General features: G+C 42.5%; 1 protein-coding gene across 1 annotated transcript; it reads left to right on the top strand.

Annotated features, from left to right (window-relative positions):
- Positions 1-5,780: 5,780 nt before the first annotated feature.
- On the top strand, positions 5,781-68,565 carry LOC124712235 (uncharacterized PE-PGRS family protein PE_PGRS20-like; the record flags this gene model as incomplete). Its single annotated transcript, XM_047242529.1, has 7 exons — positions 5,781-5,807; positions 12,070-12,231; positions 15,922-16,232; positions 55,446-55,662; positions 58,616-58,712; positions 62,389-62,575; positions 68,556-68,565. Coding segments are annotated over exons 1-7 (1,011 nt in total), but the record flags the coding sequence as incomplete, so codon positions are not given.
- Positions 68,566-112,147: the final 43,582 nt, after the last annotated feature.

Below are 112,147 nucleotides of genomic sequence, written 5' to 3'. Positions count from 1 at the left end.
TCTCTTCTTATCGCGCAGCCAGTGACTGCGTTGTCGTGCGTGTTTCAGCTTTCCTACCAATGCGCTGTGTGTATTTCGAGGCGTCACTCAATGGAGACGATCGTTCTAGAATGTTTACACTGAAGCCTCTGAAGTACATTCGTGTACACATATAAATAAAATACACTCGCATGAAAAACGTACTTCTTCCTACTTTTTTAAGGCTACATTTTTCTCAGTACTGTTGTAGCGCCATGAGTAGATTATTTTCATTACTTATCTTCGCACTATGTCGTGTATGTTGCCATCTGTACACTTGTGCATTGTTTAAGTTTGTCCTTGGCTATAAACCTATTTTTTTTCTTAGAGTTTCCCCTGGCTACTGCATCTTTCAGATTTGAGTGTCACCCTCTGAACTTCAGGACCTAAAATCGGCGGCATGACACCTCCTGTGGTTCCGTTGTTACTTTTTGTAATTTCTTCACATACAGTTCATTAACCTAAATGTATCGTCTAAATAATGGAAACATTTTAACCACCGTAGGCTGTCAGTTTTATTTCTTTTATGCACCGTGCATATAAATTACATTACTGGTCTTTTCCGGCCTTAGGTCATTATCAAATGTCAGCAATATGATATCAAAAGTATATTAATTAAGTAAGACACATTAGTCAACAACGTTACACGTGCGCATTATAAATGTTGTTTAAATTACTTACAAGATATTGGTGATAAAAATGTTGGTTTCGTGTTACGTGGGGTCTGGCACGTTCCCACACATGCGCATCTCGAATGTTATAGATACGGTCTTGCAAATACTAATCAGCTTACAAGAACAACTTTCACAACACGTCATGTAAGAAAAAACCTTACTAACAGACAGCTTCCTAGCCCTTGCACATTCGTTTAGCAGCATACCGTATACTTTTGTGCACTCATACATGCACGTAACTGTTACTAATCACGGAAAACGTGCATCAACAAAATAGAGCCTCTCGTACATCACTTTGACCACGTCACTGCAGATCTCTCCGCCCATAACTTTGTCCATGCAAAATGACAGGTCTTAGTATTCTCTTTGGTGGATGCACGTTTCCTGCGATTTGTAACAGTTATGTGTATGTATGAGGGCGGAGAAGTACGCAGTATGCTGCTAAAGGAATGTGCAGGGGCAATGAAGCTACCTGTTAGTAGCGTTCGACCTTTGTATGTGTGGGAAGGTGTTTGTCCCCACATAACACAAAACAAACGTTTTTAAATGTGACACTCACATCACCAAGATCATTTAGATAATTTAAACAATTATTATAATACGCAGACGTAACATTATCTGCTAATATATCTTACCTATTTGCTGTACTTTTGGTATTATATTGTAGACATCTGATAATGCTCAAGGCTGTAATGTAATTTATATGCATGGTGCAGTAAAGGAATAAAACAGACATCATCCGGTGCTTAAAATACTCCCATCATTCAGACGATGTTTTTTAAGGTCTATATACAACAATAACTTATTGAAATATATGTAAAATACAGTGTATAACAGTTGCATACGTCAAAAGACATTTTGCATCACCCCAGTTCCCAGAACTAATGAAGATAGACGACGACTGTGGATATTGTATCACAGACGTAGTCCCATTGACTCTTCAGAGATATCACTATTAAACGGAGGGTGTCTGACAGCCGATCAGTTCCAGTCATTCCACCAGATCTCAGATAGCCTTGCAGTTCCCTGCTCATGGAACTCCAACGTTGTTTTGGCGCTGACAGGATTCGCGAGTGCGCCATTCGCCATTCAATTCTGCAGTGAATTGAGTGGTCGCAGTCCTGTTCAAAGGCCGTCCGTCACGATCATTCAACACATACTTTCGTCCGAGTTGTGACTCTGCGGATGATAGTTTTTCGCTTCCCCTGCGTGCGGCATAAATCTTCGACACGATGCCTGGTGATATACCAAACACTTTGGCTGTATAGGTTACGGAAGCACTCACCAAACGAACACCTACAATTTTTTTCTACGTTCTAATTCATTTAGTTTCGATACAGTGCATTCACAACTTCGCAAAACACTGTTCTGGTCACGGCTGACACTTGGTACGTGTTGAGGACGCTGTGCAGGTGCCGTCTGCGGCACATCAGCGCATCCTGTAGGCCTCACCAGGATCTGTAAGTTCAAGCATGCATTTGTCGCGGTGTTTCCATATTTTTCTCCAACCCTGGTAATTCTCTTTTGTCTATTTTTAAAGTCCTCACGTTAATGATATTACTTACTTTTATAAGGAACATCACAGTTTGGATACAGATATGCTCCGGAGTTACTCTTGCTTATTGACGGTATTGGCGTGCATGAAATGCATCGAACAGAAGACGCATTCAAAACAGAAGTAAGTAGAAATCAAATGTTAAATTCCGAAAAGGGTAGACTAGCAGTTTACTAGAGAAATGTTCCCGTACTTGGCTGAATATTGAATAGTTGTTTAAATAACAAGTTGTTAATTTAACACGTTTTCAAGACTCACTAAAAGGTATAAAATCATTTCTCCCAGCCCCATGCGGATTCCTGACACCATAAAGATAGTCCTGAGAATCTGTTCTCGAGAATTTTTAGTAACTATGACAAAGTTGCAAAATTTCAAACGAAAAACGTGGGTCGCATGTGATAGATAAATGATTCATCCATTGTTCACCTAAATCACTAACAGTTTTGTTGCAGTGCAACTGATAAGAGCTGTTCTGTGATTTTTTCTTACAACAGCTACTCTCTTCTCTTCTTATGAATATACGTCTCATGTGCCCCCCTTTCTTCATTTTAAATTTTACGAGTATTGTCGAAACTATTAGAAATTGACAAGACCAAATTTTCAGGACTATCGGTATGTGTTTAGGAATATGTATGAGGCCAGGAGAAATGATTTTATACAGTTTAGTTCTTGTTAAAAACATTTTATATTAAAAAGGATTTTATTTAAATTGTGCTGTCATAAGCTGTCACCAGCACTCCGGTCATCAAAGATGTAGCAAGAAGATCGATACTAGGCGCTGGATCAAACTCGCCTATCAGGAGAGGGCCACAGACAGACTCGTGAGCAACGCGCCGCCGACGCCCTCTTTGCCCCGATCGCAGCCGCTGTCTGGAGGGCTCAGTCGCGGTCTCTGTCTCAGTCACTAGCTCAGTCACTGGCGCATTAACTTGCATCCTAGTTCGACATCCTTCATTCATCGCATAGCAGAACCTCCACTAGCAGTGAGGCTAACGTGGACTATTATTGAAGAGCTTGATCCACAACACATGGACTCTTAAAGTTGTTTCCTGTTTGTGTAAATAAAGAACCCTCTTAATACATGTGTGCAATTGTGTCGTACAAAGAGGGAACCAGACACCAAACCACATCCTCTCCCTTGAGTCCTGTGGTACAGGACACAACAGTGTCAACGAGGACACTAAATAAATAAATATTTTCTGCTTTCTAGTCTTGCATGTGCAAAATTTTTCAACCGATTTCAAACATGTTGATGAGATTACAACAGAGACACGCCATAAATATCAAGTTTCCTTCAGTTTCTCTTCACCTGTGTGCTCCTATGTAGATCTCACGAAAACTCCGTGAAAATAAAAATCAGTGAGAATCGAGCTTACACGGAGGCTCCAGCAATCGTCGATACCTCGAAATATTCGTGGATGGAATACAAAAATGAGGAAATAGCAGCAATACACACTCTCACACACCAGTTAAGAAAGCGAGTTAATATAGAGCTGTCATCTAGCTCAGCGCCATGCTAAAAGCTTCATTCGTCTAGCTCATCAGAAATTACTTTAAAATTAAATGCAGAATTTGACCAAATGGATAGACAGACAAATAAACGATATTCCCTCCACCACACCAGACAAAACAGCGACGTAATATTGTGTTGTCAACTAGGTCTGAGCTATGTTGAAAGTTTTAAGCCTCTAGCTCACTGGGAAGTTAGTTTAAAATTAATTGCAAGATCTGTATCGAACAGACAAACGGACAACGAACTGACCTAATAGAAATGTGTTGAAAATGATGGAGCTACCATCACAGACGTCATGCGGGTATACTCTGTGCACCAGTGCAGTGAACGAATGGAGATGTGTGAGGACACAAATGGATCCCACGTTGAGGGCGACCACCACTAACACAATGGATTTTGAAAGTGCAAGTTTAGCAGCACTCTTCTCCTAATAAGTCAGACCTCTGAGCAAGAAGTAAAGGAAACTGAGGTATAATTTGGAAACGGAGCTAAATTTGAGGGTTAATATGAGGGCGTGCTGAGAATTAATGCCTCCAAATTTTTTATTCTGTTCCAGATATCGGTTGAGATATTATTACATGTCATGCATATTACTTGGTCGGCCTTCCAGCTTCCCTGGTGCAAGTTGCAGCTCTCTGACCTTAGAGGGCTCTGAATCGTAGCGTGCAACATGGCAGTGTATAACATAACTATGTGAGTCCACAGTGTGCTGTAATCGACTTTCTAACTGCAGAAGAGTTTGTCCACACATGGAGCGCCCGCCCCTTTAGAATGACAATGCCGGACCATACACGTCTGCTGCGGCGTTTGCAACAATCCGACGCCTTGGGTTCACTTAATCGATCATACTCCATATACTCCCGACCCGACCCCATTCGATTTTCATCTGTTTCCAAAACTTAAAGAGCACCTTCGAGAACTTGATTTTCATAGCGACGAAGCGGTGCAAGCAGAGGTGAGGTTGTGGCTCTGTCTTCTACAGTTGATGGTATCAACAAACTGGTCTCTCATTGGTAGAAATGTGTTGATCGTCAGAGTCAAAATGTTGTGGAATAAATAAGTAGTCATGAAGAGTAAAAATGTAGACTGTCAATTAAGTCTGTATTATTTTTAAAAAGTTTAAGATCTTTCGCATAAAATATCTGGAGGTATATGGAGGGTATGAAATCCTGCTTCCACTGGATTGCATCTTCAGCAAATGCCATTACAGGGATCTGCACATCTGGTGTGACACGTCAGGCAACAGGCCCGTCCTTTCATCCCACCAGGTTGGTATTGTCCTGTTTTCTATGCATTCCACAATTTATCATATACAGGGATCAGGGCATCTGCAAAGTTGATATCAGATAAAGTTGTGTGGGCAGCATACCCTCGTGAATAAAAACTTTAAAATTAGCCAAAGATATTGCAGTTCTGTCACAGACAAGTAAGGACTTGGAAGCTGACTGGAATGGGCATTGTCTTGTAGACAGATTATAAGATGGACATCAACAAAAGTAAAACATATGTATTGGAAAGTAGTCGAAATAGGCCACATGTTGTTGAGGAATTAGATTAAGCAACTGATTCAGGTTAGCAGAATTAGTAGACAAATTTTGCTACTTGGTGTGCAAAATAATGGACGATGGTCGAAGTGAGGAGGATATAAAACACACACATGCAACAGCAAGAAAAGCGTTCCTTGAAAAGATAAATATGTTAATATATTTGCTGTGAATTAAGGCATGTTGAACTCCCTCCCGCTGCAAGGAGTATGTCCAGCGTTCACTTGCCGGCTTCTCCTCAAACACGTCGTTCGAATACCAGAGCTGTCGCGCTCAGTCTGCGAGGAGCCCCAACAGATGAAAGCTGCTGAGAGTCAATGGGGAAACTCACGGGACTTATCTGTACGTAGGGAGAGGCAAATCTGCAAGGCCTGTAGTCGGAGCAGTCTGAGGAGTCTGGGCCTGAGGTAGCAGCGACTTATCGTCAACACAAGGAATTGGATTCTGTTCCAGGCGAACAGATGGTACCTGGCGCCATGGGTCCTGGGAAGTCTGTCCTGTGGGTGAGTCTGATTGCACACAGTTAAGGTCAGGTGTGACCTGACACATCTGTACACGCTGTATCCAATACGACAGAGGCCAAGCATTGACTGTTGTGATCATTCAAGACACTTAACAGCAGTAACCATTCTTCTAGATGAATTAAAGGAGGAGCTTGTTACATCTTCATTTGGTGTGCTCATCTCAATTTTGGAAGCTATTGCCGTCTTTATTTTGTTTGGAAGTGTAAACCTACAAACTTTGCGAAATATACGATTTATGAACGCTGAATTTGGGGGTGTGGAAGCAAAGTCACTGAGGGCGAGTCAATTAAATGCTGTGGTAGGCGCTCGTTGTTCAAATCTACCGAGAATCTATTATTTATTTATTTATTTTGTGAAACCAATTACATATATCATTGAAGAACTGCATCAGTGTATCTGAAGTTGCATCAGTAGTTTATTAGTAAGGATTATTGAATCTAACCTTTAGACGCATTTTTGAGATTTTCAATCTCACCAGGGTGAAAGACTTATTTGCTGTGAGACATCAAGAAGGTCGTTAGTCATATCATAATGCTAAAGTTAACTTCTCATTTCTTTTCTGTGTAAATGATGCGTACAAGTGACAATATCTGCAAATGGTTCTTTGTATCAGTTATATGCAAAGTTTTGTTAGTGTTACTATTCTGGCACTCACTTTCAACACATTTTAAAATTCACACAATAACTTGATTGCAGTGGCAAAATAATGATGGATACTGGACTGAAGTATTCTATTTATGTTTATTCTCGGGTAAAATGGGACAAAGATACTAAACTAATTGGAAAAATAATCTATTGCATGCTATAACCTTGTGTGTCAGGGCAGACCACTTCGCTTAAATACATTGTATTAGTCATACTCTACTTTTTTAGGATTGTGATGAGCGATGTTGACAAAACTTTTCATTTTATTGATATAAAGGACCATTTGCAAATATTATCAGCTCAGTACTCTCACTTGAAACTGATACTTGAGAAGAAAGCTGTTCTGTCACAAAAATGCTGTACCCATCAGGTACAGAGAGACGAAAGTTAACTTTAGCATTGTGATGTGACTATTGACCTCCCTGGCGTCTCACAGCAAGTAAGTCACACTGGCACCTGTCTTTCTCCCTGGTGAGACTGAAAATCTCAAAAATGTGTTTGAAGACAAGATTCAATAGTTCTTAATAATAAACAACTAGGACAACTTCAAACACATCAATGCAGTTATTCAGTGATATGTATAAATGGTCGACAATATGGAAGCACTGGCATTAAAATTCCAGCCTTTAATTTTAACAACTGACATGCTTCGGGTTTAACGACCACTTTGTACAATGCTACTATCACCCAGCAGTTTTTACGTCAAAAAAAAAGAAGAAAAATAGATTAAAGGAACATAGTTCGGTAGGTTCGATCACACAACGTCTACCGACAACAGCATTTCATCAAATGAGCCATCGTGACTTTGGTTGCACACTGCCAGATTTAGCGTTCACAAATCGTATTGTGAGCTCATGTTTCGGAAAGTTGGTAGATTCACACTTGCAGAGAAAATCAAGACGTCAAAAGCTTCCAAAATTGCAATCAATGTACAACCGAAGATAGAATGAGCTGCTCCATTATTTTGTCTGCAAGAATGGCCACCGCAGTTTAGTACATTAAACAATCACAAAAGTCGATACATGGCTTCTGTTGTTTTCGATACTGTATGTACACGTCATAATGATGTCATATCTGACTTTACTGTGGGCAATCAGACTCTCCCTCGCGCTGAAGAACACAAGCGGACCTTATCTATGGTGTGTGCTCTAGAATGGCGATGCACATAGTTGTGATTCGTGGAAACACCAATGTGCGATGCTTGGGTCTGACTGTGCTTCAGTAGGTCGGTGTGGCCGAGAGTTTCTAGGCGCTTCAGTCTGGAACCGAGCGACCGCCCCGGTCGCAGATTCGAATCCTGCCTCGGCCATAGATTGGTGTGATGTCCTGAGGTTAGTTAGATTTAAGTAGTTCTAAGTCCTGGGGGACTGATGACCTCAGATGTTAAGTCCCATAGTGCTCAGAGCCATTTGAACTGTGCTTCATGTTAACCTGTGCTAGTTGCTCCATTGCCAAAACAGCAGCGCTACTGCAAGAGCTACTATTGTTATCTGGAATATGTTTTGGTAGCAGAAGATTCTATGCATATTAGACCCTGACGGCGTACCTTATTTTATTGTCAGTTGTCCATTACTGATATACCTTATTCACATATAAGTTGTTGGCCTTGTTTTGAATTACAAGGATTATTTCTTTCGCCCATTTGCCAAGTTGGTTCTGTGTGGTTTAACTGTCTGTTTTCTATTATCTCATTGAAGATTTTGTGAGTCGGGTCCAGCTGGTTAATTTTTGAGCTACAGCCTACTTATTTTATTTTTCTTGTCATTCCTTCCAACTTTTACATCTATAAGTGATACGAGTGTTACTGGAAAGCAACAGTTACTTTAAGGGGCAGGAATTTTACTGTGCTGGCGTTTTGTGTTAGATATTAAGTTAATTTTTATCTGGTGTATTGAGTGCTGGTGATTTTCCTTTGTTTTAATTTTGTTCATACGTTCTAATTTTCTGGATTACGTTATTAATGAATGTGTTCAAAATTTGTTAAGTAATAATGCCCACACAATCCTCGTCAATTTACTACACACACCGTTTTCTGCACCACTGCTGGTAGGAAAGCGCGGTTGTTGTTGCGGGTGCATGTTGTAAGCAAGTAAAAGAAGTGTGATATTACCGTGTTCTTGCGCTCTTTCGCCGTTGATGTTCCAGGATGGTGATTAGAGACGTGCCAGGAATGCGTTGGCTGCGACAGGACCAGTTAGCCTTTGAGGTTCCCATTCATGGATGAGCCACTGCAGATATGATGCCCGAGTTGATCCAGCAGCTTCAGTTGTTAGTGGGGGAAGCAGTGCGGTTAGCATCAGGGGAGCAGCAGGACTTACGCAGCGCAAGTGCTACAATATAGTGCGCATTTACTGAAACTTGGAAGGTGAGCTGCCCTCCTGATCACAGGTGAAGAGATCTGAGGCCAGGGTAGAATACTTTTAAATCGTTTATATGTCTTAATGTTCCTAACTAAGGATAGGTTGAACAGTGAGGTGCTGGAGGGGCTTCGGTCAAAGACTACACAAGTAGATTTGACATTAAATGACATGCTGTCAGCAAGATACTAGGGCTAATTTAAACATGGAGCTGGAAAATGAGGTCGTCAAGATCAGGAGTTAGTAGTTCCTGATATAGAGGTGGTACAGTGGAGCAAAGTCTTCTCCAAGTTACCACATCATCTTTCAGAGATGTTAAAGGAGTGAATGTTTCCAGTGCATTTTATCCCAGTGGCAGCACAGTTTTCGTGTTTTTTAGTATCGCTTGCTGAGCAAAAGGAAGAGTTTGGATTGGGTGACATTAAAATCTTATAGATGTTGTATTCACAGACTATAGGAAGTTTGCTTCAGAAGTCACAACAGGGCAGTAAATTCACAAGAAGGTGCTTTCGCCAATAGTTCTGCAAAGAATTGATCCTGGATCGGGCAAACACTCACTGAGAATGGGAATAATTGTAAGGAAGCCCTTTGGGGAATATTTGAATTGGGTAAAAACTGTGCCAGGGCGTTGTGTCTACCGTGCACCCAGCTAGAGGTAGTACTAAACATTGTGGTGTGGATCAGTCCTCTGGACCCTTCACAATGGTTGTCTAACCACCCACAATATCCCAAGACTCAGAAGAGTTGGAGTGAAAGATCTAGAGCTTTAGGTAACTATGTTAATCAAGATCGAGAGGAATGAAGCAAAATAGCTGATGTGCACAGAGAAAACGGATGGCACAGGTCTCAAGAGGTGAGGGAGTTCAGTTATTTTGTCTGTGGTGCTCAAGGACACTTTAGGCGTGATTGCCCACAGAGGAAATGGGATAGCAATGATCCAGGTGACAGTGTGAAAAAGGTGTGACTTGGGTGGATAGCTCGCTCGCTGCCCTAGGTGAAGGCAAGGCTATGACCAGTCAACAGCGAAACCTGACCCGTTTGTATGTTGCAAAATTAATAGTGAGCCACTGTGCACCCTCGTACATACTGGTATTTCAGTGATGGTTTTACTTGATTCACGGTTCAAGTCATATCAGAATGTATGTATATAGCTACAGCTGAATCAGGAAATCTAATTCACAGAGAATTTCAGTTCATTGCATACCTTAGGCTGGGTAAATTACGGAAAACTTGGAGAAATTACGAAAGTTGATGGGAAATACGTAAAGTTGAGGTAAATACGACAGCAATGTGGATGAATGAGGGTACTTACATGCTCGCCTGAGTGTATGAACATCATTCGATTCCTCCACCGGTCCAATTGATAACTGATAGTGCCTACTATCCGAGCTCTATAGGTTGACGTTCTGCAGAATGCTCCAGAAGGGGTTATGATTTGTAAACTATAAAAATGAAAGACACGGTGTCTAAAGGTTCGGAGGTCATGATGACCACCACCTAGGACACCAAAACATTGATCATGTAACTGCATGCAATATGCACGACCAATATGGGGAATCAATGATCTTGGTCTCTTCAAAAACAGTACACCAAGAGATGTGCTAACTCGTCACTGTGGATCATGAATTTAAATGAAGAGGGCGTCACTGTTGGCAGCAGTAGGAATCTTCTGCTGTCAGCTTCAGACATCGGTTCTCTAAATTTTATCAACAGTGTTCCTTGAAAAGAACATTGTCTTCCGTCAAGGGATTCTCATTTGAGCTACATAGCGAGTGTAATCGGATTGAATGAAAAATTACTCACCATAAAGACGACTTTCACGTTCAGTATAATTAATTAATCAATCAATTTGATATCTATAATATGCCATCATATGGGTGGGTGCATACATGAGGTGGTCAGCATGGTTGCAGTTCCCAGCGTGTCTTCCTTGTGGTTGGTGATAAGACGCAGTTGGAAGGTTTTTTTCACTTGATATTGGTTGTGGTGGTGGAGGAGGATGTTTGTGTAACCACATACCTGTGCATACAAGTCCTCAGATATATGATGAGTGTTATTCCCACAGATTTCAATATTAAATACAGTCAATCAATTTGATGAAATATTTCCTGCCAAAAATGCAATCAATCAATCAAAAGTGCACCAGTATTTCTGGGGAGGCAATGGGTTGTGGGATTGATGCAGTAATGATTTTGAGCTAACTGCACCAGTATCCACCAGTAAGATGTGAAGTGATGTGATAAATGTGAAGGTACCACAACTGAGCTGTTTCCCACCTATTTTTTTTTTTTCTTTTGTATGAAAAGTGGCACCGGATTCCCAGATGGTGCAGCAGAGGGGTGTGAAAGGAGAAAGGTTGTGGGTTATTACGTTAATTGACACTGATTTCAGTTTCATGTCAGGTGATCCTTCATCTCCAGCACAGATTGGGTCTTTCTCCCACCTATCTCCAGATGGTGGAAGGGGGAGTGGTGAAGGAGAGGAGAGGGAAGGGGGTGGTGTGATGTTCCCTGGTGACGCCACTGTGTACTAGCTCAGTCAATCGTTGCATATCAAGGTGAGCACACACACCAAAATTTTCCAACAAGGAAACACCTCAAATCTGCAGCAGTGTAATTACGCAAACCAGACATGTATTTGCTGGACATGCACTTTTCTCTCCAAACAGAGATATCCAACCCATGAAAATTGAATTTTATAAACAAATGTTATATCCTTTGCTATGTAACTGACATTCGTCCCAATTCCATATCATGAGATCCTTCCTCTCAAGCACAGACTGAGTCTTTTTCCCACCAATTCCAAGATAGGTGAGGCGGAGCTGGGCAAGCCACGCAAACAAAATAGCCCAGAACTCTGTGTGCCCTACTACATGTGGTCATCAAATTACTCAGATGCAGTTGTCACTGTGTCTCACAATGAAGTGCTAAATACAGTCCACTTTTACCAACTATGTACTTTTATTTTCAACCACCTTTCCTTTGCAACGACTGTATTCATTCATCTGGACAATGAAAAGAGAGAGGCGCAATTAGTTTGCGTTTTGTGGTTGCCTGTGTTTTGGTCCTCCAGGTGCGAATAAAACTATTCGAAAGTGTTCCAGCACAAATATTATTTGCTTTGATTTGTACATACTACGAATTGCTAGTATCTCGTTATCGTTGCTTTGTGTATGAAACCCTGAGATTAGCGTGAGTTAAGAGTTTCTCAGACACATCAACATTGAGGTATGTCCGCAGTGGAGCCCTCCATGCTACAAATATCGCGAGAATGGTGTTGTGGAGAGGTCAGCATACGTCGTAACTCAGCCTCGCAGTTCCGACAACACGGTGACAGGAGCAGCGCCGTTCGTCGCCAACTCTGCCAGCAGCTGCAGCCCCGTCAGCGCACCACAGCCACAGGTACTGTTTTTTTGTTCTGTAAGCAGTCTGGCTCTATTTCCTTAATCTGTTATCTTGTGCACTAACAATTTTATTAACCATGGATCCTGTCGGTAAACGAAGCTTAAGAAAAGAGCAATGATCAAGTCAGGAGTAACTAGGCTCTCCACATTTGTTAATTGCTTTCAACAAGGGTCAAATCTCAACGACCTTACAGTTAGGTGTCACTGCCGAATGCAAGAAAAGATGAATTCAACGACATCAAAATTCAGTTAGAGATTGACAATTTGAAAGGATCTCATGATGCAGATACGCAGTAATTTGAAGACTCTGCTTGGATACTGAATGAAAGATAATTACATTACTCCAGTCACATGTTGTGTTACCTTTTCATTATGCAAGCTTATGCACTGCACGTGAAATAAAGCTCCACAGCAATTTCATTGCCAAAATTCAATGGTGGTGTTGCAACACTCATGTATTTTTAGGACTAGTTATCAGCAATGGGGCTTAACTGATGTCCAGCCGTATTACACTACGATGTTTTCAGTTGGTGAGAGATCTGGAGAATGTGCCGGCCAGGGCAGCAGTCGAACATTTTCTGAATCTAGAAAGGCCCGTACAGGACCTGCAACATGCGGTCGTGCATTATCCTGCTGAAATGTAGGGTTTCGCAGAGATCGAATTAAGGGTAGAGCCACGGGTCGTAACATATATGAAATGTAACGTCCACTGTTCAAAGTGCCGTCAAAGCGAACAAGAGGTGTCCGAGGCGTGTAACTAATGTCACCCCATACCATCACGCCGGGTGATACGCCAGTATGGCGATGACGAATACACGCTTCCAATGTGTGTTCACCGCGATGTCGCCAAACACGGATGCGACTATCATGATGCTGTAAACAGAACATTCATTCGAAGAAATGACGTATTGCCACTCGTGCACCCAGGTTCGTCGTAGAGTACACCATTGCAGGCGCTCCTGTCTGTGATGCAGCGTCGAGGATAACCGCAGCCATGGTCTCCGAGCTGATAGTCCATGTTGCTGCAAACGTCGTCGAACTGTTCGTGCAAATGGTTGTTGTCTTGCAAACGTCCCCATCTGTTGACTCAGGGATCGAGACGTGGCTGCACGTTCCGTTACAGTCATGCGGATAAGATGCCTGTCATTTCGACTGCTAGTGATACGAGGCCGTTGGGATCCAGCACAGCGTTCCGTATTACCCTCCTGAACCCACCGATTCCATATTCTGCTAACAGTCATTGGGTCTCGACCAACACGAGCAGCAATGCCGTGATACGATAAACCGCAATCGCGATAGGCTACAATCCGACCTTTATCAATGTCGGAAACGTGACGGTACGCATTTCTCCTCCTTACACGAGGCATCACAACAACGTTTCACCAGGCAACGCCGGTTAACTGCTGTTTGTGTATGAGAAATCGGTTGGAAACGTTCCTCATGTCAGCACGTTGTAGGTTTCGCCACCGGCGCCATACTTGTCTGAATACTCTGAAATGCTAATCGTTTGCATATCACAGCATCCTCTTCCTGTCGGTTAAATTTCGCGTCTGTAGCAAGTCATCTTCGTGGTAGCGCAATTTTAATGGTCAGTAGCGTATTATAGGTTGTCATGTGTGCCTCGTGAACCTCGTAAACTAACGGAAAAGTTAACGGTTACAGAAAGTAACTATAAGACTGCGTGGTCTCTGATTGTTGAAGGGTACAACAATCTCAAGTTGATTTGCCTGCAAAAGAATTTCTGAATCTGCCCAGTGCGAAAACTGAATCTGCTAACGACTTACGGCTGTTGTTGTGGTCTTCATTCCTGATACTGATTTGATACAGCTCTCCATGCTACTCTATCCTGTGCAAGCTGCTTCATCTCCCATTACGTACTGCAGCCTACATCCTTCTGAATCTGCTTAGTGTATTCTTCTCTTGGTCTCCCTCTACGATTTTTACCCTCCATGCTGCCCTCCAATAGTAAACTGGTGATCCTTTGATGTCTCAGAACATGTCCTACCAACTGATCCCTTCTTCTAGTCAGGTTGTGCCACAAACTCCTCTTCTCCCCAATTCTATTCAATACTTCCTCGTTAGTTGTGTGATCTACCCATCTTATTTTCAGCATTCTTCTGTAGCACCACATTTCGAAAGTTTCTATAGTAGAGTCTCGATTGTTCGAGTTTCCAATAATCCAAGCCTCTTTTTAAAAAAAAAAAAAGTTACAACGATCTACTTTCTTTTTTTACTGACATGATAAATAATGAAAACATCATTGCAAAAGATAGACAGGGAGAGTACAGCTCAGTGATAAAGCAGACAACAATGCAATCAACAGCGACGATTAGCTCGCTGCCCTGTTGCACGAACATCTTTTGTCAGTATGGCACGAATTACCCCAACTGTTGCCGGCTGCTACCGATCAAAACTGGGGAGTTCATACGCTGCTGTAGTTCCCAGTACCTGTACTGTACAGTGTTGTGTGTCGTTTTGTTTGTTGAATGTGTGTTCCGTTGTACGCCCTACAAAAATGAGTGCTGCAACAAAAAAGAGGAAATTTGTGCCTTTGCATCTAAAATTAGAAGCACTAAGACGACTTGACAAAGGAGAGACAATAAAAAAACTTGCTCTCTAATATGGTGTCGGTGAAGTTACTGTTGGTGAGGGGCGAAGAAACCGACTTAAATTGGAACAGTTTTCTTCTCAGAAATGCTCACACGAATCTCTCAGTCGAAGAAGTATAAAGAAGTCAGACTTCGAAAAAACAAGTGAGGCATTGTTCATGTGGTTTACCCAACAGAGAGAGAAGGGTGCTCCGATTACTGACCCAAACTTGCAAGAAAAAGCTTTGCTTCTCAGAAACCAGCTGCAGGAAGGAGATGACGATTTCGCCGCTTGTGTGGGCTGGCTCGACTAGTAGAAGAAGAGGTATGGAGTGCGTCAACTAGACGTATGTGGAGAAAAACTATCTGGTGCCGCTCAGGCCGTTTCAAAATTTATCGTCGAGTTTAAAAAAATCATAACTGACGAAAATTTGTCTAATGAACAAATATATAACTGTGACGAAATTGGGCTAAATTTTAAAATGTTACGAGCGAGAACACTTGCTTCTTGTGAAGAAAAAAGTGCTCCTTGGCACAAAAAAAGCAAAGAGCGGCTCACAGTTATGGCAGCTTCAAATGCAACTAGAAACCACAAACTAAAACTAGTTGTGATTGGGAAGTCTGCCAAGCCAAGAGCATTCAAGAATGTATCCATCTCAGCTCTTCCGGTTGTCTATACACATCAGAATTATGCCTGGATGAATCAGGAAATCTTCAAGAACTGGTTTTTTAACTCATTTGTACCTGACTGCAAGAATTTTTTAAAAGAAAGGGGACTGCCATGCATAGCAATTTTGCTCATGGATAATGCGTCCTCACATCCAAGTGCAGGAGAACTGCAGTGCGACGGTATCCGCGCCTTATTTTTCCCACCAAACGTCACCTGTCTCATTCAGCCCATGGATCAGGGCGTTCTGGAAGGTCTAAAAAAAAAAGTATCGACGGCGATGCTACAGTCAATCCTACATTCCGAAGACAACGAAAGCATTGTAGGAGCTTTGAAGAAAGTCACTTTGAAGGACGTCGTGTACTGGATTAGCGAATCTTGGAGCGAAATAAAGTCAGATACAATTTCTAAGTCATGGAGGAAAATTCTACAGGAAAGTATGCCAGACACAGAAGCTGAAGATTTAGGAGATGAGGACGATCAACCATTGTGTAATTTAATCAGAAGATTGCCAGGGTGTGAAGAGGCAGAAGAGGTGGAAGTAGGCGTGTGGTTAAATTTGGACGAACAGTTTGAAGTGACAGACTCTTCTATAATTGACATGGTTAACATTCCATCGCAGTGTGAGAGTGATGAGGATGACGAGGCAGAGGCTGCACCGCTGATGAGTCAACCGAAGGCTACGCTGCTCTCGAGGCCGCCATATGCTACGTGGAACAACAGCCTGAGGCGACACCAACTGACGTACTGCTCCTCAGACGGTGGCGTGACATTGCCGCGAGGAAACGTTGCAGCTTCGCCAAAAAAAAGACACTTCACTATTACTTGTCTAAATAAATAATCATTGTTATTCTGCCAATGCAAATGCAAGTGTAAATACTTTTATTTTAATAAAGTTCATAGTTTGACCTGCATTACTTACAATATCATAATATTTCTTTTTCCCATTTAAATTTCGATAGTCCGAATTTTCGATAGTTCGAGGTGGTTCCGGTCCCGTTCACCTCGAACTTTCGAGACTTCACTGTATTCTCTTCTTGCCCGAAATATTTATCGTCCATGTTTCACTTCCATACATGGCTACACTCCATACAAATACTCTCAGAAACGACTTCCTGACACTTAAATCTGTACTCGGTGTTAAGAAATTTCTCTTCTTCAGAAACACTTTCCTTGCCATTGCTAGTCTACATTTTATATCCTCTCTAGTTCGATCATCATCAGTTATTTTGCTCCCCAAATAGCAAAACTCCTTTACTACTTTAAGTGTCTCATTCCCTAATGTAATTCCCTCAGCTTCACCCCAGTTAACTCGACTACATTCCATTATCCTCGCTTTGCTTTTGTTGCTGTTCATCTTACAGCCTCCTTTCAAGACACTGCCCATTCCGTTCATCTGCTCTTCCAAGTCCTTTGCTGTCTCTGACAGAATTACAATGTCATCGGCGAACCTTAAAGTTTTTATTTCTTCTCCGTGGATTTTAATACCTACTCCGACTTTTTCTTTTGTTTCCTTTATTGCTTGCTCAATATACCAATTACAGAGAGACCTAAACCCAATTGAGGTCGTGCAGGTAAGCATTCCATTGCATGAAGTATTACCGTTCCACGTTTTGCTGGATCACATTAATGTGAATCTGAGGAAGCAATGTAAATCTGAAGCAGGTAACACCAAAACTTCATCAGCAGAAAGATGTGGTGACATTGCTAGAAACCAGCTGTCAGACGTTAGGATGCACACAGAAAGCATGCAGGCTACCTGCGCAATGAGGAACAGCGTGAGGCGGCTTGAGCCGGAGCGGAAAATACACCCTTGCTTTCTAATGAGGAAGCACACATTGGCAGCGGGCAGTACGCCTATAGGCGGTGAACCGCGCCTGCCGCCCAGCCGGAATAAAAAAAGACATTCTTTGTCTGCTTTCGGCGCGCCGGCTGGCGATGCGCTGCTCTGGTACAATCGGATCGCCTGCCTTGCAACTTTACAGAAACCAGTCGGTAACAGAATTCAAGTTACTTATAGCTTCATATATCATCTTCATGCCCAAAATTTCAATAATGGTCATACTGTGATATTCTCGTTGGAGTAAGACGCTGCACGAAAATCGAAAAAAATTGCAATGAAAAATATGGGTCCCCATGTTTTTTGTTTGGTATATGTTAGGCCATACCTTGGTGCAAATGAAATTTAGTTAATATATTGAATTTTTCTTTCGTCTTGGGATGAGGTCTCTATGTGTCTCCAGTCTGGAGAAAATGGAACTTACGTAGTACATACATTTCCGAACACATGTAACTGTGATATTCTCGTTGGAGTAAGACGCTGCACGAAAATCGAAAAAAATTGCAATGAAAAATATGGGTCCCCATGTTTTTTGTTTGGTATATGTTAGGCCATATCTTGGTGCAAATGAAATTTAGTTAATATATTGAATTTTTCTTTCGTCTTGGGATGAGGTCTCTATGTGTCTCCAGTCTCGAGAAAATGGAACTTACGTAGTACATACATGTCCGAACACATGCGCTCTCGAATGAAATATTCATAAGATACTCATATCTTCTAAACCATTTGAGATATCAATACAACATTTTGGAAAGTGATACCACGCAAACAGGAGAGTAATTTGTTATAACGTTAACATATGTAACTTTCTTATCTACGGCGATATAGCAGAAGCTACGGTTTTTATTTTATTTTTTCAATTCGGTACTGTAATTTTTTTAAGTCTTCGATAGCTATTGAAAAGAGATCTTGCTAGTATGAATATAAACGCAAAATTTCTTATATTATATTACAGAAAAGTGACACAATGAGTTTTTCTGTAGGGTATTAGCCACCCTGGTCGCCTATTGTTTGTTTAATAACACATTCTGTTCTAAGTCTCTGTCGCAATAGCTACAGGAAGGTAACTTTGTGCAACTTACACTGTGCTTTGGCAAAAAGCTAAATTAAACCTGTCAGCGGGATAACTGTAACCCTTAGTCATATGTGATGAAGCTTCTTGATATGAGAAATGGTTAACAAATCAGACAAAAAGAAATCGCTAATTCTGTAGCAGTTTTGGCGGAATCCTGTGATTCCGCCGTATGTTTAATAGTGAACAACTGGGATGGAAACTTACCAAAGGATTTTCTCCCTGTTGTTCATCTGAGAAATATGAAAATAATTCGCAGCGGATAGTGTAGCATGTTTCTGTTCCCATCCCCATTAAGAGTGTAGTGTTGAACTTCTCTACCATAATTATCTTTTAATGTGTTGGAGAGATTGTGTACAGTTATAATCTATTTTATCCTTAATCAGTAGTCTCAAGCCGTTCATAAAGTAATGGCTATCGTGTTTTTGTAACATTTTTATCCACAGATACAAGGGCAATTAGTTATTTCTAACACGGCAAACTGTATTTCAGTTGTAGAGTGGGACTGACCAAATAAAACCCTTTCATAACTCTGAATCCGTGAATTCATTGACGACTTGCAGAACCTTACAAAGTATTCGTCAAAGAGAATATACTAATGAATTACAAAATATTTATCGTAAGAAGATTCACTTCTAAGCTCCGTACATGAATAGGGACGGATAGATTACAGATATTTGTTGTACTTTTTCATATATCAAACGTAACTGAAATGTAGAAAGAAAATCCTCTGGTAAGTTTCAGTCCCAGCCGCTCATTATTAATGATACACTGTGTTATAGGACTTCCCAGCAATTGCAACAGAATTGGCGATTTATTTTCATCTGAATTATTATATCAGAAAGAGACAAGGTTAACAAGTCAGTGCATAATGAATCGTCCTTTATTGCAATTTCAGAATAATGTTGTAGCCCAGTGTATTTTTAGTAACAAACAGGTGGCACGGAAACATAGCAAATAATTTTGTTTCTGCACCTTAAACCTCATAAAACTGTGGTTCATTAAATGATGAAATGAGAACAAATCAGGTCAATAGCGTTCCAAGAAGTATATCGTCGATATGAAAATAAACATGCAATTTTTTCACTCATGTTGCAAAAACCCGTAGAAAATGTTGTTCCATAACCCTTAAAAATTGCATTGTTTCATTACTTGCCAGCGAAAGGTAAAGGCCCTGACTTCGAGTCTCGGTCCAGCACACGGTTTAATCTGCCAGGAAGTTTCATATCAGCGTACACTCCGCTGCAGAGTGAAAAATCTCATTCTAGAATCCTTTGGTAAGTTTCCATTCCAGTTGTTCACTATTAAACATACGGCGTTTTACAGGATTACTCCAAACCTGAAACAGAATTGGCAATTTATTTTTGTCTGAATTGTTAACCACTTCTCATATGAAGGAGCTTCATCAGTTACATTTCTCTTGTTGACAGGTTTAATTTTGCTTTTTTGCCAAAACACAGAATAAATTGCACAAACTCACCTTGCAATAACTATTGCGACAGAATCTTAAAACGGAATGTCTTATTAAACAAGTACCTTATGGAAAACGTCAACGTATCGGTTTGCTGAAACACAAGATAAGAAATATTCATACTAGCAAAATCCTTTCTCAGTAGCTCCGAAGACTGTTACAAGAATTACAGTACTGAACTGAAAAAAATAGAATAAAAACCGTAGCTTCTGCTATATCGCCGTAGTTCCACGCGTTACTCATATAACAAAATACTATCCCGTTTGCGTGGTATCACTTTCCATAATGTCGTATTGATATCTCGAACAGTTTAGGAGATATGAGTATGTTATGAATATTTCATTCCCGAGCGCGTGTGGCCGGAAATGTATGTGCTACATAAGTTCCATTTTCTCGAGACTGGAGACAGATAGAGAACACCACCCTAGTCCAAAGAAAAATTCAATATCTTAGCTAAATTTCATTTGCTGGAGCAAATGGTGTAATATGCACCAGACACAAAACATAATTTTCATTACAAACTGTTCCGAATTAAATGAAAATATCACAATAGTATGACAACGAGATGATAGACACTTCAAAATCAAGTCTTTTGGATTAACCGATTCTGTAAAATCGTGTGAGAGAGGCTACAGAACTAACGGTGCAAGCTTTTCGTTCTGACCGTAATGGCACAGCTGCAGCTTGAATAGCAGGCAACCGTGTGCGCCCTTAAGCCCGTCCCACACGGAGTAAGATTCGTTGTTATCTCACTTGCCAGCTCATGCGATGGCTCTCTGCTGGCCGGCTGTGCATGTTTCCCGTGATACTCGTAGGTCCGCTGTTATTTTTCTTGTGACGCCTAGTCGTGTTCACTACATACTACCTGCACTGGCCAATCAGGAGTCCTGTTTGGCGACTGACGTCACAGCCTACAACTCTGAGACAACGTGTTAACCCTACAGACTATAACAGAACGTCTCCTTCCGGTCGACCTTCTATATTTCTCAAACGATCGTAAAGAAACCATTAGCTTCAAAAATTTTATCTCACGCATCTTATAGCTTCACTCATCAGCTTCTTGATAAACCGCATATCATTTCGTTAATAGTCATAAGCAGATGACATTGCGACAGAATCATAAAACAACAACCGTTGGGAAGACATGCTAACATTTTTTGAAAATGCTCATTATCGGCTTAAAATTAAAGTGAAACTTCCTCACATATGTTGTTCCAAACCCACATTAATTTTCATGCATGCTGCTTAAAATTCATCATTTCAATGAAAAAATCTGTAGACGGTTGAATATTGCAGTATATCTGGAAGTTTCGCATCTTATTCAAATGCTGAAATCTCTCCTCTTTGGCTACTATCATTTTCCGAAATATTGTTTCGATAACTAAAAGCGTTTACGAGTTATGAGGAGTTTTGTGAATATTTCATTCTGGCTTTTTCACTGGCACGCGAGTTCGGGACGAAGCACCTTATATACGATCCATTCTCTCTCGAGGTTGGTAATAGGTAGCAATATCCTTCAAAGTTTAAATGAAAAATCAATATTGCAGCTACATTTCATACGCAGCAACTTACGACGTAACATGCACCAAACGCAAATTCAAAACCTAAATTTTTCGCTGCAAACTTTCCAAAATTATTGTAGTAGTTTACTTGCTGCTAAAAATCACAAAAAGTATGACCATAAACGAAGTGATAGGCAGTTCATCATGAAGCTGTTGAATGAAGCTATAAGAGATGAGAGAATCAATTTTTTTTGCCTAATAGTTTATTTACAATGGTTTGAGAAAGACTGCAGTTCGGCTGGCGCACGGGTCCTACCTTTCAAGGAGCCGAGCCATATGGCTAGCTTCGGCGCTGAATCATACACAACGTGAGAGGTGCGGTGAGCATGCGAGGTAGCCGTCACCCCCCACCTGGGTACCGGTAGAGAGACTGTATTCCCATCGCACCCCACTCAGACTTAATTATAAGTTGGCACAGTGGATAGGCCTTGAAAAACTGAAGACAGATCAATCGAGAAAACAGGAAGAAGTCGTGTGGAACTTTGAAAAAAATAAGCAAAATATACAAACTGAGTAGTCCATGTGCAAGATTGGAGGACATTGTAAGCTTAGGAGCGCCCGTGGTTAGCGTTAGCAGCTGCAGAACCAGCAGTCCTTGGTTCAAGTCTTCCCACGAGTGAAAAGTTTACTTTCTGTCCGTTCGTTCATCGACGTCTCTGTTCACTGTAATAAGTTTAGTATCTGTGTTTTACGACTTCACCGCAGAACCGTGCGATTAGTAGATGAAAGGACGTGCCTCTCCAATGGGAACCGAAAACATTTGACCGCAAGGTCATAGGTCAACCGATTTCTTAACAGGAAAACACGTCTGATATATTCTATACAACACTGGTGACGGCATGTGCGTCACATGACAGGAATATGTTGTCGACCGACCTTACTTGTACACTTGGCGAATGGTAAAAAGATTCTTCTACCTTGCCCGATTTAGGTTTTCTTGTTTATGTGATAATCACTCCCAAAAAAGTGATGAAAACATAAGAGTTTGTCACATAAACTGCAACAAATGAATGCAACAGTTTCACAGTCACACGGTTTTCCCTGTTCTCTGTCAAAACATATGTTTTTAATGTTTTCAAATTTTTCCGTGTGTAGACCGTCAAATCCTGCATATGTCCAAGCAAATCTGAACATGTCCTGGAATTTTGGAGAGCGAAGTTGATTATGTGTGAGTGCCTGAACTTTGATAATTGACGCACGATCACCCAAAGAAATACCATCAAATTGAAGTCGCAGTATTTCCCCTTCGTGTTCTTCGTACGGATCGTCAACAATCTTATCATCTGGTACATACAGCCCCGCAGCAATCAGCAATGTATCGTCATCACCACACGTACTGTTTATCAACGAATGATCGACAATCGTTCGATCCCTTAAGGAACTTTCCGATTCCTTACAGTTCGGAAAATATTCATTGACCCTGTTATTGAAGTCGCGAACTATATTTGCTACATTCATATTGCCCACGGAACACATCTCACGTATTTAATGCACTCTCGTCCAAAGTAGCGAACAGTCAACTGCCAGCCAGGGAGCCTCGTTAGCAGGAATACTCTCTCTTCCGTGCGCTGTAGTCGACTGACGTCGTGTGTTTCGATGTTTGTTTAGGTGTAGCGTCCCCATACTACGGCGCAGTTACCTCGCATCGGACGAACGGACGGACAGATAATAATTGTCTGAAAATAAAATATTAAACTTGCCGCTCGAGGGAAGACTTGAACCAAGGACTTCTCGTTCCGCAGCTCCTCACGCTAACCACGGGACCACGGCGCTCCTGAGCTTACACTCTCCTTGTGTTGCCTATCTTGCGCATGGACTACTCAGCTTGTATAGTTTCCTTATTTTTTTCACAGTTCCACACGACTTCTTCCTGTTTTCTCGATTGATCTGTGTTCAGTTTTTCAAGGCCTATCCACTGTGCCAACTTATAACTAAATCTGAGGAGGGTGCGATAGGGAGGTTCGCTGCGATAGGGAGGTTCCCTTGTAAGAACCTGACTCCGTGTGAGTTGGGCTTCCGGTGCGTATAGCTGCGCTGGACGGTGCTGTGAGTCAGCACAGTCTACCGGTTTCTTTCTGTTTCTACATTTAGAGATTATTCATTCTGACAAAATACTACACCAGTCTCATCAGCCGGCTGCGAAGCGCACTAATTATAAGGAGAGAACGGAAGCCGGTTGTCCGTATGCTGACTCGGCGCGTTGTACAGCGCAGCTATACGCGCCCACTGGCGCACACAGAGAACGTTGGTCTGCCTGTGAGCCAAGGTGCAGCAGTACCATTACGGGTAGAACAACAACCTTGAACCGTTAGCTCTGTTGTCTTTCTCGCACGATTTTAGAGAAACTAATCATTAAAAAAGTGTAATTTTCACGTTTATTATAGGTTTGTCAGCTTCATGACGAAGTGCCAAAAATTTCGATAATGATCATTCTTAACGTGATATTCGCATCTAAGTACGATACTGGACTAAATCCGAAAAGTTTGCAATGAAAAATAGAGTTCGCTATGTTTTTGCTTTTCGTGCGACAGCTGGCAACGAAATTTAGCGAAGCTATTGAAGTTTTCTTTAGACCTGGCAGGAGATCTCTGTCTTCAGAAAATGGAATTGATGTAGAACGTTCACTTCCAACGGCATGCTCGCGAGAATGAAATAATCATAACGTACATCGTATCTCCTAAACCGTTCGAGATATCGAAAGGAACTTTTAGCAAATGATAGCACCCAACGAGGAGAGTTTTTTGCCATCTGGTTAATATATGGAACTTCCTTATCTACGACGATATAGCCGAAACTACGGTTTAATTTAATTTTATTTTTTTTAAGCCCAGTACTGTAACTTTTAAAAAGTCGTTGATGGCTAGTTAAAAGAGAATTTGATAGTATGAAAATAAACGCGAAATTTTTTTCTCTTATGTTAAGCAAACTGGCTCAATGAGGTTTTCTGTAAGGTACTGACCTCCCTGGTTGCCTATTGCTTGTTTAGAAAGACACACTGTTTCAACATTCGGTTGCAATAACTATTGCATGGTGAGTTTCTGCAATTTATGCTGTGTTTTAGCAAAAAGAAGCAAAATTCAAACTGACAATAAGATTGCATTACTCAATATTCGTCCCTGCTAACACTTCTCTGAAGTAAAAAAGTTTAACAAATCACATAAAAATAAATCGCCAATTCTGCTGTAATTTCAGGGGAATCCTGTAGCCTAGTGTATCTTTAATAATGAACAGCTAGGACTGAAACTTACCAAGGGATTTCCTTTCTACGCATCATTTATGTTCGATGTATGAAAAGTGCAGCAAACAGCAATTTACAACTTACCCTTCCTATCCCTGTACAGAGCGAGGGAGTGAATCTTCTTAGCACGAATATATTTTAATTCATCACTGATAGTAACTTTGACGAATAGTTGGCAAGGTGCTGTACATCGTCAGTGTTTTCACAGCTTTGGAGTTACCAAAGAGTTTTATTGGGTCACTCCTTCTCCGATTCTCTGCAGCAAAAATGCAGCGTTGTTCTACTAGAAATAACAGATTCGGTACATGTGTATCTGTGGATAACAAGGTTACAAAAACGTGATAGTCATTACTTTATGAATCTCTTTAGACTAATCATAATTTTACAACAGATTGTTTTATATATATATATATATATATATATATATATATATATATATATATATATATATAACCTATTTTTAACACATCAAAAGACAGTTAAGGTGAAGATGATCAACATTTCACTCTGAATGGGGACAGGAACACAGAAAGGTACACTATTTGCTGTGAATTATTATCATGTTTCTCAGGTCAAGAACAATACTGGATTGGAAAAATAAAATAAAAACCATAGCATCTGCTATATCTCAGTAGATAAGGACGTATATTAACCATGTAACAAAATACCCTTCTCTTTGCGTGATGTTGTTGTGGTCTTCAGTCGAAATACTTGTTTGATGCAGCTCTCCATGCTACTTTATCCCGTGCAAACCTCTTCATCTCTAAGTAACTACTGCAACCTAAATCCTTCTGAGAATGAGATTTTCACTCTGCAGCGGAGTGTGCGCTGATATGAAACTTCCTGGCAGATTAAAACTGTGTGCCCGACCCAGACTCTGAATCTGTTTAGTTTATTCATCCTTGGTTTCCCTCTACGATTTTTACCCTCCACGCTTCCCTCCAGAACTAAATGGGTGATCCCTTGATGCCTCAGAACATGTCCTACCAACCGGTGCCTTCTTCTTGTCAAGCTGTGCCACAAACTTCTCTTCTCCCCAATCCTATTCAATACTTCCTCATTAGTTATGTGATCTACCCATCTAATCTTCAGCATTCTTCTGTAGCACCACATTTCAAAAGCTTCTATTCTCTTCTTGTCTAAACTGTTTATCGTCCATGTTTCACTTAAATACATGGTTACACTCCATACAAATACTTTCAGCAACGACTACATTTTATACCCTCTCTACTTCGACCATCATCAGTTATTTTGCTCCCCAAATAGGAAACTCGTCAACTACTGTAAGTGACTCATTTCCTAATCTAATTCCCTCAGCATGACCCGATTTAATTCGACTACATTCCGTTATCCTTGTTTTGCTTTTGTTGATGTTCATCTTATATCCTCCTTTCAAGACAATGACCATTCCGTTCATCTGTTCTTCCAAGTCATTTGCTGTCTCTGACAGAATTACTATGTCATCGGCAAACCTCAAGGTTTTTATTTTTTCTCTCTGCATTTTAACTCCTACTCCAAACTTTTCTTTGGTTTCCTTTACTGCTTGTTTAATGTACAGATTGAATAACATCGGGGATAGGCTTCAACCCTGTCTCACTCCCTTCTCAACCACTGCTTGCCTTTCATGCCCCTCGACTCTTACAACTGCCTTCTAGTTTCTGTTCAAATTGTAAATATCCTTTCGCTCCCTGTATTTTACCCCTACCACCTTCAGAATTTGAAAGAGAGTATCCAGTCAACATTGTCAAAAGCTTTCTCTAACTCTACAAATGCTATAAACGTAGGTTTGCCTTTCCTTAATCTAACTTCTGTGACAAGTCGTAGGGTCAGTATTGCCTCGCGTGTTTCTACATTTCTACAGAATCAAACCTAGTCTTCCCCGAGGTCGGCTTCTACAGCTTTTCCATTCGTCTGTAAAGAATTCGTGTTAGTATTTTTCAGCCGTGACTTGTTAAACTGATGGTTCGGTGACTCTCACACCTGTCACCACTTACTTTCTTTGGAATAGGAATTACTACATTCTTTTCGTGGTATCGTTGCCAAAATCTCGTATCGATACCTCGAGCGGTTTAGGAAATATGAGGAAGCTTAGAATATTTCACTATCGCGCGCATGCGGTCAGAAGTGAACGTGCTACATAACTTCCATTTCGTCGACACTGAAGACAAATGGAGACTTCCTCCCGAGTCTAAAGAAAAATTCAATATCCTACCTAAATTTCATTTGTAGCAACATCTGATGTGATGTGCACCAAACGAAAAATCATAGCGACCTTGTGGCCTTTTCACCTCAACACAGAAAAACACAGTTGTCATAGTTTATCTCCAGAGGGTGGAAAGGCGGGCACGAAATCCATTCCATCACATCCAAACCAGGACCTGCTACATATACATAAGAGCGGCAGAGTGGGCCGTAGTCTGACTTACGCCAAAGTTGTCTCATCCCAGGCAGTCTTGGTTGACTTCATAGTAATAGTCTGTGTTCGATAAAGTATTATTACAAATTATATGCTTTTTTAATTTACCCTGGGCTGAATTAACCAAATAATATTACCTCTTTCACCTTAGAGAACTGATGTGTGTGACATAAATAGAATTCAGAGGAAGTGACTTTTGTTTTACCTAACAAAAAATTAGTATTTTCCAATATCAGGATCTCTGGATTAAGTTACTTAACTAAAATAGTGTTTTTGTTTATACCAGATACAGGCTTAGGAACAACTTTCCAGAAGAGAACAAAAATTAAGTTTTCCCGTATCTGTATACTTTGATCAAGTTATTTCAGTCAACTAGTATTTTTCATGAAACAATGTTCTTGCACTCAGCAAAAAGGAAAAACAAGAGAAATTGATCTAGTGACCACATACTAGTGAGTATTACGTCGTATTATCACTCAGTGGTGACTGCCACATGTTTGTGTAAGCAAATAGACGACAACAAGATTTGCTTTGCATTTACTGTGGTTACTAAAGATAAAGTAAAGTTTACTCTCATTCTTTGACATTGTCGGTGGGGAGATACGCAATCTGTGTGGATAAAACTCCTACGTCAAGATCGCAAATTTTCGTGATTGATTACCAGTTTCAGCTCATTAATGAGCCATCCCCAGATCAATCTAAATTGTTGTTCAGTGAGTGACACCCATTACACACAGTCGTATTCTTAGAGCTAAGCTGACCTCAAATGAAAAATCGTAGTTGGTTATGTAAACTGACAATATTAATCACTAATCAAATATTGTTACAGTGCCCATATTACCAACCATGTGTACAAACGACAGCTCTCTCATACACACTTTCTTGTTACAGTTATGAATATCAGAAATGATATTTTATTTATATCCACTCATGGGCGATGCAGTTTTCATTTCTGCCGATCGTTTGTACACATGTGTGACAATACGGGCACTTTAACAATATTTGATTAGTGCTTAACTTTGCCGGTTTACATAACCGACTACGACTTTACATTTTAGTGCGTCTGAACTCTAAGAATACCACTATGTGTTACGATAGTCACACACTGAACAACATTTTAGATTGATTTGAGGATGGCTCGTCAATTAGCCGAAACCAGTAATCAATCAAGAAAATTTGCTATCTTCACGTATGATTATTATCCACAAATGTTTCAAGTTTTACTGTTTGATTTCACTATACGTATTGACAGTAAGAAATTTTCTTCTCTTCGAGGGATGGCTCGGATATAAGGTTGTCGCACACAGCAACGGTGGATGACCATTATTAATATTATTATTATTTTATAATAGTATTATTAATGTAATAATCAATAGATCTTCATTGAGGCTGACTGGCCGGCCGCGGTGGCCGTGCGGTTCTAGGCGCTCCAATCCGGAGCTGCGCTGCTGCTACGGTCGCAGGTTCGAATCCTGCCTCGGGCATGGGTGTGTGTGATGTCCTTAGGTTAGTTAGGTTTAAGTAGTTCTCAGTTCTAGGGGACTGATGACCACAGCAGTTGAGTCCCATAGTGCTCAGAGCCAGTTGAACCATTTGAGGCAGACTGTGTCGCAATAGTAACAGTCAAACACAAGGCAAGGAATGAATTTAGTGTTCATATGACGCGTTGCGAAATTTATCCATCATCAGATATCCAGAAGCGATTCTTTATCTGGTATTCGACTTTTATCATTGCGACCCACTAAGCTTGAATGCAGAATTACTGATTTTTCTAATTTCAAATTTGATGTCGGATGACAATGACAAAAAAATTGTTCATATGATATAATTACAAATTAACCTTCCACTGCTTAAATTTTGATTTATTATAAGCATTGTCGGCAGAAGACATCAGGCATAAGAAGTCATCCTCATTCTGCCAATGGCCTTGTCAAAAAGGGCAGAGGAGCGGACAGAGGTTCAGGGCACTTTCTTGTCCTAGAGGTGGGAAACTGCCCCTTAAGACGGAAAAATCAGAAATGATCAACGCCATGAGAATGCAGAAAGCAATGGAAACCACTATGTTAAAGACGCATTACGTGTATTCACATGACATGTGTCCCATAACTGGAAAAGTGTGATGAAGATCTCTCCATTGCGGAATAGTCCGCCAATCAGAGGGGACTGCCAAAGGGGAGGTGACCATGAGAAAAAAATTGAATAACTTATGAGTAGGGGCGCGGAATGTAAGAAGCTTGAACGTGGTAGGGAAGCTAGAAAATCTGCAAAGGGAAATGCAAAGACTCAATCTAGATATAGTAGGGGGTCAGTGAAGTGAATTGGAAAGAAGACAAGGACTTCTGGTTAGATGAGTATAGGTTAATATCAACAGCGGCAGAAAATGGTATAACGGGAGTAGGATTCGTTATGAATAGGAAAGTAGGACAGAGAGTGTGTTACTGTGAACAGTTCAATGATAGAGTTCTTATCAGAATCGACAGAAAACCCACACCGACAACGATAGTTCAGGTACACAAGCCGACGTCGCAATCTGAGGATGAAAAGATAGAGAAAGTATACAAGGATATTGAAAGGGTAATACAGTACGTAAAGGGAGATGAAAATCTAATAGGTGTGGGAGACTGGAATGCAGTTGTAGGGGAAGGAGTAGAAGAGAATGTTAAAGGAGAATATGGGTTGGGACAAGGAATGAGAGAGGAGAAAGACTAATCGAGTTCTGTAACAAGTTTCAGCTGGAAATAGCGAATATTCTGTTCAAGACTCACAATGATGATGATGAAATCCCACACTCTTTGACAGAGTGTAGGGGACGATGCAGGAGACCCGCACTAGGCAAGATCATAGTGGAGGTGGTTTGCCATTGCCTTTCTCCGACCGTAAAGGGGATGAATGATGCTGATGAAGACGACACAGCAACACCCAGTCATCTCGGGGCAGGTGAAAATCTCTGACCCCGCCGGGAATCGAACCCGGGACCCCGTGTTCGGGAAGCGAGAACGCTACTGCTGGACCGCGACTTTCGGGTCAAGACTCACAAGAGGAGGAGGTATACTTGGAAAAGGCCGAGTGATACGGGAAGATTTCAGTCAGATTACATCATTGTCAGATAGAATCCGAAATCAGATACTGGATTGTAAGGCGTACCCAGGAGCAGACATTGACTCAGGTCGCAATATAGTAGTGATAAAGAGTAATCTGAAGTTTTAGACATTAGTCAGGGAAACTCAATACGCAAAAAAGTGGGATACGGAAGTATTAAGGAATAAAGCGATACGGTTAAAGTTCTCTAAGGCTATAGATACAGCAATAAGGAATAGCTCAGCAGGCAGTACAGTTAAAGAGGAATGGACTTCTCTAAAAAGGGCGATCACAGAAGCTGGGAAGGAAAACATAGGTACAAAGAAGGTAACAACAAAGAAACCATTGGTAACAGAAGAAATACTTCAATTGATCAATGAAAGGAGAAACCCCAAGGGGGAACCTGTTCCCCTACTGGGCGCATCCCCAGGTGGCGGATAGGGGAAAGCTCTACAGATATGTAGGGTAGGTGGGAAATAAAATACCACCCGTGGACCAACACAGGACCAGAAATCCAAAGGCGACTGTCTCACATTGGGCGGTCTTTGGTCAGCGTCTGTTCCCCAGGTTAGGGGCGGCTGGGAAAAACCTCCAGGGCTAACAACCGTGGTTGTAAATTTGTGGCTCGAAGAGTCACCCCTTATATAATACTATCAATCATGGAAGAGTGTAATGTGAAACAAATTACCCTAGGTGGACAATCCACCGCACCAAGGTGCGCAAGCAGACTATCGGATTCTGGGGAGTCTGCAGCATTGCACAGAGATGAATCGGGACATGATAAGACATCAAGCAAACTGAAATGTAAAAAAACAAGTTACATAGCTACTTTCAATGTAAACTCTCTTTTAAAAACAGGAAAATTAAAACATCTTACAGATACCCTCAAACATCATAGAATACTCATAACATCACTACAAGAGACTCGATACATAGATGAAAACAATTTTGATTCCGGAGGTTTCAGAATATACAAAGGAAAGGTAGGCAAAAGAATAATGAAAAACACACCCCACCTCGGAACGGGCTTTATAATAGATAAAAGTATTTTAGACTCCATTATCAGCTTTCAATTACAATCGGAAAGACTCTCCACACTCACTTTTAAATCTGCTAATAGAGTATACACAATTGTGAATGCACATGCCCCCATAAATGAAGACAATAGGAAAAATAAGGAAAAGGTGGAACGCTTTTGGGAACAACTAGATGACGCGGTGCAAAAGATCCCAGACAAACACAACATCATACTTACGGGGGACTTCAATGCTCAAGTAGGAAAAGAGAAGAAATACAAAAATATTGTTGGAAACTACCCAGCGCACAATAGAACTAACCAAAATGGAGTCAGATTAGTAGAACTCTGCCAAGCGCATGGCTTGATCCTGAAATCCACAGCCTTTAAGAGACTACCCAGAAAACAGAAGACATGGACCTCACCAAACCCACACTTGGGTGAATTTCAACTTGATCATGTGGCGATAAAATGGAAACACCATACAGAAATACAAAATGTCAAAGTACTCAGAGGAGCAAACTTGGATTCTGATCACTATCTTTCTAAAATAAAACTCAAAATTATCCCCAAAAGGAAAGATAGAAACAGTAAACCCAAAAGCAGAAGATACGATCCAGAAAAGATAATGAATTCGAAGGAGTTTCCCCTCGCAACTCAAGATATAAGGAACCAAAATTGGGATCAAATGAAGGAAAGCCTACTAACCAAAGCTGAACAAATAGCACCTATAACCAAAATCAAAAAACACGCATGGTGGACAGAGGAATGTGACAAACTTATTGAGCAAAGAAAGAAAGCATGGCAACAGATGCAATCTCAGAAAAATGAATATAATAGGCAAAATTTCCTGAGTGTAAGAAAACTAGTGAGTAAAAACCTCAAAAGAATTAAAAAAGCACAAGAAGATCAACTCCTTTTGCAGATCAACGAAGACTTCAACAAAAACAAGACTAGGAGCTTTTACAGAACTTTTAAACAAAAAATAACCAAGTACAGCCCACCGACACTCCAATTACAAGATAAAAATGGTAATATTGCACACAACAACAGGGATAATTGCAAAATTTTGAGGGAATATTTCAGAAACCTTCTCAACTGTAAAGAACCAATTGAAAAAATGGATTTCAGCAACTCAACTTCAACAAGTCCTAACTCAGAACCACCCACCGTCGAGGAACTACAATCAATCATTTTGAATCTCAAAAACTATAAGGCTTCGGGAGAGAACCAAATTACAGCTGAACTGTGGAAAAATGTCAATAGAAATGCCATAGAATCTCTCCAAAACATATTTGAAGAAATATGGAAAACAGAAAGAATTCCGGATGAATGGAAGATGGCCCTCATTCACCCAATTCATAAGAGGGGATCCAGAACAGACCCCAACAATTACAGAGGGATTTCGCTCCTTGACGTAACATACAAAATACTGTCTAAAGTCCTTTTGAACAGAGCAGAACCCCAGCTAGATTGTCAACTTGGAGAATACCAGGCAGGCTTCAGAAAGGGAAGATCCTGCCCAGAACAAATTCTAAACCTCAAAAATCTTATGGCCTACCAAAAATCGAGAGCAAAAGCGTATGTCATCACATTCATTGACTTTCAAAAGGCGTACGACTCCATAGACAGGGAATCTCTAATCTCCATATTAAAAGAATTGAACCTAGACAATAAAACTACAAACCTAATTAGAGAAACCATCACCAACACATACTCCAAAATTAAATTTATGGGAGAACTCTCAGACCTATTTGAGATAAAAACTGGAGTACGACAAGGTGATGGACTCTCTCCATTGTTATTTAACTGTGCCCTAGAAAAAATAGTAAGAGAATGGAACAAGAAAATCAATAGTGGAATCCGACTAGGAACAAAAAACAAAGGCATCAAGGTTAATTGCCTAGCATTTGCAGATGATATGGCCCTACTAGCTGAAACATGGGAAGAAGCCAAAGAACAGATCCTCGAATTACAGAAACAAGCAGAGAAAATAGGCCTTAAAATTTCTTTTGAAAAAACCAAAATAATCACAAATATAAAAAAGCCAATGAAATATCTTAAAGTAAGAGACCAAAAGATCGAAATTGTTAAAGAATTCAAATATCTTGGTGAATGGATTAGCTGGAACGCCCTTGAGAAAAAAGCAATAGAATTAAGAAGAAACAAAGTTGAACTAGCCTTTCAGCTTACTAAAAATACTTATAATAAAAAGTCCCTCTCATGGAATTCAAAAATAAAACATTACAACACTGTCATTAAACCAGAAGCACTATATGCAGCTGAGACATTATCTATCACTAACCATGGCCCAATTGAAAGGCTAGAGATCAAAGAAAGAAAAATATTGAGAAAAATTTTAGGCCCCAAATTTCATAACGACAAACTAATTCATACCAAAAATGAAACACTCTACAAAACCACAGAAAAACTTTCGGATACAATGAGGAAAAGAAGAATTGAGTTTTATGGGCACATTCTCAGAATGAACCCAAATAGACTTACAAAAAGAATGTTTGACTACTTCAGGAATAAAAAATCCAAACCAAATTGGTTTATCCAAACAGAGAAAGACTTAAGAGAACTATACATCACAGAAAAAATGCTCACAGACAAGACCGCAAAAATGATAAGCAAAGACAGAAAAGAGAGATTCCAGCTCCAAAATAGAAAGAAAAGAACATTGTCATCTCTGATGAGGAAAGAAAAGCAAGATCAGAAAGAATGAAACAGTACTGGGCGAAAAGAAAGGCACAGAACACACAGAAGTGATTGATTCAACATACCCCAAAGTTGGGTGAAACGAAGAAGAAGAAGAAGAAGAAGAAAGGAGAAAGGCAAAAATGTTCCAGGAAACTCAGGAACAGAGAAATACAAGTCGCTGAGGAATTAAATAAATAGGAAGTGCCGGGAAGCTAAGACAAAGTGAAGAAATCGAAAAATAAATGATTGTCGGTAGAACTGATTCAGCATAGGGAACGTCTAAACAACCTTCGGTGGCATTCAAAGCAAGGGTGATAACATTAAGAGTGCAAAGGGAATTCCACTGTTAAATGCAGAGTAGAAAGTGGATAGGTGGAAAGAATACATTGAAAGGCTCTATGAGGGTAACATTTTTCTGATGTTATAGAAAAAAAACAGGACTCGATTTAGAAGAGACAGGGGAACCACTATTAGAACTGAAAAGAGCTTTGCCGGCCGGGGTGGTCGAGCGGTTCTAGGCGCTACAGTCTGGAACCGCGCGACCCCTACGGTCGCAGGTTCGAATCCTGCCTTGGGCATGGATGTTTGTGATGTCCTTAGGTTAGTTAGGGGACTGATGACCTCAGAAGTTAAGTCCCATAGTGCTCAGAGCCATTTGAACCATTTGAAAAGAGCTTTGGAGGACTTAAGGTAAAATAAGGCAGAAGGGATAGATAACATTCCATCAGAATTTTTAAAATCATTGGGGCAAGTGGCAACAATACGCCTATTCACGTTGGTTTGCAGACAGTATGAGTCGAACGACATACCATCTGACTTTCGGAAAGCATAATCCACACAATTTCGAAGACGACAAGGGCTGAGAATTGCGAGAATTATCGCACAATCAGCTCAACAGCTCATGCATCCAAGCTCCTTACAAGAATAATATACAGAAGAATGGAAAAGAAAATTGAGGTTGCGCTAGATAACGATCTGTTTGGCAGGGTGTACGTGCATCAATCATAATCCCACTCCACACCATCAAACCACGACCTCCATACAGGTCCCTTTCAAGGACATTAAGGGGTTGGTATCTGGTTCCTGGTTCACGCCAGATGTAATCCCGGCGAGAATCACTGATCAGACCACACCTGGACTCGCCCGTGAACATAACCTGGGACCACAGTTCCAATGACGATGTACTGTGTTCTTGACACCAGGCTTTACGGGCTCTCCTGTGACCTGGGGTCAGTGGAATGCACCTTGCAGGTCTCCGGGCAAATAAACCATGTCCGTTCAGTCGTCTGTAGACTGTGCGTCTAGAGACAACTGTTCCAGTGTCTGCGGTAAGGTCCCGAGCAAGTCTACCTGCAGTAGTCCGTGACCGTCTGCGGGCACTGATGGTGAGATATCGGTCTTTTTGTGGTGTTGTACACTGTGGACGTCCCGTACTGTAGCGCCTGGACACCTTTCCTGCCTGCTGGAATCGTTCCCATAATCTTGAGCTCACACTTTGTGGCACACAGAGTGCCTGTGCTACGACCTGCTGTGTTTGACCAGCTTCCAGTCGCCCTAGTATTTTACCACTCATAACGTCATCATTATGTGTTCTTTGAACCATTTTCTACACACAGTCACCATTAGTACGTCTGGAAACGTCTGCACACTTACTCGCTGCACCGTACTCTGACATGCACCAACAGATCTATGTGTATGTGAACTGCTGCCAGCGCCATCGTGCGATGACCACAGGTCAAATGCACCGCATGGTCATACCCCGAGGTGATTTAAACCCGCAAATCGCCCACCAGAGTGTTGTTTTACCAAGTATCAGCATTATCCTTAATTTATGAGCATGAGTGTAGATGAAGTTAAGAAATTCTGCTACCTAGGCAGTAAAATAACGAACGGAGCAAGGAGGACATCAAAAGCAGACTAGCAATGGCAAAAAGGGCATTACTGGTCGAGAGAAGTGTACTAATATCATATATCGGCCTTAATTTGAGTTAGAAATTTCTGAGAATGTACGTCTGGAGTGCAGCGTTGTATGGTAGTGAAACATTGACTGTGGGAAAACCGGAACGGAAGAGAATCGAAGCATTTGAGATGTTGTGTTGAAAATCAGGTGGAATGATATGGCAAGGAGTGAGGAGGTTCTGAGCAGAATTAGAGAGGAAAGGAATATGTGGAAAACACTGATAAGAAAGGAACAGGATGATAGGACATCTGTTAATACACGTGGGAGCGACTTCCAAGGTACTAGAGAGAGCTGTAGAGGGCAAAAACTGTAGAGGCGGCCAGATATTGGAGTACCTCCAGCAAATAATTGAGGACGTAGGTTGCAAGTGCTACTCTGAGATGAAAACTAGGCTGCAGATCAATATCCTGTTGGCTTTCCAAGTTGCCCTCCCTACCTAGGCTCACCAAATTTAAGGAATCCCGCTCCACTATACTCATTCTAACTAAATTAATTGCTCTTGCGCACATCAACTTATATATTGTCTGGTAGGCCCTCAAATTTTAATACGCGCAACACACCTAATGCATGTAAACAAAAATTGAAATTAGTAAGACACCACTAATTCCGTTACCTCATACATGAAATCAATCAGCAACCTCTACAACCTCTGAAGCAATTTCACCTCGAAAACAGTGCAACACCGATGATAACGCTGTTCATAAGATCAAGATAGACCAATAAAAACCAATATTACACTAAGACAACGGTACAAACGGAGTGCATGGATTAATTTCTTGTGGAGGCAACTTAATTAGTTTCCCAAATTTCTACTGTTTATCGATGTTATAACTAACATTCGTTAAAATTTCAACTCAACGAGTAGTGGCCTGTGACGCAAAATTCTCGATCAGTCAGCGAATCTGCACAGGATTCTGAATTTTATACTGTGAGTTCTAGCCGTGGATCGGAATGACCAAAGTAACCGAAATCCTGTGCAGGCATCGCCATTTCCTTATGAGTAATCGACTGAGCTTTTGACATATCCCTCTGTATGTCAGAATGACTTGCATAGGCTATACTGGGCGATTGCCAAATCCTGTCCATGGGCTCATATGTTTTAATAAAGCTGTAGCGCAAAGGATAACTGAGGACAGGCCTGGCCCTAGAAAACATGAGACATGTGAAGATAATAAACAGGGGCATCACCTATGAAACGGAACGCTAGTCCATATCAACCCCTACTAAATATAAACTTCACTGTGAACATATACATTAATAGGAAACAATGAGAAGGTCATTTGATCTTTTAAAAAAATGCAGGGAACACTAAATCTGACAACTATTAACATGGGAGAGATCTTATCCAACAGTCAAATAACCTGTCATACCCTGGATAGTTTAGGTGAGTGGGACAAAACTGGGATCTTACAAATGAGTTACGGAAAAAACAAATCTGTGATGAATGTTCAGTCATTGCCTGACTGCACCAGAAGAATGAAAAATTACAACATGCAGATAACACCACTGATCAAGTCATGAATGAGCCTTCACTTGCGAAAACAATAACTTTCACGGAACCTGTTCGATCCCAATAACGTGCCCAGTAAGTCTAATACCCTAATAACTTAAGCTGCAATTTCTCGCCATATCCTGCTTTCAGCAGTGTGAAGAGTTCCGAGTGCAGTAGTCTGCTGCCGTCTGCAACACGTCAGCTGCCAATCTACATCTGTGGGCGAAATATAATTTCAGTGCTCCCTCAAGATTTCCAAACGATGTCTTCTCCTCTGAATCAAATGCAAAGTGTTCTCTCCCCAAACATACTTCTCTCTTTCAGTCTACGCAAACTCCATGCACAAATGAAAAAGGCTATGCGAAATGCTGGGCAATGATACTGTTAACATCACTTCAGTCAACAAGTTAGCCTCCAAGTCTGAATTTCTGGGAAACTGGTATCTTGACCTCCCTCCTCTCCAATTTTTAACATTAACCAATGGGGAGCCCTGTACAGCTTTTTAGACAAGAAGGTGTTCACGCTGCGTACAGTGGCGCCAGAAAGCCGGCCCCCTCGCTTTACAAACGCAGGAAAGGTTATGAAACTTACAGGCAGATTAAAACTGTGTGCGGGATCGAGACTCGAACTCGGGACCTTTGCGAAGGTCCCGAGTATCAGCGCACTCCTCTGCAGAGTCAAAATTTCATACTGGACAGGAAAGATTTCTTAACTCAATGCAGCTGCCTCCAGTTCTCGTGGAATGTAAAGATCTGTCTGTGTGGTAGAGTTCTGGCTCCACAGCGTTCCATAAAGGCAAGCCCTCGGCAAAAAGTTCTTTCGAAATATGTGTTGACTGGATAGCAAACCAAGATCCTACACTAGTGCAGGTGCTCGTTACAGTATGTTGTAAGAGTTCTTTAAATGGAGGCGTAGACCCCATATTGTGCAGGACACACCGTGCGAAGAACTGCCATAGTGCGACTCCCGGGTGCTTCATCTACATCTACATTTACACACATACTCCGCAATCCACCATACGGTGCGTGGCCGAATGTACTTCGTAGCACAACTAGTATCTTCTCTCCCTGTTCAACTCCCCAACAGAACGAGGGAAAAATGACTGCCTATATGGCTCTGTACGAGCCCTTATCTCTCTTATCTTATCTTTGTGGTCTTTCCGCTAAATATAAGTTGGCGGCAGTAAAATTATACTGCAGTCAGCCTCAAATGCCGGTTCTCTACATTTCCTCAGTAGCGATTCACGAGAAGAACGTCTCCTTTCCTCCAGAGACTCCCACCCGAGTTCCTGAAGCTTTTCCGTAACACTCGCGTGATGATCAAACCTACCAGTAACAAATCTAGCAGCCCGCTTCTGAATTGCTTCTATGTCCTCCCTCAATCCGAGCTGATAGGGATACCAAACGCTCGAGCAATACTCAAGAATAGGTCGTATTAGTGTTTTATAAGCGGTCTCCTTTACAGATGAACCACATCTTCCCAAAATTCTACCAATCAACCGAAGACCACTATCCGCCTTCCCCACAACTGCCATTACATGCTTGTCCCACTTCATATCGCTCTGCAATGTTACGCCCAAATATTTAATCGACGTGAATGTGTCAAGCGCTACACTACTAATTGAGTATTCAAACATTACAGGATTCTTTTTCCTATTCATCTGCATTAATTTACATTTATTCAGTTAGCTGTCATTCTTTACACCAATCACAAATCCTGTCCAAGTCATCTTGTATCTTCCTACAGTCACTCAACGACGACATCTTCCCGTACACCATAGCATCATCAGCAAACAGCCGCACATTGATGTAGATAGAAAACAACAGCGGACCTATCACACTTCCCTGGGGCACTCCAGATGATACCCTCACCTCCGATGAACACTCACCATCGAGGACATCGTACTTAAGTAGTCTTCGAGCCACTCACATACTTTGGAACCAATCCCATATGCTCGTACCTTAGTTAGGAGCCTGCAGTGGGGCACCGAGTCAAACGCTTTCCGGAATTCAAGGAATATGGCATCCGTCTGATACCCTTCATCCATGGTTCGCAAGATATCATGTGAAAAAAGGGCGAGTTGCGTTTCGCAGGAGCGATGCTTTCTAAAGTCGCGCTGATGCATGGACAGCAACTTCTCTGTCTCAAGGAAATTCATTATATTCGAACTTAGAATATGTTCGAGAATCCAGCAACAAACCAATGTTAAGGATATTGGTCTGTAATTTTGGGGATCCGTCCTTCTACCCTTCTTATATACAGGCGTCACCTGCGCTTTTTTCCAGTTTCTCGGGACTTTACGTTGGGCAAGAGATTCGCGATAAATGCGAGCTAAGTAAGGAGCCAATGTAGTAGAGTACTCTCTGTAAAACCGAATTGGAATCCCATCAGGACCTGGCGATTTATTTATTTTCAACCCATTCAGCTGCTTAGGTTAAGGCATTGCACCTGCCGTCTACACACTTGTCAGTCTCATCCTTCCACCCCCCCCCCCCCGCTCTTTGAATGAAGAATAAAACTCACAGGGGGGGGGGGGGGGGGCCTGACTGGACAGCGAGTCACTGGCCTAACCCTCACCACCTAGCCTGGCTCATCATCGACCCTCATAAGCTCCAGAAAATATCACAGGCAAACTGCTTCCAGAAAAGAGAAGGAATTAATATAAAAGTAGACAATTTAATCTGGGCAATCACTGAAGCTATTCACTACAAACGTTCAACATTTATTAATTAACAGCGGCAGAACTCAGACTGTGACGAAACATAGGAAGTGCCAGTTCAGCAATGGACTGATGGGTATCAGTTTAATGTCTTGCTCATTACATCTCATTACTTAAACACATATTCAGGATCTCCTTATGTTCACCGTTGTTCTATGAACGTTCCGCTTACTTCGGAATATTTAATCAGTAGTAGTCAGGTGGCGTTATTGTTCATTCATGGGTCAAAATTAGTTAAAAAAGGGAATATTTTCAGAGTAATATACTGATGTCGTACCAATTGTGCACTATGATCAAGGTTAAAAAGGAAGTAAGGAACTTGCCCAGCTGTCAACAGCTTTGTCAATTCGAAAGTTAAGCAGTTTTTTCTTCGGAGAATACCAGTTCACTAATATTCGACGTCCTTTTTAGTAACACATCTCAAACGTTTCGAGTTTATTCTTTTTCCACAGTCTCATAGTCCACGATTTAGTTGCATCCCGTCGCAAAGGTCCATTCTGAGGAATTTATTCCTCAAATTAAGGGCAACGTTTGATGCTAGTAGCCTTCTTTAATCCAGGAATGCCATCTTTACCTTTGTTAGCCTGTTTTTACGTCCTCCTAGCTTCGTTTCGCATGTGTTAATTTGCTTCAAAGGTAGCAGATGTCCTTCACTTCCTCTGTGTCGTAGTCCCCAATTTTAATGTTAAGTTTATCGCTAATCTCGTATCTTCTACTCCTCATTACGTTCGTCTTTCTTCGATTTACTCTCAAACATACTGTGAGCTCATCAGTCTGGTCATTCCATTTTAAAGGTTTTGCAATTTTTCACTTTCGCTGGGGTAGCAGAGTCAGCAGCGAATCGTATCATTGATATTCTTTCATATTAAGCGAAACTATCTCTTACATCCGTCATAGGGGTGAAAGACTACATTCATTTCTTACATTCTTCTTGTCCGAGCACTTCGTTCATCTATTTTAATTTCTCTTTTGGCTTTTCTACGTATTATTATAACCTGTATTTCCATAGATCGTACATCTAATTTCCTGAGAATTTAGAACGTCTTACGACCTTTTACATTTTCGAACGCTTTTTCTAGGTCGTCAAATCCTGTGGACTTGTATTTACTTCTCTTTTGCTTCCATCATCAAGCTCAACATCACAACTGCCTCTCTAAAGACATGCATCTCATTAATTGGCGATGCTTCAGTTCAAAAAAATGAATATTGTACAACGATGTTTCAGTCCAGATAAGAATTCTTTCCCGAACATGCCACTAACCGATATTAATTGTTGTAAAAATGTATCCCAGCAACCCTTCTGATTTCATTGTTTAAGTCTGTGATTAATGATTCCATGAATGTCCAGATTCTAAATTATTGTCGACGTAATGTGTAGCTAGATTAGACGCTCTAATAAGTCAAGGCAGATGAGTATATAACTCGTACTATAGTTCCACTAACTCGAAAAGTCTGTTGACCAAACCATACACTGGCTATTACGTTGGGAACTTGTTCTCTGTATTGCTATTAAGTGGCAAAAAAGGTTCCACATTTTTTATTTCACAACAGTTTTGTTTTAGTGGTGTCCACAACGTAATACATAGCAAGCTTTTATTATCTCACTGTCGTGCTATGACATTAAATCAGTACAGTGCTAATGGGGTCATTTTCAGTTGCTTGCTTTACAGGGTTATTACAAATGATTGAAGGGATTTCACAGCTCTACAATAACTTTATTATTTGAGATATTTTCACAATGCTTTGCACACAGATACAAAAACTCAAAAAGTTTTTTTAGGCATTCACAAATGTTCGATATATGCCCCTTTAGTGATTCGGCAGACATCAAGCCGATAATCAAGTTCCTCCCACACTCGGCGCAGCATGTCCCCATCAATGAGTTCGAAACCATCGTTGATGCGAGCTCGCAGTTCTGGCACGTTTCTTGGTAGAGGAGGTTTAAACACTGAATCTTTCACATAACCCCACAGAAAGAAATCGCATGGGGTTAAGTCGCGAGAGCGTGGAGGCCATGACATGAATTACTGATCATGATCTCCACCACGACCGCTCCATCGGTTTTCCAATCTCCTGTTTAAGAAATGCCGAACATCATGATGAAAGTGCGGTGGAGCACCATCCTGTTGAAAGATGAAGTCGGTGCTGTCGGTCTCCAGTTGTGGCATGAGCCAATTTTCCAGCATGTCCAGATACACGTGTTCAACCTTTTCTTCGCTCACTGCAGGCCGACCCGTTGATTTCCGCTTACAGAGGCATCCAGAAGCTTTAAACTGCGCATACAATCGCCGAATGGAGTTAGCAGTTGGTGGATCTTTGTTGAACTTCGTCCTGAAGTGTAGTTGCACTGTTATGACTGACTGATGTGAGTGCATTTCAAGCACGACATATGCTTTCTCGGCTCCTGTCGCCATTTTGTCTCACTGCGCTCTCGAGAGATCTGGCGGCAGAAAACTGAAGTGCGGCTTCAGCTGAACAAAACTTTATGAGTTTTTCTACGTATCTGTAGTGTGTCGTGACCATACGTCAATGAATGGAGCTACAGTGAATTTATGAAATCGCTTCAATCATTTGTAATAGCCCCGTACTTATGAATAGTGTGAAATATCTGTCAGGGCATTAGATTTTCCTTTCTTTGCGGTGAGTTTTTATATGTGAATTGAATTTTTTTTCAAGGCCTCTCTTTTCAGTTTGCTTTTGGTAATCACTTAAATCGGCAACGGCCTTGCAGCAGTGGATACACCGGTTCCCGTGAGATCACCGAAGTTAAGCGCTGTCGGTCGTGGTCGGCACTTGGATGAGTGACCATCCAGCCGCCATGCGCTGTTGCCATTTTTCGGGGTGCACTCAGCCTAGTGATGCCAATTGAAGAGCTACTCCACCGAATAGTAGCGGCTCTGGTCAAAGAAAACCATCATAACGACCGGGAGAGCGGTGTGCTGACCACGTGCCCCTCCCATCCGCATCCTCAATGAGGATGATACGGCGGTCGGATGGTCCTGATGGGCCACTTGGGGCCTGAAGACGGAGTGCTAATCACTTAAATCACCCTTGCATCAGTTACGTGCTCTAAATTTGCACTGTTCTTCTGCCACATTTGCACACGTACACATTGTGTCTCTTTACGTTTAGTTTTGATTACAGTCTTTGTAATGTCTTCAGAAATGTAATGTCACGATAGTTCGATCAAATAGTTGTATTTTATCTCTCAAAGGATAAGCATGACAGGTCTCTAGCGCATGTTCCGTTGTTCAGTCTAAGTTAAGGACTAAAATTAACGGAAGTTTACTTACTGTTCACGGAATTTAAGCACTTCTTTCTCCATCTGTACTGAAATAGTACGAGGATAATCTGAAAATTGTTCATTGATATGTATACCAAGAAAAACGTTCAAGTAGCACTAGAAATGGTGATATTCCTTTCTTCTTCTTCGTCGTCGTCGTCGTCTTCTTCTTCTTCTTCCAAGTACACACTTAGAATGCCTCTTCTACAGGGCGTTTCACAATTCATGTTAAACATTTCTAGAGGTCGTAAGGGGACTTAGTAGATCAAGTTTTATGTAGGAACCCATGTCCGGAAACTTCATCCAAAGATGCTACAGGGCGTCAAAGTTATAGGATAGCGTTAGACCGCGCGGCTAGCCGGGCGGACTTATTTCCTTTACTTACTTTCTCAAATTTAAAGTAAAACTAATAAGACAAAAACAGTAACTTCATTTCTAGTCGAAAAATATTGTCAGTTTTATTGAAAAAGTGGCTGGCGCTAAATGTCTTGTTTCTTTCAATCTGATACTAAAGATAAATTTGCAGTTTTTCAAGCGAAAAATAGACAAGGATCTTAAGTCCAGTTAAAACAACTTTTGTCAATGTTTATCTGTTTAGAACTGGCGCCCAATTTCTACACACAGTATTATTTATTTGCGGAAGGAAAATACTCAAGATGAATTTGTTCTGGATTCTGAAACAGTTGTAAATACTGGTACTATGGTTTAGTGGAAAATACTGACTTATCGAAACGATAAAACAAGAGTGAAATGAAGAGATAATTGTTCCGTGTAAAACGATCCCCCTAAATTCCACTAAAAAGCTCCGGGAAATGATTGCCTTTACAATAATCAGACAGGTTTTACACACGGTTAACTTTTATTAAATATTTAGTTTCAGTAAAAACAGTTCTCAAAAGTGCTCAGGTGTAATTTTTAATAATGTTCTTGAGCGCATAGTTTACGCCACGATAGCGGCTAAAGGTTTTAGCAAGGTCACGAAACTTCGCAGTAGAGACTAACTACTCGTAAAGCGGATAATAAAAGTTCAAGATATTTAGCGACAATACAGAACGGAGTCGTTTCAAGGTGATGTGTCGTTATCATGAAATGTCTTTTCTTTCTAAACACAGCGTGAATCGTTTCCACCGACTCCTTACTTTTGATGGTCCCATATTTTTCTTTTCGGCGTAAACATTCACACCTGCCTACGACCACTGGTTCATGAGGAAATTATTACAGGATGTTTCTTTTATCTATGAGGGCCTTAATGCATACTTCTGTCATTTTTAAGCGTCACTGCTGTTATCATATGCAACAGTCATTTCTATCCTGTTTGTAGAAACGTCTCTCGTGCAGATTTCACAACTGAATACAAATATCATCTGCACATAGCCAAGACAATAACTTTTTTACGATGCATGCGTCCACACAGTCGCCACTAGCAACGCAATTTCCTCCATAAAGGACCTTTTTATTTTCCAGAAATGTCCATACTACTCGTGACTATTGTATTACAGAACACAACAAACGTTAACGGCCCTCTGCAGCCTCTAGAAGGCTATTCTGCTGAGTGAACGTATACTAGTGTACAAAGACGGAAGTAACTTTCGCATGACGTGTCACTGACAAGTAACACAGCTCCATGAAAGTTGAATCATACGTAGAACTATAGTATGGAGCAGAAGATAACTGAAGGATATACACAATGTGATAAACAAAAATTACACTTTTATTCCAAGACAATAATTACACTGAAGTCACCGCGGAACCTGATGGTTCCCTGGACGGTACAAATGCCCGACGTGTTCTTAACACGGTGTGTTCACCACGGACGACCATGTATGTTCTGCATCGTGCTCCCATACGGGCCACAGCGTTGGTTAGTTAGTTAGTTAGTCAGATGTACCACAGATCATTTGAATCATTCTTTTATCGAACTGATGTGAAATGAGTCAGTTCATAGGATATTTATGTATGATTAGTGTTAACATTAATAAACACATGATTATTTTTAGTCTTACTCATGAACTATACTTTTTTTATAACGGCAGTTTTTCAATAGAAATTCATTAATGGAATAGAGGGAGTTGTCCAGGAGAAGTCATTTTAAATTAGATTTAAAATTATGCTTCACTACCTGTCAGGCATTTCAGGTTATTGGGCAAATGATCAAAAATTTTATAACTACATATTGTACTCCTCTTTGAACCACTGACAACTTTAACAATGGACACTAAAGGTCATTTTCCCTCTAGTTTTGCAGGTATTTAGGTCACTGTTCTTCTCAAATTGTGAAAGGTTACTTATGACAAATTTCATTAGCGAAAATATGTATCGTGACGGCGCTGTTAAAATGCCAAGCTTGTTTAAGAGGTATCTACATGACGTTCGTGGATGAACACCACAAACAATTCTTACTGCTATCTTTTTTGCAATCAATACTTATTTGTAAGTGATGAGTTACCCCAGAAAATAATTCTGTGCGACATTATAGAGTGGAAACATGCAAAATATCTCAGGAAGTTAATACATTTGTTTCCAAGATGAGCAATTATATGAAGAGCAACAGTAGCTGAACTTAATTGTTCGAGAAGCTCAATAAAATGGTTCTTCCAAGTCAAGTATTCATTAATATACCGGGTGTTACAAAAAGGTACGGCCAAACTTTCAGGAAACATTCCTCACACACAAAGAAAGAAAATATGTTATGTGGACATACGGCCGGAAACACTTACTTTCCACGTTAGAGCTCATTTTATTACTTCTCTTCAAAACACATTAATCATGGAATGGAAACACACAGCAACAGAACGTACCAGCGTGACTTCAAACACTTTGTTACAGGAAATGTTCAAATTGTCCTCCGTTAGCGACGATACATGCATCCACCCTCCGCCGCATGTAATCCCTGATTCGCTGATGCAGCCCTGGAGAATGGCGTATTGTATCACAGCCGTCCACAATACGAGCACCAAGAGTCTCTACATTTGGTACCGGGGTTGCGTAGACAAGAGCTTTCAAATACCCCCATAAATGAAAGTCAAGAGGGTTGAGGTCAGGAGAGCGTGGAGGCCATGGAATTGGTCCGCCTCTACCAGTCCATCGGTCACCGAATCTGTTGTTGAGAAGCGTACGAACACTTCGACTGAAATGTGCAGGAGCTCCATCGTACATGAACCACATGTTGTGTCGTACTTGTAAAGGCACACGTTCTAGCAGCACAGGTAGAGTATCCAGTATGAAATCATGATAACGTGCTCCATTGAGCGTAGGTGGGAGGACATGGGACCCAGTCAAGGCATCACCAACAATGCCTGTCCAAACGTTCACAGAAAATCTGTGTCGATGACGTGATTGCACAATTGCGTGCGGATTCTCGTCAGCCCACACATGTTGATTGTGTAAATTTACAATTTGATCACGTTGGAATGAAGCCTCATCCGTAAAGAGAACATTTGCACTGAAATGAGGACTGACACATTGTTGGATGAACCCGTCGCAGAAGTGTACCCGTGGAGGCCAGTCAGCTGCTGATAGTGCCTGCACACGTTGTACATGGTACGGAAACAACTGGTTCTCCCGTAGCACTCTCCATACAGTGACGCGGTTCAAATGGTTCAAATGGCTCTGAGCACTATGGGACTTAACAGCTGAGGTCATCAGTCCCCTAGAACTTAGAACTACTTAAACCTAACTAACCTAAGGACATCACATACATCCATGCCCGAGGCAGGTTTCGAACCTGCGACCGTAGCGGTCGCGCGGTTCCAGACTGAAGCGCCTATAAACGCTCGGCCACCCCGGCCGGCTGTGACGTGGTCAACGTTACCTTGTACAGCAGCAACTTCTCTGACGCTGACATCAGGGTTATCGTCAACTGCACGAAGAATGGCCTCGTCCATTGCAGGTGTCCTCGTCGTTCTAGGTCTTCCCCAGTCGCGAATCATAGGCTGGAATGTTCCGTGCTCCCAAAGACCCAGATCAATTGTTTCGAACGTCTTCCTGTCGGGACATCATCGTTCTGGAAATCAGTCTCGATACAAACGTACCGCGCCACGGCTATTGCCCCGTGCTAATCCATATATCAAATGGGCATCTGCCAACTCCGCATTTGTAAACATTGCACTGACTACAAAACCACGTTCGTGATGAACACTAACCTGTTGATGCTACGTACTGATGTGCTTGACGCTAGTACTGTAGAGCAATGAGTCGCGTGTCAACACAAGCACCGAAGTCAACATTACCTTCCTTCAATGGGGCCAACTGGCGGTGAATCGAGGAAGTACAGTACATACTGACGAAACTAAAATGAGCTCTAACATGGAAACTAAGCGTTTCCGGACACATGCCACATAACATCTTTTCTTTATTTGTGTGTGAGGAATGTTTCCTGAAAGTTTGGCAGTACCTTTTTGTTACACCCCGTATACATCCAAAAATTTGGAGTGTGCTACCCAACTTACTGAATCCCGCTCTTGTGGTACATTAGTTATTGATAAGACTGTATTTCATGTACAGACTGAAAGTAGCGTATTTTTTCAAAATTAAGGGAGAGTCCATTTTCAGAGAACTACTTAATAATTCTTTGAAAATTTTCATTTACAAACTCTGTTGTTGTTTTATCTCTAATGAGATTTGCTTTAACATTAGTATCGTTCGCGAAAAGTATAAATTTTGCTTGTTAAATGATAAGAGGAAGGTCATTCACATATATAAGGAACAGAGTAGGATCCCAGATTGAGCCCTGTGGGACTCCCTTTCCGATTTTACCCCATTCACTAAAATTTTCTACCTTTCAGACACTGTCTGAATTTTTTAACACAATCTTTTGCATTCTGTTTGTCAAATATTGTTCAAATCAGCTGTGTGTAAAATTGTCTAAAACTTGAGTTTTTCTGAGAGAGTATCGTGATCTACACACTCGAAAGCCCTGAAGTAATCACAAAAAGTATCAATTGGCGATATTTTATTATTTAAGGCTTGCACTGTTTGATGAGTGAACGTATAAATAGAATTCTTTCTGGAATCCAATCTTTAATATGCTAAGTAAATTGTTCCCAAATGCGACTACGTTGGAGCACATTACTGTTTCTAATATTTTGAAAAGAGATGTCAATAAGGAAACTGGACGATAATTGCTTAAGTCTGCCTTGTCATGAAGTGGTTTAATAATTGCTTACTTTTACCTGCCCGGAAAAATTTCCTGTGCCAGCGATTCATTTCTTATAACGCTAAGGATATTATTATTTTTAAAAGGTAAAACGAACGTCACCAGCGTTCATTGACATCTATAACATTCAGCTTATATACCGCTAACATTAAAGAAATTACCAAAATATTAATAAATGCCTTGTCTAAACCTTATGAAGTTAGATTGGTGGCAATATAATGCTAAGTAACACCGGCGTATTTTCAGCGTCTGATGAATTTCCTTCTCCGTAATCAGGTTCTTCATCACTGTCATCAAAAAATGGACCACTGTTGTTATTAACATTCACGCCAACCCTCTGTAAATTCGTCTTACATGAAATGGTTGCGAGAACTGGACTGTTACCTCTGACTGACGTGTGGGAATAATCCCACCTCTTGTACAATCGATATAGGGGCCAGCATGCAGTCACTTGTATCCGTAGACTTCTTTTTAACAAAACAGTCCCTTCGATCAACACTTGGAGAATCGATCCAAGGGATCGCTTTGTTAAAAAGATGTCTTCGGATACCAGTGACTGTGTGCTGGCCCAAATTTCGGTTGCCGTCCGATGTGGCCGAGCGGTTCTAGGCGCTTCAGTCTGGAACCGCGCGGCCGCTACAGTCGCTGGTTCAAATCCTGCCTCGGGCATGGATGTATGTGATGTCCTTAGGTCAGTTAGGTTTAAGTAGTTCTAACTTCTAGGGGACTGATGACCTCAGATGTTAAGTCCCATAGTGCTCAGAGCCATTTGAACCAAATTTCGATTGCACGTGAGATGGGATGCCTACTACACGTCAGGGGACCTGAAGATGGCGTATTGTAATGCGGAAACTGGCTGCACAAATAAAGTAAAACCGGAAATTTAGATTGCTGAAGGTGTTTTCATTTGTCATTTTTTCAGGTGACACTTCCATCTCTGTTGGCACCGCACAGTTTTCATCGAAATACAAGAAAAAACTACGACGGATAAAGTGACCACACTAATTCCCACTTTGATTCGCCGACCCCTTGAATTTTGTATGAAAAGAGGAATATTTTCAGGGCATTTTCTCTGAAATGATACGTTAGGTACTAAGTTCAAAAAAAGAAATTTAAAAAAATGGTTCAAACGGCTCTGAGCACTATGGGACTTAACTGCTGAGGTCATCAGTCTCCTAGAACTTAGAAATACTTAAACCTGTCTAACCTAAGTACATCACACACATCCATGCCCGAGGCAGGATTCGAACCTGCGACCGTAGTGGTCGCGCGGTTCCAGACTGTAGCGCCTAAAACCGTTCGGCCACTCCGGCCGGCAAAAAACAAAAAAATAGGTGGCCTGCAACCTGTACTTGTAAACAAATACACACTCACAAGGAAACAAAATGCAACCGGATTTTTGTAATTTTTTATATTAATGGTACATGAAGTTCAGAACTCAAATATCAGCCACCAAAAGCTGTTAAAAATACAAAATAAATAGAAAACCTCGATAAAATCGAGTTTGAAGTTTCCCGAGCACCTTCAATACTGTAGTGTGTGGTCAGTTCTTCACTAGACACTGTGGCTCTGTGGTAGAATGCTCCGCGGCCAGTTGTGGGGCATGAATTCAATTCCCGACATATGCACATTTTTAAACAAACGGCTATGTTCTACGAACGTTTCCATGTTCTACGAGTGTTTCTATGAAACGTAAAACACACTAAGATGGGAAAATAATCAGCAGTGCTGAAGACGTAATCGCTGGATCAGTGATTCGTCTTGTTTCGGTCAATATTTTTTTGGTTTTTCCCATTCACTTCGAATACCTACGTAATTTAAACTTAAAATTAAACAAATATATGCTAATTAACACATATCAAATGGTCATGTTCTTGAAAAGTGCACGTCTTCTTATTTCTAATCACATGTCGCACACAAAAACACAGTTTTCATTGCGAATATAAATGTTTAATCACTTATCTTTTATAAAAAGTTTTAATAACGATTGCTTAAGTTAAAGACATTATAAATTCAATTATTTTTCATCTCTATGTATTTTACTCTTCACGGAAATGCTCTAGAACAAACACCTTTCTTTAAAAGCTTGCATCAGTCGGGAATGTAATGTAGGTGCCACACATGGCAGGAAGGCCGTTCCACAAAGGTACACTGCCTAGTGAAGAGCTGACCATACTTCACAGTACTGAAAATGCTCAGGCAACTTCACAGTCGATTTTCTCGGGAATTTTTGGGAGGTGCATCGAACTGCCTCTGACTTTGATATCTGAGCTCTAAACTCCCCGTAACATTAAAAAAAAGAATCCGGTGCGTGTGATCTCCTTGTCAGTTACGTAACTTTTTTTTTTTGTCAAGTGATGATTAAAACTTAATGTCTGCTCTTCATACCAGAGTGTGGCGCCTGCAGCAGCGGCGGTAGGGCTAGCGGGCGACGGTCGCGCGCCAGTGTGAGGGTTTCGTAGTAGCGACGTAGAAAGTCCGCGCCCGGAGACGGCGGCGGGTGTGTCGAATCCCCGAGCCGCGCCAGAGACGGGGCCGTCGCCGGTATAAAAGGCCCGCCGCCTCCGATGGGCGCCGTCACAGACCACACAGCTCCACAGCAGCGCCAGGATGGCAGCCTTTAAGGTGAGGACCGCCTCGGCCTTCTCTAACACTTCCGCTGCTGCTTCAAAGGCTAAGTACTTCGTAGCTCTGCGCCACCCAGTCAAGGGTCTTGCTCAGATCTGTCCGTGACGCGAAGTCATGATTCCGGATTGTTTCCGTCTTACAGAAGTTACGTGTGTGCGGTGGCCTTCAGGTCTTTGGAAGTGCAGCAGATGCCCATTCTGTAAGGGCACAGATACTTTCAGCCACACGAAAGTTCGATTAACTCGTCCGAGTTGCGCGACAGGACATGTCACTGCACGTTACATTCGTGAGCGAAAACCGAAGACACAGATTCACCAAAACTAATTACAGAAACTGAGATGGTGATAAATGGGAAGATTTCGGAGCCTTTAGTGAGACGGTAATACTTTTGTTCACCGGAATACGAGTAAGCAACCACGAGGCACGGTATTCATTCATTTCTTCATGTTCGGATCTCTCACAGGTCTGTTAGCACTAGTACATTGAAAACGACGTTTTAAGGTTCATTCCAGCACAAATTTCATACGTTCGTCCGAAGAGTAAATTTCAGCAGTATCAAAAAACGGTACGAACATAAAAAGTACCATCATACACTGTTGCCCATTAACAGCATCTCTATAAATTTTCTACGGCGATAGTAGTAGTCCTATGTTAGTTATGACCGGTATGTGACTGATGGTTGCATTGATAAGTTATCGACTTAGAGCAACACATTGGATGTTAGATTGGGACTTTTTCTCCTCTCAACCGTCAACAGAGAAAGAGGAGAATAAAAGGTAAAGTCATAATTCTGGGCGTTTGTAGACACATCGCTCTTGATCACATCATTTCTGCAGTTTATGATATTTCCCTGTATATTGTAGTGGTTTGTGGACAGCCATTTTGCAGTGGAGCCCTTTCTGTACAATGGTTCCGACAGAGAAAAAGTATAAATTATACATCTTAGTGTTGTGATGATGATGTCCCATACTCCGAGGAGCGTAGGGGAGGATGCGGGAGAACCGCACCGCTGTACTAGGCAAGGTCCAAGGGAGGTGGTTGGCCATTGCCTTCCTCCGACCGTAATGGCGATGAATGATGATGATGATGACGACACAACAACACTCAGTCATCACGAGGCAGGAAAAATCCCTGATCCCGCCGAGAATCGAACCCGGGACCCCGTGCGTGGAAAGCGAGAACACTACCGCAAAACCACGAGCTGTGGACTTAGTGTTGTAATATGTCATTAATAAATCGGCATTGTAAGTAATCGGCTTTTTAAAGCCTCGCGGCTGGAGGATTTTCAAGTGGATTCATTGCTACATACAACTAAGAGCAAATATTTAGCTTTAAAGCTACAAAACATAAAGAGTTTCATTTTCTCTGAATCGAAAGCCACCCGGCTGTTCAAACACGGCTTAACCATACACCGTATGTTGAATGAAGGAGGCCCGATTGGTAGTTTGTAGTACGGCGTTGACTAGACAGATACTCGAGAACAATAATTTCTTAGCAGTTATTACGGAGAACACCGGCTGAAGTAACTAAAACAGAGGCACTGTTGCCTTTACAGGCAGCAACAACGCCGATGATGGCGACCTAAGTACAGAGACGCTCACTGTTTCAAAATACCCGTCATTAATGGGAGCGAGCCATAAACTGTGACGGCGCTTAGTAGGCCACAGATGCAGAGTCATGTACTTGGTATATTCAAGACAGCTTCCTTTTTATATGGAAGATCAGGATAATCGACATGACAAGATAAATCATTTCCTGATACATTACAACTATTTATCGGACCGGAGCTCGAACTCGAAACATCACTTTTTGTGGATAATACGTTTTTCACCGTCGTTCGTACTTCAATGTTTGCAGTTGAGTTAAGCCCCAATTCCCCCAACATAAACTCTAGCATCTCGTATTCATCCACTTCACATAAACTTAGTCTGACGTAGGTAACATCACAAATTGCAAATTATCTCATAAGTTACAAGCAAGCTAATCCTTTCCTTAATGAATGCTTTCATTATATGTGCAGTACAGATTAAATTTATCTTATAGATACTTGTAGTTATATGTAATTATCAGTAACTGTCTAATCTACTTTTTATTCAGCGAAATGCTTTATTCATATCATATGCGTTCTCCAAATTATCTCCCCTAAAAATGGCAACAGCGCATGGGGTCCCGGATGGTCACGCACCCAAGTGCCGGCCACGCCCGACAGTGCTTAACTTCGGTGATCTGATGGGAACCGGTGTAGCTATTCCGGCAAGGCCATTGCGTCATTTTTGTAGCTTCTGTACAAACAATATCTGTGTAAATCGCACAGCATGTGTAAATCGCACAGCATGTTTATCTGTCTTTGCGACATTCAATTGTCACATGAAGACAGCCTGAAAAACCGAAGACTGGTTCGCGACTAAATAAATATAACTTTTCAGAACAGTAGAATTTTTTTTTCCTTTTTAATATTACTATCACGTTCTGCCAAGTGTGGACGGAAAATTCGGTTAATGGTATATCAGAGATGCTTCACTAACTTAAACAGAAATCGTTGGAAGAAAGGCGATGCTGTTCTCGAGAAACTCTGTGGGTAAATTTAAAGAAAGGATTTCAGACGTTTATGGTACAATAATTCAACTGTTCTCATGATACATCCCCCATACGTTCAAAGAATAAGTGAGATGAGGACGAACGCGGAGATGCGCAGTCTCACCATTCCCCAAACCACCCCGCTCCTCCATACACAGATGGAATACAGAGTAGTTAACTTTGATATAAAGTACCCTCCTCCAAGCACTGCATGCCGACTTGCTCAGTATGTATGTATGAGTAGGAGTTGTAATCTAATCTGAACACTTTAATAACGAGTGTATAATTGCAACCGTAGGAAATGTTGCGCACACTGACTCTGCACGCGTTGTGACGTAGTGTGTGGAGGCATTAACACGTGTCAGCAAAACTATTCTATATTCACCTACATTCGGCGTGGATGTCAACACCTCTCGTTAAGCAGTTGTCTAGCTTATCGCGTCTGGAACCTCCTTGTAGAGCACCAATGCTACAGTGTGAAATGCTCAAAATAAGACAAATAAAAAAAGATTTACAAATACACAACGGTTTTATCCTGGAGCATAGATTACTAACGATTGCTCAAAAACTTGCAACAGTTACAATTATGAGAGAAATATTGATCTACAGAATGTTTCATAAATAAAAGCGATATGGTGGAAGTACACGATAAAACAAGAAAAACTTTACGTTTAACACGGGTTCGCAATCGAACCGTTTGCGAGTTAAATGCGAATGGGTGATTACATAACGCTATTAACTTCAGTATCAAATATTGTCCTAGTTAGTACTAACGTATTTGAAATGTAAACTTTTCGATTAAATCCACGCCTCATGATAGGACATGTGTTAAGATATCAGGGAATAACCTCTTTGTTACTGCAGAGCTGCAGAGGGAAAGAACGGCGTAGCAGAAGACAGAGCTAGGAATACATCCAACAAAGAACTGAGGACTTAGGTTGTAAGTGATACTGAGACGAAGAGGTTAGCGAAGGAGAGGAATTCGTGCTGAGCCACATCAAACCATGACTCAAAAAAAAAAAACTTTGGTACCATTGTTCCCCATTCTTTTTAAATACATATGCGCAATCATTGCCGGCCGGAGTGGTCGAGCGGTTCTAGGCGCTACAGTCTGGAACCGCGCACCGCTACGGTCGCAGGTTCGAATCCTGCCTCGGGTATGGATGTGTGTAATGTCCTTAGGTTAGTTAGGTTTAAGTAGTTCTAAGTTCTAGGGGACTGATGACCTCAGCAGTTAAGTCCCATAGTGCTCAGAGCCATTTGAACCATTTTTTTGCGCAATCATTGAGGCAGTTGGGCAGTTAGTAGCTGCTTGGAATTTACTAGTGATCCTCTCATTTCATCCTTACTGCCTCATCCTGCTGTCACTGCTTCATTACTGGCAACACAATACCATCCGCCTCCTTCTATACTGGCTCTCGTGACACCTAATGGTCAGTTACCCATTACAAGCAGGTACCATTGCATCGGGGATACCATGAACCAGGTAGAGTATCTTACAAACAGCTCTTTTGCAGACCCATTTTTAGTGTAACGATCTTCCTTCTATTATCTACGCTTTCGTTCGGGTCAGATTGCGCTGTTAATAATGGTAAACCCTCTACATCCTTTTGCAATGCTGGTGTAGCTACAGAAGCCCCCCTGTCTGTGTGTGTACAGAAGATGTTGGCAGCAGCAGTTATGGCCGCAGTGTGCTTGCACGCAAGCGCAGGCGGGCACGGCGGGGGCGGTGGTGGTGGAGGCGGCCACGGCGGTGGTGGAGGCGGCGGAGGATACTTAGGCCCCGGCGGTCACGCGCACTCGTTCGCCTACTTCCACGGGCCCGTGGAGGGCGGTCACCACGAGATCGTCGTGGACGGAGGCGACGGCGGCGGCGGTGGCGGCGGTCACGGGGGCGGCCACGGTGGTCACGGACACGGCGGTCACCACCACACCCACACCGGCGGGAAGTACGTCGACTACGTGGTGAGTTACACGCCGCTGTTGCGCGAAACCGTAAGGACACTGAAGCAGTGTGCAACGTGGTTACTTCCAGGCGCGGCGCATGGTTTCCGTACTGGTGAACGCAGCCACATTTTGCGATCATAACCACTTAACTACTACATAACACCAAACGCTAACACAATGATAAGCTCTACGGATAGAAAGTTCAGCAGTCGATGTCACACTTTATCAGAACACACCTCGCTAACAACGACGCATTTTACAGAGATCTTTACTGCGGCGTATATTAGTTTCGTTGTATGCTCAATGTTTTTCGTGTTTTCAAATTCCGAACTAGAGTTGTTTTCTTATGTTTCTCGTGTGTGCTCAATACGCGGCGTTTATGAGTTCGCACGACGGGTCCTGTGCTGTGATTGGCTGACAAAAGTAAGCCGAGTAGTCGCCATCTTGGTTAAAGAATTACCGAAACTATCGTGATTCAGTTATTGGTTTTCGTACTTATACTTGCGTCTGACGAAAATATCTAGTTTAAGTGATACATTTCATTAAATACATCCCCAAAATGCCTAATTTTTAGAACGGTTTGTTGTACTGAAGCGTCGTGAAATGTGACGTCGGCGGCTAAAGGTGCTACGCCTGGATTTGTATCGTGTTCCTAATTTAACTGATATCCAGATCGTGTCTGTGTGCATCAAGTTCTTTCAGTTTCACTCCAAACTCAGGGTCCAAATTTTTGCCAAATAAGTTGCGCACTGAATTCGTATTGTGCTGTTTTTAGATTCACGGTGTGCTGCAGCTGTTTTCAAAGAAACGAAAACTCCCAAGTACTCGGGCACAATACGCTCAGAAAAAGAAACTTTCTAATAACGTACTTTACTCCGTAAATGCCGCCAGCAAGTAAGGGAATGCTTAGCAGCTAATAAAGATAACAGGACATTTCGCGTACTACTCTCCTCCAGTAGTACGTAAAAGTATCACTATATGGTGTCACTTGTGTTAACTATTGTAATGCAGTCTAGAGAGACATTTACAAACCTACCTTGCCTTTCCTACACTGGATAAAACGGGCAACACCAGAGACAAAAAGCTATCTTCAACACTATCGAACCACTAAAATCAAACGTCGATTAATGGAGCATGAAAGTAGAACAGAGATATACAGAGGCAGGGATTAGATGGCGGAGGGTCAGCCGCTCTGTTGGTTCCCTTTCGTTGTAAGCGACAGAACGTGAAAATTATGCGAAAGTTGATAGGTTGCTCTTAGGCCGAGCGGACAGAACCTTCGGGAGATCTCTAAGAGCAGTACTCCGTGGAAACCACGCCCCTAAATCTCTACCAGATACAACTAACTGGCATTTCAAGGTGCAGCTTTAGGACAAGCTACTACCTCTTTGAAAAACGTCACTTAGTGTCAACAAGAAGTATTTAACTCTGTGTCGAACTTATGCGACGCCAGCGTCATGGTACTGCGACACATCGCTCCATGCAAACTGTAAGGATTCCGATACTTCATACAACCGACTGAGGCGAATAGTACTGAACAATTACCATTAAATTTCGTATTGCAGTTATTAATCTGCGGAAAAGAACAGGCAACAATCTGACTCCCACTGAAGCCAGTTGCCTAACTGCAGGCGCCTAGGGCTCCTTCGCACATTTTCTCTGTAAAAGCACATTTTTAAAATTCTCAGTAAATGTGCCGAATGCAGCCGAGAATATTGCCTAACTGGGGGTCTCAGAAGGAACTCTTCCCGTTGTATTAACACATGTGTTAACGTCCAACCCTTCCCTGACCACGCAGAGCAGGACGTGAAACAGGAGGGTCGAAAAAGCATAACCATCTTTAGTGCTATGGGTGGTTGCAATGGTCCCTGGCGGTTCCGAAAAGCAAAATTTACGGTCGTGCTGCAGTCCAAAGGAGTTTGATCACGTTCAATGCTGACGATGTCCATAGCCAGGGGCTGAAACGTACGATCATGTCAGCAGTGGCACAGGTTCTCAAAAACATCTTCCTGTGTTTCATCGCAGTGCGAACTGTCGTTTTCAGTCGCGACATTTGTGAAACTCGACGTCACTGGGAAAGGGATGGTTTCATTGACACCCTTTATGCCACCTCCCTGAGGTCATTTCGTGTCTCATCTGAGACTTCTGGCTGTGTCTGTAAGGTTATCCTTGGCCACCCATAAGAGAACCGCATGATTTCAATGCTGGGTGGTGCAGTTCTGACCTCCATCTCAGAGGCGTAGAAAGAAGGGGTGAAATATAGGTAAGAGGTGAGGTGACGATCTTCCCACAGTGTGACGTCTCCACTTTGCCGAAGGCCGGAATTGTGGTGTAATTTGCTGTCAGTGTGAAATCATTAACCCACATTACATCACACATGAACTTCTGAGCTCTGGCCTCTTTTTCTAATGTTTCGACACTTTGCTGTTTGAAGCGTCTGCGGCCCGAGGATGAAGTCGCAGAGCTCCATGCTTTTGCACCGTTACAGAGGAAGGTTCTAGGCACCTTTGAGCCTAAATTTCAAACTTATGCATTCCAATAGGAGAGAATTATGGTGTTTCGGGAAAATGACCCTTTAATTGCGTAGCGCACTGTATTTCACTGACCATTTACTTTGTCACACATACTATTGTTAAATTTTAATGCTTTTTAAATGCAGTGATATACAATGTTTCTAATTAATTATTTTAACTGTATATCGAATATAAACAGAAAATAAGTAGGCTAGGTCGTTACGTTATAAATGAGCCATACAGAGTTGAAGGTGCTACATCTCTTGACAGTTAAGAGACTATACCGCTGCGTGTAAGCCCATCGCTGTAACTGAATGTTCACTAATCCGATGCTATCTGTAGCTCCATTTCGTATTTACCGTATCGTACCATTACAAGCATCAAAAGCAATGGTGTCATATAGTTTCGAGATGGTTGTGACAGACGCTGTAACTGAAGCGTTTCTCTCTTTATCGCAGGCTCATCCTCGGTATGAGTACGCATACGGTGTAGCTGACGGCCACTCAGGGGACCACCACAGCCAGAAGGAATCCCGAGATGGAGACAAAGTCGTTGGTGAGTATTGACAACCATTATTTGACAGTAATTTCCTCCTGCATTACAACTGCTTCGTATAATAAACATATATCGATGTCTGTAACTCACCAAGAGAAACCAGTACAGTAAATAATATACGCAGGTGGACCAGAAATAGCCGTGCGAACATTAGAACTGGCCACACTCTGAGATTACGTACGTCATGTGCAACCCTGTTAGAACCAGCATCAGTTTTGAAATAGCCTCTTTCACTGCAGTAACAGTCTTCGTGCTTGCAGAAAGGTAGCATGTGCTTCCCAGTACAGTGGTTTTTATAGAGGAAATGCACTACGGTAGGTAGATTATAAATTATTTAGAGAATTTAGATAACAATGTCGATCCGAAATCGCTGCTGCATAAAAGTTTAGCCAAAAAAAAAATGAAACGATCGTATAGCATTGATGGTCGGGAGTCTCTGCCTAGGGAATTTCGATTGCCGAGTTGCAAGTCTTTTCAGTTGACGCCACATTGGGCTACTTATGTGTCAATGATGATGAAGAAAACAACACAAAACCCAGTCCTCGAGCAGAGAAAACCTCCGATCCGGCCGGCAATCGAACCCGTGTCCACCGCATGGCACTTAGACGCGATCACCATTCAGCTAAAGAGGCGAATTGGTTTGACCAAAACGCAGCATGAAATGTCGATCTGCCACAGGTGTCGCATCGCTGAGATCTAGGCCGTGGCTAGTAGATATCAGCACTTGAATTTAGAAGCTACCTTCTTCAGCCACCTTAACTTAAAGTTGTATGGTCCTTTTTGTGAGGGTCAACGGTTAAATGAAATATGAATTTGTCTATAACTTATGGCTAATTTCACCACTTTTAACGGTTTATTAATGTGAAAAATATAAAGATAGTGAGTGTTTCAGAGTTAAGTTTGAATTTTAGGTCCCACAGTAACTGCTAAGTAAGAACAAATCTTAGAGGACGAAAGGGCATTCGACCCTAAATAGTCCCAGGCCAGGTGTAACACTGCAGTGTTCAAACCAACCTAGGGGCTGGGAAGAACTTCACCTTTGGCGTTCTTTTAACATACTGGTATAATGTAGAAGAATTCCTTTACAAAATTATGGAGTCGAATGAGAATATTTCGTCCTCGCTGAAGCTATAACAAATTAACAAAGAAATTGATATGAAAATAAACGAGTTTTGCTCCTATATGATGCCAACAGAACATACGAGAATTTCGGCTCTCCCACCTGCCCCATTCATGTGGGTAATCCAGGTGCCTGACTGACGTATTTCCACTAAGGCCGGCAGTCATTGCTGTTTACCGGGGATAATTCTAAAGTAACTGCGGAATGGACAGAGGATCAGCTGCATATTTTCACAAGAATGAAAATAACCCACTGCAGTTCAAAAGGAATAATGATGTATATAATTACAATACCAGGAGAAAAAATGACATTTACTGCCCAGATTAAGTCTACCTTAGGTCACCAAAATTTTTGAACAGTAACCCAATGATATAATGCGACCGACAACAAAGTTAAATTTGAAAACAAACTGCAAAATTTCTTCCTGAAAACTCCTACTATGTAGAAAAATTCTTATTTATGTAATACATAAAAGGTAGTGGATAGGAATAATTAATTCCCATCTGTATTTAAGGGAAGGAAAGCTCTTGCCACTGTTCAGCATCTAGCCTTATTTACATTTGAATGTAAAATAATTAGTTTCACATCATTACCATCAATTGTAGAAATCGTCCATGGAACTAATGTAAGTAATTTAGAGAAAACACGGCAAACCTAAATCTAGGTGGCTGGCAGAGGATAGAATTGCAAAAAGCAATCAAAATCTTTCCGTTCGAACGCCGTACAGTCCAGAACCGATATTTCAGTCAGGCAAAAACGCCTTGAGCATTGAGGCAATCATCCCGCCAACGCATCAGGTTGAAGACATCTGCTTGGTAGTGCTGCATGAAGAACTCCGTAACTGCCTGCTGCACATTCTCGTCCAGCAAGTATGTCTTCCCTTTTTCAAGGGCTTTTTTAAGGGACCGAAGACGTGATAATCGCATGAAGAGAGATCGGGGCTATAAGGCGTGTGCTCGACTGTCTCCCAGTTGAGTTGGTGTAACGTCTGCGTTACGACATTTGCGACATGGGGACGCGCGTTATCACGAAGCACCATGGAACTTGGCGCACAATTCCACATTTGTGGTTTCCGACAGACATGCTGCCCTACACACATTCTTTGTCATTTGATGGATGTCTACCGGTGTTTGTGTATGTATGTGAATTCCTAAGGGACCAAACTGCTGAGGTCATCGGCACCTAGGCTTATACACTACTTGAACTAACTTATGCTAAGAACAACACACACACACTATGAAACGTCCCCTTTTGAACAATTATACAAAACTGTGCTTAAACTGACACACAATATTTTTAGCGCAACGCAATCTGACTTTCAATAATCCCTACAAAAGAATGGCCCTGACTAACATTAACCTATACCTTTCACAAATCACTTACCTCACAAAAAATCTTCGTTACTCGAACTACTGCAATACAGCGAGCGCCACTACTGCCAGCTAAATAAAAGATTCAAACTACGGTAGGCACTAACTACTGATAGGCATAGTTAGCAAATGAAAGATTTTAATAGAGAACAAACAATGTATTTACCTTAATAGTGTTGAAAACTCATAATATACATAGGAGTTCATGACATCCAGTCTTACAAATTTCAAAACTCCGCCATCTCTCTCCCCACATCCACCACTGCTGGCGGCTCACCTCCAACTCCGCAACGCTACGCGCTGTTCACATCCAGCTGCCGCTGCCCAACACTGCAATGGCAGACAACAATGTAAACTAGCCACAGACTGCACACAGTACAGCCAGTGATTTTCATACAGAGCGCTACGTAACGTTGCCAATAAGAAAACATAAACAGCCTACTTACAACACCTATGCCCAACGGGAGGGCCTGCGCAATCCGTGACATGGCGCCTCACATCGCGCGGCTACTCCGCGGGGCTCGGCAGCCAAGAAAAGAACACCACGTTGGTGCGTTTGGACGCATTTACCGCAACGTACGTCAGAGAGACACGAATACCACGCTAATCCCTTGCCTACGCCTCGGTGCTTGTATATCCGCGTCGGCACCGCGCTACGTTGCATAAACGCTGCAACAGCGCCGTGAAACTGAAACCTTTTGATCGCCCCTTACACAAGAACTACAACTGAAAACAAAGTCAACTACTCTGATAGAAAGGTGACAACTTCCCTTCATAATTTATTACTCGGCCTCCACAGACATGCAAAATGCATATATTTACCTCCTTACTTCAAGTGAAAGGTGAAGGGAACCGATTATCCCTTAAATAATTTATACTTGATTTGAGATACTTTTTTCTTCTTCAATACTAAGAAATACAAATTCTAGAATCCAAACATATGGACGGCTGTTTTGGTCGAAACTCGGACGTTCCTAATGTCTTAGGATCTGAATTTTTATATGTTCTCATGTATAAATTCTCATCTTATGTGACGATGTTAAAGTAAATTAAAATCCATTCGCTTGCATCTCTTTTCCTGCATACATTTTATTTCCATCGTCACCCCCACTGTAAAACACAGAAGCAAAGAGTATGTACTGATATGTATTAAAATTTAACAACAGACTGCGTTTTGCCGTTATAGGAGAGTACACGATTAAGGAACCCGGCGGCAACGTGCGCACAGTGAAGTACCACTCCGACAAGAAGGGCGGTTTCTTCGCCGAGGTCCATAACAGCGGCGGAAACGACCACTCCGGAGGTACCTACGGAGGCTACAGCCACGGAGGACACGGAGGCGGCGGCGGCGGCGGCCACGGAGGCGGACATGGGCACTAGTAATACGACTCGGCGGAACCACTACAATACAAGCTCAGCTTAAGCTTTTTGTATTTTCCTGTTGAATTTTTGTTTGTATATAATTTTTACAATTGAATTAAAAAGATAATTTATTACGATTCGAATATCGTCAGTTGTTCTGTCTTATTCCTGGAGGCGAATAGTCTCACCAACACCCCTTTCAATCTGCTCTATAGATCCCTGTTTTTATATCACCTTCACCCGTATCTTGAGTCCAGACTGTTATTCTAAATGAAGCATATTTTACGGTGAACAGAAGCGTTAACCAACATGAAATTTCTTCATATTCTTAACTTAAAAGTTGGTACCATTGACTGAAGAGAAATGGAATAATAAAGGACTCTGGTTTCATACTATAAAAGCGTCAGTTAGTGTTACCAGCTTAAGATTGAGACACGACTGACTGAGACAAGAAAGCAGGAATTTGATATAAGTAAATAATAAAACATATAAAAGTGGGGAGCGTGGGGGTATGGCTGCCCTGTAACTGGCTAAAACTTCTTAAGGAGCGCTGACCTGTCAGAACTTTCCATCTGCCTAGCATTCTCTCGTTCTGAGACTTGGTGTCATCCATTTGTAATAGACCCTTTTTGGATTGCAGATGATATGAACAGGCAAAGTGCTGCATCTTTATCTGCATCTACATACATCCTCTGCAAGCCATCGTACGGTGCGTGGCGGAGGGTATCTTGTAGCACTACTAGTCGTTTCCTGCACCACTCGCAGATAGAGCGAGCGAAAAACGACTATCAATACGCCTTCTTGTGAGCCCAAATTTCGCGTATCTTATCTTCGTGGTCCATACGCGAAAAGTATGTTGGTGGCAGTAGGATCTTTCTGCCGTCAGCTTGAAATGCCGGTTCTCTAAATTTTCTCTATACTGTTCCTAGAAAAGAAGATCGCCTTCCTTCCAGGAATTCCCATTTGAGTTCCCGAAGCATCTGCGTAACACTTGCGTGTTGTTAGAACACACTGGTAACAAACCTAAGCTACACTGTTCTGTCTTGGAAAGTCTTAGCTATGTTCAGTTCATTTCTGATGGTAAAGTTTAAATCACATTTATATTTGTGCTGCAGTTGTCAAATGTTTGTGCTTGCTGGTACCAGCAACGTATTAACACGCTGGCGTTCGTAATACTGCGCTGACGCTTTGTTAAAAGTGTTAGTAAAGTTTAGTTAATAAACCCTGATGTATATAGTTACATACTCTTTACAATGTTCACACTCCTGGTGACCTGGTCATTCATACAAGAAGAATAAAGTAAAAGTCGTACTTTCAGTCAGTTTTCTCTCGCTGCGTATCGGTCGTTCCCGTACTGTGGCTGACACAGATACACAGTAGGATACGCACTCAAACAGAAGACTTTTCTCACAAGTGCCACGAAAGTAGCATATATTCTACGTTTATACAAAATATATAAAAACATAAACGAAAGTCTTTCTAGTATTTGCTTTCTCAATAACAATATCCTCGTCTGATGATACAAAGTAAGCTTTCAAGGCTGGTACTAACTCATGTAAGACTTCCGGGCTAATAGGCCGTGGTCTATATATAAAACTTTCCCCTAACGTTTCCTCTCCGCATGCTGACCGTTGTCTATATAAAGATTCAAACCACCACCCCAGACAAAAAAGAGGTGTGATTAAAACCTTGATATACAGGGCGTACAAAGTCTAAGAACGACTTATTTAAAAGATGAGATTGAACATCTACGGTCGAAATTCAAGAAGAATGGTTATTCCAATAAAGAGGTAGATGGAGTACTCCGCCCTTGGAAGAGAATCAGGGTAGCGAGCAACAACGGCCACCCAACGCGAAAGTTTTCCTTCCATTCGTCACTAAGATTGCAGATTGCATTGGGAAAGCGTTGAGCAAATATGGTGAGGAATCTTCCATCAGATCCACCACGAAGATAAAAGAATGTTTAAGGTCGTCAAAAGATGTGCGACATCCTTCGGCTACATCGGGCGCATATATAATTCCTCGATGTTGTGGACTGGTTTACATTGGTACCACGAAAACAAAGGTAACACTTGCCTGGTTGAACAAAAGAGGAATTGTGGCCTGGGACACATTGATAAATTGACCGTAGCGGAACATGTTCACCAAGAGAGTAATCATATATTAAAATTCAATGAGGCGAGCGTCATATCGAAAAACATCTCATTATCATGCGTGCACGTATATAGAGGCTTTTGAGATTTAAAAACACGTAATAATTTTAACAGAAAAGAGGAAGTGTTAAATTAAATAAAATTTGTATGTAAAAGTTGCAGCGTGAGAGTGACGATCGATTACTTTCAATCGAATATGTTCACATTACCAGAGATAATCTCGTAGCCGGCGTCACGTGATGGACTGTGGTGCCCTCTACACTGCCCATATATTCGGCGCTCCCTCGATTTCTGATCACAGTTCACCGTTTTATCTCTAAATATGTCTCCCGCAGTCGAAGAGGAAAAGTTCGGAGAAAGTTTTTAAATCGACCACGGTCTATTACCCCAGAAGTTCTAAGTGAATTTCCTCATCTTATCTTCACGAACCCTTATACCAACTTTGACTGTAAGACCTTGCTTACACAACCATGATACTTCTGAATCATAACATAAACAAAAATTCACTCAGAGACTGATAGTGTGGAAAATGAGGATATCATCTCCACCTTACTAAGAGAAACTTCCATAGTTTGCGACTAAAAGTCTAAATTTAATATTGTACACTATAATGACCAGTAACGTAACCTTACCTTACCGGCAGAATAAAATTTGGAAAAAACATTTAGATGGTATAAAAACGTATGCAATGATTTTAAGAAGGGTCAGCCTCGGGAAAAGTACGTCACAAACAAAATGGCATGGTAGAATTTTCAATATTAGATCAAATAAAAAGTGAATTATCATGAATAACTCCGTCAGTTTCTTCTTTACGATATAAATGTCATCTCATTTCCCTTCTGCTTTTGGAGTATCAGGCCCTAATTTCTATCGTACAGTCTGCTCCGAAAGTCCTTTCACCCCAATTCTTTTATTTATTTATTTGTTTCGAAAATGTCACAGCAAATATGTGACAAACGTTGATACTTTAAGTTCCAGCTTGTTTAATGACCCAGAACATCAGTATGGGCACCATTATCATTGCGGCAAAAAATTATGCTGCGCCAGGTCCTGTGTGAATTTCACGGAAGCATGGGCAGTTTGATTTCCTTGAGTGCCTCCCTAACAGCTTGCTTCAATTCGTCATTTGTCTGGTATCGTTGTTTCGTGACATGCTGCTTAATATTCGCCACAGGAAATTGTCTCATGATGTCAGATCCGGACTCCCAGCAGGGCACTCGATCGGCGCTGGCAGATGCAATGATCTTGTCCAAATTCACCTCTAGGGTAACATTTGATACAAGAATTCTCTAACGCGGAAAGCGTATCGGCCAGGAGCTCCATCTTGTTGAAGCCAACTGTCACCAAGGATTTTCAGTCTCTGGAGCTCTGGAATATAACATTCACGCAACATTTGCAAATTACACTCCTGGAAATTGAAATAAGAACACCGTGAATCCATTGTCCCAGGAAGCGGAAACTTTATTGACACATTCCTGGGGTCAGATACATCACATGATCACACTGACAGAACCACAGGCACATAGACACAGGCAACAGAGCATGCACAATGTCGGCACTAGTACAGTGTATATCCACCTTTCGCAGCAATGCAGGCTGCTATTCTCCCATGGAGACGATCGTAGAGATGCTGGATGTAGTCCTGTGGAACGGCTTGCCATGCCATTTCCACCTGGCGCCTCAGTTGGACCAGCGTTCGTGCTGGACGTGCAGACCGCGTGAGACGACGCTTCATCCAGTCCCAAACATGCTCAATGGGGGACAGATCCGGAGATCTTGCTGGCCAGGGTAGTTGACTTACACCTTCTAGAGCACGTTGGGTGGCACGGGATACATGCGGACGTGCATTGTCCTGTTGGAACAGCAAGTTCCCTTGCCGGTCTAGGAATGGTAGAACGATGGGTTCGATGACGGTTTGGATGTACCGTGCACTATTCAGTGTCCCCTCGACGATCACCAGTGGTGTACGGCCAGTGTAGGAGATCGCTCCCCACACCATGATGCCGGGTGTTGGCCCTGTGTGCCTCGGTCGTATGCAGTCCTGATTGTGGCGCTCACCTGCACGGCGCCAAACACGCATACGACCATCATTGGCACCAAGGCAGAAGCGACTCTCATCGCTGAAGACGACACGTCTCCATTCGTCCCTCCATTCACGCCTGTCGCGACACCACTGGAGGCGGGCTGCACGATGTTGGGGCGTGAGCGGAAGACGGCCTAACCGTGTGCGGGACCGTAGCCCAGCTTCATGGAGACGGTTGCGAATGGTCCTCGCCGATACCCCAGGAGCAACAGTGTCCCTAATTTGCTGGGAAGTGGCGGTGCGGTCCCCTACGGCACTGCGTAGGATCCTACGGTCTTGGCGTGCATCCGTGCGTCGCTGCGGTCCCGTCCCAGGTCGACGGGCACGTGCACCTTCCGCCGACCACTGGCGACAACATCGATGTACTGTGGCGACCTCACGCCCCACGTGTTGAGCAATTCGGCGGTACGTCCACCCGGCCTCCCGCATGCCCACTATACGCCCTCGCTCAAAGTCCGTCAACTGCACATACGGTTCACGTCCACGCTGTCGCGGCATGCTACCAGTGTTAAAGACTGCGATGGAGCTCCGTATGCCACGGCAAACTGGCTGACACTGACGGCGGCGGTGCACAAATGCTGCGCAGCTAGCGCCATTCGACGGCCAACACCGCGGTTCCTGGTGTGTCCGCTGTGCCGTGCGTGTGATCATTGCTTGTACAGCCCTCTCGCAGTGTCCGGAGCAAGTATGGTGGGTCTGACACACCGGTGTCAATGTGTTCTTTTTTCCATTTCCAGGAGTGTAGAACGTTGGTTCACCGCACCGTCAAAGAAATGCGGCTCTATGAGGTACCTACTGGATATTGTAACGCTGATCATAACAAGTGGGGAATTATTCTCTAACTCTTCATAACAATACGGATTTCCTTGCTCCAGAAAAAAAAATTCCCCTATTCCGACAAGATCGGTAAATTACACATTCGCTTGAGAAGAAAACTTTGACCCGTCTTGGTAGCGTTACAGACACATCGTGTAATCTTGAGCAAGCTTCATGTCTTCGCCTCATGTCCTCATCACCCAACTCATTTTCGAAAGTTGGCCTAAAAACATTTAATTCCAGATCTTTCATGTGTGTCAGCTTAGTAGTTTTTGGAATTCCAAGTTCATCAGATCTTTTCCACAATTATTTTATGGGAGGTCTCACTACAGAATCCACATATTTGCTATCGTGTTGACGGTCGAACTGTGCTCTTTCCATCCAAAATGAATCCAGTTCCGGAGAGTTTCTGTTGCCATTGCCGTATCATTCGCTTTGGTGGAGCTTCTATATGGAATCGTGTCGCAAAATCCCGTTGCACATCTCTTATAGTTTTCCCGATGTGTGCATGTTCATGAGCCCATGCGCTTGACAGATCATGTGTGCACTGTGAGTGCACAGTCCTGACACGTATATCTGAAACATAAAAAGAAAGCTCACACAGCAGAGTCTAAAAATGAGTTGCATAGGCACTTTAAATAAAATTAAGCTTATTATTCAGTAACACGTACAATGTTCCGAGAGTCCTGGAAACATACCTTCTTTCACGTCCTGTATAAAAAGCAGAGGAAGAGGAATTCGTCTTTTCACAATATTTTGTTTCAAAAAAATCAAACTGTCACTGAGACTGTCCTTTCAACTTCTTGCTAGCAATATGTATGCACTAATTTTAATATGGACTCCTTGGCTTTTAATATATCATGTTGCTGTTGTGGCCTTCAGTCCAGAGACTGGTTTGATGCAGCTCCCCTTGCTACTCTATCCTGTGCAAGTTTCTTCATCTCCCAGTACCTACTGCAACCTACATCCTTCTGAATCTGTTTAGTGTATTCATCTCTTGGTCTCCCTCTATGATTTTTACCCTCTTTGCTGCCCTCCAATACTAAATTGCTGATCCCCTGATGCCTCAGAACATGTCCTACCAACCGATCCCTTCTTCTAGTCAAGTTGTGCCACAAATTTCTCTTGTCCCCAATTCTATTCAGTACCTCCTCATTACGCATCTAATCTCCAGCATTCTTCAGTAGCACCACACTTCGAAAGCTTCTATGCTCTTCTTGTCTAAACTATTTATCGTCCATGTTTCACTTCCATACATAGCTGCACTCCATACAAATATTTTCAGAAATGGCTTCCTGACACTTAAATCTATACTCGATATTAACAAATTTCTCTTCTTCAGAACTCTTTCCTTGCCATTGCCAGTCTACATTTCATATCCTCTTTACTTCGACCATCATCAGTTATTTTGCTCCCCAAATAGCAAAACTCCTTTACTACTTTAAGTGTCTCATTTCCTAATCTAATGCCCTCAGCATGACCCGATTTAATTCGACTACATTCCATTATCCTCGTTTTGCTTTTGTTGATGTTCATCTTATATCCTCCTTTCAAGACACTGTCCATTCCGTTCAACTGCTCTTCCAGATTCTTTGCTGTCTCTGACAGAATTACGATGTCATCAGCAAACCTCAAAGCTTTTATTTCTTCTCCATGGATTTTAATTCCTACACGAATTTTTCTTTTGTTTCCTTTACTGCTTCCTCAATATACAGATTGAATAACATCGGTGATAAGCTACAACCCTGTCTCACACCCTTCCCAACCACTGCTTCCCTTTCACGCCCCTCGACTCTTATAAGTACCATCTAGTTTCTGTACAAGTTGTAAACAGCCTTTCGCTCCCTGTATTTTTTTCCCTGCCACCTTCAGAATTATAAAGAGAGTATTCCAGTCAACATCGTCAAAAGCTTTCTCTAAGTCTACAAATACTAGAAACGAAGGTTTCACTTTCCTTAATCTATCTTCTAAGGTAAGTCTTAGTGTCAGTAATGCTTCACGTGTTCCAACTTTTCTACGGAATCCAAACTGATGTTCCCCAAGGTCGGCTTCTGCCAGTTTTTCCATTCGTCTGTAAAGAATTCGTGTTAGTATTTTGCAGCCGTGACTTATTAAACTGATAGTTCGGTAATTTTCACAACTGTCAACACCTGCTGTCTTTGGGATTGGAATTATTATATTATTTTTGAAGTCTGAGGGTATTTCGCCTGTCTGATACATCTTGCTCACCAGATGGTAGAGCTTTATCAGGACTGGCTCTCCTAAGGTTATCAGGTGTTCTAATCGAATTTTGTCTACTCACGGGGCCTTGTTTCGACTTAGGTCTTTCAGTGCTCTGTCAAACTCTTCACGCACTATCGTATCTCCCATTTCATCTTCATCTATGTCCTCTTCCATTTCCATAATATTGTCCTTGTATAGACCCTCTAAATGCTCCTTCCATCTTTCTGCTTTCCCTTCTTTGATTAGAAGTAGAGTTTCCATCTGATGTCTTGATATCCATACAAGTGCTTCTCTTTTCTCCAAAGGCCTCTTTAATTTTCCTGTAGGCAGTATCTATCTCACCCCTAGTGATATATGACTCTACATCCTTACATTTGTTCTCTAGCAATCCCTGCTTAGCCATTTCGCACTTCCTGTCGATCTTATTTTTGATGCGTTTGTATTCCTTTTTGTCTGCTTCATTTACTGCGTTTTTATATTTTCTCCTTTTATCAATTAAAGTCAATATTTCTTCTGTTACCCAAGTTTCTACTAGCTCTTGTCTTTTTACCTACGTGATCCTCTGCTGCCTTCACTATTTTATCTCTCAAAACTACCCATTCTTCTTCTACTGTATTTCTTTCCCTCGTTCTTGGCAATCGTCCCCTAATGCTCTCTCTGAAACTCTCTCCAGCCTCTGGTTCTTTCAGTTTATCCAGGTCCCATCTCATTAAATTCCCACCTTTTTGCAGTTTCTTCAGTTTTAATCTACAGTGCATAACCAATAGATTGTGGTCAGAGTTCACATCTTCCCATAGAAATGTCTTACAATTTAAAACATGGTTCCTAAATCTCTGTCTTACCATTATATAATATAGCTGAAATCTTCCAGTGTCTCCAGGCCTCTTCCATGTATACAACCTTCTTTCATGATTCCTGAACCAAGTGTTAGCTGTGATTGAGTTATGCTCTCTGCAAAATTCTACCAGGCGGCTTCCTCTTTCATTCCTTACGCACATTCCATATTCTACTACTTTTCCGTCTCTTCCTTTCCCTACTATCGAATTCCAGTCACTCATGACTATTAAATTTTCGTCTCCCTTCACTATCTGAATAATATCCTTTGTCTCATCATACATTTCATCAATCTCTTCGTCATCTGCGGAGCTGGTTGGCATATAAACTTGTACTACTGTGGCAGGTGTGGTCTTCGTGCCTATCTTTGCTACAATAATGCGTTCACTATGCTTTTTGTAGTAGCTTACACACGCTCCTGCTTTTTATTTGGTATTATACCTACTCCTGCAATACCCCTATTTGATTTTGTATTTATAACCCTGTATTCACCTGACCAGAAATCTTGTTCCTCCTGCCACCGAACTCCACTAATTCCACTACATCTAAGATTAACGTATCCATTTCCGTTTTTAAATTTTCTATCATACCTGCCCGATTAAGGGATCTGACATTCCACTCTCCGATCCGTAGATCGTCAGTTTTCTTTCTCCTGATAACGTCGTCCTCCTGAGCAGTCCCCGCCCGGAGATCCGAATGGGGGAATATTTTACCACCGGAATATTTTACCCAAGAGGACACCATCATCTTTTAATCACACAGTAAAGCTGCATGCCCACAGGATAAATTACGGCTGTAGTTTCCCCTTGCTTTCAGCCGTTCGCAGTACCAGCACAGCAAGGCCATTTTGGTTAATGATACAAGGCCGGATTAGACTATCATCCAGACTGTTCCCCCTGCAACTACTGAAAAGGCTGCTGCCCTCTTCAGGAACCACACGTTTGGGCTGGCCTCTCAAGAGATAGCCCTCCATTATGAATGCACCTACAGTACTGCTATCTGTATCGCTGAGGCGCGCAAGCCTCCCCACCAACAGTAAGGTCCATGGTTTATGGAGGGAGGGAATATATTATATGTTTTACGAAATATTTTTCTTACATAATCATTAGTTCGTCTTAATTATTTACCATCAAAGTGAAAAACTAACACTCTTATTATAAAATACGCTTCAGGCTCTCTTAAGGTGAAACTAGTTAAGAATTGATTCATGTATTTATATGTAGATTTGACGCCCAGCTATGAAGTCGAGTATGATACTCATAATCCTAAATATAAGAGTACATACGCACCGATGAGGACCTAAGAGTATCACACAAAATTTCTGGGAGCAACAGAAGAAGTTTAACAAGATCACGACATTTTTAAACGGGGACAAATCAATGTTTTGTTATTATCTTCTCCACTGCTTGATGTGTGTAACCCACTCAACTACAAGGATTAGGTGAAGAGGCTCAGCAAGCTACGATAGTGATAAAAAGTTAAGAATAATAGTATATTTCCTCAAGAGAGTATAAGAAGAGTTACAGAACCATGTCTAATGCACGGCTTTCTGGATTGGGAAGGAACACCTGGTCTCCGGCACAAATCCGCCCGGCGGACCTGTGTCGAGGTCCGGTGAGCCGACCAGTCCGTGGATGGTTTTCAGGAGGTTTTCCCTCTGCCTCGGCGAATGCCGGCTGGTTCCCCTTATTCCGCCTCAGCTACACTATGTCGGCGATTGCTGCGCAAACAAGTTCTCCACGTACGCGTACACCATCATTACTCTTCCACGCAAACATAGGGGTTACACTCGTCTGGTGTGAGACGTTCCCTGGAGGGGGGAGGGGGGGGGGTGATCCACTGGAGGCCGAACCGCACAATAACCCTGAAAGAGCGGTTCGTTGAGGGGCGGGGAGGGGTGAAGTGGACTGCAGTAGTCGTCGTGGGGTTGTGGACCACTGCGGCTCCGGCGGGGATGGATCCTCTCCGTCGTTTCTAGGCCCTCGGTTAACATACAATACAATACAATACACAACCAGGTGAAATGTAATCTAAAGACATTTGGCATACCAGGTGCCCAAAACAAATATTGAGAATCGTTATTAAACCGAGATATCTTGAAAACACAATAAAAAATCTGAAAAACCATTTCCACTTCCATAAATATCAGTTAAAGAGGGAAACGGTCGCCACTAATAAACACATGTACAGCAGCAAAGAGGTATTCGCCCTTAATGAGGTGTTTCAGCAGCTGAGTTGGCAGTAGATCTAACTTAGCAGAAAAAGCACTTGGTTCCGGCTGATAGCTTGTAGTTCCCCTCCAAAATGCGTGTCAGATACACATTGCCGGTTTAAGAACTGACGATCTCTGCAACCCACGCAAAGGAGATAGTCATCTGTTTGGACTGGTTCCCTAAGAGCAACTCGATGGCGACAACCATTACCGTCGATTAAGAGGACAAATCTGGAAAAAATATGGCTGCGGCACCTCCACTTTGCGGCGCTGATCATCAAGGAAAGTGTGAATGATGCTTCATCAGACCAAAGCCTCACAATCAGTACGAAATTGTGTCAGAGGTAGCTATCTCCCAGTCCCATATGTGGCTAAATTTGAGGAAACGAGCTTAACTAAGTTTTGTTTTTGTCAAAAATGTTAAATTGTAACTCACTTTTTAGTTAAAAATGTCTTCCACCTGTTCCAGGTAACCATAAAATACAAAAAATTTAAAAACAATGTTTTTCACGAAACTTATTTTTAAGAGGGTTAGTCAGGGATTCACATCTGTGATTTCAAGCCACAGTTGTCAAAACATATGAAAGGTTTTGAAAACTCAAGTAATATATACAGTATAAATTTATTAAGCTATTATACGAATTGGTATTTTTCAAGACTCTTCTTTGTATTTTCCTTTGTTTACCACATTCATTTTGGTGTTCTGTCACAGCGGATTTATGATATTGTCCTAGCCATACACGACGCTCGTCTTATTTTAGCTGTGTCCTGATACGTCGCCACGCCTGTAACATAAACTACTCTGCACTCATAGCTGATCTCGCAAGCTCCGTGCGCGAATTGTACATCGATGTTGCTTCGGTAGCTCGTTTTAATGCTCATTCAGCGAGGAGTTTCCTCCACACAGTCGGTGACTTCTTGCGCATACTGCAGAATAACAATGCGCGGTGGTTCCATTGTAGGGTGGTTATAATTTCGCACCTTGCAAGGACTCATCTACATTCTTTGCCGTGATTTACAATCGGAACTAGGTATCATCTGATAGGTTTTACATCATATATATGAATATTTAAAGAAGACTGACATTGTCACATACACCTTGTAAATAGTTGTTAACGCCTATTGCATGAAAGATAATGGATTGTCTTTATTATCATAGCAACGCAATGAATGATTGCTTCTACTAGCAGAGGTTGGAACGCCAATGGGTACGAAACGGCAGGCCCTGGGTGGAAAAGCCCACACAGGTGTGTTGGTCCAGCTTAACACAAGTTGAGTGGCAGGGAATAGCTGGTGTCAGATGCTGGCTGCATAACACAGCAAGTAGCCCAAGAAGGGCGATCGGGGCACCTGAGCGCTGAAGCACAATAGAGCGGCGGCCGGTCGCTGTTGTAGCGAAAATGAATGCCAACAGGTATTTCCTCACAAACTTTTCGCCCTGGACGACGGAAGACCAAAATATGGTTTGTCGGCGTTCGGAAGAATCTGCAGAGAGGGAGAATATTCCATGGTTTCAAGAATATGATTCGCCTTCTGAAATTACGAGGTAGGGGAGCCGAGCTTTGCTGGTTAGCCAGCGGTGGAGAGAAAAAGGTCTTCCGCTTTGGGTGCCCGTGTTTGATGGTCGCTCAATATTAGCTGTTGTTGGTACAGACGGACTTGCTGTCTTTGCTCTCAGGAGATTTTTACAGTTAGTGAACGGTTAGGCACTGTACTATTGCGAATTTATACGATTCTCGACTTAGCTTCCAGGTAGGGAGTCGTCGTTAAGTACGCAGTGTTCAATGATTGAGAGCACTTCTTCTGTCTATACTCATGTTGAGACGTTATCTGAATTCCGTCCTTGTGGCTGGGAGTTCGCGTTTCTCGTCTGTAGAACACAAAGAGGAGAAGACCATACTGGATTATATTAATCGGAGGACCGCCTTCTGCCGTCCTAGTGTTTGAATGAGCATTTTTTTATATTTTGTGGCTGGAGTTCTTCCGTCGTCGGAGATGTGTACGAGAAGCATCACTCCGAAACACCGAACACAGTACATATGATGATATGGCTAATTGCTTTGAGAAACAAACTGCTTGTAGGGGTGGGTACGGTCCCTAAGTAAACAGGCATACTTGTGTTGATTCATTATGCCTTCCACAAAGACAAAAACGCTCCCTGGATCCTACCGACGCTTGTTGCAGGGTATTTACTTCCAGACGTTCGACGCCATACATGCCAAAGGTCATCTGTCTGGTGCAGAATAACACGTGATTCATTTGAAAAGGCCACCTATCACCACTTAGTGAACGAGCAAGTTCTAGCATTTATCGCTGACTGACACCACTCAGCTTGGGTGGACGAAGCAGACGCCTGCTCCGGAGGCCCATACGCAGCGATTTTTCGGAATGCTCGTTGAAGTCACATTATTGGTAGCTCCTTGGTTCTTCTGGGCGGTCAGTTGCTCCACAATTACAAGTTATTTCGTCCATACACATCTCCGCAGCCGTCGTTCATCACTGTCATCTAAAGTCTGTGGCGTACAACAGCTGCGTCTATGTCGGTTTTTGATAGCGCCATTTTGCCATGCACTGTATACAGCGGCACGCAAATAAAGTACAGTCTAAGTCATTTCGGAAATGCTTCCAACCTTCGCCCGAAAGCCAATGATCATGCGCTTTTGGACATCAGATAATTTTCTCTCTTTCTGCGTTACGACACCCTTTATACACCCTCCATTGCTAGTACTCTAACCTGCCGTGGTGAGTGGTTATTGCACGTTGACGTCAAACGTAGGTGTTGGTCGTATTAATGTCACTGGACCGTGTAGTAAATGAACGATATATAATAATAATAATAGTAATAGTAATAAATCCCGGCAGATTAGTGCCGAGGCCCGGTGTGCCGACCAGCCTGTGAATGGTTTTTAAGGAGGTTTTCCGTCTGCCTCCGCTAATGCAAGCCGGTTCTCCTTATTCCGTCTCAGTTACACTATGTCAGCGATTGCTGCACAAACACTGTCTCCACGTACGCGTACACCGTAATTACTCTACCACACACACATTTGGGGTTACACTCGTCTGGTACGAGACGTTCCTGGGGGGGGGGGGGGGGGGGGGTGTCCACTGGGGGCCGAACCACACAATAGCCCTGCTTTCGGTGTGGGGCGGCGGTGGGGTGGGTGGACTGATGTGGCCTGTTGTGGGATTGAACCACTGAGGGCTACGGACTACGGAGGGACGAAGCCTCTCCAACGCCAAATGGTTCAAATGGCTCTGAGCACTATGGGACTTAACATCTATGGTCATCAGTCCCCTAGAACTTAGAACGACTTAAACCTAACTAACCTAAGGACATCACACAACACCCAGCCATCACGAGGCAGAGAAAATCCCTGACCCCGCCGGGAATCGAACCCGGGAACCCGGGCGTGGGAAGCGAGAACGCTACCGCACGACCACGAGATGCGGGCTCTCCAACGTCTCTAGGTCCCTGGTTTAATAGTTGTGGGATTGAACCACTGAGGGCTACGGAGGGACGAAGCCTCTCCAACGTCTCTAGGTCCCTGGTTTAATACACAATACAATAGTAATAATCTCTGATAGAAGGAAAACAGCCGACCGAGGTGGTCGAGCGGTTCTGGACGCTACAGTCTGCAACCGTACGACCACTACGGTCGCAGATTCGAATCCTGTCTAGGGCATGGATGTGTTTGAAGTCCTTAGGTTAGTTAGGTTTAAGTAGTTCTAAGTTCTAGGGGACTGATGACCTCAGAAGTTAAGTCCCATAGTGCTCAGAGCCATTTGAACCACTTTTTTGGAGGAAAACAGCTGGAGTATGGCGAGAGGTTAGCCACACCGATGATAACGAATAAAGCTTTGATCTCCTATTAAATGTTGTGTGGTTTTGGAGGAGACACATGTTCCAAGGTAGTTTGTTTGACAGTCATGTGAATGAAATGAAGAAGGCGATCGAGAAAGAATTATTGCAATGAAAATCTACAGCCAAGATGCTGGAGATAATCTGGTCCTGCAGCTGCAGAATGATGATGGGTATTTGATATTTGATGAAAGATATTAAAAGAGACATCAGGGACTATGAAATAGATGAGGTAAACAAAGCGTTTGAAAATCACGTTACCTATCTGGTCGCATACAGCCTAAGTGAGGATAGGAAGAACTATGGTGATCAAATAACCGAATTTCACACAGATATCTCACTCTAGCCTTCATAGCTACCTCAAGTCGTCTGGGGTTTTCTCCGACTGTCCATCTGCTGTGCAGCGAGCTACGTTAACTTTATTTTTCTTACTTGTCACTTGTTCTTCCGTGTGTTTTTGCTTTTAGGAAGCTTTAATTTTCGAGTACTAGTAATAGTGTTCCATAGATTTCGTGTTTGTTTTGAATACAGCCAGGGTCCCTTTAGCCAGCTGTAGTGCCAGTAGTGCTAGTGTTTGTTTTGAATACAGTCCAGAGACTGCTAGTGCTTATTTTCTTTGTATGCAACAAGAAGTGTCTAGTAACCACAGTTTAGTCAGCTATCAGTCGCCTTTAGTGAATTAGAAGTCTAGTTAAAAGTTGATTAACTCTTTACAGTAAATTGTTGATTTCTTAGGATGGATAGGATTTGTGACTGCTGTGTACGGACGCAGGAGGAGCTGGCCACTGTTCGCGAACAGCTGAACGTGTTGATGGCCGCGGTCAGCCATCTTCAGGCTGCTGCCTCGGAGTTTAGCGGCATGGAGAGTCTGGTGCGTCGCATGGTACACCCCAGGTGTTACATGCTTCACCCACGGTCTCTGCCGTCGAGACATCTTCGCGGGTACCGAGAGCGGTTGGGCCACCCTCTCACCAAGTGGAGTGGCGGGTTCAGCGGCGTTTGTGGTGCACGAGGCGGAGGGTCAATGTGGATGCTGGTCGTGTGGCATCGCCCGCTTTGCCGGTGAGTGGACATGTGGCCGCTCCATCAGCGAGGTCCGAGCAGGCACAGGGGGGGGGGGGGGGAGGGGGGGGGGGAAGGGGTTTTTTAGATTAGAGAATTCCCTCCCTAGGCCCGACAAGACGCCTCCTGAGACGCGACAAGATAGTAGTAGGCAAAACGCATCAGGGAATAACAATATTAATGTGGTAATAGTAAACTGTAGGAGCGTCTATAGAAAGGTCTCAGAACTGCTCTCATTAATAAACGGTCACAATGCCCACATAGTACTAGGGACAGAAAGTTGGCTGAAACCAGATATAAACAGTAATGAAATTCTAAACTCAGATTGGAATTTATACCGCAGAGACAGGCTGGACAATGAAGGGGGAAGCGTGTTTATAGCGATAAAAAGTGCAATAGTATCGAAGGAAATTGAGGGAGATACGAAATGTGAAATAATTTGGGTGAAGGTCACGGTTAAAGCAGGCTCAAACATGGTAATTGGATGTCTCTATAGGCCCCTTGGCTCAGCAACTCTTGTGGGAGAGCACCTAAAGGAAAATTTGTAAAATATTTCGAGTCGAAGTCCCGACCATGTCATAGTTCTGGGTGGAGATTTTAATTTGCCAGATATAGACTGGCAGACTCAAACATTATAACGGGTGGCAGGGACAAAGAATCCAGTGAAATTTTTTTAAGTGCATTATCTGAAAACTACCTTGAGTAGTTAAACAGAGAACCGACTAGTGGCGATAACATATTAGACCTTCTGGTGACAAACAGACCCGATCTATTTGAAACAGTTAACGTAGAACAGGGAATCAGCGATCATAAAGCGGTTACTGCATCGATGATTTCAGCCGTAAATAGAAATATTAAAAAAGGTAGGAAGATTTTTCTGTTTAGCAAAAGTGACAAAAAGCAGATTTCAGAGAACTTGACGGCTCAATACAAAAGTTTTGTCTCAAGTACAGATAGTGTTGAGGATCAGTGGACAAAGTTCAAAACCATCGTACAATATGCATTAGATGATTATGTGCCAAGCAAAATCGTAAGAGATGGAAAAGAGCCACCGTGGTACAACAACCGAGTTAGAAAACTGCTGCGGAAGCAAACGGAATTTCACAGCAAACATAAACATAGCCAAAGCCTTGCAGAAAAACAAAGATTACGCGAAGCGAAATTTAGTGTGAGGAGGGCTATGCGAGAGGCGTTTAATGAATTCGAAAGTAAAGTTCTATGTACTGAGTTGGCAGAAACTCCTAAGAAATTTTGGTCTTATGTCAAAGCGGTAGGTGGATCAAAACAACATGTCCAGACACTCTGTGACCAAAATGGTATTGAAACAGAGGATGACAGACTAAAGACCGAAATACTAAATGTCCTTTTCCAAAGCTGTTTCACAGAGGAAGACTGTACTGTAGTTCCTTCTCTAGATTGTCGCACAGATGACAAAATGGTAGATATCGAAATAGTCGACAGAGGGATAGAGAAACAATTAAAATCGCTCAAATGAGGAAAGGCCGCTGGACCTGATGGGATACCAGTTCGATTTTACACAGACTACCTGAAGGAACTTGCCACCCTTCTTGCAGCGGTGTACCGTAGGTCTCTAGCAGAGCGTAGCGTTCCAAAGGATTGGAAAAGGGCACAGGTCATCCCCGTTTTCAAGAAGGGACGTCGAACAGATGTGCAGAACTATAGACATATATCTCTAACGTCGATCAGTTGTAGAATTTTGGAACACGTATTATGTTCGAGTATAATGTCTTTTCTGGAGAGTAGAAATATACTCTGTAGCAATCAGCATGGGCTTCGAAAAAGACGATCGTGTGAAACCAAGCTCGCGCTATTCGTCCACGAGACTCAGAGGGCCATAGACACGGGTTCCCAGGTAGATGCCGTGTTTCTTGACTTCCGCAAGGCGATCGATACAGTTGCCCAGAGTCGTTTGATGAACAAAGTAAGAGCATATGGACTATCAGACCTATCGTCTGATTGGATTGAAGAATTCCAAGATAACAGAACGCAGCATGTCATTCTCAATGGAGAGAAGTCTTCCGAAGTAAGAGTGATTTCAGGTGTACCGCAGGGGAGTGTCGTGGGACCGTTGCTATTCACAATATACATAAATGACCTTGTGGATAACATCGGAAGTCCATTGAAGCTTTTGCGGATGATGCTGTAGTATATCGAGAGGTTGTAACAATGGAAAATTGTACTGAAATGCGGGAGGATCTGCAACGAATTGACGCATGGTGCAGAGAATGGCAACTGAATCTCAATGTAGACAAGTGTAATGTGCTGCGAATACATAGAAAGAAGGATCCTTTATCGTTTAGCTACAATATAGCAGGTCAGCAACTGGAAGCAGTTAATTCCATAAATTATCTGGGAGTAGGCATTAGGAGTGATTTAAAATAGAATGATCATATAAAGTAGATCGTCGGTAAATCAGATGCCAGACTGAGATTCATTGGAAGAATCCTAAGGAAATGCAATCCGGAAACAAAGGAAGTAGGTTACAGTACGCTTGTTCGCCCATTGCTTGAATATTGCTCACCAATGTGGGATCCGTACCAGATGGGGTTGATAGAAGAGATAGAGAAGATCCAACGGAGAGCAGCGAGCTTCGTTACAGGGTCATTTAGTAATCGCGAAAGCGTTACGGAGATGATAGACTCCAGTGGAAGACTCTGCAGGAGAGACGCTCAGTACTTCGGTACGGGCTTTTATTTAAATTTCGAAAACATACCTTCAAAGTGGTGTCAAGCAGTATATTGCTCCCTCCTACGTATATCTCGCGAAGAGACCATGAGGATAAAATCAGAGAGATTAGAGCCCACACAGAGGCATACCGACAATCTTTCTTTCCACGAACAATACGAGACTGGAATAGAAGGGAGAACCGATAGAGGTACTCAAAGTACCCTCCGCCACACACCGTCAGGTGGCTTACGGAGTGTGGATGTAGATGTAGATTGTTCGATTAAATAACATCAGTAAAATTTTACAAGACTAAATATTGCTTCAGCTTTTGTTGTTACATTTTTCTAAAGTTTTGGAGTGCATATAGGGAAGAGAGATATTTACTGCATGCTGCAGCAGTTTGTTCTTCCCAGTTTAGATGCTTGTCTGTGACTGAGCAGAGATGATTTATTGTTTTTGATACGATAATGGTAAGGTAACTGGATACCACTAAGAAGTATTAGAGTAACTGTTTCACGAAAACATCCGCTGATCAACTTTCGATGTGATATGAGGATGGCATGCGACTTCTTAGATTATGATTTGTGCCCATCATAATACTGAACAAAGATCATAATTCATACTTAGTATGGCAGCAACAATCTTCTTAAGTCTGGCGCTTAAATGCCATCGGATATAGTCAACATGTAAGTGGTAGCTGCAAAAATGTGGCATAGATAAAATATCATTGACGTACTGCGAGAAAAGGAACCCAGCAGGGGGCAGGTCGAAAAATCAGATATTTCCACGATGCGTTCTCCAACATACCACGTACTGAGATCCGTTTTTTGAGGTAACTGCCAAAGCACAGCGGTGCGCTGTCTGGGAAGTTCAGCTGCTTTATTTACGTCAACAGTGGTGCCCAGTTATCATGTCTAATGTTCTAGAACACACTGTTAACAATGCGCTAAAAACATGCCATTTCTCTTCCAATGCGAGCCGGAAACCGCACTAAAATTACGCCATTTCTCTCTCTCTCTCTCTCTCTCTCTCTCCCTCCTTTTTTTCTGAGTGGTTTGATGCGGCCCGCCACGAATTCCTCTCCTGTACCAATCTCTTCATCTCAGAGTAGCACTTGCAGCCAACATCCTCAATTATTTGCTGGGTGTCTTCCAACCTCTGTCTTCCTCTACAGTTTTTGCCCTCTACAGCTCCCTCTACTATCATGGAACTCATTCCCCGATGTCTTAACAAATGCCCAAAACGTCCACTTAGAAAAACTATAAATTACTGTGCTGGTAAACTTCTACATTATTTGATACAAAGACAGCTGAGTAAAACTGAACGTACTCAGACAGTTCTCCCTTTACTTACTCTGATCATCACTAACCTGGCACACAAATGTCCCTGACTAACAGCAACCTATACCTTTCATGAATCGCTTACCTCACAAAAATCTTCGTTACTCGATCTACTGCAATACAGCAAGCGCCAATAATGCCAGCTAAATAAAAGATTCTAACTACTGAGGGCACTAACTACTGATCGGCATAGTTAGCAAATGAAAGATTTTGATAGAGAACAAACAATGTAATTACCTTAATAGCGTTCAAAAGTCGTAATATATATATATAATTTTGTGACATCCAATTAAACAAATTTCCTTTTTCTGACGGACACACGTACAGATTGTCTGCTCTCAAAAGTCTGGCATCTCTCTCCCCACATCCACCATTGCTGGCGGCTCACCTCCAACTGCACAACGCTACGCGCTGTTCACATCCAACTGTCCAACACTACCCAAGCGAATATTCCAACAATGCCAACCAGCCACAGACTGCACACAGCACAGTCAGTGATTTTCATACAGAGCGCTACGTGGCGATACCAACATAAAAACCTAAACAGCCTACTTACAATACCATCCCGTCCCTTCTCCTTGTCACAGTTTTTCACATATTCCTTTCCTCTCCGATTCTGCGAAGACCTCATTCCTTGCCCTATCAATCCACCTAATTTTCAACATTCACCTCTAGCACCACACTTCAAATGCTTAAATTCTCTTCTGTTCCGGTTTACTCACAGTCCAATGCTGTGCTCCAGGGGTATATCCTCAGAAATTTCTTCTTCAAATTATGGCCTATGTTTGACAGTAGTCGACTTCTCTTGGCCAGGAATGCCGTTTTTACCAGTGCTAGTCGGCTTTTGGTGTCCTCGTTGCTCCGTACGTCGTTGGTTATTTTGCTGCCTAGGCAGTAGAATTCCTTAACTTCATCTACTTCGTGACCATCAATCCTGATGTTAAGTTTCTCGCTGTTCTCAATTCTGCTACTTCTCATTACTTTCGTCATTCTTCAATTTACTCTTAATCCATATTCTGTACTCATTAGCCTGTCGATTCCATTCAGCGGATCATGTAATTCTTCTTTATTTTCACTCAAGATAGCAAGGTCATCAGCAAACTGTATCATTGATATCCTTTCACCTTGAATTTTAATTCCACTCCTGAACCTTTCTTTTATTTCCTTCTAGTTTCTTCTATGTACAGGTTGAACAGGAGGGGCGAAAGACTACATCCCTATCTTACATCTTTTTATCGGAGCACTTCGTTCTTGATCGTCCACTCTTATTATTCCCTCTTGTACATATTGTAATTTACCCGTCTCTCCCTATAGCTTATCCCTATTTTTCTCAGAATTTTGAACATCTTGTACCACTTTACATTGCCGGACGCTTTTCCAGGTGGACAAAACCTATGAACATTTCTTTAGCCTTGCTTCCATTATCAACCGCAACTTCAGAATTGCCCCTCTGGTGCCTTCAGCTTCCCTAAAGCCAAACTGATCGTCATCTAACACATCCTCAATTTTCCTTTCCATTGTTCTGTACATTATACTTGTCAGCAACTTGGATGCATGAGCTGTTAATCCAGACTCTTACACTCTACAAACCAAAGCGACTAGCTGTTTTGTTGCCACTTAACCAATGATTTTAGAAATTCTGATCTACCCCTCTTGCCTCATTTGGTGTTAAGTCCTCTAATGCTCTTACAATACTGATTCTAATACTGGATCCACTATCTCTTCTAAATCGGCTAATATTTCCTCTTTTAGCACATCATACAAATCTTCCCCCTCATAGAGGCTTTCAGTGTAATCTTTCCACCTATCCTCTCTCTCTCTCCTCTGCATTTAGCAGTGAAATTCCCGTTGCACTCTTAATGTTACCAACCTTGCTTTTAATGTCACCAAAGGTTGTTTTAACATTCCTGTATGCTGCATCTGTCCTTCCGGCAATTACTTCTTTTTTTGATTTCTTCACATTTTTCATGCAGCCATTTCGTCTTAGACTCTTAACTTCCCTGCATTTCCTATTTATCTCATTCCTCAGCGACTTGTATTTCTGTATTCTTGAGTTTCCCAGAAAAATTTTGTACTTATTCCTTTCAGCTATCAAATGAAGTATTTCTTCCATCACCCACAATTTCTTCGCAGTTACCTTATTCGTACCTAAGGTTTTTTTTTTCAGCTTCTGTGTGTGTTATTTTTAGAGATTCCCACTCCTTTTCAATTGTACTGCTTACTGAGCTATTCCTTATTGCTGTATCTATAGCCTCATAGAACTTCGAGCATATCTCGTCATTCCTTAGTACTTCCGAATCCCCCTTCTTTTCATACTGATTCTTTCTGTCTAATCTCTTAAATTTCAGCCCATTCGTCATCACTACTGCACTGTGTGCTCCTGGGTACGCCTTACAATATGATTTCGGAATCTTTGTCTGAGCATGATGTAATCTAACTGAAATCCTCCCGAATCACCCTGCCTCTTCCAAGTATATCTCCTCCTCTTGTGATTCTTGAACAGGCTATTACTAGCTGAAATCTATTACAGAACTCTTTCTCCCCTATCATTCCTTGTCGCATGCCCATATTCTCCTGTAAACTTTGCCTTTCCTCCTTCCTATACAACTGCATTCCAGTTCCCCATGACTATCCCTTTACGTGCTATATTACTCTCGCAATATCCTCATATACCTTCTTTACCTCTTCATCTTCAGCTTGCTACATCGGCATGTATACCTGAACTATCATTGTCTATATTGGTTTGCTGTCAATTCTGATAAGAACAACCCTCTGAATGAACTGTTCACAGTAACACACTCTCAGCATTATCTCCCTATTCGTAGCAAATCTTACTGCTGTTATAACATTTTCTGCTGCTGATGATATCACCCTATACTTATCTGACTCTGCTGCTGTTGATATCACCCTACGCTTATCTGACCAGAAATGCTTGTCTTCTTTCCACTTCCCTTTATTAACACCTACTATATCTAGATGTAGCCTTTGCATTTCCTTTTTCAGGTTTTCTAGCCTCCCTACAATGTTCAAGTTTCTGACATTCCACGCACGGACTCGTATAACATTATCCTTTCGTTGGTTACTTAATCTTTTTCTCATAGTCACTTCTCCCTTGGCAGTCATCTCGCAGAGATCCGCATGGAGGACTTTTCTCAATGGAGGAGTCATCATGACACTTTCTCAATTACAAGACACATGTCCTATGGATACACGTTATTTGTCTTTAATGCAGTGGTTTCCATTGCCTTCAGCATCCTCATGCCGTTGATCATTGCTGACTCTTCCGCCTCTTAGAGGCAGTTTCCCAACCCCAAGGACAAGAGAGTGCCCTGAACCTCTATCCGCTCCTCCGCCCTCTTTGATAAGGCCGTTGGCAGAATGAGGGTAACTTCTTATGCCGGAAGTCTTCGGCCGCCAAAGCTGACTGTTAATCAAATTTTAAGCGGTGACGGGTTTAAAACCCAGGAGCGAGAGCGTTCTAACTAATAATCAAAGCCGCTACTCCTAGACCACGGGTAATAGTGCCAGTGCTATTATGCAAATAAAAAGGACGAAAACGTGTGTCGTAGTGCTCCCTCCACGAAAAATAGAAACCAGTGTTAATTGCTGAAATGATTATCAGCCGTACTATGATCAACACAAAGAAAGAACGCAGCTGTCTTTTTTCGGGTGTGCATGCTCTGATGTGACACTAACCATTTCGGCATTGCGAGCGCTACGTTGCTCACAGCTCTAGGTCAATGTCTTTCTTAACAATTCGTTGGACTGGGTTCGATCCCTGCTGCTATAATTTTTTCCATTTTATTTTATACGTCACAGTGTTAAACAATTAATTGTAAAATTTAAATATATTTAAACAGTTCAGTTTCTATATGTAAAATTAATATATATGGTTTGGTTATGATTACCCTTGAAACTTCCTGGCAGATTAAAATTGTGTGCCGGACTGGATCTCGAACTCGGGACCATTTCTTTTCGCAGGTAAACGCTCTACCTCCTGAGCTACCCCAGTACGACTCAGGACCCGTCTTCACAGTTTAAATACTGTCAGTACCTCGTCTCCTATCTTTCAAACATCACAAAAGCTTTTCTGCAAACCTTGCAGAACTAGCACTTCTGGAGGAAAGGATGGTAGAGCACTTGCCCGCGAAAGGCAAAGGTGACGAGATCGAGTGTCGGTGCGGCACACAGTACTAATCTGCAGGGAAGTTTCGTATCAGCGCACACTCCACTACAGAGTGCAAATCTCATTCATGATTACCCTTGTTTAAATCAAACGGCTGTAGATGGCGGTAAAAAAAGCATATACACGAACTCATTAAATACGAAAGTTTTTTTCTGTAATGAATTTGTTAAAGCAAGATGGAATTTTCGTCTTTTGCTGCATTAATTTTATTTGTTAATGGCTAATTTCAGATTTCTACGCCATTGTCAAAGGATTTTGTGGTCCTGCAGCAGAACAGTTTGGCTTAAATATTGAATCGTCAGCGTTTTTAACTGTGTGTTTTCTATTCCTTATTCCTTTCTCATTCACAAATGCTGTTTTGTTTGTATGACAGCTTGACATTTACAGATGTACTGTTCTGCAATAGGAGATTATGCATTACATATTGAAATGTCAGCGTCATTACGTTTTCTATTGGTTTTGATTCACAAATGCTTTCGTATTGGTTTGACAGCCTGCTGTACCTTTCTCTCCACTAGAATGTTCAGTTTCAGGCTTTCATTTTGCAGAACTGTTAAGTATCATCCAATTTAGTCAATAATGCATCTATATTCAATGAAACTGGGCATTTACATCTGACTGATTTGACTGTTGCAGACGAAAGTTCGGCGAAAAATGAACTCAGAAATACGCATTTGATGTGTTATTCCTTTCGACACATCGAAATTAAACACATAACCAGTTTGTAGTTGCCATACACTTCTGTATTACAAACACATGCTCCTAATGAAATTAACAGTAACAACGATTATAATAAAAGGCACCTGCCCTACAGAACCACCAGCAGGACACAGATTAAAACATTAATGCACTTATGTCCGATAGACACAGATCTTTCAAATTTTATTCAACCAATTTTCACTAATTAAAACAATGTTCATAAAATCACCATTAATCCAATTTAACTGACATAACAGAATCACACAAACCTTTTAAACATGCTTCATGACTTACACAGAAACTGGCTTTCACATAACTCATATCAAATTCTAAAACTACTTCCAACAACTAAGACATCTTCCATGGTCTGAATTTAAGCAATTCTATCAAATTAAAGGTATTATCAGATTAATACGCTCAACCAGGCTTCTCTTTAGTATTACTTACAGGTACGAGATTCACATTTCATCTCCAGAATATAATAATAGCATATTAAATAGTCTTCAAATGGGGCCGTTTCAGTTTTATGTTGAAAGTTAGTGATGGACGCGAGCAGACCGAAAGGTTCTAACAGATACAGGCGATTCACGGACCAGAAGGTGAAGTAGAACTGTACTTAACTTTGAGCTACAATTAATCTTTCGGAAAGCCACAACGCTCCACCGGAAAGATGGAATTGCAGGAAACAAGGTAACCATAGACACCCATCCAGGTCCTTAAATTTCCCTCTTCCACCGTGATATCCCTTTCGGAGTGGTCGCATCGACCAACGCCAGTTATCTGAAACATAAACACATCAGCGGCAGACAACACTCTGGCGCATCAGACACACAAAACATATCTGCCCAATTGGTTATAAATAAACCTTTATTTATACACGGCACAAATGAACCCAAGCAGAATTAACCTACGTGATCACTTGCCCAGTAACGGCTCTTAAAATTTGATTAGCCAATTCTCTAGAACAAACAAATAAAATGATAACATAGAAAAGGAAATAGGAAAAATTATTTCGACCCGCTCTCGAACGCCAGGCAAAGACTTGCGCACTACTTGGTATGACCTCTAGCTATGCATTAAGCACGGCTTCATGTCTATTTGTTGTGCGTAGCTAGCACTCCCTTAAATGCCGTCAACACATCAGGTGGCCAGACCAAATACAGTGACATGTAACTGAAACAATCAAGATAGTTTTCAGTGCACTCGGGCATTCAGTTACCGTGAACAGAACCCACCAAGTAACAATTCGATGACTCCAGTTCATTCACTTTGAGTAACATGTAACAGACACGAGGGAATCTGTTCTACAAATCTCAAGGAAATCCCAATTACCGTCGGCAGCGGATCTGCATTCCAACGGCTAAACACGGCGCAGCAGCTGCCCACGCCCCTCCATCGTACCGACTCGCCACACGTCACTGACTCTCACACAGCAGATACCCGAACTCAAGCCCCAGCAGAACGCTCACGCCGCAGTTCAATAGCCAACCGCCAAAGATGCTAAGATGACAAGCAGGCATCGAAAGTCGACTCACAACGATCGGGATGACAATCGATGGAAACTGGCGCCAGCAGTGCATCAGCTCAGCATTGATTAATCAGCAACCAAATTTCCGAATGTAGGTGTAACCAAAGCAAGAAGTAGGACGTGGCCCACCGACTCAGCTCAAATTATGTGAATAGAAGCAGGTAAATGCCCCTTTCAAGTTCCTAGAATATTTCGCCTGAGTGGACCATTGGAAAAGGTTAAAATACTCTCTTAAGGATTGAAACATAGAGTATGACGAAGTTTCGAGCAATGGCTGTCGGAACTGTGGGGTAGTCGGGTTGGCATCCCCTGTGGTTGGGCAGTACCAAACCTTGCTACTATCTTGACACGTGTACAGCAATTTCCGGAATGTTGCGGAATGACAACGTCCAGGCCAACGAATTGAATGTGTACATTGGGAATAGCGGGGACGACTGCTTATTTCTTTTTTCGAGTTTAAATTTTAGTTCTTGTGTTTTGCGCTGCGACGTCGCTGTACTCGCCCCGTATGGCTGCCCCTCCCGCTCCTAGGAACGGCCTATCGTAGTGTGGGAGAGAGAACGTTGCAGTCAGTCCACAGGTTGCTATCCCTGCACGTTACGCCCTCATGCCCAGCATGTCACGAATCAGTTTACTGAATTCTCAAAAAAGAGGGAAAAAAGCAGGTAGGTGATTGGACCACAAGTTTAGTACTTCGGAGGCCAAGTTTCTATTCCTGCTGGTTTCAGCGTTTTCTTCTTTCATTTTATTTTATTCCTCGCAATGTTAAACAACTAATGTACATAAAATTTAAATATATCTGAACAGGTTAATTTATATACGTAACATTTAAATGTGTTACGATAGCTACCCTTGCAAGTAAAAAGGCTATAGGCCACGACATTTTGCTCCAGCCGCCACTGTTCATAAGTAATACATCAAAATCAAAAGGATCAGAATTCTTGTTGAAATCAATCCGCTTTATGTGCTCGCTTCACGCTTGATGCCGTCAGCCACTTTGATGAATGCACTTGCTGTGCTATGTTCCAGGAAGCCTGAATGGCACTTATCGCGGATGTTATAAGATAATCTGTCAGCTCACGAACAATGTACTCCAAAGGTTTAGATACAGCAGGCCTATAGATGCCTGGTGATATTTGGTTATAATTTTTGTGTACTGGTCGAATGAAGTACTTCCACTCAGTGGTAGATATTCCACTAAAAAGAGAGAGAGATTGCAGAGGTCTGTAAGAACTGGAATAATAGTATCGGTAAGGTCTTTAGTTGCATCTATGCTCATTTCATCATTTTCTACATTATGACAAGAGATTACCACGGCTGCTTTTCGTACTGTGTGTGTCAAAACATGTTTTAAGAAAAACGTATCTGTGGATAAAGCTCTATCTTGCGGCTAACAGTTTATCGCAACTTGAGACCTGACTGAAAAAGCGTCATATTTCACCTTCTCTATGACGAACCCAAATACTTTCAATAACTTTTCTTATGTCTTGTATTATTCCAAAAAACCTTACACGTTTCGACTTTCTGTCATTTTCAAAGGCAGTATTATGTCAGTCATATAAAATTGTTCATTAGATACGTAGTATCACGTCAACATTTTCAATCACGGGACAAGTGCAACTGGTCAAGTAGTTTGTTCCACAGTGCCATGAATTTGATTGATTCGTTTAGAAGTAATGGCGTATTACGCACCAAGTTCCCCACCAAAATAACACCAGCGGCGAAAGCCTGCGAACTTTGACAGGTCTGCGAGCAGTCCATCGCATGGGGCCACAACGGTCAGTACATATTTTTCCCAACTGTATTTCAAACGAAGGCACACTTAGCATCGAATGGAAATGATACACAGTGAATGCTTAACCATAATCCTAGTTTACGCCTCAACATGCAGTGCCCGACAAAGAAATGGAGCATCCAGAAGCCATGGTCGGATATCAGCGTAATTGGTAAGGTTGTTTTGACTATGCTGCGGAAGTTTCGCTGGAAAGCCCTTACACATTCTCCGTACATCCCGATCTCTTTCCATGCGATTTCTATATTTTTGGAGACCTGAAGGAAGACATTCGCGGCCGTAGTTTTCTTCGGATGAAGAGGTACGCGCCTGGGTACAGTCATAGTTCCATACGAACAGCAATCATTTTTCCATTAAAGCACTCACCGTCTAGTTTCAGTGTGGGATAAAAGTATTAACAGTTATGGCGGTTACTTTTGATATAATGAACAGTTTAGCTACTTTTTTCATTTGACTTCCCCTTGTAATTTCGGTTGCTCATCCTACTCACATCTATCCTCACTTGCAGCTGTGGTAGGAGTAATTTTTCCAAGCCAATAGGCCGTAATGGTATTTGTATTATGTCTGGTTTAAAGCTCACCATGCTTTACGAAGCTGCACGTATATGTTACCACGTTCCCTACCTTTCTAACACCCTCATGCGCGGAAGAGTTAGGAATGTCCCTGTCCCATCATATACATGTAAATATATGTAATATATGTAAATACAGTAAATATAGGATACAGCACGAAATACCTCAAGACTTCCCCTTGGTAGGGCTAAAATCATCTCAGATCCACAGATCTTATGAGTAGAGCTTCGGCGTCTTCGCTCTGTGTTTGCTCATAACAGATACGCTTGTAATCGAATTCGAAGTACATTACAACCAACACGCTCTAAACCTCATGAAAAGGCAGGAGCAATGGAGAACTCTACGACGATGTTTTTCCTACCTTATGTTGAAGGCGTGTCGTTAAATATCAGCAGACAGCTCAAGAAACATCAAATAACGTATGTCTTCCGCCCTCCAGCGCGAGTGCAAACAATGCTGTATTCTATTAAAGGCGATCTAGGTCTAAGCAGCCAGCAATATATCAAATCCCGTGACAGTGCAGTAAATCATACGTTGGTGAGATATAAAGGCTGTTAAAGATAGATACGACAACATAGACGTCACACCACATTTGGTTAGCCAGAAGGTCCGTTGTTGCCCAACACTGCCTTGCACTGGACATACCATGCACTATGGAGAAAGAAAGGTCCATTCGTCCGCCTCCATGTACGGGGCTCTGTAATTAAAGAAGCAGTCAACAAACACTAATTAACGACCTGGTTAACAGAGACACAGGGTTACCATTTAGCAAGTCATCAGGAACAGCACTGGAAATTCTAAGCGATCGTCGGCCACAGACGAACGAATCCATGGAGTCAACACAGACTGGCAATCGAAGTTCGAACACTTAAAGTGGGCGCCAACACCCTGCACGCCCGTGCTCTAGCCCCTACCTGAGGCTGCGCTTTTCCCGCATCGCGCATGAGAAACAACAAACATGTTTACACATTATATACACTTTGGGAGAGAAAGAATCGTTACATAAGGCGAAAAATAGATAAAGTTTTTAGAAACTTGCTTTCACTTCATCTGACTACCTCTTCACGTTTGTCGGTGGATTCCTGTGAGTGGGTGGACAGTGCTACGTGGTCGCTTTCGGACTGGATACGGCAACAGATGGTGACGCGTTAAACTTTCAAGACCCATTATCTTACGCGCTAATCATCGCAATAAGGTAAACCATGTAGCCGCGCTGTGTTCAATTTCACGAACAAACCACTGAGTAACGCTGCGAGATCAGTGTTGGAAGAGTAACTACATTTTGCGCCTACTCCACAAACTTTGCCCATCAAAGATTTTATCAGTGCCGTTGAGCAAGGTATCTTGACTGTTCCAAGTTAGACTGCTGAAGAAATAAGGCGACAGACATGCAGGGCCGTAACTAGGCTGCCTGCACCCAAGCGGAACATCAGCACTGAAAAAAGAAAAGCGCTCAGTTCCTTAACAGAACGCACAGTATCAGCAATTATATCTGCTGATGCGGGAAATGCTACCGTTCTTCTGCCTGCAATATTTTTCTTTGCGAGATGGTGGATGTACTGCAGGACCCAGTGTATCGTCATCTCCGGAAGGAACCAATGGATGCAGTACAACAGAAGCCATCCACCCTCCTCAAATCCAGCCAATTTCATGTGTATCTGATAAAGAGCTTAGCAGTGAAAGCGCCAGTTCCATCACGACTTTATAGCCCTCCTAAGACGTTCCACTTCAGCCCATTATGAGCAATATAGCAGCCGCTGCATACTACCTAGCAAAACATCTGGCTTAACTTTTGAGCTCTTTCGTAAGGAAATGTGAACACCAAATACGAAACTCAGATTATTTTATACAGTGACTGAATAATTTGCGTCTCGAACTTATTGACGCATTAGTGAGTTTCGATGTGGTCTCCTTATTCACACGACAACCCCTGGTAGATTCACTCCAACTCATAGGAGCTAAGAAGGAGGACAGCTCACATTCTTTGAAAAATGTGCTTACCTCGATTTACTTTTTATTTAACGAACAATACTTTGAGCGAACAGACATTGTTAATAGGAAGCAGCTCTTTGTCTCCCCTACTAGCAAAACTTTTTATGGAAGACTTCGAACACAAAACACTATAGTCTGTAGTTTAGAAATCCAAATGTTTCTTAAGATATGGCCACATGGGTCAGCAAAGATTCCTTCTTTTCTGGAACACCTTAACTCCCTCCATCCGAAAATTTACTTTACCATGAAAGCAGAGGAAAATGAAACCTCCCTTTTTTATATGTCTTGGTCTCAGTATGTTCCATAAACCAACTTACACTGAACTATATCTACGATCTACGGGCTTCCATCGCACATACCAACACACTGGAGTATCAGGTACTTTCGTTCATAGGGGTAGAGTTACTTCATATCCAGAGAGATTATCAGCAAAGGTTAGCCATCCTCGTTCTGGCCCAGAACGGGTTATCCGATAACCAGATTCGAAATACACTTCAACGAACACGCACAACACCTCAAGAACAGACGGAAGAAACGGGGAACTCTATGAGAATGATTTTCTAACTTATGTTAGTGGCATGTCTTTTAAGATCGGCAGTATGTTCAAGAAACATCAAATAAAATGTGTCTTCTGCGCTCCAACAAACGATGATAGGTTCTGTTACAGACAACCTAGGCGTGAGGAGACTAATAATATACCGCGTGATCAAAAACTCAGTATAAATTTGAAAACTTAATAAACCACGGAATAATGTAGATAGAGAGGTAAAAATTGACACACATGCTTGGAATGACATGGGGTTTTATTAGAATAAAAAAATTCACAAAATGTCCGACAGATGGTGCTGGACAGCAAAACGTCAGTGACTGCGCATGACAATCGTGTATAAAAGGAGCTGTAATGATAGAATCAGATGCGCCAGCAATCGCAGCATGTTGACGTACCTGAAAAGGCGCTTTTAGTGAAGCTGTATTATCAGAATGGGGAATGTGCTAGTTCAGCGTTACGATCCTATCGCCATAGGAAGGGGATTCGAACGGGTAAAGGTCCGTTGACAAATGCAGCTGTGGCGAGAATGATTTCGAAGTTCGAAGCCACGGGTTGGTTAGACGATAGACCCCGTAGTGGCCGACCGAGCACAAGGCGTAATGCTGCTGAGATAGTTCAGGAAGAAATGAAGACTGTAGCGGGTTCGTCTATGCATAGGGTAGTCAGCGTTGGTGCAGTCGCACGTCGCACCGGCATTCCATACACTACTGTTTGGTTGGCACTTAGGCGCACCCTCCGATACTACCCGTGCAAAATCCATCGGCATCATGAACTGTTACCTGGCGATTTAGTGAAGCGGAGGGCTTTTGCGATGTGGGCGTTTCAAAAGATGGCGGAAGATGACGATTGGTTGAGTAACGTGTTGTGGACCGACGAAGCTCATGTCACGCTCCGAGGGTCTGTCAACGCCCACAATTGCAGAATTTGGGCTGCCGAAAATCCTAGAACTGTCGCGGAAACTCCATTGCACGACGAGAAAGTCACGGTATGGGTTGGATTTACACCTACCGTTATCGGGACTTTTTTCTTCGAGGAAATGCGTGATTCTGGTTTTGTAACTGCTACCGTGACGGGTGAGAGGTACGCCGATATTTTGCAGAATCGCATCATCCCCAGCCTCACTGATAAACACCTGCTGAAACGTACGATGCTGGATGGCGCTCCACCCCATATTGCTAGAAGCGTGAAAGATCTCTTGCGCGCGTCGTTTGGTGATGATCGTGTGCTCAGCCACCTCTTTCGTCATGCTTGGCCTCCCAGGTCCCCAGACCTCAGTCCGTGCGATTATTGGCTTTGGGGTTACCTAAAGTCGCAAGTGTATCGTGATCGACCGACATCTCTCGGGATGCTGAAAGACAACATCCGGCGCCAATGCCTCACCATAACACCGGACATGCTTTACAGCGCTGTTCACAACATTATTCCTCGACTACAGCTATTGTTGAGGAATGATGGTGGACATTTTGAGCATTTCCTGTACAGAACATCATCTTTGCTTTGTCTTAATTTGTTATGCTGATTATTGCTATTCTGATCAGATGAAGCGCCATCTGCCGGACATTTTTTGAACTTTTGTACTTTTTTGGTTCTAATAAAACCCCATGTCATTCGAAGGGGTTGGGTTGGGTTGTTTGGGGAAGGAGACCAGACAGCGAGGTCATCGGTCTCATCGGGTTAGGGAAGGACGGGGAAAGAAGTCAGCCGTGCGCTTTCAAAGGAACCATCCCTGCATTTGCCTGGAGCGATTTAGGTAAATAACAGAAAACCTAAATCAGGATGGCGGGACGCAGGATTGAACCGTCGTCCTCCCGAATGCGAGTCCAGTGTCTAACCACTGCACCACCTAGCTCGGTATGTCATTCCAAGCGTGTGTGTCAATTTGTACCTCTCTATCTACATTATTCCGTGATTTATTCAGTTTTCAAATTTATACGGACTTTTTGATCACCCAGTATAAAATCCCGCTACAGTGTGGGAAATCGTACATTGATCAGACGTGTCGCACTGTCAAAGGTAGAGGTACAGAATATAGACATCACAGCAGATAAGGTCAGCAACAAGATTCTGTCACTGCTGAAGACTATCTTGACATGGGACACAGCATGCACTACAGAAAGATAAAGATTCTACTTCCAAGTGCTGGGAATACATCATTAAAGAAGCAGTAGAGAAACAAATAAATATTGACTTGGTTAATAGAAACAAAGGTTTATGAATCAGAGAAGAGTGGGAACCAGCATTGACAGTGCTATGGCATCATCGCCCACAAGGCATCGAGCCATCACCGACGGGGAATCGAACTCCGGACACTTAAACTGGGAGCCAACACACTCCCCGCGCACTAGTTGCGCCACAATCGTTTGCGGTTGCGTTTTTTACAGGTCTCGCATGTGATGACCGCGACCCATTTCTCCAGCAGGCGGCTGTGGGTGTCGACGACTCTCTGATTCGTCTACGATAACGTTATCGCCCCACGCTTTGTCGCCTGCGCTTTTCTTGTGAACCAGCGCACATATTGGCCACACACTGCGGCAACACATTAGTAATCTCTTCAGGATGATGAGCAACTGTCTCGTGGAAACTGAACAGCTATCACAACTTTAGCCGATGCGGTACCCATGAACCACTGAACCAGTTTTTACGTCGGGAAAGTCTCAAATAGCACATCCGTCTCCTGACTTACTATACGAGTTCGATTTCTTTGGCCAAGTGGGTTATGTGTTAGATTACTGCCAAAAGGAGTTGGCCTCTAAATCTCATCCGAGTAAGGACTGTCGGTTATGTAGCCTTGGCCAGTTTCGTTCTATTAATAGTATCGATTCAATTAATTTCCAATTTGATGTCCAACATTTTGGGTAGGAGAAAGAACAACAGTTACTATTAAATGAATTTTAAAAAAATGGTTGAAATGGCTCTAAGCACTATGGGACTTAACATCTGAGGTCATCAGTCCCCTAGACTTAGAACTACTTAAACCTAACTAACCTAAGGACATCTGCAAGGTCTCTGTTGGATTCCTTTCATGTTAAATTCTTAAATCTCTTGTCATTTACGGCATACATTCCACTTCTAAATTTACTGTGGTGTTTCTGACTCTATCTGGGAGGAGACTGAGCAGTGGAACGTGTTACTTTTACACATAATCAAGAACGATCTGTCACACTACTACACTTTAAAACACAGTTTATATGTAATTCATGTCACACAGTCTCATACGGAACCTACATCCGATTTCTTTTATATACTGTATATGATAAGATACTCTCATCCCCCTTCCCTTCTGTGTGAAAGGATGAATGAGAAAATGTATTTCTAGTTGCATGATCCATGGTAGCCGACAAACTGGTCTGCTAGAGAACTGTAGGACCAACGTTGGAACAGGTAGCTACACTTTCTAAAAGCAAAGAGGTTTCTATTCTTAGTATGGTCCTGTTCGTCCCTTGTCATGTTGGTATAGGAAGCTACCTCTCTGGTCACTTCCGTTTGTATCTGTGAAGCACCCTCGGTAGGGGCTCATGGCAGTCTGTCCGTGGTAGGGGCTCATGGCAGTCTGTCCGTGGCAAGCGTCCGAAGTGGTAAGATCTCCATCTAAGCGCGTCTCTGCTAAGTCTGTAGGATGATGGATTTCTTAAGTTCAGCCTAACTGAAAATTTAATCACCTTTATTTCATGTTTAGATCTAAAGTATCTTATGTTATCTTAAATTGCAATGCAGTATAATTCGAGTGTGAAGTTCAGAATATCTTCCAGTATTTGCTTTGTCACTACTTTGTGAGTAAAGTGGAACCACATGTTGATGATCCGTAACTCTAACTAAGATCATCAATCTTAAATGCGAATGTGTGTGAGATTATAATGTCTCATCTTGACAATATTTTTCAATATAGCAACTTTTCTTTATGTTCAACCCACGTGGGGTGTACTTTGTGAGACCAGTACCACATGATTATACAATTGTTTGACCCATCAGGTTAATAGTAACACGATAGTAACCAGTTCAAAGTTTTTCTTTTGTAAATTGCGTTTCGATGTAATTTATTTTGATTATCAAAATTATTGTGGAGTTACACTCTTTGTGTAAACCAAGTTGACCACATGAAGCATGTGGTGCAATCATCAAAGTACCCCTCAGCTATTCTTTCTGGGAAGATTTCACAGAGAGTTAGTATGAATTTAGTATACCAATGTGTGGTAATTTCATGATGGACAGGATTGCGATACGAACGTAACTTCTTTGGGTGAAAATTGAATCAGTTGGTTGTGGTTAATTTCCTCTAGCATATGTTTCAACGTTCTTTGTGTGTTATTTTATGAATGCAGCGCTGTATGCAGTCTCCCAATTTTCGCTCCATATTTGATGTGTTCCATAAGATTACAAACTCACATTTTCATAATTGCAAATAAGGCACCAGTTTAGTTTTGAATCAAGTTTAATATGCTGAAATTTTAACGGTACAATGATCAATGTTAAAGTAAATGTCTAAATATAAACTGATTTATTTCTTTTTATTTAAATTCTATATATATCACCAGTTGTCGTAAGATGACTATTAAAAGATTATGATTAATGTTAGTCTGGTTGGCAATTTGGTAAATTAGACTGGGTACCTGGTGAAACAATTGTTCAGTAATGCAAGGATAACTTCCCCAGATAGCTCACGGCTTTTAACCCGCTTTTACTATCTTGAATATCAGCACCGCTTTCAGAACAACTTAATGCATCAACATTACACATGGCGACACTGTTCTGCAATTCCGCTAGACTCTGGAATCTCTGAAACGTTGGATTGCGGGCGTTGTATGATCTTAATTTTTTTTCCCTGTAGCACTCAAACAACTTCTGCGTTGTTTCTGAGCAGACTTTCAAAAGATTCACGGCGTTGTTGAATGGCGTTGTGTTGTTTCTCTTGTTGTTTTGTTTTCTGTATTTGTGTCTTATATGTGAGTGTGTTTTTTTTTCTCGCTTGTAAATTGCACTGACTTCGATCAAAGATATAAATTTGTTTTCCGTGTGAAAAAGTGCGTACTAGGTTGGGTACCTTTCGTGTAACTGTCGTAATTTTTGGGGGATACATTTATTGTGATTAGTGTGATGTGTACCGGATATAAATTGAACTAATGCTGACACGTAACCAAGCTAAAAGTAGGCGGTCCAACAACTTAAGCAACATGGACCAAGGGGATAATTTGATTTCGAATATTAATGCGTCGGACGGTTCCGAAAATGCAATGGGGGAATACTTCAGAGGAAATGCAAAACAGGACAAACGGGCTCACAGCAGAGCCAAAAATTTATTTGCCTCCAACTAACCAAATTGATTTGGCAGAACTCATGAAAGCCTTATGGCATCAAAATAAAAAAAATGCACAGATATCAGAACAATCGTTCCGAGAACAAAAAGAATCATCTGAAAAATCGATCCACGAGCCAGGTGAACAAAATATGAAAAATCGATCCGCGAGCTAGGCGAACAAATAGACGAAAAACTAATCCAGCAGACAAATAAAGTCGACAAGTCGATGCCTAGTGTGTCACAAAGAATAAACAATCTGGCTAGTGAAATAAAAAGTGGTATTATGAAAGAATTAGGCCGTACATTTGAACAAATCGATGATCGTCTGCAAGCCTTAGAACAGGGCAAGCGGAATCGCGGTGTGGAATCGAAAGAGAGTGAGGAACAGCTACTTAGGAATTTCCAATGCTGAGAGAGGAATGCCAAAGGGAACACGAGCAGGTACCCTCCAGGGCCCAGGAGGCAGAAACGCATTGTCCCGCGTCCGTTAGCAACACAGCAGCAGACAACAGTCAAGAGATTCACACACTCGAACAGCAAGTAGAACAACTGAAGCAGACTGGGGCAGAGGACAATAGACAAATACATGATAAGATTGCGGCATTAGCGGACATCGTAGGCACAATGAAGGTGACAGAGAGCAATAACAATGTTACACCGGTAGCGGTCGCAGAGACCAAAGAAGTGCGTTCGCTTCTTAGATTTCTGGAGGGACAGTTCCAAGTGAACATGCGGCACAAAACTGTAACAGACCAGTTACAGGAACGCGTGGCGCATATGGAAAGCCGCATGGGGTGTGATTCTGAACTCGCCAATAGCACTAAAAAGAGCCGTACGAACAGTGCAGAGAGGGACTCCTGCCACGAGGGAGATTTTGACGACAGGGAAGAATTATTTTGAGGGGCAGACATGAGAAAAATAGAAACATTCAAGGGCCTCGCCAGGAGGAAATGCGGGGTTTGATTTCAAACATTTCCTCACGGTGAGAAAGTTTGAGATATTTCGAAATTCGTAAAAAGGAATACATCCACGAGCATGGCTCGAGCAATTTGAATTCTTCCCCCCCCCCTCCCCCCCCCCCCCCCCCCGACTGGGCACGTTCACATAAGATAGAATATATGTGTGGCTATTTGGAAGATGAACCGGCGATTCGCATGAGGTCGGCAGCGCGACACTGCAACTCCACTCGGGAGTTTCGACAAGCCTTTCTGTCCACCTATTGGTCGGAAGCAGCACAAGACAGGATCAAGCATGGCATAATTATGCTGCCAAATTTGAATCAGTCTGGTTTCGGCAGCCCAGCACGCCTATTCGACCACATGCTCCAGGAGAAACAATTTCTATACGTCCCATACGGGCCCGCGGAACCAATTAGGATATGCATCACCAAATTGCCGATGTACTTGCGCCACGTTATTCTTGCGGGACGATGCAAAGAGGACGAGGAAACGTTTAAGACACTTCCCCAAGAGTTGGAATATAATACAGGAGAATGCCCGCCTAATCAGGCACAAAATTATAACGGGGCACAGCAGCGCGACCGTAGTCATGGCCATAGTACTAATCATCGGCGTGACCGGTCGTCGCGACGCGAACGGAACAATAATCGGGACCGGCCATATAGGAACTTGGGTAACAGTCGCGAACACAGGTGGAACAACGGAAATGATCGAGGACGTGGTCAAGATCGTGAACGCAACAGTTACGGCAACCAGAATCGATACTACGGTGAACACGGTGGGAATAGGAATGTACGCGGAGCACCACATGATGTTGAAATTCGGCCGGCTAACCCTAGACATAATACAGAAAATGGAAATGAACAAAATCGGCAATGACAAATGATCAGAGCAGAAGGCGCCCAATCAGAACAAATGAGTGACATGGCAAATGAGTACATAGGGTATATAGAGAAGGAAGATATTAGAGAGGACAGTGAGGAGTAGAGAGGTCTGTGAGGAGAAAGAATTGATTAGTTTACATTTGTGACATATGCATTTTGAATAACAGGTTGGTGAAAATGATGATAAAGATGTTTCTATGTAACTGATTGAAGTGATGTTTGTGGTTTTTTTCTTTCCTTGTGCAATTAGGATTTAGGCTAGTTCAAATGTGAAGATAAAAGGTTTCTTTGTGAACGAGTGAAATTCTGTTCATGGTTTTTTTGTGTAAATTAAAAAAAAAAGTCGCTCCTGAGGGAAGCAAGATCTGTGTTGAATTAATGCAAAACTCGGGGGAATATCCGATCTGTGGGTATTATGGGTCTGGCAAATCCAGGTCCCCAGCTGTTAGTAGCCTTGTTTCCCAGTTTCTCCTTTCAGTGCTACTATCTATCTATTACTATTCTATATCTGTCAGTATAAATGAGGATCTCTTGTTATAGTATGCGTGCTGTATGAATATTTTAAGATAGGAGAACTCTGATAAAGGAATGAGTAAGTTTAGAATCTTGAAAACAGGATGCAATAATACGATTGTTTAACCAATGGCTTCCCAATATGAGATGATATGTTAATATTGATGATATATGTCTTTTTTGTTCTTTGTAGCTGAGTACGTAAAGTGCTGTTTGTGGATTTCATAAGTAAATTGATTCCCTTCAAGGTGAAAGAAGAATTGTGGTTTGTGTTATTTACGTGGGCCCTAAATATTATTGTGGTAGTCAAATGACGAGCAGTTTTCCAGCAAATGGAGAATGGAACAGAAATACGGATCCTTTTTGTAGTCTTGATTGATGTTGAGCCAGAGCCTGAAAAATTATTCTCCGTTAATAATTGTCCTAGAAAAGTGAGGTTTATGTGTTTTGCTGATGCTGTGAACAATACAGCTTACTGTTTTCGCTGGTGCGGGATGCACTGCAGCCTATATGAGTTGAACTCAAGAAATTTCCCTCCTGAAGGTAGAGGAAGATTAAGTAATTTTGATTATGGGACCGAAGGAAAGCTTGGTTTAATGTAATAAGTATAAAGCAAAACATTTGTCATTTAAACTACAGGAGGACTCGGATCTTTTGTGTGCCGGTGCACAGTGATTATATGGATCTTAGTCCAATGCATATACACTCCTGCAAATTGAAATAAGAACACCGTGAATTCATTGTCCCAGGAAGGGGAAACTTTATTGACACATTCCTGGGGTCAGATACATCACATGATCACACTGACAGAACCACAGGCACATAGACACAGGCAACAGAGCATGCACAATGTCGGCACTAGTACAGTGTATATCCACCTTTCGCAGCAATGCAGGCTGCTATTCTCCCATGGAGACGATCGTAGAGATGCTGGATGTAGTCCTGTGGAACGGCTTGCCATGCCATTTCCACCTGGCGCCTCAGTTGGACCAGCGTTCGTGCTGGACGTGCAGACCGCGTGAGACGACGCTTCATCCAGTCCCAAACATGCTCAATGGGGGACAGATTCGGAGATCTTGCTGGCCAGGGTAGTTGACTTACACCTTCTAGAGCACGTTGGGTGGCACGGGATACATGCGGACGTGCATTGTCCTGTTGGAACAGCAAGTTCCCTTGCCGGTCTAGGAATGGTAGAACGATGGGTTCGATGACGGTTTGGATGTACCGTGCACTATTCAGTGTCCCCTCGACGATCACCAGTGGTGTACGGCCAGTGTAGGAGATCGCTCCCCACACCATGATGCCGGGTGTTGGCCCTGTGTGCCTCGGTCGTATGCAGTCCTGATTGTGGCGCTCACCTGCACGGCGCCAAACACGCGTACGACCATCATTGGCACCAAGGCAGAAGCGACTCTCATCGCTGAAGACGACACGTCTTCATTCGTCCCTCCATTCACGCCTGTCGCGACACCACTGGAGGCGGGCTGCACGATGTTGGGGCGTGAGCGGAAGACGGCCTAACGGTGTGCGGGACCGTAGCCCAGCTTCATGGAGACGGTTGCGAATGGTCCTCGCCGATACCCCAGGAGCAACAGTGTCCCTAATTTGCTGGGAAGTGGCGGTGCGGTCCCCTACGGCACTGCGTAGGATCCTACGGTCTTGGCGTGCATCCGTGCGTCGCTGCGGTCCGGTCCCAGGTCGACGGGCACGTGCACCTTCCGCCGACCACTGGCGACAACATCGATGTACTGTGGAGACCTCACGCCCCACGTGTTGAGCAATTCGGCGGTACGTCCACCCGGCCTCCCGCATGCCCACTATACGCCCTCGCTCAAAGTCCGTCAACTGCACATACGGTTCACGTCCACGCTGTCGCGGCATGCTACCAGTGTTAAAGACTGCGATGGAGCTCCGTATGCCACGGCAAACTGGCTGACACTGACGGCGGCGGTGCACAAATGCTGCGCAGCTAGCGCCATTCGACGGCCAACACCGCGGTTCCTGGTGTGTCCGCTGTGCCGTGCGTGTGATTATTGCTTGTACAGCCCTCTCGCAGTGTCCGGAGCAAGTATGGTGGGTCTGACACACCGGTGTCAATGTGTTCTTTTTTCCATTTCCAGGAGTGTATGTTTGTTTCTTTCAGAGAAACTTTGACTCGTGTATTTTGCAGAGGTTCGATTTAATGGTGTTTTTTTATTAAACTGACTCTTGTATTTTGTAGGTGTTCTATTTTCTTTTTACTTTTGCATTTTGCAGGTGTTTTATTTATTGATGTTTTTTTTAGACGTGGACTACTGTACTTTCAGAGTTATTTCATTTATCAATGTTTGATTTTGTGTGATGTATTAGATTTGTGATATTTTGTTTCGTAAATTCATTCCTGTGGCATTGCTTCGTTTATCAGTCAGAGAGCTATTCATTCTCATTGGACTGTGATCGATTAGCCTTTGCATGGGGGATATTTATAGTGAGGAACCCCATAAGGGTAACAATCACATAATTCATTGTAGTTTTAGTCTAACGACACAGTGTTCATTGTTTGCTAACTAACTGGAACATAGTAGAGTGATTAAATTAGTGCCACAAAATTATTTTAATTCTACAAATTATTAGTCTATAAGATATAGAATTTTTTTGCGATAAGCACAGTCTCATACGGAACCTACATCCGATTTCTTTTATATACTGTATATGGTAAGATACTCTCATCCCCCTACCCTTCTGTGTGAAAGGATGAATGAGCAAATGTATTTCTAGTTGCATGATCCATAGTAACAGACAAACTGGTCTGCTAGAGAACTGTAGGACCAACGTCGGAACAGGTAGCTACGCATTCTAAAAGCAACAAGGTTTCTAGAATGAGATATTCACTCTGCAGCGGAGTGTGCGCTGATATGAAACTTCCTGGCAGATTAAAACTGTGTGCCCGACCGAGACTCGAACTCGGGACCTTTGCCTTTCGTGGGCAAGTGCTCTACCAACTAAGCTACCGAAGCACGACTCACGTCCGGTACTCACAGCTTTACTTCTGCCAGTACCTCGTCTCCTACCTTCCAAACTTTACAGAAGCTCTCCTGCGAACCTAGCAGAACCAGCACTCCTGAAAGAAAGGATATTGCGGAAACATGGCTCAGCCACAGCCTGGGGGATGTTTCCAGAATGAGATATTCACTCTACAGTGGAGTGTGCGCTGATATGAAACTTCCTGGCAGATTAAAACTGTGTGCCCGACCGAGACTCGAACTCGGGACCTTTGCCTTTCGCGGGCAAGTGCTCTACCAACTGAGCTACCGAAGCACGACTCACGTCCGGTACTCACAGCTTTACTTCTGCCAGTACCTCGTCTCCTACCTTCCAAACTTTACAGAAGCTCTCCTGCGAACTAGCACTCCTGAAAGAAAGGATATTGTGGAGACATGGCTTAGCCACAGCCTGGGGGATGTTTCCAGAATGAGATATTCACTCTGCAGCTGAGTGTGCGCTGATATGAAACTTCCTGGCAGATTAAAACTGTGTGCCCGACCGAGACTCGAACTCGGGACCTTTGCCTTTCGCGGGCGCTGATATGAGACGAGGTACTGGCAGAAGTAAAGCTGTGAGTACCGGACGTGAGTCGTGCTTTGGTAGCTCAGTTGGTAGAGCACTTGCCCGCAAAAGGCAAAGGTCCCGAGTTCGAGTCCCGGTCGGGTACACAGTTTTAATCTGCCAGGAAGTTTCATATCAGCGCTCACTCCGCTGTAGAGTGAATATCTCATTCTGGAAACATCCCCCAGGCTGTGGCTAAGCCAGGTCTCCGCAATATCCTTTCTTTCAGGAGTGCTAGTTCTGCTAGGTTCGCAGGAGAGCTTCTGTGAAGTTTGGAAGGTAGGAGACAAGGTACTGGCAGAAGTAAAGCTGTGAGTACCGGACGTGAGTCGTGCTTCGGTAGCTCAGTTGGTAGAGCACTTGCCCGCGAAAGGCAAAGGTCCCGAGTTCAAGTCTCAGTCGGGCACACAGTTTTAATCTGCCAGGAAGTTTCAAAGAGGTTTCTATTCTTAGTATGGTCCTGTCCGTCCCTTGTCATGTTGGTATAGGAAGCTACCTCTCTAGTCACTTCCGTTTGTATCTGTGAAGCACCCTCGGTAGGGGCCCATGGCAGTCTGTCTGCAGCGAGCGTCCGAAGTGGTAAGATCTCCGTCTAAGTGCATCTCTGCTAAGTCCATAGGACAATGAATAAGTTCAGCCTAACTGAAAATTTAATAACCTTTATTTCAGGTTTACATCTAAAATATCTTATGTTATCTTAAATTGCAACGCAGTGTACTTCGAGTGTGAAGTTCAACATTACACATCACACACATCCATGCCCGAGGCAGGATTCGACCCTGCGTCCGTATGAATTTCCAGATACTTTGACTGACCAGTTGGGTGTAACCAACTAATTTAACTATGAGATCCAGCTAAACCCCCATGTTTGGTGTATTACTCTCCTTACTGATTTTTAAGGCCCAGTATTCATGAGTTAAGGAATATTATGGATAAACAACTCCCATAGTGGGTCATTAGGCCTTCTTACTCGCTGTGTGCCCCACAAGTATTTATGGTTCCCAAAGACAAAGGTGAAGATAATAGGCCCGTTGTAGACTACCGAGCACTTCACCAGAAGATAGGTTTTGAGTCGTTGTCCTTGACTGAACTTCACACGTGTTTCTTGGCTTGGCTGGAGAGCGCTGTCTAGCGGTTTTTGATGTGATTTAAGCCTACCTGAAGAATCAAAGTCTTGACTGCTCTTGAGTCGTGCGAGCAATCACATCAATACTTTTATTTGTAGAACGTCTTTTGGTATCGTTACAAAGTTATAGTTTGGTGTCCCGGTTAGTGGTGCCCTTGCAGTGCCTCGAGCAGGATTTAAGAACACACTCAGCTCACACTGGGGATCTGTCTGCTGGGGGTCAGGAATCTGGGAAGAGGTTGCTAGCTGTGGGAATCCGCTCTCCGCAGTTATATGCCGAATGTTTAATTTGAAGAGCTTTCCCACGCCTACTGGAGAGTCGCCGCTTCCCTCTGTCTGTGCTCTGGACATCGACAAGGCCTGTTTCTTGCTTCCGTGATTGTTGGATATATGCATAAAAACACCATTTCTTGTGTACGGTAAAGTGTCCGCTGCGGTCTGTGAAAAACTCTGTGCCTTTGCTACAGAATTTCGTTTGATGATCTCACCGAAGAGTGATGTAGCTTAACTGCCGCCCATTGTTTCAGCCAAAGCCCTTGAAGTGGATCAGCATCTCAGTAATAAGGACGTGACCGAGTTAACATTCATTCGCCTGTAAAAGGGCTTCCATTTTACTTTTTTCTATTTGTCAATACCTGCTCTAGAAGCACTTACTTTTACTCATACTTCTGGTGCGTGTGTTTTTCAGGCTTAGACATATATAATATTTTTCATTGTCAGTTAATATTAAAAGATCTGTGTGCGTGTTGTAATTTATTTGCTTATGTAAATTCTACTTTTTTAATCCTACCTACTTGCAGATCAGACGGACTCAGTTTTCTTCCTTTCTTATTCTCTGTCATGGTTAGACGTCCATGTGTTACTGGCCCTTAATATATTAACAAAACTTAATCTATTTTCTAGTTGTATGTTTTAGAATATGTACTGGATCGAGCAGCTGTTTGCTGTGTGGGACAAGCTTAGGCTGGTTACCATGCGTTGGTTAATCCATACATTCAGCCTCATTATTTACTTTGGATTTGTCGTTGGTTGCTCTTGCGAAGAACTGCTAATGCTCCCTCATTTGCTAATGCTCAATTTCGTATTTAAAATCGGTGTAGAAGTTGCATATTCTGTTATTACGGAAGCTTTTTTTAATGAGTGAAGTGTATGCATGTTGTTGTCTTTGTAATATTGATTTCCAAGTAGGCAAAACTATTGTTAGACCCAGTAAGTGACTCTGGGGCAGTTTTCTAATGTTTATAGAGTGCAAAGGGTTTGTTTGGTTTTATTTACAAAAAAGGGAATTCACTGTTCTAGTATAGAAACTGTGATTTATTTTTTATGTGGGGTGTTCCTGTGAGTTTAATGATTCGTAATTTTTTATGTTAAACTTTGCCTCTGTGGCAAATAAGTATCGCTCATCTTTGCTAGTGTTAAGTTCAGCCTGTGTGGTAAATAAGTATCTTATATGGATTATTTTCTTTATTCTCAGCGCCTTACCACTCCCAACCCCAGCTCCCTTTTGCAGCACCACTACCAGGTTAGTAAAATTTTTGAGAAAGTGTGGTGGAATAATGCATTAGCCGCCGGTGGTCAGTGGGCGGGACATGTCGACATTTGTTTTAAGACAATAAGAATTTGAAATTATTGCAAAACGGACTAGCCTCACTCGCCATAACTTGCCAGCACAGCAGGAATGTACAGCGAAGGCAAGACAATGTCTCTGTCATCGGGGTTCTGGTGGTGTTACCGAAAACGTGACCAGGAATGGCCATTACACAACAAGTGCGCAGCTATCTTGTATAAACAGTCGTCGATTCTGAAACAGACTCGGCAGTACAACGAGGACACAGGGGCTATGCCAGACGTAGATACGACATTGAGCTAAGGCTTCAAGGACGCCACCGGGGTATATGCTTCCTGCATTAAGTTCATCTACCAGACTTGGTGCCACACCACAGCGGGCCTGTCGCACCCTCCAGTAGCAGCCAGACTCCTGCCTGGATGCAGCAGTTCGTACCGACGTTGAAGTGTGCGCTCCTCTTGCCACTCGCTTTGCCCGCCTGAGACAGGCTACCTCTGCTAAAATCCAGTACTCACCGCTAATGTCCGTGCTGTGGCTCTTGCAAAATAGCCACAGGCCCAGCACTGAGGGAAAATATCAACAAAACAGGGTGTCTGCATGTGTTGCAGCCTTGCAGCCAACTGGATGGACGCTAGTCGCCAGCTGACCAACCACCGGTCCACTCCTGTGGAGGAGGGATGTGAGTGCCTCCCTACCACACCGCAGAACCAATGTGTAATTTGGAAATAAAATGCTAATTTTGGCAGCTGCTTCTTTTTCAGCCTCATTGGCCTACCATCCACTCCCACACGCCACCTATCACCTATCCTCCTGACAATGTAACCGCCTCACGCCACCCCGCTCCACCTCCCTCGGGTCGGGTATAAAGTATTGTCAGAAGTGTCATCAGAGTATATGCCCACAAGGAGTAGATCCAGCTGCCAGTCCCATTTTTCAAAGGTCGTCTGAGGATATGACGTCGGCCATGGAGGATCTGAGAAGCGTCGAGAACAGCGTGAGATCCTTGTGGAAGGAGTTGAGCGCCATTACAAAGATTTTAGGGAAACCGTGGAAGTTGTTGCCAAACAAATAAAAAACGCGAATGTATGAACGTATTGTGAGGTGACGGTGGAGCCGCTTAGAGTGTCCTGAAGATGCTGTAGTCTGATTCCTGATGATCTACAGAGAGGGGAAGCTCCGCATAAGATCATGCAAATTTCAAGGAAAATGACAGTGTCACACAGATGGAAACATCTTAGTTAATACGGTGGCCCAGTTAAGCATGAAAATATGCATACCACACCACACATGGATATTTTAATAAGAGGAGGGATCAACTATGTGTAACAGAAACATGTGGTCACTGTAACAGTCAGATTTATCAGTTACTATTGGTTATCCGTCTGCAGTTTACTTAAAGAGAATTGCACCAAGCGCGTTTCGCTTTTATTTATAAAGCATCTTCCGCGGTTATTCTAAAAATTAGATATATATACGTTTGTACATTCAAACAAACTAAATGAACATTTAATAACTGGAGAAGGTATTAAAATAGTGAAATCTAACCCTGGCACAGGCTGGTGAGCATGATAAAAGAATAATTATGGTAATAAATCACGGATACGGCCAATGACTGCAATAATGGTTAATGGATTAAAGAAAGGACCCACAAAGACAAGTACAAACGTCATTAACATGGTCAATTGCTTTATGATACCAACTAGCTGCCTGAAAAAGCTAAAACTGTGCGATTAGCCCCTGATGGAAGTGAACTAACGTAGCGCCGCTACTCAATCGGTAATTAAAACAAGGCTCTCATCCAGAGAGTGACTAAAGTGAAAACTTCCTTCTATATGACAGCAAGTCTCGTCTGGGACTGAGTCCCTGATCTTTGATCACCAGACTGCAAGGGTGTTCACTTTTCAGTCGCTCTGTGTAAAGTGATCTTTATCTTAACACTCTGAAACTTGCCTGTTTCTGAGAGAGTAGGAGTGTCCAACAGCAGCAGACATAGCGAGTTATATATATCCCAATCTCCATCGTTCAGGGTCATTCCAGTCTCCTTCATTAAGACCTCTCGCCGCCATTGCTTCGTTGACGTCTTCTTTTCGGCATCTCGCAGGTCTACTGCGCTTTCTTCTTTGATATGGAGTCTATTACCATACACTTTTGTGCTTTCGACATTCATAACGTCTCTGATCCTATCATTTATATTATAATCAAGCTAGGAATATCCACAACTCCGTCTCCAGAAATCCATCTAGACAGCCAGCAGGCGATCTATCTGCCTCTGAGTTAGTTCCCACAACTCTGCACCAAACGTTGTGATACTTTCAATAATTGCGTGATAAGTGGTATGTTCTGTTCTGTGCGTTATGTTTTTGTTCCAGAGAATACGATTTAGTTGTTTCATGGCTCGCTTGCTTTGGCCAAGTTTACTGTTTATATCATCCATACTTCTACCATTGGACGACAGTGTCACTCCCAGATACTTAAAATTATGACACCCTTTAACAGTATCAGCACCGAGTTGTAAGTCGTTAACAGCATTTTCTCCCAGTTTACTTATTTACTTACTTATTTACTTTACTTATTACTTCAGTAGTAACTTTGTAAATAAATTAAACAAATTCACCCGGATTTTGTTATTGTTAACCAAAGACGCCGACGTCTGAGGAGGAAGCCAGAAAACCTCTCCCACGATTCCGTAGTCGACGAACTGAACGGCTTGCGCACAGACACACACAAGAAAATCCAAGCTCTATAGAAATAAACATTATGAACCAATCATAAAGCCTGTTACAAGGATTTATAAAGAAACGTTCTTTCATGGCGTGGTTTCTGAGGCAAACGACAGTTCTCACGCCACACTATCTCTGAAGGGTTGCACGTGGCTTTGATTTTTATCATTCCTAAGGATTCTTCTCATTGTCGCGAACGATACAGTCTTTTGGCAGACAGCTGGACTGCGCAGAGTGTGGGGGTGGGTAAAGCAAATTCCACTTTCGACTACCAGTGCTGAAAGACAGCCCTCAGCACTGAAGACTTTATGGCCTCTCCTGGCACCTACTACTGTGTCTCTCCAACCAGCTTGGAAGCTTTCAGGTCAGCAGAAAATTGACAAAGCCCTCACTATAGCAAAACAGTAGATGAGAGGAGGCAACTAGCTGGGCATCACTGGTATTAGTGAGTACTGTCTGCAGTTACGATGCAGCTTAAGAGACCGACTACATTGATCAAGGGGAATAGGTACGTAATATCATGAAATATGTTGCACGACAGTTTGGGGGGAAAAGCTGCCATCTAACAGAATGAACCAACTCAGACTGACGAAGGAAACAAAATTTTGCTGTAGGTGGCCGGGTAAAGGGTGCTCAAAGCTCGCCTAGAGGATTTACCATCGAGTATGTCGAGGAGAGTGTGCACAGAGTCGCCCACAGGTCTCCATTCAGTGGTGAGATTAGCAACGGGGTGCGAGAAGACTGATGTGTCACTGCATGTGAGGGGCAGCCATGGTGTATGTCTGATTCAGATGAGCAAGAACACATGCACAGTGGAGTTATCCATGGGTAGAGCAGGGGATCAGCATTGTCCAATGGGTATTGTGGATCCTAGGCCGTATATCCAGCAACCAGACCCGCTTTGGATTTATTCCAAATATGACAGTGTGGTAACAGGAGTGAATTGCTACTAGCAAGGATGGCTCGCAAGAGTGAGAAAATTGCCACTGAAAGATAGTGGGTTGTTTGTTAATTGGATGGCATGTGACATAACAGTGCTAACTTTCAGTCTTCCAGCCACATTGCCAGATTTACTCACTTGAACATAAAACAGCCACCCCTGCGCTTTTTGGACGAGCTACTAGAGATACTTCCAAAGCAGAACCTAACTTTCCTGAACTGTAGATGGAAATCAGAACTGATTAGTTCCCTGAACCAATTAAAAGCCACACAAGAGCTGTGAACCTCTGCAGAGCGGTTAATGCAGCATGTCAAACAGCACTGGGAAGAGCAACAATGAGTAACCATGACCTCAAGTGTTGTGAAACCTAGCACTGTAGTGGCTTCTCTACAAGGCCTTCATCTATTTGAGGTGGAGGGCTGTACGTCAGACCAGTCCACTGATGATACAAATCCCAGCAGATTTGATCCCTAGATTGTGAAAGGAAACGTGATGTTGTAAAACAAAAAAAAATATTTGTTGGAATTTAAAAGAATGTAAGGCCATGAAGTAAGCAGGTAATGTCTGCAAATTATCGAAGGAATTGTTTTAACAGAATGTGAGAAACGTAGGAGCACATAGTGATGGAAGTTCTGCAATAGTGGGGTAGACGTAGGCAAATGAATAGCATAAGGTGGAATTTGGCATGTAAATGTTGAACTTTGAAAATTGTACTGCCAGATGTTTTGTAAAAGAAACTCATATATATGACACATGGTGGGGAAACAGTCCTAGGAAAAGCCCAAGTAGCTGAGTCTTCTTTATGGAGGGCATAATGTAGCGCTGCTATGAGGTTAAGAGTAAAATTTATGCGGTGGAACCTTGCATTAGCTGTCAGTGACCAGTGGGTGCGATGTGTTGACATTTGGGTTAAGACAACAAGCATGTAAAATTATTGCAAGACGGGCGAGCCTCGCTCAGTGTCTTTCCCTCACACCCCCAGTAATGCACGACACAGCCTAAGCGATGTCTCTACCATTGGAGTTTCGGTGATGTTGCCGAATACAGGGCCAGGAGTGACACATTCGTACAACGAGTGCACTGCAATCTGGTATAAATAACCGTTGATTCTGTACTGCTACAGAATCAAATATTATTTATACCAGATAGCAGTGCACTCGTTGTACTGATGTGTCACTTACTTCCACTCCAGCAGTATCACCAGGACGCAGGGGCCACGCAAGATGAGGAGACATAGAGCTACCAGCCACAGCCACAGTATCCTCACCAGGCTACCTGTGTGCTGTGCTAATTTCACACACCAGAGATGGTACGACAGAGCAGTGGGACTGTTTCTTCACTCCAGTAGCCGCCAGACACCTGCAAGGAGGTAGTGGATGGCACCCTGGGCACAGCAGCCACCTTCTG

The sequence above is a fragment of the Schistocerca piceifrons genome, chromosome 8, assembly GCF_021461385.2.
Source record: "Schistocerca piceifrons isolate TAMUIC-IGC-003096 chromosome 8, iqSchPice1.1, whole genome shotgun sequence".
Lineage (NCBI taxonomy): Eukaryota > Metazoa > Arthropoda > Insecta > Orthoptera > Acrididae > Schistocerca > Schistocerca piceifrons.
This window is presented reverse-complemented; position numbering and strand designations above follow the sequence as displayed.